Raw genomic sequence first — 132521 nt, forward strand, 5'->3', positions numbered from 1 at the left:
CCAGGCCTGTAGTGCTGCTGGGGGTTGTTGTGGCCCAAGTGCAGAACCCGGCTCAGGCAAGGTGCTAACAAAGCCCAGTCTGTGTCACACTGTCTGCACGTACCTCCTGGGACTCCAGGGCCAGGCGCTCGATCTCCTCTGCATCTTCCTGCAGCTCCCGGAGCTCCTCCACCGTCCGGTTCCTCAGGGTGTCCATCCTCCCACAGGAGCTGCAGTCTCCTAGGGCAGGGGAAAGGAAATCAAATAAAGACGAGGTTTCCTAAAGCCAACTGCAAATAGGTGCTAATCCTGATAGGGGTTTAAACCCAGCTTTGCTAAACTGCTTGAAATAGCTACACCAGGCATTCCCCTATAAAGAATCAGCAAGACTAAGAAGGAAAACAGAACATATCTCCTCAATCCTGCTTTAGCAACTGACTTTTTTTTCCTTTTCACAGCAGATTTGGAAGGATTTCTTGTGTGTGCCAGACAGTTTTGTCAAGGAAACACCTACTCACAGCCACTTGATAGCAGGGCGACGTCACCCTGACTCTCAGACTCCAGCTGGCTCTCCCTGCACTGTCCCATTCCAGATTCTCGTTTTGCCAAGGAAACCTCCCGGATCTGCTCGCATGCAACCGTGCCCACGGCCCACAGTCACCAGTGGGATCACCGTCACCACCCGTGTCTTCCCATACCTCACCACCTCTCCAATTCCTTGGCTCCCTCCTCATTTGATGCATTTTCTTTCTTGTGTTTTCCTTTCTAGCTACATCGTGCCATCACTTCCCTCACTTATTGCTGCTACCCTTAGAAAACATTAAGTGATGGCTTTACTCATATGTGGGTGAACTTGATGCAATACTTGTGATGTTAAAAATCAGTGAAATATTACTAAAATCAGGGAAATAATGGATTTTCTGCACTACGTCCATGACTTATTCCAAATAATCTGGGTTGTCTGATAATATTTAGCAAATATCAGGTCTTCTTGTCACAGGTTCTAAGATGCGGGATGCAATAATGTGGGAATACACTAAAAAATAGGTGAGAAACACAGGAGCTGCACACTCCCACCGGGATGGAAAGGGACATACCAAATGGCCGATGGGGATTTCAACGTCGTCCTAATTGCTCGTGGCTCTTCTACCTTTCACTCGGGTGAAACATCCCAACGATATCGCTCTGGGAATGTTGCATCAGCCTCTGCACATAACACAGAATGACAAGGTAAGGCTCAGGGTTACCAAATCTCTTCACCCAAGATCCAGCCAAACCTGTCCAAGTAACAACCACCTAAAAGCTGGGAAATGAGCTCCCTTACTACGTACGTAACTTCATCACTCTGCAAGCAGAAATAAAGCTATGTTTGATGGTTTTTTTTGTTATTAATGAGGTTCACAGAGAGTAAAAGGAAAAAAAGTAGGAATAAGGGCAAACAAGAAGCTCAGTCGCTGCCGCCGTGCGGGCGCTGAGGCCATGTGGGTCTGTGAGAAGTGTCCAAATAGTCCCCAGGAGGGTGGATGCAAAGAGCCAGGCACCAGCACAGGGCAGGGGCTCTCGCCTCCCGGTTCTCACCGGTTTTTAGCACCGTTCCGGTAAGACACAACCACCCAGGCGACACTTCGTCTCTCTGAGGAGCAACACGTGGGCTTGGAAAGGGGGGGGGCACCGGTGCTTTGTCCCCGGTTCGGGAATGCCCCCCCTCAGCCCCGGGGGTACCCGTCCAAGGCCTCCATATCTCACCACCCTGAGGGAGCGCGGAGCGAGGCCCAACCGGGGCCGCTCTCCCACCGGGACACGGCGGAGGCTGCTCCGCCAACGCCAGGCCAGTCCTGGGCTGTGGAGGGAACGGCAACCGGGAGGCCACGGCCCACGAAGAAGCGGAACGGGACTGCCCCCGCGGCTCCCGGTACGAGGCCTGGTCCGGCCTGGCCTGACTCGGCGGAGCCTCCCCCCATTCTCCCCGTCCGGAGGTCCCGGCGGATAACGACTGCAATCGCCCACCGGAGGGGCTGTGAAGGCCTCCCCTCGCAAGACATGAAGGGAGGAGACTCGTTACCGGCTCCACCGCCCCCGCCCGGGACTCACCACGGCACAACCGGGACCCTCCCTCCGCCGGGCACTTCCGGCTTCCGGCGTGTCACCGGAAGTGGGCGGTACCACCCCGGGGCTGAGGTGGGGGGGCGGAGCACCTCCCCTTCCCGGAGGGAGAAGGAGCGGAGTGGTATATCCCGCCGCCGCCATGTTGTGGGCCTTTGTGTCAGGGCTGCTGGGCCCGTTCAGAGAGGCTGTATTTTATAAATATGATGTCCTTTTAAAATAAATACTACGTCTTTGTGTGCCGGTGTAGCTCTCCTCATGCTATGGCCTGCTTGAGCCTTTACATCCGATCAGTTTGTGTCTCAGAGGGCTTGCCCTGCCACTCTGGTACCTTCCCCCAGCAGCCTCCCTTATAATTGACTCTAATTGAGTTTTTATTTTATGCCTTCCTGGAAGAATTGTCAGTCTGCTAAATTATTTGTGTTATTATCGATGCATCCTAACTCCAGTCTTCACCACCATAGCAATTAACCTGGGTACAGCCAGCAGCATTGCCCGACTCCAGCGTGAGCTTGAGCACCGCAAGCAACAGATTCAGCTTTACCTGTCAGCCCAGGGAGGGTAAAGTTGCTTCTCCTGGCAGATACCTGTTTCCCCAGTTGCCCTGCCTGCCGTCAGGGCCGGGGAGGTTTGGAGTAGCTCTGCGGTTCTTCTGTACGTTGATTCAAAGCCTCCGCGTTAGCCCTGAGCAGCAGCTGCTGCGTGGACACTTTTGTCTTCACCGGCTTGTTCAAAAAAGCGGAAAGCCATAGAGCCAAAGACAAAGATCAGGCAAGATTAATCATTATGACAAGAGTTAAAAGGAGAGCATTACAACAAAGCTTAGCATCGTGTACAGAGCCGGCAGCCGGTTGAAATTCAGGCGTAGCGAGTTTGGGTTGGATTTACAGCGAGATTTGAAGCGGTTTCTGCCTTGTCATGACCTCATCAGTGCCTCACAGCCGGGGCCTCCCACACAGGCAGCCTCCTCCTGCAGTTCATGTTTTGTGGAGGTCTAAGAGCAAGCAGAGCCCCTGTAAAGCCACTTGTTCTCCGCAAGTTGTCTCATGCTGAGTAGCAGCTGGTGTGCCAGGCACTCGAATGCCTGTTGTTCCGGGTGACTTGGAATTCTGCTGGCTGTAATCCTGGTAAGTCCAGCCCTATGAGAAATGAAAATTAAATTAAAACTTCCTTGACAGGCAAAGGGATGGGGGCAAAGCGAGCATGAAGAGTGGCAGTAAAGGTGTGGCAGAGGTGGAGGTGGGGGATAAGAGTGGATGGAAGTGCAAGAGGAGAGGCCAGAGAAGCAGAGGAGGTGAGATAATGGATACGGAGTGCTTAGCTGTGGCCTGAGATATCACTGTGCTGAGGCAGTACGTACACACCTCGGCAACATGCCAAAAATTCATATAACGGTGTTTCTCCCAGGTGACATGGCTGGAAGCAAGAGATAATAGCAAATCCCTCTTGAATACCTGCATTAGCCCTTCCTCGCACAAAACAGGAAAGTTCCTAAGCAGCATGAGACAGAAGCAGCACTCATCCCACCACCCTCCGCTTCTCCACCCGTGCTTCTGCATTCCCACAGACGTGAGCAGGGTTGAGGATTATGTTAGGCTGGGGAAAAGCTCCGTGCTGCCGGATGAGACGCGCTCGAGGCGCTGAGGGGAGAGGAACGTGAAGGAGACTGCAGACGGCTGGGCAAGGTCACCCAGCTGTTACAGAAGTGCTGCAGTCCAGGCCCCCGTCTCAGGAAAGGCACCTCTCGTCCCTGCCAGAGACACGCACCACGTGAGGCCTGTTGACTGTTGTATAATAAATACGAGTCATGTGAATCCTAATAAGTACCCTATGGTTTAATCAAGGACAATTTGTTCGTGGCATGGCTGATAACCAGGTCAAAACCCAGTGTTATTGCAAGAAAGGGGACTTGACTTTCCAAAGGCAGATCGATATTTTCAAGGCTTGTTTGAGAAGCAGTCTCCACAGACATGGAAGGGCTGGAGCACATGTAGTTAACAATTTATATTAAACTGTAAGGACTGAGTAGAGGATAAACTAAGTGGTGTTCAGATTTGTTCTTTGCAATGAAGGAAGAAACAGAAAAATATCCAGTTACATGATAAAGTGTTACCCAGCAATCAAAACTGTGATAAATGGGTATTTTCTGGTTAATGCTGAAGGATGTGCCCATTATCTGTTTACTAGCATCCTTAATTTGTATAAGAGATGGTTTCAGGTGGTCGTTACGATACATCACACAGTTACTTCCTTAGGCAAAAGACTCAAAGGCCAATATCCAATATACACCACGAGCAAAAATGGCTTAAAAGGGGTAAGTGTTCAAATTATGCTAAGTACCAAATTTCAAGTGTGCACACCAGCTGAGCTGTTCTGGATCAAGAGCACTTGTGGCTTAGGACAAAACTGGCAGAAAGGAACAAAACATTTTGGTAAGGAGCATTCGGCTACAGAACCAGGTTCTGAAGCAGTTTAGGTCAGTTTGAAGCTGTAATCCAGAAAGTGTTTTGGAGTGAAATGGAAACTTTCCCGAGTCTGCTATCGGTGCAGGACCCCGTTATCGCAGCTGATATTGTTTGCAGCTCCTCAGGCTCCAAAGTGGAGGGTGGCAGTGTAAGACTAGAGAGCAAATTAATGCACAGTCAGTGAAAGGTCAAAAAAAGCCCTCCTCGTGCAAAGTTGATCCTGATGCTTTGTCAGATTTTGCCCTTTGTTCATTATCTGGCCAAGTTTATTTGTGGTTTTGGTTGAATGTTCCTTCTGAGCCCAAGAGTCAAATGAAATTTGGAGTGTTTCCCAATAGAAGGAAAACAATCGATAGTGCTGTTCTTTTTCTCTTTTAATGTGATGCTGTTTGTTTTCAAGACAACGTTGTCTGTGTTCCTCATCAGGGAAGGATTCAGACAGCAGAAGAGCCTTTCTCAGAATCCCACCCATCTTTTCATCAGGAGTTTATTAGAAAACACCATTTCTCACAGCTCTTCTCAGCACTGTGTCACAGACGTACTCCTGGCCGTCTGTCGGCTTGCTGCCTCTCACAGAAGCCACAATCAAACCAGTTCCCTTTCTGTGCTTGCCCTTGTACAACTAGGAAACGTTGTGGTCCACGTGGTCCAGCCGCTATCTAGGCAGCCCAGTCAGAGAGTAACGTTCAGTGATTTAGCAACCACAGACCGAGGCCACCAAAAGTGTTAGTGACCACCCAGGATCCCCCACAGCAGGTCAGGAGTGATCGTGGCCACCCAGAGGTCCTACCCCAGGAAAAGTTCACCCACCCCCAGCTCAGCAAGGATCAGCCTACATCTCTGGGGGCTTCCTCGATAACTTAATCAAATATTCTTAAATCAAATCGTAGGGGTTTGACACCTCAGGAGCCTCAGACCTCTCTCCTCTCTGCCTTTGTGCCTTTCATCTGACGGTTCTGATAAAGCAACTGTGTGATGTACGATAATATTATGGGAGGGACAGGAAACACCAGGAACAGGGACTGGAAAAAAAAGTTTGCTTCCTTAATCTGCAGGTGTTAAGATAAGGTATATCTCAATAAGGTGATTTTTTTTCAGGCTGAGCTTTTCAACCCTGCACAGATAAAGTTGGGTAAGGCTGTTCCTGAGCTGAGTCAGCAAAGTCCTTTGCCAAAACAGCCTGAAAATTCATATATGGTCCTGTTTGGCCTGGGGGGGTGGGGGGGGAGCCCTATGACAGTTAAATGCATCCTAGGTGGTGTAGCCTCATCTCATGCAATTCCCATCGAGGCTTCCAGGCTCCTGGCCACCAGGATTGATCATATAATTTGCAACAGTCTCCCAGCCTCGTGACCGTTGCGTTCCTGACAGGGATCCGCACGCAGGGATTTATTTGCCACTCGGGGCCCATCTTAGAGCCAGGGCAGCTCCTGGAGGTGCCCACCTCCTGTTGTTCGTGATCTAGGATGGCTCCGGGTGTCGTACGAGTTCCCTGCAGCGCATCTCCCGTAGCCTTCAGAGGGACTGTCCCTTCACACACGAATTGTTGCTGATCACTGGAAGCAGCAAAGCTTAAAACACTCCTGTCACCAGTCCGGCACCACCTCAGCCCTTTCTCTGCAGCAGGGGGTCAAGGTCACCACCCAAATCTTCCACCTTTACAGTCAACCACCACCACTTCAACCACCAGCCATCCTCCACCCACCAACCAGCCCACCTGGGGCCACCAGGTGCTTTCTTTTAGTGGTCCTTAAGTCACTGAATGCTGCTGCGTAGCCCAAGCTCATCATAGGCCCAGGTGGAGTCTGTGCACACCAGGAGTCAAATCCAGCCTTGCTTGGACATCGAAACAACAGACGTTAAAATCTTATATTTTTCTGGACACAAGCGTAACTCTTCAGGGATTTTATTGAACAGGAATCCTAACGCAGCCACAGCTGCCTCAGGGAACAGGCAAACCAGAACTAAAAGCCTCCAAATCCATCCCTCCAGCTGGTTTTCAGCTGCTTTTGGAGAACCCGGTGGGGATCTCCGCATCGTTTGGTGCCCCCTGCCGCCAAGCAGAGCTACAACAGAGCTGGCACCCTCCGCCACCCAGCCCAGGCACCCACCCTGGGCACCCCACAGGCACTGCCTGCTCCCTGCCCTCACCCCTCAGCTGCCTTCTCTGCCGCGGCAGGGATGCAGCAGGGTTGTGTTTTGAGCTCTTCACCGCTTGGTTTTGAGTTCCCTCAGGGTTCCCTGCTCCCTCAGGGGGCAAAAAGCAGATTCTTCCAGGATCTGATGTGTCTTATTCCCTCTAATTCTCTACCAAAGTTGGAAATATCCAGGTCAGCAACCAGCCCTGGCTCCTTTTTGTGCTACAGCCGCTTCCATGGCATCCCAAGCTGGCTGACCTGTCTTTGACAACATGAAGAGCCTGCCAGCCTGTTTGTGCTGCTGATTTCCCCCCTCCAACCCCAGCGCACGAGGCTGGAAGGGCATTAAGTGACAGATCACATCTGCCTCCAAACTCCGAGGGTCTGAGGTTCCTCAGAGGCCTCTGAGAACCGTAATAATAAAAGGGAACCTAGCTGGAAAGGGCTCAGGAAGGAGCTGCAGCCGTGGAGTCACGCTGCCACCAGCGCAGGAAAGCTCAGCGCAGTAGGAAGGGGCTAAAATCCATCTATCCTGCCTCAGTCATTTTACACCCTAAAAGTGATTATTTTCTATACTCCCCCGTTTCTTTCGTTCTTGACTTTAATGGTGCTAAATGTTTGTTCTGAGATTTTTCTGGTGCTGAATTCCACAACTTCTTCATTCTGTGTATAATGACACATCCAAAAATCAATGCCTGTCCCAGTACAGTTTTTCCTTGACTCCTGGTGATGGGATCTATTGACAGAAGAATGAGCTCATCCTCAAACTTCCCATAATTTGACAAATTATTTCTTTGCATTGAAAAAAATGAAATCCCGAGCCTCAGTGATTACAGCTTTGCACATGGAGCTCTGCTTCAGCAACGACTAAAAGCAGTAAAAGATTGGAAAATTAATTTGAGTCTTCACTACATGATACAATCACCAAAATTTGGCCTGTAGTTTGGTGTTCAGAAGAGGCCAGCTCACCCAGAGGCCCTTATATCAGCCCAGAAACACAGGACATATCTTTTTGTGCAAAAGAAGCTGCTGCAGCTCCTCCAGTCCCTTTGCTGCTCTGGGCCAGGGAGCTTTAGTTGCTGGCAAACCCATCACTGCCAGGGTGACCAAGTTACAGAATAAAACAAATTATATTTCCCTAACGCTACAAAACAAGTTACATTTCACTAAAACAGTGGTCCTGAGCATGAGGCTTTTCTAGTTTGTTTTTTTGGTTTTTTGTTTATTTTTTTAATAAAAGGAGAGCATTCGACCCAAACATCCTCTTTGCCCAGAGAGAGGACTGCCATGAGAGCACAGGTTAGTCCCTGCCTTCTGTGCCTGGAGAGGTTTATGTTATGTCTGAATGTAGTGACTGGAAAAAAAAAATAAATTGATAAACAGCTCTTGAAAAACTTGTCATTTTCTCTAACGTTCTGGAAAAAAAACCCAACACTTAGCAGCTCCAAAACAAGGGACACCAAGTTGAAGTGAGGCATGGCAGCGAGTCCAGACTTCAGTTGCTGAAACCCAACTCACTAACATGCTCCGAAGGAAGAATTTAGCACTTGGAATGTTACTGCCCTTCAGCTTTCCCATTTCTCAGAGAAGTTTCTCTGCTCGTTACCAAAATCAATGCAGGGTGAGCATCTGTGCAGACAGCCACCTTGGAGGCAGCTCCCCCCACATCCCCTTGCCCCATGCAGGTACATTCTGCTGAATGAATGTCCCAACTTTTCCCACAGAGGAAAATCCATCCTGGCGTCACCAGGCCCTTTGTCCCTGCCTGAGGAGAGGAGGCACTTACCGCCCTGCTCCCCCACCGCATCGCTCCTCACCCACACCCACCACTTACCTCCCATTCCCCACTGTGGGGCTGGGCCAAGGACCATTTCCACCTTCCAGCAGGACCTTCCTTTCCATCACAAGCTCTCACTGACACGTGCTCATGGCTACTGGCTTTGTGGCTCTCCAGCCACCACCTCCCGCAGCCCACACGAGCTCTCAGGGATCTCCTACGGCATTATCTTCCCCGGTGTGGAGCACGCGCCAAGCCCAGCAGCTCCTGAGCAGCCTCCCAGGAGGAAGCCTCAGGTCTTAATCCTTGGAAGGCAAATGGGTGGGAAGGTGGGAGCATCAACAGCTCTCCAAACCACCCCCCAAAAGCGCTGCCGTTGAGGGGCCGGGCTCTGCAGGGGTACAGCCTCTGCCTTCCACCAGCACCAAGGTGTGAGGAAGCTTGCAAAGGGCTCCCAGCACTGGGCAATCAAGCAAGAGCCAGGCAAACCAGCAAACCCCCAGCTCTGAATCTGCTTTATATACCATTGGGATTTACAGCAGCTGTTCCTAATATCTGCAGCAGCCTGGGCAAATCACCCTGAGCTCCCTGTGTGCTGCAGAGGATGAGGCTTTGCCCAGCAGGAACAGCCTCTTCCCTGCCTGCAGACATGCGGTGTGCTGGGGGAAAGAAAAGCAATCTAACAGCCCATCGGAGCAGTGCTGAGGCGATGAGAGCTTCCCTGCTGAGGGACGTGTCCTCACAGAATCATCTGGGTTGGAAAAGCCCTTGAAGATCATCCAGTCCAACCATGAACCTCACCCTGACCGTTCTCAACTCCACCAGATCCCTCAGCGCTGGGTCAACCCCACTCTTCAACCCCTCCAGGGATGGGGACTCCACCCCTGCCCTGGGCAGCCCATTCCAACACCCAACAACCCCTTCTGCAAAGAAATACTTCCTAAGAGCCAGTCTGACCCTGCCCTGGCGCAGCTTGAGGCCATTCCCTCTTGTCCTGTCGCTTGTTCCTTGGGTCAAGAGACTCATCCCCCCTCTCTGCACCCTCCTTTCAGGGAGTTGTAGAGGGCCATGAGGTCTCCCCTCAGCCTCCTCTTCTCCAGACTAAACCCCCCCCAGTTCCCTCAGCTGCTCCCCATCAGACATGTCCTCAAGCACTCTGCTCCAGTAACCTTTTACAGATAAATGTTTTCAATGTGTAGCGCAGCAAGGATGTGTTTGCAGCGAACCAGCCCCTCTGCTAGGGCTGCTCCTGATCTGAGCTGGTATTCATCAAAACACGCTGCTGCCTTGTGTGGAGAGAGGGAGCAAGGCCTGAAGTTGATGCTGTTGCCTAATCTCTGATTTTTTCTGTAGTTTATGGCTACCTGAAGGCACAGGCTGGCTCACGAGGCCGATGGGGAACACAATGCCAAGGCTCCACGCAGGGTTTTCAGGCAGTGGCCTCCTACCAGGTCCAGACTTTCCATTTTGGTGGTCAGCCAAGATCTTTTCTTTTCCAGACCCCCACCCTCAAACTGAACCCATCACATCTTCCCTTTTGCTCAGGGAGAATTAGGTGTTCATCCATTTTCTCCCAACGTAGCCCATCAGATCCTACCAGGTTCTTATTCGTTTCATTCCCCCACTGCAATTTAGCATCTACCCTCAATTCTTTTATTATTCAGAGCTGGGGTGAAACTAGTACCAAGGGAGGAAAGCCAGCTCCTGCCCATATAGTGCCTCTGGGCAGGCTGGTCCCCAACTCACCACAGGGACTGGCTTTGTTTTCCTCCAGGACAAGGTGACCGTGCCGGCAGCCACATCTCACGCACGTGGGGCTGTGACGGAGACCGGGCACCTCTGACGCAGCCCGGCACCGGCGACCTTGGCATTGTTCAATCAGTGGCATCCCAAGCTGGTCTTTCCCTCGGCTGGTCCCAGTTTCACCCCTCAGCGGGTCCCAGTTCCACAGGCAGCCCATGGAGCTGCTCGAGCAGGGCCAGAGGAGGCCACGAAGATGCTCGAGGGGCTGGAGCAGCTCCCCTGTGAGGACAGGCTGAGAGAGTTGGGGGGGTTCAGCTGGAGAAGAGAAGGCTCCAGGGAGACCTTAGAGCGGCGTCCCAGGACTTAAAGGGTCTACAGGAAAGGGGGGAGGGACTCTTGATGGGGGGGGGGGGGGAGGGATAGGACGAGGGGGTGACGGTTTTAAACTGCCAGAGGGGAGATTTAGATGAGATCTAAGGAAGAAATTCTTCCTTGTGAGGGTGGTGAGGCCCTGGCACAGGTTGCCCAGAGAAGCTGTGGCTGCCCCCTCCCTGGAAGGGTTCAAGGCCAGGTTGGACGGGGCTTTGGGCAACCTGGGCTAGTGGAAGGTGTCCCTGCCCAGGGCAGGGGGGTGGAACTAGATGAGCTTTAAGGTCCCTTCCAGCCCAAACCAGTCTGTGATTTGTGATATGAAGCCAGACCCCAGCAGCGCAGTTCCTCTGCTGACTCCAGCATGGGGGCAGGGGGTGCAGGCAGGGGGTGCAGGCAGCAGCTGGAGGAGGCCATGGGCTTCCACCCTCCCCACCCAGAGCCCGGGGGCAGGCGTTCAGGGACAGGGGTGTTGAGCTAAGAGGAGCTGCCACCTGCAACGGACAAGGCTGGTGAGGAACGGTCATGTTTGCCCATTGGATGTTGGTGCAAGATAAAGCAAATTTACAGAAACTCTGCTCTTCAAAGCAGGGCAGGGACGGTCCAGAGCAGCCCCAGGACCCTCCGGACCACAGTGCTGGGAAAATGTCATCCCCTGTGGTGGCCACCCCGGGCCAGCTAGAGCCAACTGGAAAAGAAATGCTTTTATCTAACGGCGCATGATTTACGCTGCGATTCTTCAGCCACAGTGGGAGGAAATGCCCAGAAATGGCCCCCAGCCAGCCCCACGTCCCCCTCACCAGCCCCCCAGTGCCTCCCGCTCTGGACTCAGAGTAACTGGAAGGTGCTTCTCCCCCAGTCCCAGCCTGCCACAAGCATCCCTGTGCTTTTGACCCCGGTGAAGATGAGAGTCCTCAGCTTGACATTCCCCCTGCCTGCCTTAAGGACGTTGTGATAACTTCCCCTGGAGGCGTTTGCCTTTCTTATCGAGGACGCTGGCCAAACAAGCGTGGCCAGGATATAAGGAGCCAGGTTGGGGCTGGTGGCACACTCAGTGCATCTCTTCACCTTGGTCGCTGTCACCAGTCACCATGAAGCTGCTCCTGCTCCTCAGCTTGGTGGCCATGGCCCAGTGCCTTGCCCTCAGGTGAGCACTGGGGTTTTGGGGTACCCACGCAACCGCTGGTGATCCCCAGCACCCCCAGCAGGGAATGTGGGGGGGGACAACCTGCAGCCTATTGCCATGGCCAAGGCTCCCTGCGGCAAGAACGGGCCCCGGGGTCCCACCCGTGGGGCTATGGGATGGAGCACAGGGCAAGCGCAGTGCAGGGGTACCCACAGCTCCCCCCCCAGAGACGTGTCCCTGCCTGGCTCTGGGTGACGGGTGGGCTCCCCTCTGCCCGCAGGGTCCCTCTGCGGAGGGGGAAGTCCCTGCGGCAGTCACTGCAGGAGCACGGCTTGCTGCAGCACTACCTGAAGCAGCACCCCTACAACCCGGCCACCAAGTACTTCGCCACCAGTGCCTCCGCCGAGCCCCTGCAGAACTACATGGACGTGAGCATGGCGGGGCAGAGGGGCGGCCCGCAGGGCCCCTGGCCCCTTACCCATCCTCCTAGCCTCTTACCTGACCCACTAGCCCCTTACCTGCCCCACTAGCCCTTTACCCATTCCCCTAACCCATTACCCATCTTGCTAGCCCCTTACCCATCCCACTAGCCCCTCACCCACTGGTTCCTCACCCATTCCCCTAACCTGTTACCTATCCCACTAGCTCCTTCCCCATCCTGCTAGCCCTTTACCCATCCTGCTAGCCCCTTATCCACCCCACTAATCCCTTACCCATCACTCTTTGACAGAATGAGTACTTTGGCACCATCTCCATCGGTTCCCCAGCCCAGGAGTTCACTGTTATCTTTGACACTGGCTCCTCCAACCTGTGGGTGCCCTCCGTGTACTGCTCCAGCCCGGCCTGCAGTGAGTATCCAGTGGCCCCGTGGCCACTGGACAAGGAGTGAAGGCAGGGGAAGCCCCGGGTTTGGCCAGGGAGGGGCTGGGAGCTGAGGACGGCTCTGCCCTGTCTCTCCTGAGGGACGTTGGGCGATGGGAGAAGCCTGGAGGAGCTTCCTCGGTCCCCAAGGGCAGGACAGACCCTGACTCTCTCCCTTCCATCCCCTCAGCGAACCACAACCGCTTCAACCCAGCCGACTCCTCCACCTTCATCGGCACCAACGATAGCGTCGAAATCGCCTATGGCACCGGCAGCATGACTGGCATCTTGGGCTACGACACCGTCACAGTAAGACACCACCCCCCTCCAACCCCTGGGAGCAGGGACACCAGGGCACTGCCCGCCTAAACCAAACCCTTCTTCCTCTCCCCAACCAGGTTGCAGATATCGAAGTTCTCAACCAGATTTTCGGGCTGGCTGAGACCGAGCCCGGTGATTTCTTCTACTACGTGCCCTTTGATGGCATCCTAGGGCTGGCTTTCCCAAGCATCGCCTCCTCCGGAGCCACCCCTGTTTTTGACAACATGATGAAGGAAGGACTTGTTGCCCAGGATCTCTTCTCCGTCTACCTGAGCAAGTAAGCCCTGGCCGGAGCCACCCAGCCCTCAACAAGGATTTTTTTCCTGTTTTTGTCCCACCGGGGCTGGCTCTGACACCGTTCCCCAGCGGCACGACTTCCCGTGACTCCCAGGGAGATGGCTCACCATCGCTGGCAGCGGCACAAGCACAGGAGGATGGTGGCAAAGCCCCCCTCGGTGGCGGCACTGCCAGCGGCGTGGTGGCGGGCTGGGACCCCCACTTGACAGCTCCCCCCTTGCAGGAACGGGCAGAGTGGCAGCTTCGTCCTCTTCGGCGCCATCGATTCCTCCTACACCACCAACGGCATCTCCTGGATCCCCCTCTCTGCTGAAACCTACTGGCAGATCACCATGGACAGGTAATCCCAGCACAGCCGTGGGCTCGGTGACACCCCTTGCCCTCCAGCTGCTCTTTTTGGGGGTGCAGCCCCTCGTCCCATGCCCGGGAGCCTCACCCTGTGCCCCTCTCCCCAGCGTCTCCATTGGCGGGCAGGTCGTTGCTTGCTCTGCTGGCTGCCAGGCCATCGTGGACACAGGCACCTCGCTGCTGGCTATGCCCAACTCAGCCCTCAACAACCTCCTGAACGCCTTCGGCGCCAGCTCCAACGGCCAGGTGAGGCCCCAGGGGAGCACACAGGACTTACCCGTCCCTCTTTCCCCTCACGACAAAAAGGCCATTGAATGACTCGAGCGTGTCCAGAGAAGGGCAATGGAGCTGGTGCAGGGTCTGGAGCACAGGTCTGATGGGGAGCGGCTGAGGGAACTGGGGGGGTTTAGTCTGGAGAAGAGGAGGCTGAGGGGAGACCTCATGGCCCTCTACAACTCCCTGAAAGGAGGGTGCAGAGAGCTGGGGATGAGTCTCTTGAACAAGGAACAAGCGACAGGACAAGAGGGAATGGCCTCAAGCTGCGCCCGGGCAGGGTCAGACTGGCTCTTAGGAAGTATTTCTTTGCAGAAGGGGTTGTTGGGCGTTGGAATGGGCTGCCCAGGGCAGGGGTGGAGTCCCCATCCCTGGAGGGGTTGAAGAGTGGGGTTGACCCAGCGCTGAGGGATCTGGTGGAGTTGAGAACGGTCAGGGTGAGGTTCATGGTTGGACTGGATGATCTTCAAGGGCTTTTCCAACCCAGATGATTCTGGGATTCTGTGACTTGGGGGACTTCTGGGGCTCTGCTGGGTGCCCAGCTGGATCCCGTGGCTGCTCCATGGTCCCCACTGCTCCCCGGAGTACATGAGCCCTCCTGAGGTGGCCGCTGACCCCCCCTTGCCCCCGTTTGCCCCCCCAGATCAGCTGTGAGGCTGTCAGCAGTCTGCCCGACGTTGTCTTCTACCTCAATGGCCAAGGCTTCCCTGTGCCACCCAGTGCCTACGTGCTGCAGGTGAGCATCCCGCCGGGGAGGGGGGGACTGGGGGGGCTCGGGGTGGGGGGGTCCAGCAGCTGATACCCACCATCCACCGTGTCCTTGGCTGCAGAGCAACGGGTACTGCAGCCTCGCCTTCCAAGGCATGAACATCCCCACCGAGTCGGGCGAGCTCTGGATCCTGGGGGACGTCTTCATCCGCGAGTACTACGTCATCTTCAACAGGGCCAACAACATGGTGGGGCTGTCCCCACTGCCCTGAGCTGCGCCTTAGGGCTGGAACCAGGGCCAGGTAGCCCATCCTGCTGCCCTGGTGGCTCCAGCTTGGTGCCTGGCACGCCTGACCATTGCCCAACGCTCCCGTCCCCTCTTGCCACCGCCACTGAGCATAATAAAGCTGTGGACGAGCTCCCTTGTGTCACGTCTCTCTGGGAAGGGCTGGCTCCATCATCCCAGTGCTGCCACCATGGCCCTGGGTGTGGACCCTGATGATGCTCCGCAAACCCCTCCACCGCAGCCCCAAAGAGCCCCAGGCTGCCCGGGCCACCAAGCAGGCCCCAGGGCCACTGCTCTCCATCCCCACGGGCCATGCTGGGAGGTGGCTGTGGCTACTGGTGGCCAGGTGGGCCAGAGAAGGACCACGAGGATGGGAGCACAGCTGCGGCTCTGCCAGCATCCCACACCCACTTTTTTGGGGTGGAACGGTGCCTGTCGTGGCGCTGGGTCCCAAATTGGTGCTGGGAGGGGGGAGGAACTTTGTGCCACTAAGCACCATCTCTCCGTGCCGGATAAACCCCCGTGGTGCTGCCGGGAGCCATGGCCCTGGTTTGTCACCATCTCCCAGGGCAGAGCAGCCTCAGCACCTCGCAAACGTTTCCCAGGACCTGACACTTCTCACTCGGGTCAAACCCCTGGAAAGTCTCGACTAGGAGCTGCCAAAATGTGGCACCAGCTCCCCCCCCCCCCCAACCCCTTTTTCCCCCCCAGCTCAGCTCCAACCAGGCTCCTGCCACGGGGGCAGGACACGTCCCTCTTGTCCCCAAACTCTGCTCAGAGAGAGCTGAACACCTCCAGCACTCCCCACATTATCCGGGGGGGGGCATGCACCCCAAAGCCCCCCCCACAGCAAGGGGAAGCCCCAGGGCTGGCCAGGTGCAAGAAGGAGGAGGGGGACGGGGTATAAATACCAGGGTGACTTTATTGGGGGGAAAGGGGAGGGGGGGACACAGCTCACCCCCTCCCCACGCCAGGGGCAGTTCCCAGCCCAGGGGTGTGTGTTGCAAGTGGGGGCTGGCTCGGGGCACCCCAGCCCAGCCAGGAGCAGCTCCCAGCCCCCCATTCTGCACCCAGAGAGCCGGGGAGGTGCGAGGCTTGGGGGAGGGGGGGGGCGCTGGTCCTGCACTCCCAGTCTTGCCTCATCTGGGGGGCCCCAGCCCCCCCCAGGGCAGATGGGGTCCGTGTCCACGCACCCATGGGAGTGGGGATGGTGTCACCCACCCTGTCCTGCTTGGCACCCCCTCCCCAGCCACCCACCACCCCGGGAGGGGCCTGGTGGGCCAGGCCTGCTGGTCCTGTAGATCCCCTCATCCTCCTCTTCTTCATCCTCTGTGCCAGGCACACATGGCACCTGGACCTTAGGGAACTGTGTGCCCGCCAGGGCTCTCCCCGCTGGCCGGTGGCACGACAGAGGGGTCCACGTCCCCGGGGGGTCCCTGAGCCTCGGGGCTCGAGCTGGGGGTGCCTGTGGGGGCTGCAGCCTCTGAGGGGGTGTCGGGGGGCAGTGCGGCTGTCAATGGGTGCCCAGGAGGGCTCAGCATGGTCAGAGGGGGCTCCTCAGCCCCTGTGCTCCCTGGAGAGGGGCCGAGGGGGGATGTGTTGGGGAGCAGGAGCTGGGCCAGGCGGTGGCGGGGGGTCTGAGTCGATGGGGGGCTGGGGGTGCTGGTAGGGGGTTCCTCGTGGGATGGGGACAAGGACAAGTCGCCGCTCTGCAGCAGGAGCCGGACGTCTGTGGCTAACGGAGAGATGCTTTCAGTTAGCACCCACCTCTCCCCTGGGAACCCCCACCCCACCCCACCCTGCATCCAGAGAAGGGCAACGAAGCTGGTGCAGGGTCTGGAGCACAGGTCTGATGGGGAGCGGCTGAGGGAACTGGGGGGGTTTAGTCTGGAGAAGAGGAGGCTGAGGGGAGACCTCATCACCCTCTACAACTCCCTGAAAGGAGGGTGCAGAGAGGGGGGATGAGTCTCCTGAACCAAGGAACAAGCGACAGGACAAGAGGGAATGGCCTCAAGCTGCGCCAGGGCAGGGTCAGACTGGCTCTTAGGAAGTATTTCTTTGCAGAAGGGGTTGTTGGGCGTTGGAATGGGCTGCCCAGGGCAGGGGTGGAGTCCCCATCCCTGGAGGGGTTGAAGAGTTGGGATGACCCAGCGCTGAGGGATCTGGTGGAGTTGAGAACGGTCAGGGTGAGGTTCATGGTTGGACTGGATGATCTTCAAGGGCTTTTCCAACCTTGATGATTCTGTGATTCTGGGGGCACCCAACCACCCCAGCTGTGTCCCGCAGGGCAGGGGGGCACAAGCCAGACTTTATCCCAGCGTCTGGGCATCCCCGTTACCTTGGCAGGGCGGGCAGCAGGCAGGGGGCAGTGCGGCGAGCTCTGCGCAGGAGGGGGGACACAGCCTCTTCTCGCAGCTCACCTCGCCAAGCTGGCAGCGAGGGGCAAAAATCGGGGTGAGCCACCCGCCGCCATCCCCTTTGCCACCGGCACGGGCACCCCACGGGCACCCCGCTCACCTGGCAGGTACAGCGGGTGCAGGGTTGTCCCTCGGGGGTGAAGGTCTGGCCGTTCACCACCTTCCTCCCCTGGTAGTTGCAGTCTGCGGGGAGCGAGGCAGCACTCAGCAGGTGGTGGTGGTGATGGGGGTCACCAGGTGGGGGGACAGGACCCCCTGGTCCACCCCCACCCCCTTTCCCAGCTCCTACCGTTACAGACAGGGCAGCACTCGCCCTCGGGGTGGAAGGGGTAGGTGCAGAAGATGGCACAGTCCACGGGCGAGCAGGCCACCGAGCCCAGCTGCGAGAGACGGGAGAGACGCGCGAGGGCCGGGCGTTAGCGCCTGCCGGGGTGGGCTGGGGTAAAGGGGGCAGCCCTGAAACACCCGGGAGCTTTTTCCTGCAATGGAGGAAAAAACTGGGGCTCAGCCCACGGGGCAGGAGCCGAAAAATACATTTCGTGATCCCCGGTGCAGCCCTCACCAGGCAGATGCAGCTGAGACAGGGGTCCAGGACGGAGGGGAAGGTCTCATTGTTGTAGAAAATCCTTCCCATGTAGGTGCAGCCTGTGGGGAGGAGAGGGGCACTTATGGTCCCCAGGTGGTTTGGGGACCCTTGGGAGACCTCACTGCTTGAGCCCAGGCTTGGTGGCTCTGGCTCTGCCCAGGACCGCAGGCAGGGAACACAGAGGGGGTGCAGAGGGGGATGTAGAGGGGGGCACAGAAGGCCCAGCAACCTTCTGAAAAGCACCCACCACCCCCATCACCTGCCGAGCAGTCGGGGCAGCACTGCCCGGGGATGCGGATAGGGTAGGGACACGTCTCCACGCAGTCCGTCCTCTTGCAGCTCACCGAACCATCTGCCTGCAGGGGAGAAGCACTTGACAGAGACCTTGGGCTGCCCAAAACCGCGGGGTTTAAAGCCCACAAAGCCGGGGAGCTGCTGGGGAGCTGCCAGGGACCACGGCCACGAGCAGCCCGGCATCCCGAGGGAAGGAGGGGGGCCAGGAGCCGTGCGCTGGGGCAGGGGCAGGTAGGAGGAGTGAAGCAGAGCAGGTTCTCATTCACCTGGCAGATGCATAACTCACAGGGATCGCCCGGAGACCAGATCTGTCCGATGGGAAACTCCACCCCGTTATCGTCCACAAAGCAACCTGGGAGTGGCGGGGACGGGACCCGGGGGGACATAGACACCCCGAGCCTGTCACCCTCCTGCTGCACCGCTGGACTTGTGTGTGGTTGCCACCCCGTGCCCGCTGCCCACCTCCAAACCCCGTGGCTGTGCAGTCCCCCCAAGGCCCTGCCGGACCCTGTGCACCCCCACATCCAGATCTCCCACTTTCCCCTGCTCTCCCTGTCCCCAGGTTTCCCCTAAATCCCATCCTCCCTGTGCTCAGGTATTTCCAACCTCCCACCCTCCCCATACCCCAGTGTCCCCCACATCCCGCCCTGCCCATCCCCAGATGTCCCCCCCCAGCCTGTCCTCACTGTCTCCCACATCCCACCCTCCCCATCCCCAAGTGTCCCCCACATCCTGTCCTCCTGTCCCCCAGCTGTCCCCCTCCATCCCACCCTGCCCATCCCCCCAGTACCCCCCAGCGTGGTCTCACCGGCGGGGGGGGCTGGGGGGTCCCGGCAGGTGAAGCAGCACTGCCCGGGGCCGAGGTGCTGCTGGTGCTGTGGGCAGTCCAGCATGGGGCACGGGGCGAAGGAGCACTCCACTTCACCCCCCTGGGGACACAGGGACACATCACCCGCAGGGACACGTCACCCGCTGGCCCCCACAGCCAGACACAGCCCCGTACACTCCCATCTTGCCTCAGCCCCAAGCAAAGGCTGGATTCCCCCCCGCCATCCCCATCAGGATGATGCCTGGAGCATCCTTGGGGATCCCCAACCCTGGGGACCCCTCTGGCCCCCCAGGACCTACCCGGCAGATGCAGGTGGTGCAGTCATCCCCATCCAGGCTGAACCGGGCACCATGGGCGTACGTGTGGCCCCGAAAACTGCATTTTGCTGGGGAGGAGCGAGGCAGCAGGGTTGGGAAGGGAAGTGTGGTCCCTGCTGACCCCCCCACCCCAAAACCCCATCGCCAAGGGTTGGGGGGGAGCCCAGGGGACCCACCTGGCTGGCAGGAGCAGCAGTCGGCTGGCGAGGTGCTGGGGCAGGAGCCCGGGGGGCACTCGGGGGTGATGCAGGAGACGTTCCCAGCCTACGGAAGAGAGTGTGGGGCTGCAACGGGGCAGCCGAGGGGCGACGCACCCGTTCCCCAATACCGGGGCATCGTGCTGCCCCAGCACATCCCGCTTCATCGCCTCAAAGATACATCCCAGGGATGTTTTTTTTTTGGAGGGGGGGGATGCTCCCACCCTGGGATGGCGCGGGCTCACCAGGCAGACGCAGACGGTGCAGTTCCCGTCGGATGGGGAGAAGACGTCGCCCTCAGCCCGAGTCACCCCATCGTGCAGGCAGCCTGCGAGGCAGGAGGGTTAAGGGGGGGCTGCCCCAGGGTGTTGGTGTTGTTGTGGGGGGGTCTGGGGTTTACCTGTGCAACTGGGGCAGCAGCTCCCAGCCGGGACGGGCAGTGGGTGAGAGCAGGACACGGGGCAGCTGACGGCCTCGCAGAGCACTCGTCCTCCCTGCGAGGGCACACACCAGCTCAGCCCGATGTCAGGCTGGTGTGGCAGGGAGAGGTGGGGGGAAGAGGGGTGCTTACTTGGCAGGTGCAGCTCCGGCACCCCGACTCCATCCAGCGAGCTCCAGGCTCCCGGGGAGCCCCCCGGTACCAACAGTGAGGAGCTGAGGGAGTGGAGGTACCAGGGGCTCCCACGGCACGTGAGGATGGTTCAGTGGTTGGGGTGGGGGAGGAGGAAGGGAGTTGGGTGCCAGGAGCTGCAGCAGGGAGGTGGGGTGAGGGGGAGCCCCTGGGGACAAGGAGGGGTCCCCCAGAGCCGGGAGGAAGCAGAACGAGGGTGGGCGGATGCTGCAGGGACTGAAGGATGGGTGATGGGGCCAGGATGGATTTGGGGTAGCCTAGGAAGGAAGGAACAGACAGCACTTAGGGCAGGCAGGGAGCTGGGAGCATCCCACTCCACTCCACTCCCCTCTCTGGGCCCGGAGAAGGAGCAGGGTACCTTCGCAGGAGACCCTGTCACTGCCGAGCCGGTAGCCGGGGCGGCAGGAGCAGAGGTAGCTGCCCGGCGTGTTGTGGCAGGCATGCTGGCAAGCTCGGCGCTCTCCCGGCCGCCGGCATTCGTTGACATCTGAGGGACACAGGGACTCATCAGTACCCCGGGGCGGGAGATGCTGCACCCCGGGAAATAGCTCAAGGGGGACCCTGGCACACCAAGCTGTCCCCTCCAGCGTGGCCCACACAAGGATGGGGACAAGGCGGTGGCAGCGGGGTGACGGGCTCAATAGCCACCTCTGTCCCCTGGATTTCATAGCATGGGAAGGGAAGGGGGGCCGGCGCACAGTGCTCACCCACGCAGGAGTGCCGGTTGCCGTGGAGGTGGTAGCCGGGCCGGCAGGAGCAGCGGTAGCTGCCGATGCTGTTCTTGCAGCGGTGCTGGCACGGCGTGGCCAGGCACTCGTCTGTATCTGGTGGGGGCAAGAGGCTGAGGGTCAGGAGTCCTGGGTAGCCCCTGCTTGTGCCCCCATTTGCCCCCACGCACCCTGGCAGCTGTGGCGGTCAGCGGAGAGCTGCATGCCGGGGCCACACTCACAGACAAAGCCACCCTCGGTGTTGACGCAGAGACCTTCGCAGGCAGCACTCAGGCACTCGTCAATATCTGGGGGGGGGAGTGGGGAGAGCTGGAGATGGGGGGCCACCGCCACCTCTGGGACCCCCCTCACACACATTGGGACCTCCCTATCACAGCTCACCAGTGCAGCGGATGCCGTTGGCCGTCTCCACCATGGAGAAGCCGAGGGGGCAGACGCGGGCCACCTCCTGGCACCCGCCGTGGTTACAGGAGAGGTCACAGCCGTACTCCCCACATGTCCCCGGCGGCTCTGAAACACGGACAGAGGGTCCGCAGGGCACCGACACCACCCCAGCACGCACCCAACCTCCCCGGACCCCCCCCCTCCACCAGGGACCGCACCCTGCCCCAGGAGCACCCCTACCCTGGCTAGGGATGGGGACCACGCTGGGGGATGCGACAAGGAGAGGTGGCAGGGAGCAGCGTGCCCTGCTAGGAAAGGCCGGGGATCCCGGCTTTCGGCACGGCCGGGAGCGGGTGGTTACCTGGGCAGGTGATGCCCTGCTCTCCATCCGGGCACGAGCAGAGGTTGGGGGCGATGCACAAGCCGCTGCCGCAGCCAAAGGAGCAAAGCGCTGCAGGGAGAGGGGGGGGACAGGCAGCAGTCAGGAGGGCAGGGACTCCCCCCTCCCCATGCACCCCCTCCCCGAGGCCGTTACTCACGCAGGGTGCACTGCCCGCTGCCTGGAGACAGCATCCACCCGGGGCAACATCCGCTGCCGAAGCCCGAGAAGCAGACGTGGGGCCCCACGCGGCGCCTGCGCCGGGGAGGAGAGGCTGAGGCCACCCTACCCCGAGCCCCCAGGGCAGAGCGAAGGGCCTGGGGGAGCTCCTCACCCCCCCGCACCCCCAGAACACAAGGATAGGGGGGACACACAGGAGCGGTCACGCCGTGCCTGTGGTCACCCCATGCCGGGTGGCAGAGCACAGAGTCGATCCAGGGAGAGGCAGACACAGGATGAACCAGGGTGCAGCGTGACCCCAAAATAAGGTGGGACAGAGTGAGGGGATCGTGCCCAGCTCACCCAAACACCCCAACACGCGGTGACAGAGGCGGAATGTCCCCCAGCAGGACAAGGGGCAGGAGGATACGGATGCTGGGGAGCAGGACCCCTGCGAGGGTCACACTCCCATGATCCCGGTCAATCCCCCCTGGGGGCAGAGGGAGGGACGCGGGGGGGTGCCAGCCCCTCCAGCTGGGATGGGACACACGGCTGGAGCCCCGGGGGGGGCAGCTGAGGGGGTGGATGGCCGGAGCTCGGCAGGACACGGGGCAGATGGCCGGAGCTTGGCATGGCACGGCACGACACGCTGCCATCCCCAGGTGTAGCTGGGAGAGGGAGAAGGACAAAATAAAAAAAAATAACAAAAAAAAGGGGGGGACATGGCTACCTCTCCACAGCAAAGCTGGCCGGCTTCTTCCTCCCGGGGTACACCCTGCCCTGGCCGCCCGGGAGGAACAGGGACACACAGGCAGCTTGAAAGAGCAGCTCGACCAACATGACAGGCGGCTGTGGCCGGCGGCACGCTCCCAGCGCCTGCCTTCCTGCCTGCCTTCCTGCCTGCCTCGGCGGCACGGGCGCCTACCGCATGCTGGCCCTTGGCCCTGCTCCTCCTCCCGCCCGCCGGGCCGGGAACAATGCGGGGGGTGGAGGGAGGCGAGAGCGGGGAGCGCTGCGGGGGGAAGCCGTCGGCACCCGGCTCTCCACCCACCCACCCAACCCCGACACGGGGGGACGCGTTGGCCGCGGGGATGCTCACCCCAAGGCTGGTTCGCTTGGCCGAGGCGAGCGGCTTCATCCCGGGGCCATGAGCGTGGTGGCGGCTTGAAGACGTAGGGCTGGGGCAGGGAGGGGTCCCCAATACGGCGGGAAGCAGCAGCAAGAGTGTCTCCCCCTTCTCTCCTTTCCCACATCTGGCAAAGCTCCGGCATGGCCTCTCCCCACCCCTCCTCCTCCTCCTGGCGGCACTGGGCCGCCTTCCCAGCCCTGCACAGGGACCCACCAAAGAGGAGCATGCAGCAGATAAAGGGGCCAAAGTGGAGCCGGGATAGTGGGGTGCACCCGGCAGGGAGAGGGGCGTGGGATGCTGCAGCACAGCGGTCACCCCCCAGCCAAAACCCCCCCCCACCCCGGCCCCTCAACCCTTCCCAGGCTGGGGGCTGAAGCAAAGGTCACAGGCAGGTAAATGATTTATACCAGGGAGCAAAGGGCTGCAGCCTCCTCAGAGAGGGAGCGACCCGCAGCCTCCAGTTCCCCATCCAGCGTGGATTTCCCCCAAAATTATCGATTTTCCCCTGCTCAAGGCTTGGAGTCACCCAGCACCCACCTTTCCCTGCAGCATCACCCCCTGCATGCTTTGAAATACGAGTTACGGGGTGCTGGGTGGGGGGAAAACGCTGGGTTTAGGGGTGCAGGACCCCCCAGTGCAGCTGGTTTGGGGGGGGGGGGGGGGCGGAGGGAAACATGAATCCCCGGCTTTGGGGGGACACAACCCCAGCCCCGGCCCTGGGGAAGTGGCTGCACAAACAGGGCTGGAGTATGGCCAGTGGCACGGGATAAACACCCAGCCCTGCCCCAGCCGGCAGCGTTCCTCGCCCATTAAAAAAAAAAAAAAAAAATTAAAAGGGGAGGCTGCCAGCATCACACCAGCACCAGCATCCCCAATTCGGCAGGGGAAGGAGCAGTGTGCCGCTCTCCGCAGGCTAGTGCTCCCCGGGACCCCCCAATTTTGGTGAGAAACGAAAAAAACAAGCAGCTCCGGGCAGGCAAACGCAAAGCCCAAACACCCGAGCGACTAAAAACAGCATGAACACACCGTCCAGACTCACTGCAAAGGGTCAGAGTTTGCTTCCCCCAGTCCTAAACAACCTCTCTGGGCAGAGCTATGGCCAAATATAGCCTTCTGCCTGCGACCTCCTCCAAGAAACCGAGACTTGCAGGAGCCTGAGGATGCTTTCGGCACGAGCTTGGCCTTCAGGACAGCGGCCACTTCTTGCCGCTGCAGAGAGGGGGTTTGGGGGGAAAAAAAAAAAAAAAATCTGTGCTGACACCAACCTGCCCGGGATGGGACACGGGGGGTTTGTGGGATCTCAACAGGGTGGGTTACGAACAGGGCTCGCACACAGAGCCACGGAGAAGCTAAGGAGGAGGAGGAGGAGGAAGGTGGTGGTTGGGGATGACTCTGCCACCCTCACGCGCATTTCTGGCAGCAGCGAGCCAGGGGCAGCCCCCAGCTTGGACAATTTACAGCGTAAGTAAACAAATGGAGAGCGGGAGGATAATTATTAATCTGTAAGCGACGCACAGAGAACTGCAGCCCCGCGGGGAGGGAAGTGCTCCCCGGGCAGCCCCGCTGTGCTCGGGGATGGGGGGTGGCAGAGGGGGGTCTGTGGAGTCAGAATTACCCTCAGCGTGATCCCCTGGGCAGGGAGGATTTTTCAGCAGGGAGGATATTCAGGAGCCCTGAGATATCAGCACTAGGCTACAGCAAGAGGCGAAACTATGATTTCTTAGTCAAAAAAACCCAAAAAGCCATAAAAACGCATCTGGAAAGCAGACATGCACCCCAGCACCTTGAGCTGCCAAGCCCACTGTCCCCCTCTCGCTGACCCTGAGCACGCAACAGCATTTCAGCATGGGAAATGTCCCCCAAAATTCCCTCAGATTGGGAACAGGGGTCCCTTGGCCAGCCGAGGCCACAGCTCCACGCTGCCAGTACTGCAGAGGAGAGACAGACCTTTCCTCTTGGACTACTTTATTTGGTACAACTCAAAACCCACCAACTGCTTGAGCTTCCCAGAACTTCCCTCCCTGAGCGAGCCACAGATCCTGCGGAGAGAGGAGAGGGCTTGTCCCGCTCAGCTTCGTCACCTAGAGGCAGAGAAATCCTCCCCCTCGGCGCCCGCGCGTCTCGCCAGCCCCAGATGCTTCTTCCAGCAGCCCTCACCCTAGAGGCAGCTTCACCTCCTCTTCAAAAAAAAAAAAACAAAACCCCAAACAAAACAAAAAACCCCACAATGAATCAAAAAGAATCAAAAACGAAACTGAAAGCAAAAAGGAAAAAAAAAAAATTAAAAAATACTAAAGACAACAGTGAAGAGTGAATCCTGGCAAGGGCACCGCGTCAGCCAAGCGCTACCGGTCGGTCACCCCAGAGCGACCAGTAAGCCCAGTTCTGGGTCAGGATTGGTGAATCTAAGCAGGCAGCGCCGTGGTGCCTGACCACCACCCCCCCCAAATCCCTAGCCAGCTGGCTCCCCCCTTCAGAGACTCCTTCCCCCACGTCCCCTCGGGCAAGGGCCACCACCGCTGGTGGTCTGTGCAGCCAGCCGGGGGGTCCCCAGGGCTGCAGGCGGGGAAAAAAAATTCCCTTGCGCTACGTGGAGAAGGTGGTAGGGAACGACCCCGAATCCTGCTAATGGATCCGGGTCAGCTCCTCCACGATCTTTATCAGGTCGTCTACGGTGGCCTCCCGCTTCATGCCGCTGCCGTCGTCGATCTGTAAAGGAGAGAAAAAGGCAGCGGAGCACGGGGGCGGCGGGAGGTGCTGAGGAAGACTCCCAGCCTGTCGCGCGTTGAGGATTTACTGCAGGCCTGATTCCTGAGCTTAGGAAGGGCCCATCTCACCTGCAAGTTGGCCACCACCTCTTGCATCTTCGGCCTGCTGATGTCCAGGAAGCTTTCAATCAAGTCGCCATCAATGAACCCCGTAGCCGGTTCCGTCTTGCGTTCAGTGTGAAACGATCTCCAGGTGCCACCGTCAAGGAGCCAAACCCCCGTGCAGCAACACCCACCCACAGCTGCCCCAGGACCACCACAGGATTTGTGCCGCCTTTTTAGGGCCAGATTCATCCTTGAACCCTACAAAATAAGACTCCTCTCTACTGCAGGCAACTTCTCTGCGAGCACAAAGCACCTGGCAAACATGCTCCCACCGGAGATAAACCTCCACCCGGCGCCTGGCTCAGGCCAAATTCACCAGCCAGCCCCCAGCACTGACTGGCCCAAGCTCCTGCGAAAGGATATAAGGAGTGTTCGATCTTGCCCACACTCTTGATGACTTTATTCAGCCTGTTCTGCATGTCCAGGAGGAGGTTGTACCAACTCTCCGACAGCGAGGTCACCAGGCCTGCAAAAAGAAAAAAAAAAAAAAAAATGGAGATGAAGGTTCAGGGCTCAGCCCGGGAGTTGTGCTGGGAGCTGGGACAAAGGAGTTTCAAAGAAAACCTCTCCCCGTTTCCTCTCCTGGAAGTAAACCAGAGAGAAAAGCGGGTTTCTGAGGGGTGTATGGCACAGAGCGTCACTCAGCTGCAGACTGGAGACACGAGGAAGGGGACCCCTCACCCTCCTGCCCAGGCTGGGGACCCCCGGCCCTCACCGATCATGCCGTTGACAGTGCCAAAGAGAACCGAGCCCTGCGTCGGTGTGGACGTCTCGCCCAGGTTCTGCATGACCAGAGAACCGTGACAGAAAACGTTGACAAACTCTCCCAGGTGAGACAGCCCCACCTCCTGCAAGTGCTGGCGCTCCTCGTCGGTTGTGGCTGCGCTGAAATTCAAAGCACCCCCCCGCTCAGCTTGTGCTGGGGCGATGGGAAAGCTTCCCCCGCTCCTCCCAGCTTTCCTGCCACGCATTACACCCCCCCTCACAGCCAGCTCACCTGTCCTTCTGGCACACAAACAAATTGAAAGCATTCTCTGCTCCTAAGAAATTGTCGTCGTCCAGGATCTCCACAGCACTCATCCAGTTTGGATTGAAGTCCCGGGCGATCTGGAAGGGGACAAAGAGGAGACACAGTGTGCCCAGATGGCCTGTCCTGTGATCCAGCATCTTTATTCCACAAAATATCCAGGAGGGAGGCAGGATCCAGCCCATTCCTCTCTGCTAGACAGAGCAGCCGAGTGCGAAAGGCACCAGGACAAGGCCAGGGCACTCCCTGGGCAAAGACAGACCTGCCCGTGCCAAAGCTAGGCCCATTCTTAATAATTTAAGCGCACAGATTGTCTCAGTGCCTGGTCCATCCCTCAGTTACGCCGCATTTACTGACAGAGACGCAGCTACAGTTGCGCTAAACCCTTCTAACTGTCCAACAGGCAGTCCAGATGGCAGCTCCCCACCCCTGGCAGGCAGCAACCTTGCACCCAAAGCCTGCTCTGCTCCAGGCTGCTGATTCATTGCCCAGTTTCCTGGAAGCCTGGGCATCCATCCCTTCAGAAACCACAGGGATCTGCCTAAGAGCACATCCAGGTGATGCTGCTCTCACTGTACAGCCCTACGTCCTTGTCTTCAAAGGGTTGGTGAGGTGAAGTGAGCCAGGCTCCTTTTTTTAATCACCCTAAACACCATTTCCCCTGTGCAGAGCCAACTGGAAGAGGCAGCACAGGCTCCCAGCACGCCTTCAACTACGAGGATTCCAACAGCATCGATACCTCCTCGAAGTTTCCTTCCATGGGCTTGTATGCAAGGAGGAGGACAGACCGCATCAGATCTCCCACGAGGATAAAGTCGCCCTTAGTCTTCAGGTAGAGAGCCATGATGTTGTTGTAATGGTTGCACTCCGTGCGCAGCTCCTTCTCGGCTGTCCACTCGTACAGGCGCACCTGAAGGGAAGGACACAGCTTGGAGCCAGCACGGACACCCACGCCAGCCAGAACACGCTCCTCAATGGAGATCTGCGGGGATCGGGCTGATATCCACCCAGCTGGAGCAGCTTCCAGCTCAGAAACGTGCTCCTCAAAATAAATCAGGGTCTTGTGAGAGCCCTACCGTGCTGTTGATGCTGGCTAACAGCTTCCCGTTGAACTCCACCATGGAATACACAGCTCCCTTGACCTCCTTCTCAGCCAGGCTCTGCAGCTTCCCTAGAATAAACCCACGCACCGCCCGGTTATTTGCTCTGTTCTTCCAAGGGCAGCGAGACCAAGGGATTCGGGAGCTGCTCTAAACATTGCTTCCCTAGAAACTCTCTCGGAGGGTCTGTGGGCAAGTAACAGAGGAGTAACGTGACAGGGGCAGACACAAAGGCAGCAAATCCCATAATCCAGTTCTGGTGAGGGACTCTCGGACTTCTCTAGGAGATGGGGGGGAAAGAGAACATGCTGCGATAGCCTACATTGGAGCAACAGCACCTACAGATGCTGTCTGCGGGCAGCTGGCGGCAGGTCTCAGGAAAAACTCTGCCTGATGCAGGGATGTGAGTGCTCTCAGGCATGAGGAGCTCATCCCTGATCTCCCTCTCAAGCTGCTGGGCTCAGCCACATGAGAAGACCTTCCTCTTACCGTCGGAGTAGTGGAAGACGACAATGCGGCCCTGTTTGGGTTCTGCCTCCTCAGGATACACCATGGCAGTGCCCACGATGAAGTAGGTGTTTGGATCTTTGCCAAGCTTGCAGGAGACCAGGCTTAGGGCGTATTCATTTTGCAGAAACTGGTGAGCATGAAGCACTGTGCAAAAAGGGAAAGGCAGAAACAACTGGGTCCCCCCAGGTCCCAGCAGGCAGCACCTCCACGTGTGACTGGCTCTTAGGAAGGATTTCTTTGCAGAAGGGGTTGTTGGGCGTTGGAATGGGCTGCCCAGGGCAGGGGTGGAGTCCCCATCCCTGGAGGGGTTGAAGAGTGGGGTTGACCCAGCGCTGAGGGATCTGGTGGAGCTGAGAACGGTCAGGGTGAGGTTCATGGTTGGACTGGATGATCTTCAAGGGCTTTTCCAACCCAGATGATTCTGTGTGGGCAAAACAGCTGAAAACTTAAGACACGTCCAAGGTAGCTGCCTGGAGATCTCCTTCTATTCCCCACCACCACTTTGTGCCATCAAAAATCACTATTCCTACGTCCTATGGCTGACACTCCTCCAGGAAAAAGGCTTTGACTGAAGGAAACATGCAAGATCACAGATCCTCACAAGACCATGAAGATCACCAGTCTCAGCCACGCACTGAGGGGCTTGTCCTGGAGGAGAAAACTGGACTAGGGCAGGGCCAGCATTTGGGAGCAGTACCTTCGAAGGTGTGCTGATCTATGATGAGCAGGTTGTGCACCTCCACCTCCTCTCCGAAGGATGTCTCATGCGGCGCGGTGCTGCTGGAGAACAGCTTGCTGGTGCTCACGCTGCTGGACAGGGCCTAGGACACAGTAAGATCAGTCACATCCTCGTGCTACTCCACATCCTCAGGTTGCTCTGCATGGGCTGAGGCAACTGGGGAGCAGATGAATTGATGGGGGAGAAGGTGAAGCAAGGACCTCCTCGGGCTTGAGTAAAGGGACGTGCTCCCTGCGCCAGCAGAGACGCGCAACAGGCACAGCAGAGGTGGCACTGCTGCATTAATAGAAAAGTTTATGCAGTTTTGTGGTTTCTGCCAAAGCTGCTGCCTGGAGGGGGCTTGTGCCTGTGTCCCTGGGAGAAGGAAACCACTTGAGAGCGAGCAGAAGCCTGTACGGGGGGGCTGAAGGAGCAGCACCCAAACCCAAAGGTGATCGGACAGAAGCGCGAGCACGCCGAGGCTGCCAGACAGCAGCAGAGAGCCCTTGTCACCACCATCTCCTCCCAGGCTGCCGCTCAGAGCTTTGGAAGGGAAGATTGTAAAGGAAAATCTGCATCATGCCTGAAGAATGATGATAGTCACAGCCCGGAGCTCAGGGGGGATGTAGCAGCTACCCCCGCCCCTCACCTGGGTGCTGGCGCTGGGTCTGAGCGCAGTGGTGCCCCCGCTGGCATCCTGCACCTCGATACGACTGGAGAGCACGCCGAAACACTGTGATACCTCCTGGTAGCAGATCTTCCTGCGGGACAAAGAGAGCTGGGTGGGGAGGAGAGCCAGGACAGGCCACCCCAAGGAGGCTCCGGAGACAAGAAACAGAGCAGTTCGCTTGCCCAGACTGCTCTCAGCACAAGCCACCAGTTCAGTCCGCATGCCAACGGAGCCCACAACGGGAACGCTGACTGGAGTCTTCCCCCAGCCTTGTCCCGTGCAGCAGACTCAGGCCCTGGACCAGGCTCCCTCCCCCTGCTCAGCTCACCTGGGCGATTCAAAGAGGGGAACCGTGCGGATGTGCAGCTTCTGGATCTCATCAATGGTGCCGATTGTCAGGGTGCTGTTATTAGCCAAGGCCAAGCTGTACGGGGGGAAAAAAAAAAAAAACAACTAAAAACATTAGCAATGGTGCTTGTAAGGCAGGTGGCACAGCAAGAACCTCCCTTTACTCCATACCCTTCAAAACTGCTGATCCCAGGGCCTCCGTTTGCCCAGCCCAGGGCCCCCCAGCCCGCATCACACAAAGCAAGGTGCAGGCTGACCTGTCGGGATACCCATCCGAGTTGAGGGGACACATGTAGTTCACCTCCTTCAGGTTGACGTTGGAGAAGACTAGCTTGTGGTTACTGCTGTAGATGACGGTGGGGCGGTCGGAGCAGGCAAACACGTTGGTGGTGGACAGAGAGCGGAAGGTCCTCAGGACAGTGGGCTGGGTCCCAAGGGTCACCTTCTTTCGGTCGCTCAGCAGACCTGCAGGAAAAGGAGCAGTGGTGTTGGGAGCTGCTGCAACAGAGCTCGTGAGAGCAGGACAGTAGAGAGCAAGGCGGCTGCAACATCTCAGGAAGAAATGAGGGTGGGTGAAGGCATCCTGCTGTCAGCACACGGCAGGGAAGGAATGGGTGTAAATATTGGTCTCCTTTCTCCAGAATCTGCTGGAGAAATCCACCAACTCCCAGTGTGCGCAGCCAGTCCCACCCGAGCAAGACCCCATCACAGTGAGAAAGCAAAAAAAGGAGAAATCTCTCTCCAGAAGGATGAAAGAAAGCACAGGTCAGGGTTAGGGTTAGGCCCTGTAGTCACCTGTCTCGAGGCTGAGGCCAAAGTAGAAGAGAGCTCCGTCCCCCAGGGCACACAGAAGGTAATGGCTGCTCTCGAAGGTCGTCATCAGGATGGAGCGAGGGATAATTTCTGCAGGGAGCAGGAGAAGAGAAGGCTGATGTCACTCAGCTGTATGAGGAGCAGCTGAGGGAACTGGGGGGGTTTAGTCTGGAGAAGAGGAGGCTGAGGGGAGACCTCATCAACCTCTACAACTCCCTGAAAGGAGGGTGCGGAGAGGGGGGATGAGTCTCTTGACCCAAGGAACAAGTGACAGGACAAGAGGGAATGGCCTCAAGCTGCGCCAGGGCAGGGTCAGACTGGCTCTTAGGAAGTATTTCTTTGCAGAAGGGGTTGTTGGGCATTGGAATGGGCTGCCCAGGGCAGGGGTGGAGGTCTTTTCCAATCTGGATGACACTGGGATTCTGTGATTCAGCCGTGCAGCAGCCCCAGGAGAGCCCTACCTCCTCCCAGCATCTCCTTGTGCAGCAGCTCAAACGAAGGCAGCTTGAGGATGCGGGCAGAGATGTCAGTCCAGAGCCCGATGGCGCACAGCGGGGACATGCCGTTGGTGTCTCCCAAAGGGGTGATGTCCAGACAGGCGACTTCATGCTCCATTTCTGTGCAGCTGGCAGGGAGGAGGAAGCAGACAGAGGTGTCTGTCTCGAGCCCAGAGACAGGCAGCAAAGACTGAGAGCCCTCGGGCCAGGGGGAGAGATGTGCACCCACCTGATCTGTCTGAGCTCCTGGGGTCGGATCTCCAGGTAGTACAGGGCTCGTCCCACAGCCACCACTACCTGGTTACTGTTACACGAAGCCACACTGATGTTCTTTCCATTGGGCTCCTTCCACTCGCTCACCAGGGCTTTGGGATCCTGACTAACCAGTCTCACAGAAGCAGAGGTGATCTGGGGAGAGAGAACACCTCTGCTCAGAACCAGAACAACATCTCCCTTCCAACATCGGCCCTGTCAAACCCTGTGCCTGGTAAGCAACACAGATCTAGGTTTAGCCCCTCCAATCAATAAGGGTTGTACTGAGAGATATCTGCATTCCCCTAGAACCAGCTTTACCTGGATCAATTGCTGATGTGCCACGTTGCCACAGAAGAAAGTCTGCTGGTCATCCACAAACCCTGTGAGCTCTGTCTCTTCTACTTCCTCTCCGTTTAACATAAGCACCCTGAACGGGCAAGGGAGCTCCTGTTACATCACTGTCCCAAACGTGGCCGAGAGCCTGGCTCAGCCTGACCCCCACCTTACCTGGTCTGGCCAACAAAGGACAGCACCAAGGTATTGTCTGTTTCACGATGAGAGTCTGACCTCAGGGGCCACAAGCCTGCAACAAAGAGAGGCCCCATTTGCTCACAGTGAATATTCCAAAAGCTGGTGGGTGGCAAACGTCCTGCCCCACACCCCAACCTCAGTCTGTGCCCCCGACATGTCCCCCCGCAGCCCCTCTCAGGCCATGGGTTGTATCCCACAGCCCTGAAGAGCTCACGCACCTTTAATCCCTGGCAAGTCGATGCTGGCGTGCTCGTGAATCCCAATGCCATTCCGGATGATCCGCAGGGAACCCTCTTTAAATGCACCCGAGCACGTGACCAGCTGGAGAAAAAAGTAGATTATCTTTACTGACTATTGCTGGGAAGTTTCCCTACTCCTCCTTGGAGTGATGGGTTCAGAAGATGAGGTAACCCATTTCCTCCGCTTCTCAGAGGAAGTTTTTTGGCAGCTGATCCTTCCCCATTGCACAAAGGCAACCTCTTCCTCCCAAACAGGGGTACCCAAGAATTAGGGTACCCACTCACACCACTCTTCAGCGTAAGACCTCAATACCATCCCTACACCTGGATAAGACTTTGAGATCCTCCAATAAATGGTTTGGAGGCTTTTCCTTCCATGGACAACCCACACATACACCTGGCCAGCCTAAGACATCCCCAGCACTGAGAAAAGAAAAGCAGAATCAACACTACCTGCCCTTGACCTTGTCTTTCCAGGTCTACCACACACATGTCAACGATGGGGCCGAGGTTGGTGAAGGTCTCCATAGCCATTACGTAGGATCCCTGCTCATTGCTGTCCACGTTGAGCTGTGAATAAACACAATCATCGGCTTTCAACGAGCCAGACCGAGCAAGGGGAAAGGGCGTAGGGCAGACAAGAAAGGAAAATTTATCCACATACACCTCTTGAGGCCATGAAGAAAATAAATATGTACAAAATCCTGTCTGAATGCACAACGAAGGCAGGAGACGGCTGCCACGTACCTTCACAAGCTGGGAATCCCCGAGCCGAGAACCGACAAACACAACTCCGTTGTCCAGGTAGGTCAAGCACTCTGCAATGGATGTCTGGGGATTGAGAAGACACGGATGAACCACCACGAGCATGAAAAAGACCCTGGGACAGCCCACAAGCACCACATCGGAGCTGCAGCCCAGCGGGAAGACCCAGGGCACAGGAGAGGAATTTAATCCCTTTACAAAACCCACGGAGTGCAAACTTCTCTCCCAGGGACAGCACACAAGCACCAGGCAAAAACCTGAGAAGAAGGTGTAAATTTTCAAATGCCCAGATGGGGAATTTCCCAGCAACCGACAGTTCAGAGCGGCGATAACTGTGAAACATCACCCCACTCCGGGCTCCAAAAGAGACACCGTTCCCACCACTCCGTCCTCAGCGGAGCATTTCCAGCCCGTGGAGCCTCCCAGCCCCACGGGGAGAAGCGAGAGGGACAGTTTGAGTCCTACCTCGCCGAGCAGTTCCACACGCAGGTCCTTCAAGGTGACAGTGCCGTCCATCTGCTCCTCCTTCTCCAGGAGCAGCATGAAGAGGCGTCCTTCCATGTCCCCCAGCAAGTAACGGGACCCATTGGGGTCCACACGGTTGTGGCACACAATTGTACTTTGCTGCGTGCAAAAGAGTTTGAAGAAACCCGTTGAAACAGCCCCTAACGGGCATCTAGCAAGGACCACTGTACACACCAGAAGGGAACAACCCCATCCACAGCACATCGGCTGTAGTTACAGCACAGTCCTGCTCCTCCTGCATGGGGAGGGCTGGATTCACCCTTCAATAGACCGTATCAGCAAAACCAACCAGAATCTGTGGTCAAACAGGCTTGGTTCTGGTCACTAGGAACCACCTCACATTCCTAAATTAAACATGTCGCTAGCCTGTTCACAGCACAAAAAAGGTGCCAAGAGAAAGCCTGTTTTCAAGCCTGTTTTCCTAACGCTGGGCCATCCACAGATGCAGGGATGCTATTTGGGACCTGCAGAGCTCCAAGCCTGCTGCAACTCCAGACCCAAGCTCTGCAGACGTTTCGCTCTGTGTGGTAGATGTTGTCTGGTCTCCTGTCAACATGTTTGGTTTTGGTTTAAGAATCCTGATCTTGCAGATCTTTATTGTATGCAAATACCCCCCTGGCCTTGAGTAGAGATGTGTCTGCGCTCTGTTGCGGGTCAAGGCCCAGATCTATGTCAGCAGAGCGTGGGTGACTCGCTTCGCCTGCTCCAATATAACACCCTCCATCACAGAGCTCCAGTATCAGTCTGAGAGCCTGCAGGCATCCAGGCAACAATATTAGTATTTCTTTACCCAAGATCTACAGCCCTTTTCTAGCCTGTCATTATTTCCAGCTTAAAAGGATCTTCTGATGACAGCACAAGCTCTGTCAGCCCCGAGCGGCACCTCAGCTGTGCTTTTTCTGCTTCCTGCACCGTTTAAATGTGGGAACCGGCCCGTTCCTCTGACAAAAACCACAAGCTCAACTTTGTCACAAACTCTGCAAAGCCTTTTTTCCTTTGAACAAGTGCCCCAATCATACACCAGCAGACTCAAGTCTCCAAGGGGCTCATTCATATCTTTTGCTGCCTGAAATGAAACCAGGTTCTGGCCTGGACCCATGCCCAAGCCACACGCTACCTCCTAATTAATCCCCTTCTTTGAGGCCCAAACAACCTTTTGGCTTTACTGTACCATTTCCAAGCACTCCACAGAGAGCAGAGCCAGATGCTGCAGCACAAGCACGCACTGCCACCAGTACTGGGATCACATACACCCCTCAGGCCCCAAAAAAACACAGACCGGGCATCGTACAAAACATCCACACTTGCCAAACCTCTGGGAGTAAGAGGCCCTGTTAGGCTACAACTGGAGACAAGAGCAGTTTAAATTCCTGACTACAAGTAGCCCAACGCCCTCTGAGATACCTGGGAATAGAGGAATTGCCCGGGACACATTTCTTGATCTCAGTAGGCTCTCACCTTGATGATAGGTGGGGCTATAGCTAAATATTTATCTCCGTTGTGGTAGGTGATAGACTCCTGCCCAATGATGATCGCACCTCCAAAAGGCTCTGGCACTGTGCAGGGGAGAAGACAAATATCTTGTTAGAGAACCTGTGCAGCAGCGCTGAGGCATTCAGCCTTGAGGATGAAACGGGAGGGAAGATCTTTGACAAAGAACCACCAACCTGCAATGACCATGGAGGCTTCAGCCTCCACGTTCTCCTGTTTCCACGGACCTTTGTTAAACTCCTTCTCGCGCAGGGACACCTCGTACGTCTTGACGTGGCGACCCTGGGGGTCCTGAAAGAGAAGCCACATGTGACGTCGTACACTGATGACGGCAACGGAGGCTCCAGAGGCAGAGCTGACCAGCAACCTGGGAAGCGAGGAGATTCCACCTCTTCTCCTGGAAAACCACCATCACCAGCGAGCTGCGGCCGCTTCCCACCCTGCCCTCCTCCTCTGCAGTCTCCCTCAAACCACACACGTGTCTGAACATCCACACACTGATGTTCTCCCTAACTTTATGAGATGTAGAACAACCTCTGAAAAAAACCCTGCGCCAAAAGACACGGAAAACTGGTTTTGTACTGTTTATAGAAGTGATTTTTCTGGGACTCATATTGATCTGACGCACAGTGCTCTAAAATCTAGGCACAAGTGCCACTCCACATCGTCACCACCTCCAGCTCCAGCAAAGCGTTCAGGAATTCAGCTCTGCAGGTGCCGGAGCAGCTGAGCTCCCATCTCAACGTTCCTCAAGCCTTTCAGCCCAGTTTCCTCGGGAAACATAATCTGCTGGCCAAATAATTCCCCTCGGTGACTCCATTCCAGTAATTCCTAGCCCAGTGGGCAATTTCAACCAAACCTGAGGCACATGGAGGTCTCCGAGGCAGCGAGTCCACGCAGGCTTCACCAAAATATGGGGTGGGTGGGGAAGAGATCCCCAAATCAGCACCCTGCTATGGGAAAGGTGGTCTGTGCTAACAAGCGCTTGGGAACCGGCGCGGGCAGGAGGCCTACAAGCACCCAAAGCACAAGAGAGGGCTTTGAACATCACCCACAGACCCATTTCAAGTCTCAAAAGCTAAGACAAGGCTCTAAATCACAGGGAGCCAGGTCTCCTTAGCCACGTTGTTCATAGAACTACTTAAAAAGAGCTGTTCATCTTCTTAGTTATTATACCTCCCCACTTTTCAGATCTAAGTAAAAGCATTTTTTTCCTCCCTGTAGCCATCAGCTCTGCACACAAACGCTGGCAGGAAAGCTGGGCACCTCCTGGCTCACCCCTCACAGCCTCTGCTGCTTGGCAAATGTCCTCAGTGACGGCACTCCAGAGCCCGAGGTCCTGGCCAGAGCCAGCAGTGCAGCACCGAGGGGAGCAAAGAGAAGTCCTGGCTGACAGAGAAGGGGAAGACAGGAAGAGAAATAGTTCTGCGGGGAGGAGAAAGCTGAAGTGGGGCTGTTAAAATGGCAGAGGAGTCACTAATGAAACTTTCGATATTTCTAGACCTTTTTATTCCAAACCACAGCTGCTCACAAGCGTGGTTTTTTTAATATTTTTATGAACTTCCCCTTTTTGTGATACCTTCCTCTGGTTTCAGAGCTACACAAAAATTATCTCAGATTATGTATTCAGTCCAAATCCTATGATAATGATTAATAAATTGAAAAGGAATCAAAGCAGCAGCTTGGAAACGTTCCCCTCTCCACACACACGCAAGTCAGACACCCAGGGACCAAAACAAAGCCAGAGTTTTATGTAAGGCCTAATGAGTCAGAACTTACATCTCGCTCCTGCTGCAAGGAGAAAATTCATATTAAGAGTGTTAGACATGGAACAAGCTATTAATTTACTCTTTATTCATACAATAGAGGTTTATAACAAATGAACCCTTAATTGATTTGTTCTGACTTAATCTGTAAAGATGCCAAGATCTCCAGATAAGACCTTTTTTTACTTGATGACTACAGGGGGTGTCCAAGCTCCTCCTTTATGATACTCTTGAGTACCCAGTGGAAACTGGTGTGCTCCTGTCCACACCCTGAGACAGAGTTTAAGATTTTATCTAAATCACCATCCCTCTCTGCCTCAGTTTCCCCAGCACGCGACAGCAACGGTACTAATCCAACTCATGGGTAAACTCAGCACTTTCCAGAGCAGCACACCGCTGCCACGAGGCTTCCGGGCTTTGGGGAAGTCACCCAGCCAGCGAGTCAAAGCCAGAAATACACAATAAACCAGTCGCCCTTATTGCTTATTTCTAGAGCAAAGCCGCGAGAGTCCGTTTGGGCGCCAGGTTTCAGAGTCAGTGCGGCTGCACGGGAGAAAAAAATATGGTCCCCACATCCACTCCCCAGTCACACAGAAACGGGACAGCCACGTGTTGTGAAAGCGTGCACGACATGGTCAGGCTCCAGTCTGCCCTGCAAGGGATCACGACTCCCTCCTCCCTGAAATAAGAGCGGAACAGCAGTGCTTTTTGTAAGAAAACCGCTCGTTTCAATGCATTAGTTGAAAATCCTTTGCTTTTTCAGATCATCAAACCCCTCCCTGTTTTACTCCTTTTTTTGGGCACACTGTTAAATCATCACACGAGTGTTTGCGAGGTAGGTGGGATACATGAGGGCTGGGGACACTTCCCAACAACGAGGGAGAGCACCAGCTCCCCACAGGGTGGGGGAAGAGCACTGTCCTGACACAGGGGAATCTGGGCTGCCCTCCCAACCCGTAGTTATGTGGTGACGAAGTGATTTTTTCCCCCCACTGTGTCTTTATTCAGTGTCAGGGGAGTTCAACAGCACCCACCCCTCTTGGGAAAAAATAATAGTGACTTTTGAAACAGTAAATAACCAAGTTGCTGCTTCCCTGTGGTTTGTAGCAGCAAACTCATGTCATAAGAGCTAAGAACTACGCTGAAGCTGAACTAAATCACACCAGAGCCTGTGCTGTAGTCCCAGGAAGTTTCAGCTAGGTCCAGGCTAGTCCTGACCTCGACAAAGCAAAGATAATCCCTCGCCCAGTCAGCACAGCAAAGGCTCTTTGGTTCACAATAAAGGTTTAGAGAAAGGCCTACAATAACTGCCCCCAGGACAGAGGACCCAGGTGATGAGAGAGGTTATGGCCCCTCTTCACACCCCTGGAGCGGCCTCACAAATACCAAACAAAACATATTTCTTTTTTTCTTTTTTTTTTAAAAGGGGAATGCTCAAGTCTCTCAAGTCTAATCCAGCTGCTCAGCACTTGCTGGGAAGCCCCACGCTCTCCTCCCGAGTGCTTAACATCGGAAGCATTGGCTGCCCAGTTCTCCTGTGAGAGAACGTGGCTTCCCCTCTCCCAGAAACGGAAAAAAGCAGCACAGAGGAACCCAGATTTTCCTCAGCTACACAATGAGGCTGCAGGAGCCAGAACTGCCTCTCGCTCTGTCCGAAGCACTGCTTTCTGTTGGCTCCAGGACACAGCTGCTGCTCCAAGCCCTTTGGAAGCCCTTTAGAGACCTTGGCTGGTGCTCCAGCACCCTCCACCTGAGTCACCAAGCGAGAACAAAGTACCTGGTAGACGAAGCAGATGGTCGGAGCCTGACAGCCATAGAGAAACTTCACATCGATGACTTGGAGCTCTTCCAGGCGGATGTTAAAAGCCTTTAACTCCTTGTTCTCCCGGTCCAGGGGAATGACCTTGAAGAGGCCATCATAGAGCCGCAGGCCGATCATCCGGCACTCGGGGTCGATGATGCCAATGATGCCGGTCTCCGAGGGACGGCCGATGCGATCCTGAGCGAGAGGTCCGTGGGGAGGGGAAAGACAAAGGGAGATCAGTGTCAAAAAAAGACCACCTCCGTGGGACTCGAGCATAGCAGGTACAAGTTACCACCCCTCAGCTGAGGAAGGACTCCCTGCACACCTCCCAACAGGCTTTAAAATACCATCTGGCAAGCCAAAGGTGATTTATGCACCTCCTGCCTAAAGTAGTGGGTCCTTTCCACCAGAGAGCCCGGCAGAGCTCCCACAGCACACACTTCCTCTCTCCCGGGAACCAGGAACTCCAGAAGCAGACCCTGCAACTGGTTTTCTAATCCCAACTCTCTCCTGAACAACCTCAGAGAAGCCACATCGCTGTCCCACGCCTCTGCTTTCTGTCACTGCTGGAGAGCAACACTCTCTGCTACCGTGAAGTGCCTTGATCTCCACGACCAAAAAAATCACCCTCCAGAAATCCAGCGCTGTTATCAGCCTCCCCAGCCCCCTCGGTGCTGCTTGGCGGGGGCCGATATCAGCATCTCCGTGTGTCACGAGGCAGAACCGTGGCATAGGAAGATTAAGCACTTTTCCCCCAGCACACTAACACCCTACTGACAGGACATGTCCACCTACATCTCCTGCCTGTAACCCCCTGCTCAGGTCCACCAACAGTGAGTCAGTGGAAGCTCAGTGCCTGGAAACAGATGGAAGATATTTTGGCTTGACAGCTGATGGAAACCATTTGGCTAATTACTAACAAAAAGCTAAAGAGACATGGGAATTTCTGACCTGCTCAGAAGGTGTGATTTTAATCCATATAAAACCGAAAAATGAAAAGTAGCTACAATTATTAACGATGTTGTGTGACCATGACGGTAAGAGTAACTTCAGCAGCCATGCTTCCGGTATGCAGCGTGTAGAGACCAGCCACAAATACCAGAGAAGTCATTTCCCAGGGAAAATTCTACCTAACATCAAGTTTTGAGTACTAATTCTCTTTACAGTAGGAGTATTTCAAGTTAACCTTATTATTCTGCAAAATACCCCAAGAAAACAGCTGTAGCTGTGTTGTCCTCAAGCCCTGACTCACTGCAGGAAAAAAACCTCTGGAAATACCAGTGAACCGTATCGGCGCCAGTGGGAAGCAAAGAATCGTAAATAATAAGGCAGAAACCCATCACCCAGGCTCGCCTTCGATACTGGCAAAACAAAACCATCCCTAAGGAAGGGAATTCCCCGCTTCCAGGTGCTGCAGCTTCACTCACCTGCACGTTGCCATGGGCCCGGGTTATAATATCAATGCTGTCCCCGTTCTGCTTGTACTCAAGGATGCAGGCGTTATACTTGGCTGTCAGGATGAACAATAAATCCTTGCTCTCCCCCTGTCAAAGCAGAGCAGCAGAGTGTCTTCAGGAGGGTGTCAGAGGCAGCAGCCCCAGCACGTTCACTCCTGTCCCCCTCCCCGCAGCTGGAAAGCGGCCCCCTCCCCGCAGAGCACCCACCTTGGGGCGGAAGAGCTCCATGACAGCGGTCTTGCCGTACATCCCCACCTCCTTGACGGGCCGCAGCCCCTCTGCTGTGACCACATAGATCTCCAGTCGCGTGTTTTTAGCGATCAGCAGGTTCAAATCCTCCGCCGAGGTGAAGTGCCCTGGAAAATGGAGAGAAGTCATTGGTGAGACACAAAGAAGCGAAGAGGCGGCACCTTGGGGTGCTCTCACTGAACGATCTGCAGCAGCCTGACGATCCTGGGGAGGCTGGCCCGCAGCCCCACACCAAACACCAGCCTCCCTGCAGCACCCTGAAACCCCAGGATCTTCCTCTCAACACCTGGCCCCCTCAGGAACCACCTTCCCTGAGCTCCAACTTCTCGTCTTTCCTCAGGGAACCCCATTCCCAGAGGCAATACCCCAAAACACCTCACAATAAGGCAAGACACAGCGACAGACAGAGACATCACCTCTCCCCACAGCACCCCAACCCTCTGCTGCTCTGTAACCCCCTCAGGAATGCCACTATGCTCTCAGAAACCTCAAGCCTGTCCCAGATCGAGACACCCCACTGCACCCCCAAAAACCTCATTGCAACCCCAGTGCCCCACAGCACATGAACCTCCACACATCCCCAGTGCCCCACAGCACCCTGCAAAGAAACTCAAGACACCCCCAACTCCCTCAATGCCCCACAGCACCCCAACAAACCTTAAGTGTCCCCATCCCCCCGCTCCCGACTCCTCCTAGTGCCCTACAACCCACCTACAAACCTCAAGGCAGCCCAAGGGCCTTCAACACTCCCGCAGCCCCCCCACCCCACCCCTCAGCACACCCCAAAGCACTCACAGTCCCCCCCATAAACCTCGGGGAACCCCCTGGTTCCCCTCACAGTGCCCCACAACCCCCTCCACGGGCCTCAGCACCCCCCAACCCCCCACTGCCCCCCCAGGAACATCAATGTCCCTCCAGCTCCACGGTGCCCTCCAGGCACCCCCGAACCCCTCAGCCCTCCGCTACCCCGTAGCCCCCCATCACCCCCCAAAGGCCGCACAGGCCCCAGCGCCGCGATCGTTAGGCCAGGGCGGGGGGGGGGTGGGGGGGGTGGTCCTGGGGCCGCCTCCCCAGCAGTACCGGTGACGCAGCCGTTGACGGCCGTCGGCTTCTGCGCCGTCACGACGTAGTTATAGGACATGGCGGCGGACCAAAACGGGGGCACCGGAGCAGGGCTGAGGCAGTACCGGGAGCGGGGCCTGGCGCGGCCTCTCCGCCACCGCCGCCACCGCCTCTTCCGCCCGCCGCCGGCGTGACGTCAGCGGAAGGGGCCGCGCGGGGCCGCTCTAGGCCGCTGGGAGGACCCCGAGGAGCAGACGAGAGAGCAGGTAGGGAAGGGGGATGCTCCAGCGGGTTCCTCCTCCGGGAGGCCTTTGATGGGGGTGGTCTTCATTTGGGGGTGCAGCCCCTGGTCTCCCCACAGCCCAGGGGATCCCTGTTGGGGAGGGGATGCTCCCATCCTGGTCCCACCCCCTATCCCGGGCGGGGGGGGTGTCCCACTTGGGGAGTGCAGCCCCTCCTGCTTCTTCGACTGCACCCCGGAAGGGGGGTGCACCCTCTGGGCCCCCCAACACACCCCAAAAGAGGGATCCCTGCTGAGGGGGTGCACCCACCCTGGTCCCCCTCTGCCCCACGGTCAGTGCCCCCCCTTCCCCTCTGCCCCAGGAGGGATCCCTGTTCAGGGGGATGCCCCCACCCTGGTTCTCCCCCACACCAAGACGGGGGTCCCTGCTTGGAGGGGGTGCTCTCATCCTGGTCCCCCACCCCATGAGGAGATTCCTGCTGTGAGGTTTGTCCCACCCTGATCCCTCCACCCCAGGAGGTGGTCCCTGTTTGGGGACAACGCTGAACCCAGCACCCCATAATCCCTCCCTGTCGCCCTCCTGCCATCCCCGTGGCACCCCCGTGTGGGACGGGGACCTGTCCCCGCCGGTGACGGACCTTGCCCTCCCCTTAGCCCCCGCCGCCTCCCGACAGAGTTTGGACTCGGAGCTAAAGGCTGCGGCGGGATCCTCCGCCATCCCCCACCGCCCGCATGGAGGTGAGCCCGGGGTGGTGGGGACCCCCCTGCTCCCCGCCCCCCCTCCTCCACCATACCCCACCACCATCACCCCTCTGTGCCACCAGGTCCCCAAGAAGCTGGTGAACTCGGTGACGGGCTGCGCCGATGACGCGCTGGCGGGGCTGGTGGCCTGCAACGCCGGCCTCCGGCTCCTTCAGGGACACCGGGTGGTCCTGCGTGCCGATCTGGTAGCCATCCGGGGCCGGGTGGCCCTGCTCTCCGGTGGGGGCTCCGGCCATGAGCCCGCCCATGCAGGTGAGCCCCTTGCCCCTGCCACGGGCCGGTTGCCCCCCGACACAGCCCTGAGCACCCCATCCCACTCCGCAGGGTACATCGGGAAGGGCATGCTGACCGGTGTGGTGGCTGGGGCCGTCTTCACCTCTCCGGCCGTGGGCAGCATCCTGGCAGCCATCCGGGCGGTGACACAGGCTGGTGCAGGTAGGGTGGCACGGTGGGGTGCGGGTCAGGGCTTCACCCCCCATCACGGCTTCACCCCCTTGCCTTGCTGTCCCCCCCCCTACCTCCAGCTGGGACCCTCCTGATCGTGAAGAACTACACCGGGGACCGGCTCAACTTCGGGCTGGCGCTGGAGCGGGCGCGGGCGGAGGGGGCTGACGTGCGGATGGTGGTGGTGGGGGACGACAGCGCCTTCGCCGCCCCGAAGAAAGCCGGGCGCCGCGGGCTGTGCGGCACTGTCCTCATACACAAGGTCTGTCGGGGTCCCACCGCATCCCTGTGGGGATGGGGGATTTTGGGGGGGGAGCAGGGGGACAGGGGACTCGGCCTGGTAGTCCCTCACCCACCGCTGCCCTTCACAGGTGGCAGGGGCCCTGGCTGAGGCGGGGGCGAGCTTGAACGAGATTGTCAAGAGGGTGTCGGCGGCTGCCAAAGCCATGGGTACACTTGTGGGACCCCTTGCTGCCTTGTGGGGACCCCCGGGGGGGCTGGTGATCCCAGGGGGGATGCTGTGCCCTCCCCCACCCCTCCTAGCTATTCACAGCCCTGGGGCAAACCTGAGCCCCCACCATCTTCCCTCCCCACGCAGGTACCCTGGGTCTCAGCCTGTCCCCCTGCAGTGTCCCGGGGTCCAAGCCCACCTTCCAGCTGGCTAACGACGAGATGGAGCTGGGCCTGGGTGAGGAGCTTCCCCCCTGTGTCACCCCCACCCCATACCCCAGCAGGGGCTGAGCATCTCCCCCCCCACCACCAGTGTGGGAGGTGCCCACAGCCTGGGGTGATGCCCCCCCATCTCTGTAGGGATCCACGGCGAGGCGGGTGTGCGCAGGATGAAGGTGAGTGGGGCCCCCCACTTCCTCTCGCTCCTGGGGTCCCCCCCTAGTTCTGCCCTCATGGCCCCGTGCCCCCCAGGTGCTGCCGGCGGACGAGGCGGTGGAGACGATGCTGGCGCACATGACGGACCCCTCCAACGCCTCTCACCTGCCCCTGAGCCCTGGTGAGCCCCCCTGGCCCTCTATGCCCCCCCAAAAAACTCTGCAGGCAGGGGTCTCATTCTGCCCCGTACCCTGCAGGAGCCTCTGTGGTGCTGGTGGTGAACAACCTGGGCGGGTTGTCCTGCCTGGAGCTGGGCATCGTGGCTGGTGCTGCTGTGCGCTCCCTGGGTGAGTGTAGGGGGGGGTCTTGGGGTACCATTCGCTTGCTCTGACCCTTCCTGCAACACCCCCCATCGCTCACGGACCCCCCCTTTTCCCCGTCCCTACAGAGAGACGAGGGATTCGCATTGCTCGGGCCTTGGTGGGCTCTTTCATGACAGCGCTGGAGATGGCCGGGGTCTCCCTCACTCTCTTGCTGGTGGATGAGGAGCTGGTGGGGCTGATCGGTGAGTGCCCGCCAGCGGGGACAGGGCCACGAGGGTCCCCAGACGCTGAGTGATGGGACAGGGTCCCCCTCACCAGTCCCTGAGGTGCCCCAGAGCTGGCTGCCTGCGCAGGCAGCGCTGGCGAGGATCCAGGGGAATCCTGCTGAGTCGGCACCCGCCGCTCTGTCACCTCCTGCTCCGCCAGACGCTGAAACCACGGCCATGGCTTGGCCCAACCTGACCATGGCGCCTGCCACGAGCCAGAGGCAGGAGGTGCCGGCGCCGAAAGAGGGACCGGGGACGACACAGCGTGAGCCCAGCACGGGTACGGGCGGTACAAATCCCCCAGCAGCTGTCACTTTCCCCCCCCACCCCACTCCGTGACTCAGTTCCCCATCCCACCCCGCCAGGGTCGGGCAGGGGTGACATCTCTTCCCCGCAGGGCCCGGCGCAGCGCGGGTGCAGCGGGTGCTGGAGCGGGTGTGCAGCACCCTGCTCGACATGCAGGATGAGCTCAACCAGCTGGACCGTGAGGCTGGTGACGGCGACTGCGGCCACACGCATGCTCGGGCTGCCCGAGGTGGGTGACGGTGAAGGGTGGAGGGGGCTATCAGATGTGAGGGGGGAGAGGGTACCCCAGCCATTGCCTCCCAGGAGTGGGATCTTCCCTGGGGTGTCCGTTCTCAGGGAATGGGGAACCCCGAGCTGTTTGCTCCAGCTGGGGAGCAGGATCTGTCCCCCAGCCGTCCCTTCCTAGGGGACAGGTTCCCCCCCAGCCATCCCTTCCTGGGAGACAGGGTCCCCGCCCCCCCCCCCTCAAAGCTGCCCCTTCCTATGGGACAGGGTCCCCCCCAGCCGTCCATTCCTGGGGGACGTGGTCCCCACACCCTGGGTGCCACAGCTCCAAATGTCTCTGCATCCAGTGGCAGTTGCCCCAAGGCATTGGGGTGGGGGGGGGGGGGGTGTCCCTGCTTGTCCCCAAGAGGGACAGGGATCCCCAGCTGACAACAGGGGTCCCCAGGGCCCAGTGGGTCACCCCCGTGGGGCCAGGGGAAACATCCCAGCCTGTTGTTGCCTCCGTCCCTGCAGCCATCCAGGAGTGGGTGCGCGCGGGGCCCCCCCCGGCAGCCCCAGCCCAGCTCCTCTCCGCCCTGGCCGACCTGCTGCTGGAGCAGATGGGCGGCTCCTCGGGCGTGGTGAGTGCGGGGTGAGAGGAGGAAGGTGGGGGCGCGCTGCTTTGTCACCCTGTGGGGACCCCAGCTGTGTCCCCAGCATGGGTAATGACAGGGCCGGTGTCCCGGCAGCTCTACGGGCTGTTCCTGACGGCGGCTGCCCAACCCCTGCTCAACCACGACGATCTCCCAACGTGGGCCGACGCCATGGACGCTGGCATCGAAGCCATGCAGCGGTGAGTGCTGTGGGACCCTGGGCCCTCCACGGGTCCCCCCAGTCCCTCTCTAAAACCTTGCCAACTCCCCTGCACCCCACGCAGGTACGGAGGAGCTACGCCGGGAGACAGGACGATGGTGAGTGCTGGAATCCTGAGGGAATGCGGGGCAGAGCCACCTCGCTTCCTACTAGCCACGGAGGGGCTACCAGCCTGGCTGGCTCTAAGCCCCTTTTTTTTTTCACCCTGTCTCTCCCAGCTGGACTCGCTGTGTGCTGCGGCGCAGGCTCTGCATGGCCTGCGCAGCCCCGGCGCAACCCTGCTACCAGTGCTGGCCACCGCCGTGGAGGTACGGGGGAGCCCAGCACGGCAAAGCCCAGAGCGGGCAACCCAAAGCCATGCTGGCAGGGGAAACGGGGTGGGAATCGGGGTGCTGGGTAGCCCAGCCGCATCCTGAGCGTGCTCCATGTGTCCCTGGCAGAGTGCAGAGGCTGCAGCAGAGGCCACGAGGACCATGGAGGCCGGAGCAGGCAGAGCCAGTTACATCAGCTCAGCCCAGCTGCTGCAGCCCGACCCAGGGGCCGTGGCCGTGGCGGCCATGCTGCGAGCCGTGCTGGATGGGCTACGGAGCTGAGGGGCAACTGGCCCTTGGGCACCCCCCGCTGCGGCTCTGGTGGTGATGGGGGACGTGGCAGCACATCCCATGTACCCCCAATAAACGTTTGTGGTCCGGCTGAGCTGGCGCAGATAATCCATCGCCAGGAGAGGGGAGGGGATTGGGGCTTGGGGGGGGGTTGCACCCCGTTCCTCCAGGATGTGTCCCCCTGGGAAAGGGGGGAGCCAGCGGGTCCTGTGCCCCAGCACGAGCGTGACTGCTGGGGAGGAAGGAAGCTGCTGGTCTGGCCACGAGCGGTCCCCACTGGGTGTTGAGAGGGGAAACCACAGGGCTCACATGGCCCCAGGCACGGGGTTTGGAGGAGACTCTGGGAGAAGGACAAAGAACCAGAGGACAGCAAAAAAGGACCAGGGGACAGGCTAAAAGGACCAGGGGATGGCAAAAAAGGACCAGGGGATGAGGAAAAAGGACCGGGGGCAGCGGCAGAGCCTGCCCTGCAGCACAGGGTGGCCCCAAGCTGGGGGTAACGGCCAGCGTGAGCCCAGGCTGCCAGGGGAGCTGGTGGCAGAGGGGAGGGTCTGTAGGGGCCAAGGCAGGCCCTCAGAGGGGGGACACAGCCCCCAAGTAGCGTGGGTTGGCTTGGAGCTGCTCCCCGGGTACCCACCTCTCCCTGCTCTGGTTCCTGGGCCCCCCCCTTGTCCCCAAGGATGTGGGTGCAGGAGCACTGCAGAAGCCAGTGGTTTATTACGTGTCCATGAGGGCCCCGGGGAGGCTGCTCGGCCGGTCCCAGCCCCCGCGGGGCAGAGGGGAAGGCACAGGCAGCCCGAGGAAGGGCAAGGCACGGTGTGAGGGTCCCCCCTCCAGCCCTGTCACCCCAAACTGGGCCCCCACCCTGTGCAGGAGATGGTCCCGGGGTGGGGGGCAGCAGCGCCGGGCACACGGGTGCTCCTCTGGCAGGTTGTGACCTGATGAGGCTCTGGCAACTGCAGGGCCCGGGGAGGGCAACTGGTTCAGCAAGGACTAAAGTCCAGGCATGAGAGGCCAGCTGGACCCCGCAGGAGCTGGCAGGTGGAGGCGTGAGGACGCAGGCAGGAGCATCACACTGCGGCTGCCTTCATCCTCCAGCAGGCAGGAGGCCAAGGCCAGGCCACAAAGAAGAGCAAAGAGATGTCCTCACCGCTGCCGGAAGGGAGCTGAGCCCGTTCCTCCCGCGGGCAGGTGAGCGTCAGGTGCAGGCAGCGGGAGTCCCTGGCTGAGAGCAGGGCCGGCAGAGCAGGCAGGGAAGTGACAGGGTCGGAGAGCACAGGGCTGGCAGCCCCGGGAGGGCAGGAAGAGACCTCAGCTGCCGCATCAGTGTCAGCGCTCGGCGGCGAGCAGGGGCTGCGGGGAGAGCATGGGTGAGCCTAATGCCTGCACCCACCCTGGGGACGGGCCAACTGGGGCTGTGGTAGGGGGCAAGTCCCCTCACTCAGCTCCCCAAAGCCACCCTGTAACCCAGCATGGCCCCACAGCGGAGCTGGTACCTGACAAGAGTCTGGGGAGTCGGCATCGGGACGCTTCCAGCTCGGCCTGGCCAGGGCGCCCAGCACCAGCACCCCAAAGAGGAGGATCAGGAGCCCCAATGTGTTGGCAAAGACAGCCTCGGTGGGCAGGCGCTTGTACTCCATTGTCCCGTTCTTCCTTGGGAGAAAAAGGGGCCGAGAGCTTTCCTGGATGTGCCCAGCCTTCCCCCAAGGCCACACAGCCCCGTCCCCACCCCACAGCATGGAGCTGTGCAGGTTAACCACGCACCTGAGGAGGGGAATCGCTCACTTCTCTTCGCCTCTCCGTGCTCGGTTTCACACCGTGCCGCTTCTGGCACTGAGAGATAACAACCCAAATCCCCACCCCACCCCTGAGCCTCCCTCCCTGCAACGGCTCTCCCCACACCCGCCATGATGCTCACAGGCTGAAGAAGAGCTTCTCGTTGATGCCTGACATACACGAAGCCACAGACAGCATGAGGATGGTGGAACCAAAGAAGACGTGGACGGGCTTGTAGAGGGCCCGGAGCCAGGTGGGAGCCCAGGGCAGCATGAAGGCGCTGAAACCAGCCAGCCACTGCGGGAAGAGGAGGTGAGGCCAAGGGGTACAGGGGTGGCTGGGGTGGGGGGGGGCTGGAGCAGCACCCACCTGGCAGGAGAAGAGCAAGATGGTGGCCAGCCCCAACCAGCTGTGCAGCGAGTACATGTTGGGCGTCCCGTTGTGGTTGTGGAAGCGAAAGACGGCCACTAACCCCAGCACGGCTAAGCCAAAGGCTACCAAGGCCAGGGTGCCGTGTAGCACCTTCCAGGGAAGCTTGGGGCCGCTCCAGGCGGGGGGCAGACGGTACACCAGGGCCGCTGTTGGGCGAGAGGGTCAGGCAGGAAGCGTGCCAGGGCCGCGCCGCGCCGCAATCCCCGCTCACCTGCGCCGTACAGCACCACCATGCCTGTCACCATCAGCACTGGGTGCCAGTTGAACATCTGGGCGCTGCCGTCCCAAGCAAAGCCGCCGCGCCAGTGTTGGCACCAAGCGCTCACGAAGGCCACACACACGAAGCCCAGGCCGCCCAGGAGGACGCAGAAAGGCAGGAAGGGGAGATCCAGCATCTCCGCGACGGGATGGCGGCACCTGGGGAAGAACGAGACGCCCGCTCAGCCTCTGCCGGGGATATCCACCCGCACCGGTGCTCTCGCGTGTGTGCAGACACCCCCAGGGAGGAGCCAGACAGAAAGGGGAAGCAGGCACCCCGAGGAGGGCTGGCCCTGGCCCAGCTGCTGCCTGGCTGAGGAAGGAGGCTAGGGCTGGAGCTGGCCAGCTGGGGCTGGGCAGGGTGAAACTGGCCCCTGTGGAGCCAGGTCACTGGGCAGCACCCCACTGCGTTGCCCTGGCACGCCATGCCCAGGGGACATCAGCAAGGGCCTCATGGGGAGGGGGCAGGTGTCTCCTGTAATGCTGCACCCCCTCCCAGTCTCCCCTCCCTTGTCCCCAAGAATCCACTGATCTGACCCCCTCCCTCCCTCTCACACATGCCCTCTCTAAATCCCCCCAGCACCCTCAAACCTGCACCCCAGTTGCCCTTTCACCTCCCCACTGGCACCCACACTCCTTCTCAAACCCTCCCTCAGTACCTTATGCCCCCCTAGCTGCACCCACAGCACAGGGCTCACCCCAGCTGGGTGTGAGGAGGCACTCCTGTACCCCCCTGCCCCGGACCCTGGCAGCTGCTGCACCCCTTCTCCCTCCTGCCTCACCCCACCTGCTCCATGGGGGACTGGGGGGGACCCGCTGGCAGCAACCACCCCCCCCCCCCCCCCCGCCTGGGCTGGGCGGTGGGACCAGCAAGGCCCTGCCCTCGGGGTGCTGCCCTCAGCCGACGGGGCTTGCGCAGGTGACTGGCTGCGCTCATTTGCCTGGAGATTTGCATCTGCCTCCAAAAATAGATATTTATATCTCTTCACAGGGTGGGGGACGGCCCTGTCCCTCCCCAGATCAGCCGCCCCATGGGACTGTGAGGCAGGAGGTGGGTGGGACACGGCCCCGGCGCAGCGTGGGGATCACGAGCTCAGCCACCCACTCGCTCAGGGCCTTGTGCCGCTCGTCACGGCGCTGAGCAGCCCCATGGCTTCCCCCAAAGCCTGGTCCCACAGCTCCCCCAAAGCCTGGACCCCCACAGTTCCCCGGGGCATGGGGATGTGGGGCCTGGCCCCACAGCTCCCCTACAGCTCCTCCAGACCCGGTGACACAGGGCCTGGCACCACGGCTCCCACAATACCGGGAACATGGGGCCCGGCCCTACAGTTCCCCCGAGTCTGGGGACACGGGGCCCGGCCCCGAGGCTCCCCCAAACCCGGAACACAGGGCCCCGCCGTTCCTCCCAGCCCAGCTGCCGCAGGGCCCAGCCTGGTCCCAGGGCCGTACCTCAGCCCCGCCCGCCGCCCGCCGGGCCCCACCGCCCCCTCGGCCTCGTCGGCCACCTCCATGTTGGACGGCGCCGCTCTGGCCGCTCGTCTCGGTGGTGGCTCTCAGCCAACCCGCCCAGGGCCAGCGACCAACGAGAGCGGTGGCCAGAGCGGCCCCAGCGCCGTTCCTCCACCCGCGCGCTTCCGCCTCGGTGGTTGCGGCGTTGCCGTGGAGACGGAAGATGGCGGCCGCAGGTCAGCGCTCGGCCGCTCCCGGCTTGCGGAGGGTGGGAGGCGGCGGGGACCACCGGCCCTGGACACCACGGATTGTCTGTGCACCGGGGGCGCGGGACGGGGCCGAGAAGCGGGGGAGCGACCCCGGGGACGGGGAGCACGGCGGCCTACCGGGGCGGGGGGGGAAGGAGTGGGTGGGCCTGGGGGCACTACGGCCTCTTAGGGACTGGGGTCGGGGGGAATGGGGGGGGACGGGGGCTGCGTGGGGACACAAGAGGGGACCCGGGGGCCACGCGGGGAGAGGATGTCTGCGTGGTGACTGCGTGAAGGGGTGTGGGGGGGGCCATGGGACGTGGGGGTGTGGGGAGCTGCCCCCTTTCCCCCCCAGTGTCCAGCCCTGTGGTTGCCTTTCAGAGAAAACAGGCCTCAGTGCAGCACTCTCCTGCCAGGACCCGGGGGACCCCCCGTTCTCCTGGACTCCCCCCATCCCTCCGAGCACCACCTTACCTCCCTCCGTGTCACGTCCTTCCTTCCCCAGGCAGTGTGGTCCCCGGCCTGGCTGTCAGCTCTGCCTCCTCTCTTGTCCCCAGACAGCCCAGTTCCCTCGCTGTGTCCTCATCCCCTCTCTGACCAGCTGCCCCAGGCGGGGTGTGCTGTCCTGGGGTGGGGTGAAGCAAAACGATGCTGGGACACTGCGTGCCCAAACCTGCCCCTGTAGCGTGGCCTGCTCAGCACTGCCCACGGAGCCAGCGGCAGCTTTAGGGTTTGTCTGGCGTGAGAGGTGTGAATAACCTGTCTGGATGCTGCTCCCCGGGACTCACACGTCTCCCTCGTCTCTGCATTTCATCACATTTGTTTCCTGAGATCGGGGAGGGGGTCTGTGAGGCTGGAGGGTGGGAGGGAGAGACTGAACCTGTGTGTGAGAAGGGAGGGGAGACAGCTTATTTGTGAGAGACCAGGGGCAGAGCACGGCTCGGCATTGGCGTGCTAGAAACTGGCAGGAGCTGCTATTGATTTGACCTTCTTTTGGGTTTCCTGGCAGAGGAGGTTTCCGAGGCGCAGGGGGGTGTGTTGCACCCTGGCAAACAAAACCTTTGCTCTCCTCCAGGTCTTGGCCGTAGGGAGAGGCGACGCTGAGCACCTCAGCTCTGGACCATGAGCTGGCTCTGCCACTGGGGATGCCGGGGCTGAAGGCTCCAACCCCCAGGGAAGGAAGATGCTCCAGACCAGCAACTACAGCCTGGTGCTGTTCCTGCAGTTCCTCCTGCTTTTCTATGACCTTTTCGTCAACTCCTTCTCGGAGCTGCTCCGCACGGCCCCTGCTGTCCAGCTCGTCCTCTTCATGTGAGTGCCAGGCGGGCGTAGCGGGCGGCATGGCAGGGCAGCAGGGCTGGGCTCTCACCACGTCTCTCTCCTCCTGCAGCATTCAGGACATTGCTATTCTCTTCAACGTCATCATCATCTTCCTCATGTTCTTCAACACCTTCGTCTTCCAGGCTGGGCTGGTCAACCTTCTCTTCCACAAGTTCAAGGGGACCATCCTGCTGTCGGCCACCTATCTGGCGCTCAGCATCTCCTTCCACGTCTGGGTTATGGTAGGCTGGGGTGGGCTCGGGGCTGCCGGCTTCTCCTGAGGGCAGGCAGCACAGGCAGCACAGTCTGCCTGCTTAGCTGGCCACAAACCCTGTTTCCTTCAGTCCCTCTCTCACAAGAGGAAGGCCACAATCTACCACCACAGGGACAATTCAGTGTCCCCCTGTGATTCCCTGCACGACCCCCCCCTTAGGCATTGGGCTGGAAGGGCACTGCCCCATCTCAGGCCCTTGGAGCTGCCCCATCTCTGGCTGTGACCTGCCAGAAAATCCTCTTTCCCCAGGGGAAGCCCAGCAGCTCCAGCTCTGTGCTGGCACGAAAGCCCGCGCTGGGGTAATCCCTGCTGAAGTCCGTGACAGCGGCTCCTGCTTTACCTGGGATTAATCCCCAGCAAACACCAGCGCTCAGAGCCTGGGGGCAGCCCCCTCCCCACAGGCATCAAGCAGCACCGAGGGCTGGCAGGGGTCCTGGCTCTGTCCAGGCAACAGCTTCCCCTTCTGTACCCTGACAAAATTCCCTCCTGTTCCCTGCCAGAGGCCCTGGGGACCCTCCTTCATGGGGCTCTCATGTCCCCCCCCCAGCCTCTGAGCGAGGGTCCTTCCCCACCCCACTCCGCCAGGGCAGGGAAAGTATTTTGAGCTGGGCCAGGGGCCGCCCCGGTGCTGCCCACGTCATCTGGGCAAGGGATTGACGGGGATTTATGGGGATCTGAAGTCTGAAGCTAGAATAGGGCCCGGCTCGCTGCCTAAATCCCCTGAGCTGCTTAACCTTTGGGGTGGGGGGCTGCTCCCCCAGCCGGCAGTGTTGCCCCTGTCCTGTGCGCAGCCTCGGGGCCAGCAGCGCACAGTGCTGAGGGAGCCAGAGGCACGGGGCTGCTGCCCCCAAACTAATGCAGGGCTTATTTTTGCCTCCTGTCTGTCTGTCCATCTGCCTCAGAACCTGCGGTGGCGAGATTCCGGCCGCTTCGTCTGGACCGAAGGCCTGCAGACTCTTTTTGTTTTCCAGCGGCTGGGTAAGAGCTTGTGGTCGCAGGGTCCCTGGGGGGGGTCCTACCCTTTTTGGGGAGCCTTTGGGAGTGAAGGTGGGGGATCCACCCTCACCCCCCTCCCTCCCGCAGCGGCTGTGCTCTACTGTTACTTCTACAAGAGGACGGCGGTGCACCTGGGAGACCCCCTCTTCTACCAGGACTCTCTTTGGCTGCGCAAGGAGTTCGCACAGTTCCGCGGCTGATGGCTCCCCTCGGGCTCTGGGCGATCCACCGTCTCTCTGCACCTCACGGGCCTCCATGGGGACGGCTCCGGCTCAGCCATCTTCCTCCTCTTCCCCCTGGGGACCAGCCCTTCCACTGATGCTGGCACAGCTTGTGCGGATGCCAGGAGTCGGTGGGAGGTTTGTGGTGCTTCTGGGCGCCGCCGCCCCCGTTGGGACTTGAGTGGTTTTGTAACGAGTAAAGAAATAAATGGGCTGCATTTTCCAGAGGTTGCCTGGTGTCTGCGCACCCCGGGCCCCCTCCCCGCCTCTTCCCTTCCATCCCGGCAGCCTTATGCTGCCCTTGCTGCCACAGAACAAGGCTCACAGAATCCCAGAATCATCTGGGTTGGAAAAGCCCTTGAAGATCATCCAGTCCAACCATGAACCTCACCCTGACCGTTCTCAACTCCACCAGATCCCTCAGCGCTGGGTCATCCCAACTCTTCAACCCCTCCAGGGATGGGGACTCCACCCCTGCCCTGGGCAGCCCATTCCAACGCCCAACAACCCCTTCTGCAAAGAAATACTTCCTAAGAGCCAGTCTGACCCTGCCCTGGCGCAGCTTGAGGCCATTCCCTCTTGTCCTGTCGCTTGTTCCTTGGTTCAAGAGACTCATCCCCCCTCTCTGCACCCTCCTTTCAGGGAGTTGGAGAGGGCTCTTCCCACCTTGCAGCGTGGGACATTGTAGGTAGAACCGGAGGGCAACCAGGGCTCCTCGCTCCGCCCCACCCCGCAGTCCCTCGGCCGGGCGCGGGACTCGAACCCGGGGTTTTCCGTCCTGGTCCTCCAGAACCATAGAGAGGGGTGGAGAGAAAGGCCGGGCGCTTTCCCGCCCAGCGCTGCCGGGAGCGAGGGCGGCGGCGGCGGTTCCCATGGAGATGGAAGATGGCGCCCAGGAGTGAGTGCGGGACCGAGACGGGCCGGGCTGCGGGGCCAGGAACGTGGGGCGGGGGGGGCAACGGGGTGGGGGCCGGGAGCGGGCCAAGGCACGGCGGCACCGGGAGCGGGGTTCAGCGCGGCGGGAAGTGGGGGCTGAGGCCGGTCCTTACCACCCCCACCCACGGCCGCCGTGCTCCCACAGGCCGCCAGCGCTCCTCGGCGCCGCTGCAGGTCCTGCTTTTCCTCAACGGGTGGTACAGCGCGACTTACTTCCTCCTGGAGGCCTTCGTCTTCGTCTACAAGGGTGAGCCCCCCACCCTGACCCTCCGCGCGCCCCCAGGGTGGCAGCAGCAGCCCCCCCCCCGCCCCGCCCTGAGGCCCAGCGCGGGCCCTGAGGGCAGCGCTGGCTGTGCCCGCAGTGCTGCTGCTGCCGTACCCCTTCACCAACCTGGTCCTGGATGTGGTGTTGCTCTTCCTCTACCTCGGCACTGAGGCCACTCGCATCTTCTTTGGTAAGTTGAAGCAACTGGGGGGGTTTAGTCTGGAGAAGAGGAGGCTGAGGGGAGACCTCATGGCCCTCTACAACTCCCTGAAAGGAGGGTGCAGAGATGGGGGATGAGTCTCTTGAACCAAGGAACAAGCGACAGGACAAGAGGGAATGGCCTCAAGCTGCGCCAGGGCAGGGTCAGACTGGCTCTTAGGAAGTATTTCTTTGCAGAAGGGGTTGTTGGGCGTTGGAATGGGCTGCCCAGGGCAGGGGTGGAGTCCCCATCCCTGGAGGGGTTGAAGAGTGGGGTTGACCCAGCGCTGAGGGATCTGGTGGAGTTGAGAACGGTCAGGGTGAGGTTCATGGTTGGACTGGGTGATCTTCAAGGGCTTTTCCAACCCAGATGATTCTGTGAAGTCGTGGGGACGATGGGGTGTTTGGTGGGCTCCAGAGCCCCCCCAGGAACAGCTGGGACCGCGATGGTGGTGTTTACAGCATCCCCCACACTGTAGCATCCTGGCTTTGTGGGGGACACCCCCCTAACTGTGTCCCCCACAGGGTCCAAGGGCAACCTGTGCCAGCGGAAGGTGCCGCTTTCCATCAGCCTGGCCCTGACCATCCCGGCAGCCGTGATGGCCACCTATTACCTGCTGCTGCAGACCTACACCCTGCGCCTGGAAGCCATCCTCAGCGCCATCCTCCTGCTTTTCTACTCTGTGGAGCTGCTGCTGGGTGTCCTCGCGCTCGTCTCCTTCTCCAGGTACCGCAGCCAGGCCGCGCGGGGAGCTGGGTGACCCCGGGGTGCCGCAGGAGTGAGCTGCCAGGCTGGTTGGGCACCAACACATCCCCCCTTTTCCCTTCTCCGCAGCGTGGATTCGTACTGAGGCCTCGTGCCACGCCAAAGGACCAAGTACACGCAGCAGCAGGAAGCCAGCGGTCCCGGTGCCGGCTCCACCTCCCAGGTAGCCCCAAAAAACAGGGTGAGGGGGTGTCTGCACCCTGCCAGCTCCCCGCTTCGCCCGCAGCATGCGCCAGCAATCTGCCGGGCAGCACCCAACCCGCTGCCACCCAGGATGCGGCCCCCAGGGCTTGTGACAGTTTGAGGTACGGAGAATTATTTTTTTTTTTTTCTACTGCCTTCTCAAAATAATTCACTATTTTCCAATAAATATTTATTTTTACCTGGTGCTTGGGCACGTGGCTTCCCCTGGGGCATGAAGTGCTCCGGTGCTTCCAGCCCCACAGTGCTGCCCTGAGCCAGCTGTCGGGGGGCGCACAGGAGCCCCCCAGAATCGTTATAGGACGGTCAGGGTCAAGGTCACAGAGGCACTAATACTCCCCCAAGCGCTGCTCTTCCCTCCCACAGTGGCCCTAAAACTCTCACCCCGCTCAGTACCTAAAAAAAACCATCGCAGGGAGAAAACGTGACAGAAGAGCCCTACAGTGCCATATAAAAGACTGACAACGTCATCAAGTTTATTACACAATTTCCAACCTATCAGAAAGACAAACAAATCTAGTCACTGCGAGCAGGAGGGGCAGCGCCTCGCTGGGTGGTTAATAGGGGTTTGCTCTGCACTTTTCCCCACTATTTGGAAAGAAACTAAAAATTTTTTTTTTGTGTCGTTAAGTAAAAAAACAGAACTCTCCCACCAAGCGCTCCCCCCTCCCTCCCAGCACTCACCCGCTAAGCCGGCACCTCATGATACTTTAAAAGATGGGGGTTTTTTGGGGTTTTTTTTGTGTGTGTGTGTGTCATTTCAACCTAAAAAGACTTCTGGAGCCAGGTTGCTCCTGCCCAGCAACAGTTGGGAGGGTAATGCCGCCCATCCAGCAGCCCTAGGGACTGTCACCCACCCTGAAAGTCACCTTGTGTCCCCTCAGCTTGACCCGACCCCCCCGGGCTCTCCCTCTCCTGCTGGAGGGACCCCTTGAGCACAGACAGCCACCCCCTGCCATGACCCCACCACCCCCTAGCCTGTTTGGAAAGGGCGAGTGAGGGGACACAGCTGGAAAAGGGGGAGCACCCGTGGGGGACAGGGGGTCCCCGAGGGCAGCAGGACGGGGCTGGGGGAGGGTGTCACAGCCTGCCCTGCCTCCTCCGCTTCCTCTAAAACAAGGAAGGCACTGCAGGAGAGGCTGGCTCCGCGCAGGACCCTGCCGGTGCTGCTGGTTGGGGTGACAATGCCGCTGCGGAATGGGGGGGCAGAGGGAGGGGGTGACCCCCAGCCCAGCTCCAGGTCCCCCCTTTCTTCCCCAGCACGCTGCTCCCAGGGAGGGTGAGGAGGGAGAGCAGTTTCCCAGTATGGGGGGGGGGGGGAAAGGAGGAGCGTGGCAGCATCCTGTGGGACAGGGGGGCCCACAGTGGGGACAGGAGTGTCCCCAAACAAGGCTGGGAGGATGGTACGTGGTAATGACCCCGTTTCCAGTGACTCCAGGCACGGGGTGGGGAGCCGTGCACCTCCAAAACCCCCCACGTGAGGAGGGGTCCATCCCTTTTGGCAAGGAAAGGGCTCACAAACCTCCCTCCGTGGCCAAAAAAAAAAAAACCAAACCAAAGAAGCACCATTTCTCTTTGGGTCCGAGTGTCCGTGGAGCGGAGCAGGGTGGCCTGGGCGCTGGGACTCCCCGTGGCTCCCTGGGAAGCGGCGGTAGCAGTGAGTGCGGGCAAAGGGCTCAGGCCCCAAAGGCCACGAGGTGTCGGTGGGAGTCCCGGCGGGAAGCGGCGCGGCTTTCCTGGGGCGCCCGGAGAGAGCTGGAGGTGGCGGGGAAAGGGTAGGAGGGGGGTGGAGGAGCGGCCTCGGTCACGTAGTCCTGGTCGAGGTGAGGAGATACGAGTCCATTAAAAACCACTTACTGCCAAACTCCTGCGGGGAGAGAGAAAGAGAGAGGAGGGGAGTGGCGAGAGCCACGCTCAGCACCGCCTCAGCCCTCGTTCCTCGACAGGGGGGAACCCCAAAACCCCTGCGGTACCAACTCACCTGTCTCAGTGGTGCCGGTCCCTCTCTCTGTCCCTGTCCCGATGTCGCTCGTGCTCCCGGTTCCGCTCCTGGAAATAGTCCTCGTGTCGATCCTCGCTGTGGAGCAGGTCCCGGTGTCGCCGGCTGCTTTCACGGGACCGGCTGGGAGAACGCTCCCGAGATCGGTGTCTTTTCCTTAGACAGAAGGAAAAGAAAAAGCTTTTGGTCACCTCTGAGGAGGATCTCGCTGGGGTGGGGACAAAAATAACGAGCAAAGCCTTAAGATGAAGTGCCTTTGGGGCACTGCGAGGCCCGGAGGGGTACCTGGAGGAGCTGCTGCTGGCACCCGTGCTGTAGGACTTGGCTTCGATGCCGTGCAGACAGTCTTTGAGGGAGGAGAGGAGGACGCGGCACCGCTCGTCGTTAGCGACGCGGGACTGCTTGATGACGGCGATGGCCGTGAGGAGGGTCTCGATGGCGTCGCTGTAATCGCCTGCGGGGAGCGGAGGGATGTAGATTCGCTGCGGGGTGGAGCTTTGGGGGGACATGGAGTTGGGGGGACACTCGCACACGCACACGGTCGCCGTTACCTGCGCTGGCACCGGACACTGCCTTGGAAATGGCGCTGCTGGAGATCGCCCGGTTCCTGTTCATGATCTCCTCAAACTCCCCTTCGCTCACAGGGGGGGGTGGCGGGCCGAGCTCCCGGCTGTGCAGGAGGCACAGAGGTGTGTGTGGGGGGTCAGTGTAGCTACCCCCCACCTCCCCTCCTCAATTTGGTACCCTCACCCTCACTCCGCCTCGCCCCGTCTCACCTGCTGTGGTTGTAGGGGGCCATGGCCTTGCCGTAGGTGTCCGGTGGAGGCCCCAGGGCTGCGTTGGGTGGGGGGAAGAAGGCAGGATTGAGGTGTAGGGCAGGGGGAACAGCCCCCGGGGGTGGCACAGCCAAATGGGGGGGCAGTCGGGGCGGTGGGGGCATGAGATGCTGGTAGTGGATGCCGGGCGGAGGCGGGGGGACACCAAAACCGGAGGAAAGGGGTGGCGGGGGTGGCATTGGCGGCGGGGGTAACCCCATGAGGGGCAGGGCGGCGGGGGGGCGGTTGAAAAAAGGCAGGACAGAGGGGGGTTTCTCCACGCGGGCGGGTGGCAAGGCGTTTTCCGTCGGCGTGGCACGGCCATCCACCGAGTCCACGGAGTCTCGGGAGTGGGCCCGCGGCGGCACACCTGCAAACGGCACAGGAAAGAGCCATGAGTCGTGGCTGGAGGGCTTGCAAGTCTTGGAGACCTCCTCCTCCTCCTCTTCCTCCCCACCCGCAGCAACCGGCGCAAGGACTGTCCTCTCCCGCAGCCCCAGAAAAGGGCGGCCTCGGGAGAGCTCAAGTTGCCCAGAGAAAGAGCCAGCTAGCCAAATGTAGCCTCTGCATCCACGTGCCTCCAGGAGGGTAGCAGCTCTCTGGCAAGACCCCGGCTTGCCCGCACAGCGCCCCAGGGACGCTCGTTCTGGGACAGCGGGGGCTTTGCGGAAGCCACTGAGCAAAGCGGGGTCACAGGGACGAAAGGGAAAAGCCACAAGAAATGGCGAGAGATCCCCAGCAGAAAAGTCGCCGGGTCCCCGAGTCCCTGAAGATTATTAAACGACCCAGAGAGCCTGCGATCCGCACACGGGTTGGGAAAGGCCTGAGCATGGAGGACAGCACCCAAGTGCCGACAGCAACAGAGCTGCTGGAGGAAGGAAAACTCGGCGCCCGTTTGCCCTCAAAGAGAGGGACAGGAAGCCTTGCTGCATCCAAAGAGGCCTCGAGGATGAGACTGGAGTGGTACGACGGCGAACGCTGCCTCTGCCCGGGCCTTGCCACTCTGACAGCCGTCAAGCGGAGCCCGAACGAGGCCCCACGCCGCCGGCAAGGCCCTGAAATTCAGCCTCCCCGTGCCCGGCGAGGCGAGGGGTGAGAGAAAGGAACACGCCCTGCTCCACCGAAACGCGAGGGCAGGTCGGGATGTGGTGTAACAGCGCCCGGCGCTGCCAAGCAGCGGATCACCGCGGGCGCTGGAGCTGAAGGGAGGGTGCAGAAGGTCACGGCTACCCCGCTGCAACTCGGCTTAGAAAGAAGGGCTTTCCTTGCGTGAAACGGGCCACGGGGGATCTACAATGACCACAGCTGGTCAAGACCTCCTCATCAACGCGCCTGTCAAAAACGGTCCCTGCGGCTCCGCGGAGCCCCCCGGCGCGGGGCTGGGGCGTCACATCGCTGCGGAGTGAGGCGAGGACCACCTATTGCCATTGTAGAAAGCCCACGGCCAGGCCCCAGCTGGAATACTGCGTCCAGTGTTGGGCACCTTACCTCCGCAGGGATGGACAAATTCTGGAGGAGATCCAGAGAAGAGCTACTAATAGATATGGAGGGTCTTAGCTATGTTGATAGGCTGAAGAGCTTAAGCCCATTCAGTTTGGAGAGGAGGAGGAGGAGGCTACGAGGGATCTTCGCAGTGTGTGAGCACCTAAAAGGGGATCATAAAGACTCGGGTCAGGATCTAATCAGACTCAGCAGGCACAGGAAACAACCCCCAGAGACTCCTGGCAGTGTCCCTCCCAACCCCGAGGCTCTCGGTGGCTTCGGCCTGACAGCTCTGCTGGGGATCTGCGGGGCCCGCGGGAGCACGGAGGTCCCCCCACCCACAGCGTGCTTTCGCCTCACTCACGTTTGCGAGCCTGCGCCTCGAACTGGGACAGGTTCTGTCGCGTTGCCAGCCTCACCTCCACCTTATCCCCATTGAGGATTTTACCGGGCAGAAGCTCCAAGAGTTTGTGGACCGAATTCTCAGAGGCGACCACCACCTCTGCGTACCTGCGGGAAAGACCGGCGGTCAGCCAGCAAGAGTGGTTCACCCCCTGATAGGGGGGTAGGGACCCCCACCACAAACCCCGCCCCGGGCTCCGTGCTTGCTGGCAGCCCCATCACACCCCACTGAACCCAGCCTGGTGTTCCATGTCCCCTCCTCCCTTTCCCATACTGGTTGGGAGTCTCTGCTTTACCATCCCAGCTCCAGGCAGACTGGGCATCACCCAGGGAAAACGACCAGCTGCCCCCCAACACGGAGGATGTGGCCTCGAGGTTCCCCCATTCCCCCACATCCCTGCCTCAGCTCTCACCCTTTTGACTGGCCATTGGCTCGGTTCTCTGCGAATTTCAGCTCCACTACATCATAGACACCAACTGAGCGGATGGTTTGGATCAGCTGCTGGTCAGTCGTCCACTGAGAGGGGGGAGAGGCTGGTGTCAGCTCCCACAGCCCTTCGCAGGACCCCGGTGCCCCCAGCTCACCCAGCAGGCTGGGGCAGGGCACTTGGAGTACAGACACCCCCTTAGAGCCCCTACGGGGAGTTTAAAATCAACCTCGAGGCTGAAACAGGCCCTGGGCATGGCTATGAGAGATCTCTCTGCTCTCTGGACAAGACAGAACTGTCCCTGTATCCAGACTTACCCACGCAGCCCCCAAGACAGCCAGGCAGCAAGTGAGACGCTACAGCCGCTGGTCACCCACCCCAGACCAGACCCAAAGCCCCTCAAGGGGCCCCTGAGGATCACAATATCAAGGCCAGCTCATGACCCAGCTTGGGACACTGGGTCAGCATGGATTGAGGAGGAACAGCCCCCCCAGAGAGCCCTTCAGCCCCCGAAAAGAGCCCTGCAGCCCCTCAGGGGTTTCTCTGGAGGACCCTCATCTGCGTACATACCACAGGAGACCCCAAACTACCCACGCATGCTAGGAGACCCCCCTCCACACCAAGCCCAGCCAGGCAGCCATCCCACTCACCCAGGAGAAGCTGCCCACGTAGACGGCAGCTCTCTTGTTGCGCAGCCCACTGTACGTGTACAGGATGGCGGGAGATTTGCTGTTGGGCTTGGGGGACGGCTCCTGACGGATCTCCGGCGGTGCCTCCGAGCTGCTGGTGCGGCTTTCGGGGGGCTGCGAGCTGGCTGCTAGCACGTCGTCGTACAGGTCCATCTGATCAGCATTACTGAACTCAGAGTCCTGCGAGGGGAGACACTGTGAGCACCTTCGCAGAGGGGAGACCCCCAGGGGTGAAACCGCAGCTTGGAAAGGGACCTGGGGGCTGTTAAGAGCCTGAACGGGGCTCTGGAGGACTGCCCCGTTCTGCTGGAGTCCTCCCAACACCCCCCCAGCAGAAACAAACCACCCCAGGAAATGTTTAAAAGTCCTCTCGCCGCTGTGCCGCAGGTGCCCTGGGGGCTGTGGATGAACAGCTGGAGGTGAGGAAGCCTCCTTGGCCGTTGGCAAACCAGTTGTCCCAATTCACCGAGCGAACGATCTCTTTTGAGGCAGCATGAGCCGATTCCAAAGGTTTAGCACCCAAACCGCTCGTCTGGGGTCTGCTCGCAGTTAGGAGGTGGTGAATCACTGCCGTGAACGAAGCCACAGCAAACAGAGCTGGTGGCTGTGATCGCTCACGAGGCAGCTCCTCTCCCCTCTTTCAGCATTTCATTTTCGCAACAACTGCCCCCGTGCTTCCCCTCCCTGGCCCAGCAGCCCCCTCTCAGCACCGACCACCCAAACCACGCCATGCCCTAGGCTTCTGCAAGCCACCACGGCATCCATTATTCCTCCTGGGCAATGTGGAAATCTCTCTCGCATGGCTCCAGTCCAGCTGCTCAGCTCTCCAACCGGCCCAGCATTAACACAAACCCCTGCAGCAACGGGATCAACATCTCCCTTCCCCAGCAATGGGGATTATCAGCACTCCGAAGACGGGGCTTTAGGCTCTGCTTTGCGATGCTTGACATAACCCTGGAGCAGTTTTTACACATAAAGAGGCGGAGAAAAACGCTCCAGGAAGCAGAACTGTGCGGGGTTACCCCACCGGTGACCCGCGCTGGCTTGATTTTCCTCCCCTCAACTTCAAGCCTTTTGCTTTTTTGCTCCAGCCCTCGCCTCGTGCGAGCGGAGGAGGCTCACTAGGATATCAGCTGCCCTCAGCAATGAGGCAAGACCCAACCTGCTGCTCTGGGAGGCTACCAGGAAGCAGCTCACCTTTTTTTTGAAGCGTGCGAGGGCAAAAGTTCAGCGGTGGAAAACCAAACGCCCTCGATGGACGAGCCTCTCGGCAGGCACGCGCTTCACAACAAACCCAGCCTGAGGGTTGCACACACCCACCCTCAAACCCTGCTCGCCTCGGATACGCCACCGCAACGCGAGTTCGCTCCTTTTTGGGCCAGCGGAGCCCTCCTCAGGGTAGGAGCTCCATGCTGTCTGCACACACAGATGCACGTGTCTCCCCTCCCCTCGGCGGCGCAGCCTTTCACGGCGTGAACCAGCCGCCAAGGAAGCTCCTGAGCTGTGAACTCAAGTGTCCTAGATCTGCCTTCCAATTCCCACTCTGTTCCGGGCTATATTTAATTTGGAGTGTACAGCGAGTGCTGTGTTTACTATGGATCTTCAGACTAATTGCTCACCCGGATTCAGCGTGCGCTGAGCATCATTGCATGGTACAAATTACTACGTTCATATCTATCCCACGGGAGCAATGCACAGGTCTTGTGCAGCACAAAAACCAGAAGCTCTGCTCCCAAATTTTTAGTTCCAGGACTTCAAAGGCAGTTCAGACAACATTTTCTGCTAGAGATGGTTAAATCCCCTACGCTGCGACGGTCAGGGAACTGCACACATAAAACACGGCCCTTTGTGAGCTCAGGGGAGAGACGGCGAAGGGTGCTCAACACACAGCTTTCAAAGGGTCATGGAAATCTAAAAATCAAACCCTTTTCCCCCCCAGACACTCTTCTTGACAGCAAAGTGTCCATTTCTAAGGCAAGTTGTAACTTTTGCATCCGGCTATTTCAGCTGCAGAGCTGATAAAAAGGTTACAAGAATTTCAACAGGGCGCAGTATTTTTGTACTCGTTTTCTGAGTGTGTTTGTTTAATCCGCCTCCCACACTCCTACCTCCACTAAGTGCCTTTGGACACGGCCCAAGGCTGGAAGATTTCTGCCTGGAAGTTTCAGAAAGTCGAGAACAAAAATAGTGGGGAGTGGGGGGCTAGAGGAGAAATCGCTCAGAAGCCGGGATACTTCAGCTTGGGAGTTTTTAGAGACCCTCTGGGATCTCTAAAAAACCTTTTTTTTGAAAACTAACAGCCTGATGGGAAGATGGTGTAGAAGTACTCACAGTCCAAGCGCTCCCAGACCACTCTGCTGGTCTCTGCCCCTCACTGCCACCGTGAAATTTGCAGATCCTCGCTCGAAACGCATGGTACCGAGAGGCTTCTCGCATCACCCGCCAGCCAACCCCTCTGTGGCAAACGCGTCCCGAACCCACGCGTGACACCTTCTGAGGGTGCTCTGGGACGCAGCTCAGCGTGCGCTGGGGGATTTGGAACCACGTCGGTGGCCCACAGAGACCACGGGGCAGCCAGGGCACCTTCCCCCCCCTCCCCCTCCACACGGCATCACGCACAGATTAACTCTGGGTTTCTTCCTGCCGCCGCACAGCCCGAAGTGAGCGAAACACCACGCTCCGCGGCCCTGATAATCACTTCCAGCTTTAAGAAGCTTCTGTCTACTTGGCCATGTCAAAGATCTTTTGTGTACTGTCCCCTAAACCCTCCAGTTCAATCTTTCCACGCCGTTTCCCGGTGCGCAGCCAGGCTCACTCCATCCTCCTCTCAACGCTGGTTAACTTTTCTTACTCCTGAAGACCCCCAAGACTTGATTGAGAACAAACCTGACCCATCAGGGACCCTCTCAGCTCCCCAGCAGACATTCCCACGTCCACTCAAGCCACTGCTTTTGTCACGTTTCCTGCTCCAGGCCTGCCGGGGGCCAAGCCTTCGTAGGAATGCCTGTCTGCAGGCACAGGCAGGCCAGGCAACACTGTGTCGTCTCCGCAGAGCACCCGGGGAAGCGACACCAGAGTTCTCCTGTGAATTCCTCCCACCTGTTTGTTGTTTATCAGTCGTCCTCCGAGACGTTACAGACTTTCCAACTCACACCCACCAACGTCACAGCTCTCCTTCTCCAGACGGAAGGTACCACGTCCACTTTCACTGCTTCCCTTTGGCGTTCAGAATAATTGCCATAAATGACGTTTCTTGGTTATTCTGTGCACTTCCAAACTCCAGCCCAGCCACCTCCACACATTTTCTTAATCTGCACTTTATTCCCCCAGCTCTCCCTTCCGCTCCCAACTCCAGATACACCTATTTCCCCATTCTGCTAAAAGCAAATTGCATGAAAACATACAAATTGAGGCAGTTCCTAAGCCAGAGCAGTTCCGTTTGGTCCCAGCACGGTACTAGATAGTTGAATACACAGGGAATCGGGTTTATTCCGGGAGTTTTTCGGGATGGATGCAGGAAGTGGTATTTCAGAGTCAGAGGGTGTCTGGGCAGGGCTGCCCGGCTGCTACAAGCAGCACGGACATTTGCTTTGCACCTCACTTTTCTAGTGAGGTTCCCATTATTTTGGCAACATTACAGCCAGCTTGGACCCTGCCCTTCTCCCAAGGAAATTGCTCTCAGCAGAGAACTCCTGCTTCTTCCCAGGCAGCTGGAAAGCACCTTGCAGTCCCCTTGGCTCAGAGGCAGTTAACAGAGTTTCCACCATTTCGCTTTTCCCCCGAAACGTTTACTCACGGCGTATCCTCACCCGATAACCTCCCGCCTCCTCAGAACAAAGGGTTTATCACCCTCAGCCCCTCTTCAGCCCTCTGGGAGCTCACGGCCATTCCCTCCTCCACGTGTTTTGTTTCCAGTTCACGCAGCTTGCCCTCTAGTGCAGACCAACTTCCCTCTGCGGGCTTTCCATGGCCATTTTTAATCTTCAAACATCTGCGTTCACACCCGCTCTCCCGGATCCCCAAACTCTCTAAAATCTGCTTTTTTAACAGCTACACCCCCCCCCCCACTTCTCTGTCATTTCTTCCCACGGGTCCCAGACAGCCTCAGGGTGGGAGAGGTGGCACACGGGCACCTCTCCGACCGCAGCCAGTCCCTGCCACAGCTTCCCAGCCTCTGTGGTCCCATGGGTGCGGTGCTCCGGGTCCCCTCACCGTGCAGTTCCCTGGCAGGGCCTCTTCCAGTTTAGATTTCTCATTTCTCCAACCACGCTGCAACTATCCCCTTCAATCTCCGCTCATCACTGCCCTGGCAAACATCCTGGTCCAAACCCTGCCTCCCCGTCCCAACCGTTTTGTGACCAGCCACATGTTGAACCTCTGTGGAAACCTGCAGAAAGACTCTTTATTCCCAGCTCGAGTTGACAGAATTTAGGATTCAGGAATGGTCCCAGCCCTCGGTTCCCCAGAGCGACTCTCCAGCGTTGTGCCACCCTTCCCCGGGCACAGCAGTCACATTTTCTGCCTCCGTTCTGTGCGTACGCACCAGCTGGTGGGTACATCCACCCTAATCGCTCCAGCGCCTCGCTAACCAGCTGGCTGACACCAGTTATGATGCTCTCCCCCAAAAAAGGAGGATGTGCAGCCGCAGCCCCGCAGCCGGACGTGTCACTCACCTGGTTGAACTCCTCGTCGGCGTAGATATCAATCAGATCCACCCCCTCGGACATATTTCCAGAGACGGGAGCAGGAGCCCGGGCTGGGACCGGGGCGAAGCAGGAAGATCAAAGGTGACCTGGAGCGGGGTGAGGAGGGGGGACAGGGTCAGCAAGGCACTGGGGACCCCTCTGCCCCCCGCTTCCCTGCAGGCACCAGCCACCCCCTCAGAGGGGCCCACAGCCTCAGCCCAGACCCACCCGGGGGCCGCAGCAGCCCCTCACCCTCTGGCTGGGGCAATCCCACCTCGACCCCTCGCTGAGGGCCACCCCCGGGGGGAGGGGAGGCGGCAACGTGGCCCCGTTTCCCACAAACCTGACAGATCCCTGGGGGCAACAACCCCCCCCCTCAGGGGGCAACACCCACCCCCCCAGGACCCTCAGTCAACCCCCCGCGCCCCCGGACGCTCCTTAACGCAAACGCGGGGCACTGACCCCCCCTCCCACCGCGACTCTTTCCCGGTGAACCCCCCCCCCACCCCAGGCAGCCCCTCCCCAGCAGCGAGATCCCCGGGGGGGACCCGGCCACTCCCCCCGCCCCCCGCCCACACCCGAGCTGGGTCCCCGCCCCGGGGCAGCGTCGCCGCCGCCACCCCCCGGCCCAGACACCCCCCCCCCCCACCGGGGCCGAGACCGCCATATCGGCCCGGCGCGGCCCGTCCCCGCCGAGCGGCGGGACCCGGGGGAGGGGGGACGGGGACCAAGGGGTGGGGGCGAAGGGTCGTGGCTCCCCCCGGCCCGGTCTCCCCGCGGCCCCGCCCGTTACCGCCAACAGGCCCCGAGCGCGCGCGCCAACCGCGCTCACCGCCACCGCCAGCGCCGCCGCGCCACGCCACGCCCCCTCCGGTTCAAGGCCCGCCCCTTCCGGCCCGCCCCGCTCTGCCCCCCCCTCCAGCCTACCCATAGAGTCGGGCCGCCCGCTGTCACAGAGCGGCCCGGACGGAGGCTAGAGCGGCCCCGCGGGGCTATGGCGGCGGCCAGGGTGAGGCCGCGAGGGAGGTTTACTGGGGGTGAAGGGGTGTTGCTGGGGGGCGGTGGGTCCCGGGGCAAGGGCAGGCGGTGGGGAGGAGCCGGGGAGAGGTGGGGGGTCTGGGGGGGTCAGTGTGTGGGATGGGGGATCGGGGGCAGCGGGGTCTGGGTGGTTATAGATAGGGAATCGGGGGGCAGCAGCATCTGGGGGCGTTGTAGGCAGCAGGGCCCGGAGTGAGGGGGCTATGGGATCGGGGGCAGCGGGGTCTGGGGAGATTATGGAGGTTTAGGGGCAGAAGGGTCTGGGGGGTTACAGGGTGGGGGCAGCATCGGCAGGGAGTTATAGGATGGGGGGGCAGCAGAGTCTGGGGATGATGTGGGATGGGGGACCGTGGATTTTGGGGGGGGGGGGGGGGGTGTGCACGTGTGCTGGGGATCCTCTGCTGTGCAGGAGCAGCCAGGCCTGACGCTGTCCGTGTCCCTTTCCCAGCTCTGCTCCCTGCCTGGGCGGGCTCTGTGCCGGCACGTTGTGTGGCCAGTGTGCCTGCAGCGTGGCTACCGCGGGGACTCACCGAGGGACTCGGGGAAGGACGTGCTGGAGATCCCCTTGCCCCCCTGGCAGGAGCGTCCCGACGAGCCACTGGAGACGAAGAGAGCCCGGCTGCTGTACGAGAGCCGCAAAAGGGGGATGCTGGAGAACTGCATCCTGCTCAGGTGAGGTGCGGAGTGCCCCGTCCTCCCTCCTGGCTTCACAGCCACCCTCCAGCGCTTGTCTGTCTGTCCTTCCCCCCAGCACCCTGACAATTTGTCCCAGGGGCACACGGGGTAAGGGGGTGGTGAGTACTTTACAGGATAGATAACATCAGCCCTGGCGAGCTAAGGGAGAAAGACCAGTCGAGTTGAGTGTAGCTGCTGTGTAGTTCAGCTCCCTAAAGATGTCACAGGTTTTTAATTAACAAGGAAGATCCCCAAGCAGGGGGGGTTTGGGACTAAAGCAGGGGTCAAGGGAGAGCAGGCTGGGGTTTGAGGCAGGTCGCTTTGGACCCAGCTCCTCCGTGACTTGTGGCGTCGTGGAGCGAGCTGGGTGCCAGCCAGGCTCTTCCTCCAGTCCCCTGCACTCACCCTCACACATCACAGAATCATCTGGGTTGGCAAAGCCCTTGAAGATCATCCAGTCCAACCATGAACCTCACCCTGACCGTTCTCAACTCCACCAGATCCCTCAGCGCTGGGTCAACCCCACTCTTCAACCCCTCCAGGGATGGGGACTCCACCCCTGCCCTGGGCAGCCCATTCCAACGCCCAACAACCCCTTCTGCAAAGAAATACTTCCTAAGAGCCAGTCTGACCCTGCCCGGGCACAGCTTGAGGCCATTCCCTCTTGTCCTGTCGCTTGTTCCTTGGTTCAAGAGACTCATCCCCCCTCTCTGCACCCTCCTTTCAGGGAGCTGTAGAGGGCGATGAGGTCTCCCCTCAGCCTCCTCTTCTCCAGACTAAACCTCCCCAGTTCCCTCATCCTCTCTGCAGCCTCTTCGCGAAGGAGAACCTGAACCGCATGAGCGAGCAGCAGCTGAACCTCTACGACCGGCTCATCAATGAGCCCAGCAACGACTGGGACATTTATTACTGGGCCACAGGTACGGCGCGGCTGCCCGTTGCCCTGCCCGCTCCCAGGCAGCGCTGTCACTTGGAGCTGTGGGCGCTGGGTTTGGGTGGGGTGGGAGGGGTGGGAGGTACTTTGGGACAGGCCGGAGCCATTCTCTTGCAGAAGACACCCAGTTGGGTGGGAGTGTTGATCTGCTCGAGGGCAGGGAGGCTCTGCAGAGAGACCTGGACAGGCTGGAGCGATGGGCTGAGGGCAACTGGGGGAGTTTCACTAAGGCCAAATGCCGGGTTCTGCCCTTGGGCCACAACAACCCCCAGCAGCGCTACAGGCCTGGGGAGGAGTGGCTGGAGAGCTGCCAGTCAGAGAGGGACCTGGGGGGGTTGATTGCCAGCCGGCTGAACAGGAGCCAGCAGTGTGCCCAGGTGGCCAAGAAGGCCACTGGTATCCTGGCTTGTATCAGCAATAGCGTGGCCAGCAGGGACAGGGAAGGGATCTTTCCCCTGTACTCAGCACTGGTGAGGCCGCCCCTCGATGACTGGGTTCAGTTTTGGGCCCCTCACTCCAAAAAGGCCATGGAATGACTCGAGCGTGTCCAGAGAAGGGCAACGGAGCTGGTGCAGGGTCTGGAGCACAGGTCTGATGGGGAGCGGCTGAGGGAACTGGGGGGGTTTAGTCTGGAGAAGAGGAGGCTGAGGGGAGACCTCATGGCCCTCTACAACTCCCTGAAAGGAGGGTGCAGAGAGGGGGGATGAGTCTCCTGAACCAAGGAACAAGCGACAGGACAAGAGGGAATGGCCTCAAGCTGCGCCAGGGCAGGGTCAGACTGGCTCTTAGGAAGTATTTCTTTGCAGAAGGGGTTGTTGGGCGTTGGAATGGGCTGCCCAGGGCAGGGGTGGAGTCCCCATCCCTGGAGGGGTTGAAGAGTGGGGTTGACCCAGCGCTGAGGGATCTGGTGGAGTTGAGAACGGTCAGGGTGAGGTTCATGGTTGGACTGGATAATCTTCAAGGTCTTTCCCAACCCAGATGATTCTGTGACTCTTGCTGCTCTTTCCTGGTTTTCCCACAGAAGCGAAGCCCACACCAGCTGAGTTTGAGAACGACGTGATGGCCATGCTGAGGGAGTTTGCCAAGAACAAGAAGAGGGAGCAGCGGCTGCGGCAGCCAGACCTGGAGTATCTCTTTGAGCCACCCCACTGACAGGTTGGGGGGGGGCTGCCTTCTCCATCCCCACCCCCTGGAGCAGAGGAGGGGCGCTGGGCCCTGTGGAAACACTGATGCTGCTGCCTTCCTCGCGGCTCTCCTCCTCCTCTGGCAGCAGCTCCCTCCGACTCAGGGCACGCTAAATAAAGCTGTGGCTGCTAGCCCTGCTGCTCCTGCTGCCTCCCTCCTGCTGCGCTGTGGGAGCAGGGCTCTGCTTGGGGCGGGGGTGGCAGCGACAATCCGAGCTTGCTCGGGGACATGCCAGCTCACTGCTGTCTCCAGCTCCTACCTGTCCCTTTGAAACCCTTTTTCAGGGGACCCAGGGGAGGTGACCCCACACCCGGAGGGCGCAGGAGGTTGGAGTGGGGTATCCTGCTCCACTATACCCTCTGTGGGGTGTCCCAGCGCTCCCCGAGCAGCGGTGACCGTCTCCAAGGTCCCCACGTGTCACCATGCCGGTGACCGGGAGACGGAGTCACCATCCCAACGTCCCAACTTCCGCGGGGACATTCCACAGCCCCCTCCTCCATGGCATCCGCCCGTCCGTTTGTCTGTCCCCGTGCCGAGCCGCGGGCCTTGGCGCAGGACTCACCTGCCGCGGGGCTGGGCGCCGTCTCCCCCTCGGTGAAGGCACGCGCCGACCTCATGAACTTTTACGCCATGACCTACGCGGTGGCACATGGTAGGGAGTCCCGAAGGCCTCCCTGAAAATTTGGGGGGGGGGCTTTATTCCCCAGGGCTGAGCCTCTTCTCCTGGCTGTCACCCAGGCCAGCTGCGTTTCCGTCCCCACTTTGGCCACCGCACCGAGAGCGGCTACGTGTCCAACAACCACCCGACCATCTCCTGCCTGCTCTGCCCACGTAGTGCAGCCCAGGGGTAGGTACCCCTGCTCTGGGGGGGACACAGGGGCAAGTTTTGGTGTTACTGTCACAGCCCTGCTGGCCTCCTGCCGCAGCCACTGCCAGGACACGGCCACCTCCACCACCGCTGACCACTTCAAGCCCTTCTGGCTCCCTGATGGCCGGAGCCTCCTGCCCCAGCACATCCAGCAGTCGGGGAGTGGGTACCCCCACGGGTCCTCCCTTCCCTTCCTCTGCATCGGGGCGGTGAGTCCCCGGCACACGCGGCTCCCCCAGGGCTCCCCCAAAGCATCCAGGAAGCACAGCACACGGAGCTGCTGCACTGGTCCTGCCCAGCCACGTATGGTTTTGGGGGTGTGGTGGTGGTGGTCCTGGGGCCAGCTCCATCCCCAGGAGGTTTTGGGATGTCGGTGGTTCCAGGGCCAGCTCCAAGCCCAGGAGGTTTTGGGGGTGTTGGAGGCCCCCTGCCCTGCATCACCCCTCCCTGCCGACCCCCAAACACAGGGGTCAGGCAGGGCCCCCAGGCTGTGTCCAGCCACTAATGCCATGGCTGGCTGTGGGGCTGGGAAAAGGGGGGCTCCCCCCTGCCCTGCCAGCTCCCCACAGATGTCCTGCAGAAGACGACCATCGGTACCAAGGAGCAGTCAGGTTTCACCAGAGCCACCCCAAGGAGCGACCATGTCCTGCCAGCCCTGCCAGCCCAGCCCGTGAGCCCCCTCCCCACCATGTCCCCTGTCCCCCACCAGCCCCCTGCCCCTCCTGCACCCCAAGGGATGCTTTTTCTCTCCCGCAGCTCGGCTTTAGCATCACCATGACAGATTTCCTGCCCTCTGCGTGCAGCCACGTAAGCAGGGCGAGGGGAGGGGGCGGCAAGCCCCCAGCAGGCAGGGCTGGGGGTGCAGGCAGGGGACACGCGTGTCCCAGCCACCCCATCTCCATCCTCTATCAGGGCAGTGAGCCGCTGCCGGCGGGCTCCGAGAGAGGCAGCGGGTTCAGCCGGGAGGCGCGGAGGTGCCTGGGCACGGCGGTGAGCATGATCCCACCCCGCTGCCCATCTCCATGCACCCTCCCCGGCCTCACCCGTTGTCCCCACGCAGACCTTGCCTGCCGTGGGCCACCCCGTTGTAGTCGTCTCCCGAGGACTGCAGGCACCCCGAGTGACCCAGGCTGGCCTGCTGGGACAACAGGTTGCTGGCAGGAAGGTGGGTGCAGCCATGGCCCTGGCTCCGGCCCTGCAGGACCACGCACCCAACCCCTCTCTATCCCCCAGGAGCTGTCGGGGTTCACCAAAAACCACGGCCAGTACGTGACCCCCCGCCCAACCCTGTCCCGCGCAGCACCAGGTGAGTTTGGGGTGACTCTGGGAGTTGGGGAGGGGGGCTCCTTACCCCAGGGGGACTCCAGCCTCACCATCCCATCTCTCCTGGATTTTCCAGCCCGGTGTTGGCGGGATCCAACCTGGATGGCAAAAAATGGGGGTATCCAGCCCCAGCGCCCCAGCAGCTTCAGCACCAACAACTGCCCCACGGGGCTGGGGGACATCGTTGGCCACTGCCCGGTGTAGCCTCCCCCTCCCCTCCCCTGCACCCCAGGGGTCCCAGCCTCACCTTCTTTGGGGACACCACCCAATCCCTGAGAGCACATGGAGAAATAAAACCCCAAAACAGTCTTCCTGGGCACAGTGTCATTGTCACCTCTGGCCCTCCGAGACCCCGTGGTGAGGCTGCGGCTGCCCCCAGCCCTCATTTTGAGGGCTGCCTGCACCCCAAAGGCTGACAGGAGGATTGTGGGGGGGGTGGTGTGTTGGGGGGTGCCACCTGGCCAGCAGCCGCTGGAGGGCTGTACGAGCCCGGTTTTCTGCGCCGGCTTTGGGATGACACAGCTGATTTGCGGCAGGCAGGGCTGGTTGGGGTGGGCAGCGGGAGGAGGAGGAGGAAGAGCCCCAACTTGTCCTGCAGGGTGGGCAGCCATGGCATTGCAGGGGGGTGGGGGGCTGTCTTCATCCATCCCCTCCCTGGCCGTGGGGAGTGCAACCGGGCTCCGGGGAGGCGAGGCGGGAAAGGGCAGCGGGGAGGGGTGGCTGTGCCGGGGGGGGGGGCCTGCAGCACCTCCCTGGGGTTCCCAAGGGACGCGGGCGATGGCAGAGGGGGACACCCCCACGCGCCCCCCCCCAGCGCAGCGCCCAGGGAGATGCCGAGCCCCGGCTGCCGGTAGGGGGCGTGGCCTGGCAGGGAAGGGGGCGTGGTCTGGGAAACATGGGGCGGGGCCAGATGGGGCGTGGTATTCCCACCGGCCAGGTACCCCGGGGGCGTGTCTCTCCCCTCAGGCCCCGCCCCTCCCGCGCTCCCATTGGCTGCAGCCGGTTGCCTTAGCGACGGCGGCGCGGGCCCCGCGGCGGGGATGGGGAGCGGCGGGTCGGCGGGACGCTGGGCCTCGGCCGAGGGGCCGGACGGGGACGAACAGCGGCTGGAGGTGCGGGGAGGGCGGGTCCCGGCGGCCCTGTGGGCTCAGCGGGGACTGCGAAAGCTTTACCTGAGCGGTGCGGGGCTGCGGGAGCTGCCGGCTGAGCTGGGGGAGTTGAGGCACCTCCGCACGCTGGCCCTGGATGGCAACGAGCTGATGGAGGTGCCCGAGGCCTTGTGCCACCTGCCCCGCCTGGCCTACCTCTACCTGGGCCGCAACGGGCTGCAGGAGCTGCCGCCCGCCTTCGCCCACCTGCAGAGCCTGCGCTGCCTCTGGCTGGAGGGAAACTTCCTCGCCCGCTTCCCCCGCGCCCTCCTGCGCCTGCCCGACCTCCGCAGCCTCCAGCTGGGTGACAACCGCCTGGCCCGCCTGCCCGCCGGGCTGCCCCGCATGGCCGCCCTGCGAGGGCTCTGGCTCTACGGGAATCGCTTCGAGGAGTTTCCCCCGGTCCTGCTGCGGATGGTTCACATCCACGTCCTCGATCTGGATCGCAACCGCATCGCTCGCTTTCCCGACCTCACTTGCCTCTCTGCCCTGCAGCTCCTCTCCTATGACCACAACCCCATCCAGCAGCCGCCCCCCGTCGGGGATACCGTTCAGCTGGTGGGTAACGGGGCGCAGGAGTTCATGGAGGCACGGCAGGAGCGCCTGCAGAGCCTCCAGCAGCAGGAGGAGGAGGAGGAGGAAGGCACTGAGGCCCCACCGGCAGCCCCTGGGGACGGCTCACCGCTGCTGGAGGACGGGGAGAGCAGCTTTGCAGCCTTGCCGGGCTCCACGGAGGAAACATGAGCCGCCACACTGCAGCTGGACACCCCCAGGGATACACTACAGCGGGGTGGGGAGCCTTCCCCGGGCTCCCAGAGCCCACCATCTCCCAGCTAGCGCTGCTGGGGAAGATGGAAGCTCAGAACCTCCCTGCGAAGGAAAACAGATGGTCCGAGGACCAGCATCTCCCAGTCAGGACAGCCACGAGCTGCCTCCTGGATCTGCAGGGCTTGTGGATCACGATCAGGATCCATGAGCCCACCTCAGAGCATCCCATGTAACCGCAGGGTGCCTTGGGTGGGGACAACAGCCCTCTGCCATGATGGGTGACACCCCTCCCCCACGCCCCAGACCCCACTTGCCTGCTGGGCAGGCCCTGGCAGGCAGCACAGTGCTGCTGCGAGCCAGGCGAGCACGGGGACCTTCCTACCACCCGCCATGCACCTCCTTTGCTCCTGTTTGTGTGGGGCAGGACGGGGAAAAAGCAATGCTGTTTGCATCCACATGGGCCCCGTTGCCCTGAAGAACAGCGAGGTTTGGGAGCAAATGCCCAGAGCCCTTCTCGCCCCCAAGACCCCCGTTCTGCTGCTGGAATTGGGCTGGGGGAGGGAGAGGTCTCCGCCGGGCTCCTCCTGGCCATCAGGTTTGGGAAGGAGCAGATGGAAACTGCCTGTCTCAAGCCTGGAAAGGGTTTTGCCTCTGTATGGGAAGAGGAGCCCCAGCTCCAGCTCTGTGTCCCCCAAAACGGGCACCACAGCCCGGGCTGCCACCTTGTCCATCCTCTTCCCCTCCCTGAGTGCCCTTTGTACCAAACTCAAGCAATAAAAAGCACAAACCCAAGAAAAACTGGTGTGAGAGAAACGTGATGGGGTCTGTCTCCGGAGGGGAAGGGCCTGTCTAGTAGCCGCTCAAAATGCGGCGACACATCCTGGTGCGAGACTACCAGCTCCTCTGATTTTTTGAGATTTGAGGGGGTCCCGTTTTCCCGCTCCGGCCCGTCTCCAAACCGCTCTCCCCCTCTCCACTGAGCCAACCCCCGTGTGGCAGGCGAGCTCGGCCGTGCGGGCACGGAACGCTCCCCCCCGAGGGCTGGGGCTCGCTGGAGGTTTCAGACCACGCATCCGCTTTTTCATTGCGAGGGGTTTGGGGTTGGTGGCTGGGAGGCAGCCAGCGCTCCTGCCACATCCTCACCCGCGCTCACGGGGCGGATGCTGCCGGGTTTCCCCCCCTCCTCCTCCTCCTCCTTGCTCTGCAGCAGGAACCGCGGCTATTTTAGATGCGGTGGAACAGCCTCGGCTGGGGGATGCACAGGGTCTGTCAGCGCTGGGCCCTCCGGCAGCAGAGGCTGACGAAGCCTTTCCAGTGGTAACGAGGCCCCATTTCCACTCCCGCTTGTGGACGGTGGATTTGGGGTTCGGCAGGAGCTCAGCTCACTCTTCCCCCTCGGGTTGTGGTCCGTCAGTCCCTCTTGCCACCCACGTGGCTTGTAGCCATCCTGGCACAGGCCACCCAGCCCCACACATGGCACCCTGGGGGTCATGCCATCGATCTGGGGTGCTGCTGCTTTGCCTGGGGAGACAGTGCTTCTAATTAGCCGCTAATTATCCATCACCCCACAGGGTACTGGCCCTAGCAGAGCGACGCAGAACTCCGAGCCCCAGATCTAAGTGAATTTCTGCCTGGCACAACCCATCTGCTGCCACCAGCTCCATGTCTGCTCTCAGCAGGGTGAGGGGTGCAGGTGGTCCTGGGTGCCACCAGCCTGTCCCCACATCAGTGGCTGGGCCCAGAAGCTCTGACACATGGGGAGGGGGGGGGGTCCCTTCCTCCCCACACCCTTTTCCCACCACCTCAGCCTTTCACAGCCCTGGAGTTTCACATTCTGGCTGGGGAAGGAGCTGGGTGGGGGTCCAGGCACCGCGCTGGCACAGCACCAATCGGCGCGGCGACACGAGGGCCAGAAGCTGCCGCAGTCAGCGGAAACCTCACATGTTTCTGCTACGCACAAGTATTTCGGGGACGCTGGCATCGTCGAGCCCCAGCACCCGGCGAGGCGTGCGCGCAGTGCATCATCCATACGTCTGTCTCTATATATATCCCTGCCTACTCGCCCGGCCCCGCGTACAACGGTTTGTGGCCTCGCTGCAGCTGGGATCACGCTGCTATTTCCATCTGCTCCCGCTGGCTCCGAGCACAAAGGATGGGGCTTGGGGATCGCTGTGGCTTGGGCCGGCTCCGCGCAACAGGAGCACCGGGATGGCAGCATGAGGCCAGGCATATTTTCTTTTTTTGCTGCATTCAAAGATGTAGCGGGATAAAAGAAACGCGGCTCTGGCGTAACACAGCCCAGACAGCAGCCAGGCTCAGTGGCACCGTGGCCGTCGGTAGCTTGTTGCTGCCAAAATCTCCAGGTTTGGCTCAGCTGGACATAAAGTAGAGCCAGAACGGGTGCAAGCAGCAGCGTCCTACCCTCCACTGGGACACAGGAGCTGGCCAGGGGACAGCCTTGTCCCCTGCTGCCACCAGTCACCTCATCCCAGCGCCTGAAAAGCTGATCCGGAGGGATGGTACCCTGGGCATGGAGCACGCGGCTCTCCTGCCATCCCTGCGTTTGGAGTTTCTTTTATTTATTCAAGACCAGTGTTCAGTGAATTATTTAACACAGCCACTCGAGCCTTTGCAGTGCAGCCAGCACCCCAGGCAGCCACGTGCCCCCTGTTTTGCCACAGGCAGCTGCCCAGGATGTGGCTCCCCCCACCCAGTCCCTGCCTGGCACCTCATCCCACCCCCCCCAGCTGGGATGGGCACTCACCTTTCTGGCCCCGTTGCTGCCTGTGGGGACCCGCTGGCTGTGTCACCTGGCTCAGCACAGGCTGGGGCTGTCAGGATCGGCCCCCAGGGCTGGGGGAAGCCCAAAACCCCCATCAGGACCCCAAGCCCTTGCACTACCCCCCAGGAGCTGCCACACAGCACAACCACTTCTTGCAGCCACCACAAGAAAGAGCTTGCTTGGGCTGCTCTTAATGAACCCTCACTAATTGCCCTCATTAACTGCCCTCATTAGCAGGCCCAACCCTGCAGCCCTTGCAGGTGGCTTTCCCTGTCCCCTCCCTTTGCAGGGACTCTTCAGATAGTTCTGCACACACCCCCCCCCCGTGCCCCCTTCACCAGGGGTCCTCGAGCCTGCCCCATCTTTCCCCCTCCTTGTGGGTGCAGCGGAGGGGGGGGATCAGTGCTTGGGGGGATGCTCAGTGCTGGGGGGGTGCTCGGTGCTTGAGGGGGGATGCTTGGTGCAGGGGGGGTGCTCAATACTGGGAGATGCTCAGTGCTTGAGGGGATGTTCAGTGCTGGGGATGGTTCTCAATGCTGGGGGGGTGCTCAATACTGGGAGATGCTCAGTGCTGGGGGTGACACCCAGTGCTGGGGGATTCCCAGCCAGGTGCAGGTGACACTGTGACCCCCCCATCCCTACTCTGACAAGCGCCCGCTGTGGGCACAGCTGCCGGGGGACCGCAGGAGCCATCCCCCAAGTCCCCGCCCCAGCCCAGAGACGAGGCACACTGGCAGTTACTGACTGTCCTTTATTACTGAGAACAGGGGCTGCCTCCAGAAAACGAGGGGCCCCGCTCCCCAAAAATAGGATTCTGCAAAGAGGGCGCCCGGACCTGCACGCCCCGGCCCTCGCCCCCCAGCCTCCCCGCGGTGCCAGCCCCAGCCTCTGCTGCTGTTATTAGAAAAGGGGGCAGCTGGCCACGGCCACCCCCACGCAGCAAAGCCACCGGCAGCGGGGTGACATCGCCAGCTGGGCATCCCCTTGATCCAGCCGCTCATCAGGTGGTCTGGGCTTTTGTCTTTTTTTTTTTCTTTTTGTGTCTTTTTTTTTGTCTTTTTTTGGTCTTTTTTTTTTTTTTTCCTGTTTTTCTGTATTTTACACACCAGTTGGATGTTACCGTCACATGAAGAAGAGAGATACCTGAACAAGATAACGGCTAAGAGCTCTAGAGTTAAAAATGAACACACAAGCCCTGGGGAGCCGACCGCAGACAAGAAATCCTTCCTGGAGGAGCGGGGTGCCCAAGGGGCGATGGGTGGGCACCCAGCCTGGCACAGTCCCTGCAGGCACCTGGGCCACGCCCGCCCACAGGGAGCCCCTGGGGTTTGGGGGGGTCCTGGCACAGCCCACCGTGGTGCCTGGCCTTGGGGTGTGTGGCCTTGCTGCCCCTCAGCTCTGGCCCCTTCCCCAGGCATGTAAATCTCTTCTTTTATGTTAAAAAAAGAGAGAATATGATAAAAATACAAATGTCCCTAAAAGCATTATTATTACTGTAGTAGCAGTATTATGACTTCTCTCCAGATTGTCCAAAATCGTCTAAAGAGGGACTGTGGGGGCTGCTGAACCCTTCCTGGCTGCAGCCACGGGATGGTCCCGCTGCCACCGTGTCCCCAAGGTGGCTTGTCCCCAGGGTGGCAGGGATGTCCCCCCTCAGCAGGAGAAGGGACAAGCAGCTGGGCACCCTGGGGACGTTTTGGGGGCCATTCTGGTGCAGGTTCTCCCCCTGCCCCCCGCCCCATGCAAGAGAGAAACCCCACGGAGCACCTCGGTGGCTCAGCGGGTCCCCCTTTGCCAGCACCCTGTGTCCCCCCTGCAGCCTGTGGGGTGGCATTAACACTCAGGGAGACATCCCTGCCCTGGCACAGGGACGATGACAAGGGGGTGAAACACTCTCCCTCCCTAAAACCGGGCTCTCAGCTGTACACAGCACCCCAGGGGACAACCTGTGGCCTCGGCGTGGGGTGGGGGGGGGGGGGTTGGCTTGGTGACACCCTGTGGGGGGGGAGTCGGTGTCATCCCCGTGGGTGCAGGAGGAGTGAAGGGTGGGTGGTGCCACGGGGGAGCAGGAAGACTGAGGATGGGGGACCCCCAGCCAAGGCGGGGTGGCTCGGTGCTGGTAGGCATCCGGCTGCCTCTGGGCTCGCTCTGGGTGCCTCCGCACCCATGGGTGGCCGTGCCCTACCTGAGATGGCTGCAGAGGTGGCAGCACCCACCTCTCCCCTGCTCTGGGAGGACTCGGCCGATGTGTCTCCGTTCAGAGGGGGACAGGGGGGCTGATGGTGCCTGGAGGGGCTCTGCTGACCCGGCTGGGGGCACCCCGAGACCCCTCCCCGAGGACACACACACACACACACACACTCTGCCCACGGGGACAGGCAGGGACGTGTCACATCACACCCCACGAGCCACATCCACTGCCGTGAGCCAGCGCCGGTCGGTGGGGAGGACCCTCAGGGCATGACCCCTCTGGGTGACCGCCCATCTGTCACCCCTGCCTCGCCCCCCCCAGGAGCTGCCCCGAGACCCTGCACCCCATGGGGCTCCCGGGTGGGTCTGTCCCCACTTTGGGGAGCCCCTAGGACTTGGGGAGCAGGCAGGGGTCTGGCATGTGCACCCCGGGGGGATGTTGGCACCGTGGGGACGCTGCTGGCATTGCCCCTGCCAGGCTGGCTGGCCCGGGGAATGCCACCCACCCAGGACTGGGACAATGGCACTTGCTCCATCCCTTAGTCCCCAGGGACCCCAGTGCTGGCCACAGGGCTCACGGGGGTCCTGGACCAGCCCCGGTGCCTGGGTCAGCCTGGCTGGAAAGGGATGTTCTGGGGCTCGGCATCCCCCCAAGGAGAGGGGGGCACTGCCTGGCTTGAGGCCAGGCCCTTGCCCAGCCCAGCGGGGACGTGCCCAGTAACGGGGGGAAGAACTGAGGTGGGGACAGGATGAGGGGTCCCGATGCGGGGCTGGGGGGGGTGAGCCCCAGAATGGGGTTATCGACCTCCCGCTCCTACCGAGCCCCAAGACGGAGGTAAAGCATTAAACCCGGCTGAAGGCAGTGCGCAAACGAGCCCGCTTTGGCTAACGAACTGTGTCATGGCTTCCGATCCCAGGAGCCCGCGCCTGGCCCGGGAAAAGGGGGGCTGCCCTCCCCCCCCCAGGGTGTCCCCCCAGCCCAGCGTGGGCCAGGGGTCTTGGGGAGGGTGGCAGGGACGTGGCAGGGCATGGGGGGGCTCCACAGCCCCGCTCGGGCGACGCTGACGGCTCGGAGAGGTTTTATTGAGCTGAAAGGGGAGGGGAGGTGGGGGGTCCCTCTCGCACTGGCAGCCTGGCCCCCTGAAATGGTGGGGGGGTGAGGCTGGGGAGGGGCAGAGGGGTCCCAAGGACCGGGGCTGGAAGCACTGGTAGAAGTCCTGCCCGGTGGTGGGATGGGGATGGAGGGGGGGGGGAGGTCATTGCTTCTGGCACCCTTCTCGGCCGGGGGTGCTGGGCGGCTGCATGCCCTCCCACACCCCAGTACCAGGGAGAGGCAAAAGCGAGGGGCTGGGGGGCTCCGTCCCCCCTCCTACCGCAGGGTCCCCACGAGTCCGGGCCGCTGTTCCGCCGGTCCCTGGGCTCCTCGCTGGGATCCCCATGGAGGGGTGACGGGGGGCTGGGAAGGGGGTGACCCCCCGGCCCAGGAGTTCTGGGGCACTCAGGCTTTCAGCTGGTGCCACTGTGCCACTGCCTGCCGGGGACGGGCGATCATGTCCTTCCAGTGCTTCACCTCCCCAGGGCCGCTCTTCCAGGACAGGTAGATCTGCGGGGACAGGCAGCCCTTGAACCCACAGCCCCGCATCCCAGCTCCTCCAGCCCCATCCCGCTCCCCAGCGCTGCCGCTTTCGCCTCCCATCTCCTCCCTCCCCGCTCCCCCAGCCCGTGCTCCCAGCTCCACGCAGGGCCAGGTTAATTTTATCCATTGATTTTCCCTACGGCGACATGGAAAACAGCGCGTGCCAGCCCTCCCTGCAGCTGACAGCTTGGGGAGCTCATGCTGCCGACCCGCTTCGTCATATCGGAGTGGGGCTCGCTGCTAATTACACAATTAAAAGTGATTAGCAGGCTGCTGGCCACGGCGGGGTGGCCAGGGTGTGAAGGCCACGCTCCCCTCCTCTGGCTCCACCGCCAGCAGCACCAAAGTCCCAGAATCATCTGGGTTGGAAAAGCCCTTGAAGATCATCCAGTCCAACCATGAACCTCACCCTGACCGTTCTCAACTCCACCAGATCCCTCAGCGCTGGGTCAACCCCACTCTTCAACCCCTCCAGGGATGGGGACTCCCCCCCTGCCCTGGGCAGCCCATTCCAACGCCCAACAACCCCTTCTGCAAAGAAATACTTCCTAAGAGCCAGTCTGACCCTGCCCTGGCGCAGCTTGAGGCCATTCCCTCTTGTCCTGTCACTTGTTCCTTGGTTCAGGAGACTCATCCCCCCTCTCTGCACCCTCCTTTCAGGGAGTTGTAGAGGGCCATGAGGTCTCCCCTCTCGCACCGCAATGCTCCCGGCAGCTTTAACACAAAGTGGAGACATCACAGGCACCATCTGTCTGTCCATCCATCCCACCTGCTGGCTGGCACTGGGCTCTGGGCGCAGCCGTGCCCATATCACCGGCGATGTCCCCACACCGGTGACGCTGGCACCTCTGTCCCTCTCCAGCAGCCCGCGGTGCCGAGCCGCTGCGGCCACCCCCTCCCAGGTTTATCCCAACCTACATGTTTGTTCAATTACAGGGCTGCGTGTGGGGGTCACTGACGCTCTGCGGTGAGCAGTAATAATGGAGATTACTGAGCTCATTTGTCATCATTACCCTAACGAGCGGAGAGTTTGATGGATTTAACGTAAATCAAACTGAGGGGGGATGAACTCCTCCATTCCTGGCATTGGGAGGCAGTGGGTAGTCCCGGCATGGGGACATGGCAGACGCAGACCCTGGGGACACCTGGCTGAGCCCTGCGCCTCATCCCTGCTCTCCCGCAACTGGGGACGGTGACGATGTCGGTGGGGGGGGAGCTCTGGCTCAATTTTTGCCTCACTATAAATAGACTTCGGACAGGTTGAAGCTCACCCTGGCACGGGCTGTGCTGCAGCACGGCATGGTGGCAGGTGTGGGGCATCACCACGCTGGGTGGGGGCCACCACATCATCCCTCGGCTTGTGCCGGGTGAGTCCTTGCCACCGCACACCACGGCTGGGGCTGGAGATGGCACGAGGGGTCCCCTCCACGCTCCACCTTCCTTCTCAGCTTCCTCCCACATCAGCCCAGGACCTGGCTGTCCCCCAACATCGCTAAGGTCCCCCTCCACCCCGCACCAATGCTGCAGGACCCACCTTGCCAATGACATCGTTGCGGCTCAGCCTGTCCTTGTCCATGACGGTGATGACGATGGTGGTCTCGCGCAGCCGCTCCGTGGGGATGTCGAAGGCGAAGGACTCATTGAAGACGGGGTTCAGGCACCGCTTCATGACCACCGTCTTCTTCTTCTCCACCCGCTTGTCCTTGTACATCAGCCACACCTTCACGTAGGGGTCTGGAGGGGAGAGGAGCTGCGCTCAGCCCCGGTTGGACGTCGGGCAGCGATGCCCGGCGTGGCGGGAGCCGGAGCTCGTACCTGACGTGCCCCCGATGTCCATGGCTTTGAGGTTACGCGCTTTGATGATGTTCACCACAATGGAGTTGGCGGAGGGGTTGTAGCACAGTGACAGGAGCAGCTCCCCACGGCTTCCCTGTGGGATCCACGGGGGATGTTAGGTGGGCACCCCAAAAACACCCACTCCTCACCGCGGCACCCAGCCCAAGCACTGACAGGACACCCAAAGCACCCGTGTCCCACTGTGGGAGCGGGGTGCTGGGCTGGGACACCCCCCCAAGAGCTGTCCCAAGGGTGGACTTTGGGGCCGCACAGAAAATCAGAGCAGAGGGAACCGGGGCCATCCCCAGGGGGCTGTTTTCTGGTCTTGCTAGAGACAGGAGAAAAAGAAAACTTTCATTTTAGATTTGCCTGAAATGGCTTGTTTTCACCCAAAATGAGACACTCATTTTGGGCTACTTAGTGCCTTAATATAAAGATTTGGGAGGAGAAACCTCCCCATCAGGTGTCAAAACTTGCAAAGCAGAAAACATCTCTGTTGGGGTAGAAAGAGGGTGGCCCTGTTGGGACACCCCAGGGACAGAGGGTGGCCTCCCCCCTTGAGGACTGGCCCCGGGGGGTGGGAGGAGGACCAGGGCCTTACGCTGCCATCACTGCAGGGCTTCAGATCCTTCCAGAAGGTCTGCATCTGGGTGAGGTCCACCTTGTTGAGGGGGATGGACACCTCCCCGATGGGGTCATTGCGGCTGAAGCGGTCGTAGTCCAGGACCTGGAGGTACAGCACCCGCTGCACCACCTTCTCGTAGGGGAACCCTGTGCCAGAAACAGAGGCGATGATGAGGAGTTGCCCCTGCCATGGCGAGCAGCACCCCCGGCCATGGGTGCTGGTGTCACCCTGCCTTGCCCGTGCTGATGGGGAGAAGTGGGTGCTGGGCAGTGGTTGAGGAGCAGCGTGGGGCACCTCTCGTTGCTTCGGGCCACCATGGTGGCCACTAGCAGATTCATTTCCCTATGTGCACCCACCCATGGGTGCTTTCTGAGGGGGGAAAGAGCCTCTCCCCCCATGTCCCCTTTATGGGGTGCAGCTCAAACACCTCCAACCTGGCCTTGATGGCTTCGCCAACCCATCTCACCACCGATGGCCACCACACATCACCGACGGCCACCACGTTGGTAGCTCAAGCTGAGTTGATCCAGCCCGGGAGGGAGGACAGAGGATCCCACAACCGCTCTGCTCCCACCCCAGTCCACCCCAGTCCATCCCAGCCCATACCTTCGAAGAGGAAGGTCTCGTTCCAGTGTGGGTTGAGGTTCTTCCGCTTCACCTTGGTCTCCAGCTTGTGCTTCTTGTCGGGAAGCAGGTAGATCTTGACAAAGGGGTCGCTGGTGCCGCTGAAGTCCTTGGCCGGCAGCTCCTGCGCCTTCATGATCTTGACGGTCAGGGTGGACTCCTGGAAGTTGTAGCCGACGCTGAACTGGATGCGGCCCAGGTTCTCCCGGCTGATGCCATCATGGCCCTCATCGTCCTCAGAGCCTGGGGAGAGCTGTGGCCAGGGGGAGGAGAAGAGTAGTGAGTGCAGTGCCGGGGGGAAAAGACCCTCATCCCCCCTGTTTCAGCACCCGAACCCTAGCCCCGCGAGCTGTCAGAGGGCATCAGCCTCTCCCCAGCTCCCCGGGGCTGCCATCGCCTCAGATGACTCCTGGCTCTGCTCCGGAGTGCCAATTAGCCAAATTCCTCCTGACAGCCCATCCCTGGTGCTGGCCCCAGGGTGAGGGGACAGCCACGTCGCCTCAGCTCAGCCACGGCTGTGCTGGCCATGGCGCCCGGCGGCGACGGGGACTTGGCAGACCGGGCCGGGACGTGCCAGAGTGTTTGTGGCACAGGGCAGGCGCGGGGAAGAGCCGGGGGGGTAGCAGAAGACACCCGGGTGGTGCCCAGGGTGAGATGCCATCCCTGGGGAGCCCATCCCCAGCACACCCCCATCCACTCACCATGAGCATCTCGCTGGTCAGGGAGTTGACCAGGTCGGAGACGGAGGAGTGCGGCTCTGTCTTGCGGTCGGACTCATCGTGTGGTGGCTGCCCGGTCACCGGTGCCGTGTTCGCCGCTTTGCCGCCGGCTGGCAACCTGGGGAAAGAGAGGCAGCGCCTTAAGAGGAGAGATGGGCTGAGAGCCGAGGGCGAGATAGCGAGGGGCTCCCCGGGCACCCTCTCCCAGTGGATGCTGCGCCCGGGCTGTGCCAGCCCCCGATGGCCGGGACATGGGCAGAGCCGAGCTGGTGGGATGCAGGGGGCTGCGCTGCCGGCGGCTGCGTGCAGCCCCCCCCAACAGCCTTCTGAGGGGCCGAGGCTGGTGCAGGCAGCTGGTTCTGCCTGCGGTGCTGCCAGGCAGGGCTGGGTGCCAGCCGGTGCCCTGGGACCCACGGCACGTCACCTCAGAGCATGGCAGCAGGTCCCACGCCGTCCATGTGCCCCCCCTTGCCCCGGCCACATCCCACCTGCAGCGGCCAGGTGCGTGGCTGACCCATGGGTGCTTCGTGCTGTGGTGTGGGCTCAGTGCCCGCTACAACCACGCCCCCCCTTTCCTTCTGCCATCGAGCCCTCCCTGGTGCCCCGGCTGTCCCTGTGCACCCCGGCTGTGGCAGCCGGGTTTGGGTGGGTGGGGGGCCGTGCCGGGACGGTGGGCACGGTGCCGGGGTGGGAGGGTGGGCAGCCGGGAGCTGCAGCGGGCACACACACAGAGCAGTGATGGAGGTGGGTGGGCACACACCAAGGCCACGCTGCCACGGGGACAACAAGGGACACAGGCACAGGGCGGCAGGGACGGGGCAGCCCTTGGCTGGCTCCCACGGTGCAGACAGATCCGAGAGGGGAGGGGATGCGCACACAGACAGGCACCCAAAGATGCATCCCACGCTCCCACCCACCCACCGCCGTGGCTCCCGCCCGAGCCGAGCCACGGTGATAAACCAACAGATGGACCAACGGACGCAGGGACGGCCCCAGCGTCGTGGCACGCTCAGCGGGGTGAAGCCACAATGCATGCCACAAGACACCCACCGACACGCCAAGCACACACAGACACACGCCAGTGGAGACACTGGGGCGGGGGGCATGACGGGGACGGAGGCACACGCAGCGGCACGGGGCGGCAGCCCCCTCGCACACCCACACACACGTGGCTCGCCCACCCCGGTGGGACGGTAGCCAGGGAGGATCGGAGAGCCCGAGGTAGCTGGGGAGGCAAAATTGGGTTAAAAACAGTGAAAATGAAGGCGGAGGAGCCGGTGGTGGGGAACGCCAGGCGAGGAGGTGCTGGTGGAGCCGTGGGTGCCGGGGCAGTGGTGTACACCGGCGGAGGTCACGGCCAGCGAGAGAGAAAGAGCGTGAAAGAGCAAGAGAGAGGAGGAGAAGCGTCGTCCAGCGCTGGCCTGCCAGGAGGGAAGGGGGAGAGAGGAGCGGGGCGGATGGACGGACGGAGAGTGGTTAGTCGCCGGGACAGGAGACACACCGAGGCGCTGGGCTTGGAGCTGCTGGGGACGGGCTGGAAGGAAGAAGCTGAAAAACGGGGATGGAGGAGACGATTGGAGGCAGAAGAGTGGGCGGCCAGCAGCGCCGGGTGGGCAGGTGAGAGTGGAGGGTGCCGGAGCATGACCCCTCTGTCGGCTGCACCCCCCAAAACATCCCGCGGGGCTCGAGGGGATGGGGAGCAGGGGGGAGATGGAGGCGGGGAGGCCATGCGTGCGCTGGGATGGGTCTTTTGGACCAGCGAGCTTGGCGGGGAGGAGCGGGGAGCAGGGTCTTGCTGCAGCACAGCCACCCACCCCCCCCGTGCCCGGCATCCAGCATCCCCCATCCCCTCGCCCGGCACGGGGCAGCCGGCACGGTACGGGCACGGTACGGCACGGCGTTCCCGGCAGGGACCAGCTGCGCAGCGCGACGCCGGGGAGGGAAGTGCTAAAAGATGGAGCGAAACTAAGCCGAGCAGGGGTAAAAATAGCCAGTGGGCGAGAACGGTGCCAGTTCATTAACACGCTGAGCACGCCGGGGAGGCAGCGCCCGCCGGCTTCACACCTCCTCCCCGCTCCGGAGGGGATTAACACCCGCTCCCGGTGGCGTGGGGCCCCTCTGCTCCTGCCAGCCCTCACCGGTGGCCGTGGCTGGGCTCCGGTGCTGGTGCCGGATGCGGTGCTGAGCCTTCAGCACCCCGGGAAGGCGTGGAGCAGCCGGAGGGGCTGTGCCGCGCTGTCACGCTTGGAGGAGAAAGGGGGGTAATGTGTGTGTGTCCCCCAAAAAGCCTGCGGCGCTTGCTCTGCCCCCGCCCCAGGCAACCTTGGGGCTCGAGCAAGGGCTGAGGACATGCCACCGCAGGGATGTCCCCGCATCCCCGGGGGGTTGCCGGGCTGCAAACGGCCCCGCCGGGCTGGAGGTCGCGGCAGCGCGGTGCACAAGACATGCGTTAGGGTGGGACGCAGCATCATCGGGGGGTCCCCCCTGTGTCCCCTCCTCTGCATCCCATTCTCTTCGTGGCACAGGGGCTCTTGGCCTGCCCTGCACCCCGCTCCCGAGCCTGTATCCGCCCCAGCATGCAGCCAGGGAAGGGGGGGGGGGGGGGGGGCTGGCGGTCGGGGAGGGCAGGAGGGGGAGGACAGGGAGGGAGGAGGAAGGGATGGGGGGGTCCTCTCGGTGCCGCTGCTCCGGAGGCAGAACCGTGGGTGCTGGCGGGGGAGAGCTGCAGATGTCACCGTGCCCGCTGCCCGCTGGGCCACCCTGTGCCGCTCCAACCTTCGCGCTCCACCGAGGCCAGCCTCCTCCTCCTCCTCCTCCTCCTCCTCCTCCACCCTGGGTCTCCTTCCTCCTGCGGGACTGCCCTCGTCCTCGCTCATACCTCTTGTCCCCCTGAGCGTTCGGCTGGTTCGGCTGTGTCCCAGCGGGTTGCAGGTCGGGGATATTGGCAAAGTCATCTTGCTCTGAGAGTCCCAAAACCAGGGATAACACCACCATCCGGCCTTCCCTGCCCAGGCGGCCCCGCAGGCAGCGGGAGAAAGAGAGAGAGAGAGAGGAGAACAGCATCAGGCAGAGAACAGGCAGGAGCGGCGGCACCCCAAGCTCCCCTGTAGGGCGAGGGGACCCCCGGCTCTGCCTGCTGGCCCCTGCGCAGGAGACGATGGCCAGGATGGGCGCAGAGGGCTGTGGGGAGAAAGGTGTCAGCTCTGGGGAGCACATGGGGACTGCCGCCACCCCTCTCCTCCACCGGTCCAGGCAGGGAGGATGCCAAAGTCCTGCCGAGGAGGAGGGAAAAGGTGCCCAGAGGGGCTGGGGACAAGGGACAGCACAGAGGGAGTGAGGTCCCAACATCCTTCCGTGGAGGAGGAGATGGCAGTGGCATGGTTGAGGCTTTTTGCCCCGCTCCAGCGCCGCCGGCGCAGCCTCCCCGGGGCCTGTAACCGCATTTACGTCGCGGCGCCGGGGAGGCAGGCGGGAGGGTAAACAGAGTAAAGAGCAAAAGCAAAGTTAATGGCTTGGGAAAGCGAGGATGGTAAATGGCAGCGGCTCCTCCGTGGGGAAACGGCACGCTGGCTCGGCACGTCCCGGCTCGGCGGCTGCTGCCCCCCCCCGCCAATTAAAGCTGGAACCAGTGTCGATGCTGGGTAAACAGGGAGGGACGTGACCCTCTCGATGGCTAATGAGCCGCATCTCGACATCGGGAAGCCGCAAACGGAGCCGGTGAGGAACCTCTCAGTGGGAGAGGGCAGAGCCAAGGGACACCGACTGGCTGGCAGTGAGGAGGGGGGTCACAGCCGGTGCCAGAGCTGGGAGGGAACCCCAGGCAGGGCTGCAGGCAGCAAGCCGGGGTGCCTCTGCCTGCCTGGAGGGGAGTTCAACCCTCTCTCCAGGGCTGCCTCCGCAGGCAGGAGTGGGGTGGGCAGCCAAATCTGTGTGTCTTGGGGCCTTTCCCACCCAACCCTGATTCAGAAGGTGCTGAGCTGACTCACGCAAGGGCAGGATCAGGCTTGTCCCCCTCTTCCAAGCACTACCAGCCTGTGGGGAGCTCAGCTGGGACATCAGCATCCCCCCTCTCAGGGTTCCGGTGGGCAAACGGAGGCCAGGGGGGAGTAAGAGGACCCTAGGGAGAATGGAAGCCGGGGGGGACTGGCTCTGCGGAGGAGTGACAATGTCATGTGCTGAGATACGGCAGTAGCACGGGACTCAGATTAGTCCTCGGCGCTTGAGGTTTGAAAGCCAGCGCTGATCCAGGAGATAGGGTTAAGACAGATTAAAGATCACACGGCTACGGCAGCTCCGAGCTGGCTGCTTCTGCAGCTCCCAGCCTGGGCGGAAGGCAGCGGGACAGGCAGCGATATCGGGGCCGAACAGATGGTCACCCCTGCATGGGGGCTGCTGCCAGCATGGCTGCCACTCCCCCCTTCCTTCTTGGGGCAATGTCACTCCCTGGGGACCACGGCGGTGGCATCCCGTGGGCTGGAACATCCCTGTGCTCCCTGGGGACCGAAGGGGACCCGAGCACCTGCACCAGCCAGTGATGCAGTGGGTGACCCGCAGCAAAGTCATGGGGAAAAGCAAGTTGGGGGAGTGGGTGAGACCCTTCCCTGAGCCCCCCAGGCTGGGTAAGCCGTCCCTGCACCCTGTGACGGGGCCAGAGGGGAGATGGCTCTTCCCGCTGGCCCCGGGCAGCGTTTCCCCAAGGTGGTGCCAGCTGAGTGAGAGTGGTGCCAGAGGAGAGAGTGGAGAGCAGAGGAGACAGAAACAGAGATAGATGAGGAGAGAGCAGAAGAGAGAAATGAGGAGAGAAATGAGGAAATGAGGAGAGAGCAACAGAGAGAGCAATGGAGAGAGCAACGGAGAGCAGGGGAGAGAGCAGAGGAGAGAGCAATAGAGAGAGCAACAGAGAGCGCAATGGAGAGAAATGAGGAAAGAGATGAGGAGAGAGATGAGAGAGATGAGAGAGATGAGAGAGATGAGAGAGATGAGGAGAGAAATGAGGAGAGAGCAATGGAGAGAGCAATGGAGAGAAATAAGATGAGGAAAGAGCAACAGAGAGAGCAACAGAGAGTACAGAGGAGAGGAGAGCAGAGGAGAGAGCAGAGGAGAGAGCAGAGGAGCAACAGAGAGTGCAGAGAGCAACAGAGAGAGATGAGGAGAGAGATGAGGAGAGAGCAACAGAGAGTGCAGAGGAGAGAGCAGAGGGATGAGCAGAGAGCAATGGAGAGAGCAACAGAGAGATCCGAGAGATGAGGAGAGAGCAACGGAGAGAAATGAGGAGAGAGACGAGAGAAATGAGGAGAGAAATGAGGAGAGAAGATGAGGAGAGAGCAACAGAGAGCACAGAGAAGAGAGCAGAGAGATGAGGAGAGAGCAATGGAGAGAGCAGAGGAGAGCGCACACTTACAGGAAGGACTTCATGTCCAAGCCGCGGTTGCGGATTTGCCCCACCACGTGGTCCCAGCTGCCGGGATTGGAGCGGCTCCGGCCGCCAGCTGTCCGATGCTTGGAGCCGGCGGCGATGCCCTGGCGTGCCTGGCCGCCGCGGGAGCCCCGGGGGTTGCCGGCGCCGGCGGAGGAGCCGCTGTGGGCCTGGAGGTGGCCCAGGCTCTGGCTGGTGGTGGGCTGGCTGTGGTTGGCGCGCTGGTGCTGGCTGAGGGGCTGCTGCAGACTTTGCTGGCGCATGAGCGTGCGGGGCCTCTGGCATTTGGGGTCGCCTGCTGAGGTGGGGATATACTCAAGGGTAGTGGCTGTGGACAAGGTGGAGTCCTCGAAACTTAGGGAGAGGAAGGGCAGAGGAGAGGAGAGAAAGGAGAAGAAGGTGAAGGGGCAAAATTGGAGGAAGGAAAAGAAGAGAGTTAGAGAGAAGATGCCCCAGCGCAGGGAGCGCTCCGGCAGGGGCCAGCGGATGCAGCGACTGGTTCCTCTGCCTCTCGGCCCCAGCTCGGCCTCGCCGGCGGCACGGGGCTCTCGCGCCGCCGCCATCTCGCCCGTCCTGCCTCCCGGCGTGTGTGTGTGTGGGGGAGCTCGGCCGCAGCACTGTGGCACCCAGCCGGTTGGGTGCCCTCCCGCTCCCGTGGCTGCTGCGCAGCCGGCGCCTTCCCAGCACGCCGGCCGACCTCGTCTGCGAGCTAATTAGGGCTGTTGCGTGAAGGCGAATCCCCCGGCGCCCGCTCACGTGCTGCCAGCCAGCCCGCCCCGTCCCCATCCCCATCCCTCCCAGCCCAGCACCCTCGCCGCCAGGTCTCAGCATCCCCCATCTTGCAGGACGGCGCCGGCCAGGGGCTCCCACAGCGATGGGGGGGGGCCGAGCCCCCTGTAGCCATGGCCATGCCAGCACGCCGGGTGTCCCCAGGGCCAAGCCAGGCTGCCAGCAGAGAGGGGTGGGAGTCCGGCCACACTCCCAGCCCCCCGATTGTGGGATCCTGGTGGGACTGGGAGAGCGGAGGAGCCCAGCCCTGCACGGACGGGCTTTTTTGGGCCGGCGGAGAGGGAAGAGCAGGCGAGAGGCCGGCGGGGGAAGCGGCGATGCCCATCGCTGGCCATGCAGCCGGCCCTGCACCGTGGCAGCAGCACATGCATGGCACAACCCATGCAGCCGGGTAGGAGCCCCGGGCACGGTGCTGATGCCCACGGCAGCCTGCAAAGCTCGTGGCTATGAAACTGGGGGTCCAGCCAGCCTGGCAAAAGCCCTCAGGGGTCTTCGATGCATGAAGGCAGGGGTCCCCCCGAGACCACCACCCTGTGTGGCACCAGGGAGTTGCCTTCAGCAGCAGCCACCGACCTTACCCCGGTCCCTGCGCTGCCCGGGGCTGGCCGGGGTGGCGAAGCTGTGCCGTCGTGCATTGCCAGCAGCAGGGGACAGAGAGGGAGGGGGGAAGGATAAATAGCTTAAAAAAAAAAAAAAAAAGAGGTGAAGAAAGAGTGAAAGGTGAGAGAAAGAGAGAGAGGAGGGAGGGAAGTTGAGAGGAGTGGAGAGCTGGGACAGATCCGGCCCCACGGCCGGGGCTGAAGGCACACGGGGCACTGCCCGGGTACTGCGCCACCCGCCCCCTCCCCGCGCCTGCCGCCGACCTCCTTTCACTTTCCTATCAAATCCTAAATTAGTTCAATTTACAACCTCTCAGTCACAGGAAACTAAATCTGGCTCCTCTCGGCCCGGCGCCAGCTGGAGGCGCGAGCTCCTGCCAGCACCGTGCCAGGCGGCAGCACGCCCTGCCCGCACACCCTGCCTGTGCCCGCTGGGTGCCCCCGGTACCGGGAGGGGGTACAGCGGCCAGACCCCCAGCATGGCCCCCCCATGAGCACCCCCAAACCCGAAGGCTTTGCGCAAAAGAGATATGGAAAGGCAGGATGCTCCACCACCGGCTTCCCCATCCCCTTAACTCTGCCCTCGCCACCTGTGCCAGCCCAGTGGCTGTCCATCCGTCTGTCTGTCCATCCGGCTGGCTGGCTGTCAGCTCCCAGCCCCTCCGGAGCTCCCAGCCAGGACAGCAGAGCCCGTTGCCACGCCGGCGTGGGCCGGCTGTGAGTCAGCAGGAGCGGAGGTGCCGAGCGGCGTGCGGGCTCTCGTCCCTGGCTTTCGGCGCGGCAGCTGCACGACGCCTTTTCTTCGCCGGCCCTCGCACATCCTGCCAGAGGAGCGCGGGCTCCCAGTGGGTTTTGCTTCACCACCAAGACTGAGTATGGCTGAAGGCTCCACAGCTCCTCCTCTTCCTCACCTCTCCCTCCCGCCTCCCAGCAGCCGAGCCGCAGAACACCAGCATCACGCCAAATGGGCAGCCGCAGCTCCGAACGGGGGGGGGGGACACACCAATTTTTGGGGCTCCAGGAAGCATTTGGGATTTGGCCAAGGTGGCAGGACTGGAGTTTCTCTTTTGAAAAGGCTTTTTCCCTGCCAACGGGTCTGGAAGAAGCAGTGGGGATGAGGCATGTCAGCCCTGGGAAGCGCCTTTGCCATCGCCACCGACCTTCCCGGCACGGGGAACCGGAGCAGAGAACAGAAATGTAGGACAGAGCCCACAGCCAGATAAATCACCACCATTTCTCCCGACAGAGCTACCGTCACTGCCAGCAGCAAAGGGTCTTGCTGAGACCTCCCACCCAGCCTGCCTGGGCCACTGATTTCCCCTAAATCTGAAAAACCACCAACTTTCCCCAACTCTCCCTCGGCATTGGATGGTGGAGCCGCAAGTGAGGCGCCGGGTCTCATGGCTGTGCTGTGGGTCAGGGGAGCGCTGCAGAGGGATGAGTCTGGCGATGCCACGCGCCATCCCTGATGGCCACGTCCCAGGGACAGGGACATGGGAGAGCAGCTCCTGCCCTTGGGCCATCACCTCTGCCCCAGGGAGCCCCACTGGGGATGCTGAGCCACTTCCCACCGGCACTGGGCAAAGCCAAAGGTGCTCTGCTCACCCAGTTGGGGCTTGAGCCCTGCAGCCCCCTCCTCTGCTCCCCTCACCAAGCCAAAATGCTGCTGAAACGCTGCTGAAACACCGCTGGGGCTTGGGCAGCCCCCTCAGTGTGATGGGCTGAGGGATCTCTCAGTGGCCCCCATCCCAAGCGCAGCCCGCAGAGGGGTGCCCGGGCACATTGGCGCGGGGGGTTCCGTGCCGGCGCGTGCCGTGCCGGAGTGTGCGTGCTCACTCACTTGGACAGGCTGAGCTTCCCTGCGGCCAAGTGGCTCTGCACCGTGTGCCAGCGGCCTCGCGCCGCCTTCCCCGCGCCGGGCTCGCTGTGGGCAGAGACGCTGCTCCTCATGCCGTCCTCGCCGAGCCGCTGCTTCTCCCCGGGCCGGCCGTCGCGCTCCCCTGCCAACCCCGCGGCGGCCGACGCCGTCAGCTTGGCCCCTGATAACAGAGAGCCACTGGGCCGGGCCGGTGGCCAGACACCCCCCAGATAGACACGGAGGGAGCCGGACAGACAGACGGACGGATGTGGAGGGATGGGAGCCGTTTGATAGGGGTGGGTACGAGGGGAGGGGGACAGACGGACAAGAGACGGACAGACAGACAGAGAGAGAAAGAGAGACATCAGCACTGCAACAGAAAAGGGGTCCTGGCCGCGGGGTGTGCGGGGGCCTTGGCAAAACCATCCAAAATAAAGGAGTGGAGGGAGGAGGACGAGGGTCAGGACAGAGGGGGTCCCGCTCGCCAGCAGCCCAGCCCCGGGGGGGACCCGTCCCCACGCCGAGGGGGTGCCCCCAACGCGCAACCCCGTCCTGTGCCGCCGCGAGTTGGGGGGGACCCGCTGCCGCCCCCGGGGTTGGGCGGGGGGGGGGGGGAGAGCGGGAAGGAGGGGTTGCTCGTCTCCATGGGGCTGCCCATGGGGTGGCGTGCGGGGAGCCCAGGGGAGAAGGAGGAGGAGGAGGAAGGCGAGTGGGTGCTGCTCATATACTCACTACACGGAGCAAACCCGGTAAGGAGAGACTCACTTGAGGGAAAGCCGCGGATCACCGTACGGGGCGTAAGGTGAAATGTTTAGTATAAACTCCTTGGGAGGGTAGGAGCTCCATTTCTGCTGCACTGTGTTGTCATTGTTATTCCAAAAGTCTCTGTCTAGATCGCTACAGCGGCCGGAGACCAAGGGAGAAAGAAAAGGGAAATACAAGAGAGAGAAGCTGAATTCCTGTAAGAGGGGAGGAAAAACAGCCCTCTGCCCCTGGAGCGCCGGGATCCTGTGGAGAGAGATGGGGCACGCGGCCGCCCACCCCTTGGCCACCGACACCACGCGCGTGCACACACACACACACACACGTGTGCGCACACACGGACAGACGGACGGATGGACGGAGCGGGGCAGAGCTGCAGAGAGACAGGAGCAGGCGGCTCCACCAGCTGGGAAGGAAAGAAGGATGGTGCGGGGTTAGAGAGGTGCCCCGGCGAGCGCGGCGCCAGCGCGGCGTCCCCGGCATGTGTGTTTGTGTGTCCTCGGCACGTGTGTCTGTGTCTCCTCAGCACGTGTGTCTATGTGTCCTCACCTCTTCAGCAGCCGAGTCCTGGAATCGCACGCTGCTTGGTTAACAGTGACGCTGCTGCGTGTCGGAGACCCCTCTGGGTCCCCTCCTGCCGAACCAGCTCGCTGCCGGCACGGAACCTGAACCTCCGGGCTCCGGTGAGCTGCCCACAGCACCAAGTTGCTTGGCCCCGAGCTGCGTGCCCGGGGCTGTGGAGCCCAGGGGGACTCGAAAAAGCTGCCGGTGCCCAGCCCTGACACCCCTCGCCGATGCTCGACGGCGGCTCCGGGTTGAGCCCGGCTGCATGGACCCTGTTGGAGCTGGGGAGGGAGAGCTGTGTGTGCCACACTATCGGCCAGGGATGTGCCTCTCCCTCCAGTGCCAGCTCTGGTGCAGCTGGGAGCAGGCAGAGGGGTGCCTGAAGTAGCCCCAGTTGCCTGCACCCCAATAACCCCCTGAGTGGGAGGACAGGCCAGCCAAGGAAGGTTTGCAATAGTCACACTCCAGGCAGGTGCTATTTCCCTCCTGGTGATCCAGCCTCAGCTCCTCCCAAGAGCCCTGTGGGGTGCCAGGGGGTGTGGGGGGAAGAGCTGGAGCTGGGGTGCCCAGGAGACCCCCATCTCCCTCCGTACCCAGCGCTGTGGGACACCCCAGCTCCACTCTCCTTTCCTCACCTCATCCTGTGGTTGGCAGGGCTGTGCCAGGATGCAGCACTGGGGTCAGGGCTCAGGCCGGGGTGCCCCTGGGGACACCCATGCTGAGGTCCCCATGGCTCCATGCCCGTGGCTCTGGGGGGTGGTACCCGAGGGTGTTGGAGAGACTCACCAGCTCTCCCAGTCTCCCAGAGCCCCTCTCCCACTGGGGCTGGGGGACCATCCCAGTCTCCCGTAGCTGCAGGAGGAGCGGGGATCAGCGATGCTTTGGCATGATGGTGGGGACGCCCCACCACTCGCTCTCCCCAGAAACCCTCATTGCTCCCCAGGACAGAGCCGAGCAAGCAGCCACTGCCAAACTCCCTCTGCCAGGGCTGGGCTTGGGCACAGACCCTCCTCGCTGGGACCGTCACCTCTGTCCCCAAAGAGGGACCTCCCTGCTGCCGGCGGGGACGGCACCGATCCGGCACAGTGTCCCCAGGAGGGCAGAGCACCCACGACTGGGGGATGGCACATGGCAGAGGGCAGGGCGCTGAGCGGGCTGCGGCTGTGCCAGCCCCGTGGGCAGCGAGGCTCCTGGGCACCGCAGCCCCCTGCCCCTCTCTTCCCCCCCCCGACCTTGGCACCTACTTGATGGTTTTCTTTTCACTGCGGCCTCGGCTGGAGTCTGGAGTCCCCACAGTCTCCAGGGAAGTCTTGTAACGCTTACCCTGCAGAGAGGAGAGGAGAGGGGGGTTGGGGGGAGGCAGGAAGAGCCCCACCGCACCACGGCAGAGGATGAGACCTGCCAGGGTGGCACCACCATCAATTTTGCCCTTTTCCCTTCCAGCCTCCCAGTTGCTGGGCTCCATCCCACCGAGCTGGGCAGCAAAACTCCTGAAAGCTTCATCCCTTGGCCCTTACGAGCCAGCAAAGGCACTGGTGGGATCTGGCCTGGCCACCCTGGCTTCTGGGCACCGTCCCCAAGGGGCTGGGGGGGCTTGTACCCTGCGTCACCCCAAGGACAGAGCAGCAGTCGCCGCCTGTGTACCCTTCCACAGCCTCACTGGGGGAGGAGCGGGTAATTTTAGGATTAATTGAACCTGAATTAATTGAGTTCACCTTCCCCATCGAAAGGGAAGAGCTGCCATATGATAATGAAGCAGGCGCTCGCTCCTAACTGGGGCTTGTAATCAGGGCACTTCACTGTGATTTCCGACGGCAGGTTCAGCGTGCTGCTCCGATCCAGGGCGGACAAGAGCGCAATTAATGCCAATTAGCGAACAATTAGAAGCGGAGGCTGCTCTGCGCAGGTGCGGGGAGGCCGAGGCAGGATGGGAGCAGCTGCCGGAGCAGGCTGGGGTTGCGGACCAGCCCTCCCACCATGGTAGCCCTGGACCTGTGAGCATCCCTCCTGCAGGAGCCAGCCCTGCACGCAGCCTGCCCACGAAACAGGGAGGATTTCTCCCTTCTCCGCAGCCTCATCACCTCTGCATGGAGCTGCCTCCTTGGCAGTGCTGCGTCAGAGGACTCCCTGCACCCTCAGCACGGGTGTCCTTGACCAGCCGTGGGCTCGTCCTGCTGGGAGCTGAAGGGATGCCCAACCTATTTGGGTGCCCATGGGCTAATCCTGCTGGGGGGCACAGGGATGCTCAAACTCCTTGGGTGCCCATGGGCTAATCCTGATGGGAGGCACAAGGTTGCCCGACCTCCTTGGGTGCCCATGGGCTAACCCGGATGCCCACGGGCCATCCCGGAGGGAGTGAGCCCTGAGCCCTGTGCTCAGCGTTGTCCCCAGCCAGCCACAACACAGGGCTTGTGGGGTCACGGCAGCAGTGGCTGCTGGCCCACGCTGTCCTGGCACTAGCCAACCTGGGGCTACCGCGTGGGCGCAGACCGGGGCCAGCCCGGCAGCCACTCAGCGGGTTTGGCCGTGGTTGCCACGCAGCCGTTCCAGCTCTGTGCACTGTTGAGGGCCGGCCGGGACACAGCTTTCCGTTCCCAGCAGCCTGAACGACTTCGCGGCCAATTTATACTTATTTGTTCCTCTGCCAGCTTCGTCCTTCAGCACAACCGGCCCTTCTCCTCACCGCTTCCTCACCCTCCACCACCTCCAGCCTGCCCTTCCCTGAGTGGCACCAGCTGGGCTTGGAGACCATTTGCCACCTCCTCACAGCTCCCATCACCCCCCCACGCTGCCTCATCCCTGCCAGACCCCCTCTCCCCTTCCCACAGCGTGGGGGGAGCTCCTGGCACCGCCAGGGTGGGCATCTCCCGCCCGGGAGGAGCCGCCGCCATCGCAGCACTTGACCCAGATTTGAGTCTGATGGCGAAGGAAACGCGGCCGAGCACGCGGCCAGATCCTGGTGCTGCTCCGGGAGGAGGAGGAGGAAGGATGCAGGAGGGAGTGCTGTCCCAAGTCAAAGGCCCTCCTGATGCAGTGGGGCTCAGGGAGGATAGCTGGGTGCCCTGGGGGGCACAGCGGGCAGCAGGGCTGGCTCACGGTGGCCAGTGCTGCCAGTGACGGGCTGGCCACCTTCCCGCAGGGCTCTTCCAGGCAGGAGCCAGCCCAGCAGGACAGGGGCCAGATCGTTACTGCTTGTCGCAAATATATATATACATATATATATATTTGGAAACTTCCCTTGATGCCGCACAGTTTCGCCCAAACATTTAATTATCACATCTCCTAAAGAGAAAAATAAAAGCCGCAGCCGGTACCCGCCGCAAAACCGCTCTCGGCAACAGCCTCTGCCTGCTGGCAGCCTCACTGCCCAGCCGTGCACCCCAACCGCCCCGCAGTGAGTACCATCCCCCGCAGCGGGACCCCCACCCCAGCCATCACGACCCAGTGCACCCCGAGAAGGGCGGAGGGGGTCCCCTGTGCCCCCTCCCCACCCCGGGCACCCAGCCAGCACGGGGACACTTACCAGTTTGCGCTGGCACCACTGGCAGATCCCGCAGAGGACGATGGTGACGCTAAGGCTGACGGTGATGATGGCTGAGACGAGGAGGACGTCGCGGGAGGGACCCCCTGCGGGGGAGAAGAGCAGAGCCACCGCTCAGTGAGGGGACAGAGAGGTGGGGAGAGAGGTCAGCCCCCCACCCAGGGGTGACCCCGGCGTGGGCACAGCACCCTGCACGCAGCACCCGGGGAGAGCTGGGCAAGGACAGGGAGGGCAAAAAGGGGGGGACATGGTCCAGTTAAGAGGCTCCAACCCCAACAGATGAAACACCCTGGCACGGTGGCCCCCCCCTCTCACCACCAGCCCCTTTGGCTGGCTCCAGGCTCCCGGGGGCGGTGCCCTGGCCCCCCACGCTCCCCGGGAGGGCTGGTTGGAGCAGAGCGAAGGCTTTAATCTCTGCCGGCACCCTGGGAGTGCTGGCATGGATGGCAAAGGTCACAGCATCGCCACGCCACAGCAGCTCAGCACCACGGTTGTTGCTTCCCTGTCCCCTTCCTCTTCCTCTTTGCCTTCCTAATGCCCATCCCTTCCCCATCCCCATCCCTTCCCCCTTATTTCACCTTCTCCACTCTTTTCCCCTTTTCCTTCCTCTTCCCCTTCCCCTTTTGAATCGCCAGTCCTTGCCCCTGCCCATCCCTTCCCCATCCTTTCACCTTCTCTATCCTCTTCCCCTTTTCCTTCCTCTTCCCCACCTCTTCCTCTTCCCCTTTCCCATCCCCTCCAGACAAGCCATTCCCAGTTTCCTTGCTGGATCCGTGTCCTGCATCCACCCCACTGGAGGGGTTCCCTCTTTGGGTCAGCCAAACCCACACAGATTTACACCAAATGGCTCTTGGTGGGGGCAGGAGGAGGGGGTCGGCGCTGGGCTCCTCTGCTCCTTCCCACCTTGGCCATGGGGACAACCTTGGGGACCCCAAAAAGTGGGGATGGACCCCTCTGCTGCTGCAGCATCACCCCCCACGGGAACTGGGACAGTTTCGGGGCCAGGCAGGCATCTCCCACCCACCCTGCTTCTGTTCCGCACCCAACCAGCCCTGTGGGCAGGAAAACTCCCTTGCCAGACCCCGAGGGACCTGCCTGCCTCCCCCCATGGCCCCCACCCTAGCACAGGATGTCCCCAGTATCCGTCAGCCCCGGCACAGCCGCTGAGCTCACGGCCACACTGCCAGCAAGCGTGATGGCCCTGGCACTGTGGGAGGATTAATAAGGACTCGAGGTGGCTTGGGGGGGGGGTGGGGGCCCAGTGGGACCCCCAGCCCAGCTCAGCTCCCCCCGCTCCATTGTGGCATCCCTGAGGGCACCCCACAGCCAGCTCTGCACCCCAGGATCGGGACCGGCCACCGTTTGAGCCACAGCCCGGCGGTGGGAAGCATTGAGGCCAGAGCAGTTCGCCTGTGGCTGTACTGCAGTATAAATATTAAACAATAATCGTTAATAATTAATTTGCCCGCAGACCTTGTTATTATAATGAAATTTGCCAGTGGCTCAGAGGCTGGGGGGAGTCAGAGCGGTCCAGGCGGCCGGATCAGGGGCTCAGGCATCCCCCTGGCACCCCGCTCCTGCCTGGGCATGCAGACAGGTGCCGAAGCGGCCGCAGCCCCACGGCCCCCAGTGGAAAAAAAAAAAAAAAAGAGAAGCAAAGGGGATGGTGACAATAAAGAGGAGTTTTATAAAAGCCCCTTAAGTAGCCACACGCCTGGCGCTGAGCCCCTGCCAGGGCGGGATAGAGGGACAGGAGGGGGGTGAAGTCAGCCCGGGGGATTTTGGGGGACAGGGCTGGGGGGTCCCGGGTTCTGGGCCATTAGCAGCCCCCCGGCAGTGGCACAGCCAGCCGGCACACGTGTTCCCTCCACCCAAACCCAGCGAGGGGGGCCCCACCATCGCTCCTCGGTCACGAGGAGCCTGTGTATAAAACTCACTTAGCAACTGTTGCCTAGGAGGGAATTTGGGACCAGCCCTTAATTTCAAACATTTATAAACCCGGCTAGATAAGCTGCTGGGGGGGATGTAACGCAGCCGCACCGGTGGGGAGTGCTGGGGCAGCCCCCTCCTTGGGACTGCGGGCCCCAAGCAGTTCAAGTTTGGCACACGGGCTAACCAGGCAGGCTGGCGTGGCTAGGAATGGGGGCGAGCCCCCCCTAAAACGCTGGCTCACACACACCACCACCCCCCGGCGCTCCCCACAGCCCTGCTGCTTGCGTGGGGACACTGTGACGTGCTGAAAGCAGAGTGTCCTGCCAAAAGGCACGTTAGGGACTGCAGTGAGAGTGACCCCTCCAGCCCGGAGCTTAGCCCGGAGCTTCAGGAGATGCTTCAGTCCTTATGGGGTCAAGTTCATCCACAGTGTAATCCAGCGAGAGGGAAATCAAAGGGGAGAAGGTGAAGGGGGGGCGCGCGCTGCCTGCGGAGGTGCTGGTGTGGCACAGACCCGGCTTAGGAAGGAGAAATCCCACACGGTGTCCGGCCGCTGCCACTGAGGAGGTCGGAGGGGGACGTTGGCGCACGCCGGTTCCCATGCACCAAATTCCCAGTGCCAAGCTTGGCAGCACCCAGTGAGCCCGACGCTTACACCGGCACAGACCTGTCTGCTGCGGGGGGGGGGGCTCCACGCCACAATGTTGGGGGGCTCGCTGACAGCACGGCTACTAGCCCCTGGCGACCTCCAGGCTCAGCCACGCTGGCCCCTGTGCAGCCCTCCCCGGAGGGGACACGCATCCCTCAGTCCATGCTGGCTGTGTCCCCAAGGCTGGGGGAGAGACGCTGGCCCCCGGGGCTGCTGCCAACCACAGCACGATTTAAATGACTCGTTTTCCAGGCAATTAGCAGTGGTTAATTAGAGAAGCCAGAGCAGAGCCCTGGGTCCCTGCCGCCGGGCGCTGCGTGGGGTCACCCACACCATCAGCATCCCAGTTGGGGTCCTTGGCATGGGGATGCCGTGGGGTGGGTGGCCCTGGGCACGGGGGCACCGAGAGGCCGGAGGGGACTCAGGGACCTGCATGGCTGCAGCCCCAAGAGCGGGTGACAAATGTGGTGCTTGTTTACCGTCACCTCTGCCCCCTCCTTCCCCCACCACTCGCCATAAATCTCTTGGCTCTTGCTGGCTCAGATACAGCCGGGAGCGTGCAAGACGGTGGCAGGGGGACCTTAGCCCCACGCACTGGCGGGGGGGGTCCACACCCCTGTTCTGGAGTCCCTGCAGCCACATGCCCCCCCCCCCCCCCCCCCCCGCAAAATCACACCAAGAGCACAGCGAGGGGTTGTTCCATGACCTGGAGACCCCCATGTCCACTCTAGGAGGCCATCAAGGGCTTGAAGCACTGGGGGGACACCAGGACTTGGGTCTCCCCCACCCCTGGCACCCGCTGGCAGAGGAGGGGATGACTGTGGAGGGTGAGGAAGGGGCCGGCACAGCCCTGCGGCTCTTTCATCAGTATTCAATGCATCTTGATGGGATATAATTCCACTTTTACAGCTGGTTATTGATGAGGGGATTACCTGCCTCGTTAGCGCAGCAGCTCTTCAGCATGGGATTTGCGGGGAGCAGCAGTCGGTTGCACCTGGGGAGGAAGGGGTCCCTGTGCTGGGGGGAGGGTGCCTGTGCCAGGGGGAGGGTCCCTGCATACAGGGAGAGGGTGCCTGTGCCAGGGGGAGGGTCCCTGCATACAGGGAGAGGGTCCCAGTGCCAAACACCCTCCTGTGAGAGTGCACCTTCACATGGAGGACCCACACCCTTGGCCAAGCAGGGCACCATCCCCAAACCCTTCGGGGTCCCCCCGTGCCCCACAGCCCCCTGTGGTGCTTGGGAGAGGTGACAGCATGCCGCTGTGTGCCCATCTCCCCTAAGCTGCTGTTCCTGCAGGCATGGGATTAGCTGCCTCCAGAGCACGAGCAAGCTCCAGCCTTTGTGGCTGCGGAGAAAACACTTCAAAACCCGACCCGAGCGCAGGCGAGAGGCGCAGAAATCCAAGAGGGATTATTCTTCTCTAAGCAGCATGTAAGCTGGAGATCCTGTAAGATCGGCCCGGCGGAGGCAAGGCGCTGGCGGCCACAACTGCTGATGCCAACGGATTCAACACGCGGCTGAGCGCCAGCACGGCGACGCGCAGGGAGGCAGCTCTGTGCCGGTGGGGTGGTGGGTGCCAGTGCCACGGCAGAGCTGGGTGCTCCAACCTGCTCTCTGCTCCTCCCTGGCTTCGGTCCTTCTCCCTGTGGCTTTGGGCACTTTGGTGGCCTTGGGTATGTTGGTGGCTTTGAACATCTCGATGGCTTTGGGCATCCCAGTGGCCCTGTGCACCTTGGTGGCTTTGCACATCTTGGTGGCTTCATGCTCCTTGGTGGCTTTGGGCATCTTGGTGACTTTTGGGCATCCTGGTGGCCCCGCACATCTTGGTGGTCCTGTGCACTGTGGTGGCTTTGGGCATCTTGGTGGCTCTGTGCATCATGGTGGCACTGCACATCTCAGTGGCTTTGGGCATCTCGGTGGCCCTGTGTACCTCAGTGGCTTTGCACATCTTGGTAGCTTCACGCTCCTTGGTGGCTTTGGGCATCTTGGTGGCTTTGGGCATCTTGGTAGCTCTGTGCAATGTTGGTGGCTTTGAACATCTTGGTGGCCCTGTGCACCTCAGTGGCTTTGCATATCTTGGTGGCTTCGTGCACCTCGGTGGCCCTGCACATCTTGGTGGCTTCATGCACCTTGGTGGCTTTGGGCATCTTGGTGGCCCTGTGCATCTTAGTGGCTTTGAGTATCCTGGTGGCTTTGGGCATCTTGGTGGCTTTGGCTTCTCGGTGGCCCTGCACATCTTGGTGGCTCTATGCATCATGGTGGTACTGCACATTTCAGTGGCTTTGGGCATCTCAGTGGCTTTGGGAACCTTGGTGGCCCTGTGCACCTTGGTGGCTTTGCAAATCTTGGTGGCTTCATGCACCTTGGTGGCTTTGGGCATCTTGGTGGCCCTGTGTGTGTTGGTGGCTTTGAAGATCTTGGTGGCTTTAAACATCTCAGTGGCCCTGCACATCATGGTGGCTTTGCACACCTCAGTGACTTTGCATATCTTGGTGGCTTCGTGCACCTCAGTGGTCCTGTGGGCAGCCAGCTCTCCAGGACAGCCATCGGTCACAGCCGGCACAGTGAGACCCTCACGCTCAAGGGCACCTACACCCCTCTTCCCCCTGCCCGCCTTCCCCGCAGCAGGGACACCCTGGCTCCCTGTGCCCGTCCTAGACCTCAGAGTCAACCCCCAGCTCCCCCACGGCCCCCAGCTCCCCATCACGGCCCCGCACCAAAGCCCACAGCGCTGGAGAAGCACCTGGGCACACGGCAGCGCTGGGAGGGCAAAGCACCCACGAGGGGCACCCAGGTGAGGGTTCCGACTCCTGGCTGCTCTCCCGAGGCTCCTGCGCAGAACAGAAAGACTGGAAATCTCCACGGAGTGGCAAGTGGCCAAGGGCATCAGGTGAGCAGTGGGCACAAGCTGGCAGCATCTGCTGGCACCAGGGCTGGGGCGACCTCTGTGCAGGTGCCCCAGGGCCGTATTTTTGGGCGCGGAACCCAAAATGCCCAATTTGGGGCCAACCAGGGAGGGGTGGGCATGATGTCTACCTCATGGCTGCTCGGTATTCCAGCCCCATCTCCCTGAGCATCCTCCCACCCGCCCTGGCCCAGCAGTGAGACCCATCGATGAGGAGCACCCCGGGGGAGAAATCAAAGCTCCATGGAACTCCCCCCTCCCCAAGTCTCAGCCGCCTGCTGCGCTCTCTGGAAGCGGCAATCAAAGCCTCTCTCCGCAGCCAGCATGCCACAGCTCCACTCAGAGAAACTTCTCCGTGTGCCAAGCCGCCTGCCGCCGCCGCCGAGCGAGCAAGCGAGCGCCCGGCGTGCCAGCCTGCGCCGCTCACCGCCTCGCCAAACCGTCAGCGGAAACGCGTGTGCGCCCGGGGAAAATGGGGGGGGGGGGGGGGGGGGGGGAACGGGAGAAGGTGCCAAGCAAGCGGCGCATCCCCCACCACCACATTTTGCCGCCAGCCGTCGCCGCCAGTCACCGCGCTGGGGTGGGATGTGACGCTGAGCCCGAATGGGGAAGATGGGGATGGGGAGGGGATGGGGCAGTGCTGTGGAGTCGGGGAGGGGGCCTGATCCTGCCCTGCATGGCATCGCAGCATCCTCTGGCATGGCGGGAGGGCTGTGCCGTGGCGGAGGGCTGCTGGGCAGGGAGCGAAGTGGCCACATTGCCACGCCGGGGCTTCCCAGATGCTGTTTGCCTGGCGCCAGGCCATTAATTCCTCCTCTTTTCATCCTCCCACTCATTTGCTAGATATTTCCCAAACCTCTTATTTTTAGGTTGCAGCTGAAAAGCTGTGAATTTGCAGCTTTCGCTCCTGTGCAGGATCCCGGGTGCAATGCGGGTGGGAGCAGGGCAGGGGAGCTGCCCGACGGGCAGAGCAGGCAGGAGAAACCCACAGCCCCAGCGCAGGCAGAGGGAGCGGGGCTGGGCACGGCAGAGCTGCCAGGATGCAAAACCTCCGAGGAGGGACGAGGCTTCACCACCATCCCTGGAAACAATCCGACGGGCATTTTGGGGCTGTTCTGAGCCAGGCTTGGCGTGCCGCGAGGCAGAGCCGGGTGGCCACAGAGCTGGCAAGCTGAAGGGCTTGTGATGGCTGGGTCTGGCCGTGCCATCCAGCCAATGGGGTCTGTGGATGCTGTGGGGACAGTGGGACCCCCACAGGCCGGGGTCCTGGCCAGCGTCCCGCTGTCAGATGAGCCTCGGGGGAGAGAGGACCAGCGCAGCGCCGCAGCTCAGCACCCCAGGCGTGCCCGGGGTGAGAGGGAAGGGAACAGGCGTCTGTTCTCCATCTGTGCATCTGTCTGTCTATCCGTGCGTCCCCCTCTCCAACACATCCATCAATCTCTCCATCCATCCAGCCCTCGTACACATCTGCTTCTCCATCCAGCCATCTGTCTGTCGTCCCCCGGAGCTGTCAATCTGTCCGTCTCTGCCTCCCCCACACTGAGCTGCCTGCCCTGGGGGGCTTTGCCTCTGGATTAGCACAGACAGCCCCCCCACCCCAGTGTGGAGCTTTGCCTCCGCTGGGGACCCCGTGGGCCAGGGACAGGCACCCACTGAGCAGCACCCTGCACAGGCACCTCTCCCCCAGCACCCACATACCCAGGGCTGCCGCGATGCCAAGACACCTGGCCCGAGGCTGGCAGTGCCCGTGGGCACCATCCCTGCCACACGGGCTCGGGGGGAGGAGGACACCCCCCCAAAACACCGCACAGCTCTTTCCCAGTGCCTGGGTGCCACCAGACATCCCCTGTCCCAACCTGCTGCCACACATCGACGTGTCCCTCGGGCTCTGATGCCCTGGTGAGGGGCAGAGCGAGAAACTGGTGCGACAGAGGACAACGGGATGGGCGTTTTGCCGTTAAAGCTGTCAGGTCCCTCACGTGGTGCCTTCATGGAGCAAGCCCCCCACTCCCGGTTTGGCTACGGCACCAGGGTTGTGCATCAGCCCCGCAGCCCTCCCCAAGGCCCATGGGCACCGCAGCGGCCGGTTCACCCTCCTGCCACAGGCCGTAGCCACTGGGATGGGCTGAGCCCACAACTCCCCATAGAGAAGCGAGCCAGAGCTCCTGGCACGCCTGAATCAGCTTGGTCATGGCGAGAGGATGCTCAGGACACCCAGCACCTCGCCAAACCCCCAGCCAGGCAGCGCTGCCCGCTGCCATCCCCCCCTGCCTGCACTTTCCCAGCACGCCAGCAGCTGCCGGCACGCCGCAGCCGTGCCTCTGCCCTGCTCCGGTATGCGGCCGGCGCGCAGGCTGCATGCACGACACGTTCACGTGCTGCTCAGCGAAGCCACAAGGCCCCGAGCGACACGCGCACGCAGCCGTCACCGGCCCCGTGGCACAGCAAACCCCACGGTCCCCCCCCACGAGCCCCCCCCCCTGCACCGGCTGCCACCCGTACCCCCTCCGGGGCAGCCGCAAGCAGGAACTGGCGGTGGAGGGAGAATTTGGCAAGTGAAGGCGCTTCTTCCCCCGATGCTGGGCTATTTTTGGCTGAGGATTTCCGGAGAAGCATGTGGTTTCTCTTCCTAGTGGTCCCCACTGCATCTCTCCTCCCAAGGAGCGCCTAGACCCCTTCCCCCCGAGGACTTGAGTCCCACGGGGTTTGCATCCACCACTGCCCCCCCCCATTTCAAACCTTGCTCCTGACGGCCTCGTGATGCCCCTCGTCCCCCCAGCTTCTACTCAACCCCTGCTCCACATCCTCTCTGCTTCAAAACACGAGCCCCGTGGTCTTGGTTGTAGCCCCAGCAGCCCCCCAGCATTGCCCCCCACTCCAGAGGCAGCCCCAGCCCCACCTCACCGGGGTGCAGGAACCTGTCGCAGGGCAGCGGAGCAGGCTGGGCTCTCCCAGCGAGCAGCACTGCCAGCTCTCGCGCTGCCGTCGCCGCCACCACTTAGCCTCTCGCCCCAGGGCCCTCCATCATTCCCGGGCACTTCGGGTGACAGCGGGAGAGAGGGAGGCAGAAAGCCAGAAGCTCCCCGGGGACAGGAGCGAGCAGGCTCCGTGTGGCCGTGCCCAGCCCCACGAGTCCCCGCTTGCTTCCCCAGCTCCCCGATCCCCCTCCCTGGGCAGTGTCCTCCCCAGCCACCGCTGCCCGGGGCCCACATCAATGCTGAGTTTGGTGGCCAGACCATGGGGACAGGAGCCCCGCAAGAGAGGTTGGTGCTGAGGGGACGCTCAGCATCGGCCCCAAATCAGGGGGCTGGGGGAGGAAGAGGAGGGCTGGTGGAGAGCACATGGGAAGATGGAGAAACGCTGCTCAGATGAGAGGAGAGAGGAGGCAGAGGAGGGGAATAAAGGGCTGAGGAAGGCCCCAGATGGAGGATTGGGGACACAGAGGTGTGGGCAGGTGCCTGGGGGATGTGGGGCTGGTGGAAATCCTCCCGCAGACCCCGGTCCCTGGGCTGCATCCTCCAGTGACACACGCCGAGACCTTGGGGGAGTGGGGACCATCACCCATTGCCCCCCCTGCAGCCACCAGTGTCCCACAGACCTAGCCGGAGGGGAAGGGCTGTTCACGCTTCGTTTCAGGGGTGCCTGGAGCCCTCCCCAAGTGCAGCCTCAGGGCTGTCCCCATAGCGTCCCCTGCTCGGGAGGGCAGGGATGAAGGGCTGCTGCGCTGCACCATCCCTCTGCCACGGCCCCGGCTCCATCTTCGTCGGCGCGATCGGCCGCTTCCCTTTCAAACCTCATTAACTCCCCCCAAGGTGACCCTCTCCCTCCTGCAGAGGGCGAGCAGAGCCACCCTGGGGAGGTGGGGGGGGGGGCCCAAGAGGGGATGGGGTGCTCACAGAGCACCCTGAGCTTGCAGCCGGGCATGCAGCACCCCGTTACTGCTACCAGCCTGGCACCCACAGGGATGCAGGACCGTTGCTTTGACCCACTATTCCCTGAGCCCCACCCCAGCCCCACATACGCCCCTTGCAGCCCCCCCAAGTCACAACCTGGGGAGCCCAGCCCCCCCCGTTTGACGCCTGCTCGACGCTCTCGCCGCCGCTCTGCCTTTGCACACAGTCCCCGCGCACCGGCGGCTCTTCGAAAGCCCTTCCCCTGCTGAATCCATCTATAATAGATATTGTAGCTGAGCCCCCAGGGGCCGGGGGGGTGGCAGCGATATTATCTGCATCTGTCTTCATTCCCCGCTCCCCCGCCCTTCGCCGCCAGGCTGAAAAGCCGCGAGATCAGGCGGTGGAAAGCCGCCTCCAGCTCCAATCCTGCTCCTTGGTGTGGTGGTGGTGGGGGGGATCAGGAAGACCTCCCAGCTGGACCCCCTGCCTGGTTGTGGCCCCCCCCCGCCTCCCCTCCGGCTCTTGTTCTTGCTGTTTCTCAAGCCGTGTGCAGGGCCCTGGGACACACATGTCACACGCCTGCACGTGGGTGTCCCCCCCCTCCCCTCCGGGCACGGGGAGGCTGAATGGGTCTGGAGGCGGTGGGGGGAGAGGGAGAGCGAGCAGGACCCCTGGGAGGGAGCAGAGAGGGGGGGGTCAGCATCTTCACGGACCCCCCGCTGCCACGGGGGAGCTGCCGTGGGGGGACGTGAGTGCGGGGGGGACACAAAGGGACAGCGTAAGGCCACGGGGGGATGCTCTGAGGTGCATCCCCCAGGCTTGAGCCCGCTCCGCGGCGCAGCAGAGGGGCAGGGAGGTGAACCCCAACCCCGAGTGGGATGGGGTTACCCGGGAGGGGGGGTGTGCTGGAGCCGGCGGTGCCTGTGCCGTGTGGGACGCGTGGCTGCAGCAGGTGCCTGGCTCCCAGCGAGGCCGGCCAGCCCGTACGCTGCCAGCTCGCCGCTCTTTGTCTGCTTTCCCCGGCTGGCGCGTTTCCCCTCCATCCTCCCAGCCGCTCCCCGCACCCCCCGGCCCCCCGCCTCGCTCCTCAGGGTATTTCAGCTTATTTTAAACCCCACTTTCGGGTTTTATCCCAGCCCCGGGGAATCTGCTCCCACAGCCACCGGTGCTCGCAGACCTCTCCATCGCCTGCCCTCAGACAGCGCTGGGGGAAAACAGGCAGCTGCCTGGTTATTGATTCACCACCTTCACCGGGGCCGCCGCGGCACGGCGTGCTCGGGCCAGGAGCCTGGGAGGATGGGGACGTGGGGCAGGGGGTCTGGAGCCCCCCAATACCTGTTTGATGCGCTGAAAAAATGAAGAAGTTGGGGTGCAACCACCTCCCTGGAAAGGGGATGGAGATGAAGGGGGGGGTCTCGCACGGCAGCGGGGAGGAGGGAGCTGCCCCGTGGTCCCGGAGCTGGCGTGGGGGCCACTGGCCCTGTGGCACTGGGGGCACCTTTGTCTTCAGACCCAATCTCTGCTTCATGCTCAGCCACGGCTCTGCCGACACGGCTAGCACAGGCGATGGCCCCATCAACCACACAGCCCCCCGTGCCCCCGCCCCAGCAAAGCCACCCAGCTTTGGGAAACGCCTTGGCTGGGTCCCAACCTCAAACACCTCCTGCCAGCCGAGGCCAAGCTCCCTCGGGCATCTCCCACCCCCAGCATCACCCCCGAGCTCCACTTTGCCCCCCCCAAGCCCCCTGAGCACCAAAGCACGGCGCAGATGGCAGCAAAGTTTCCCAAATTTCCCCATTTTCTCCCCCCCCCCCCCCGCCATGAAACGCAGCCAGTGCTGGGGGCCGCAGCCACTGTCCCCCACACGGTGACACAGGGGATGAGGCCAGTGCCACCCTCAGGCAGGGATCTGTGGGGGCACGGGTGCTGCTTCACCCAGGGATGTGGCATGGCAAACGCCCAGCTCTTGCCAAACCCAGCGGGGGGGGTGAGCTGACAGCACCCTCCCAACCACCATCGGTGGGGGGGGGACAGACCCAGCACCCGCACGGCACCACGGGCGAGCAGTGGCACAGGAGGAAAAGCAGGGGCGCAGTGAATTTAAGCAGGGGGGAAACAGGGAATTTAAGCAGATGGTGTCCCGGCACCAGCCAAGAGAGCTGCTGGCACAGGTGTACGTACCCCCGGCCCCACCACAGCACCCCCCGGCCCCAGGCACCACCCCACAGCCGCGGTCAGTGACGTGGGAAAATTTCCACGTGATGGGAGACCCGGCAGCCAGGGACCACGGGGTTTGAGGAGGGGGAAGAGGGGGTGTCTGCCTCCCCCCCAACCCCATCAGCTCTGCCTTTTAACCTTGCAGCCTGCCAAGCGGCGCCGGCAGCAGCACAGCCAACCGGCAGTGGCCCACTGAGCGCTGCCAGTGGCCCACCGAGCGCCAGTGGTGATGCCAGGGGGCAAACTGGGGGTTGATGGCGAAGTTTGGAGGGGAAATAACATGGGTGCAAACCTCGGGCACCGGGAGGGAACGGCAGCCCTGCCACGCTGCTACCAGACAGACTCATGTCCCCGCTCTGCCACCGACCCCCCCAGGTGACCTTGGGCCAAGGCAGCCGGTAGCACTCGGAGGGGACATCCCCAGGGGGTGGCGGGAGGGGGTCACAGGGACGGGGTGACAACACCGAGCTGCTCCCGGCCTGCAGCAGGCGGGAACGTTCAACCTGCGGGCAGGTGGAAACTTCACCTCAAAGGTGGCTTGTCCGGAGCCACCAACTCCCGGGCACGGCTGAGGGTGTCACCTGCTGCGGGTGACAATGTGTCGCGGTCCCCCAGCGTTGCCCCAACCTGCCGGTTCCCGCAGGCCTGGCTCTGCCAAGCGCCTGCAGCTCGCCCCAGCGACACGCACCGGCAGCACCCGCTCTCCCCGCCTCGGTGCTCCCCCGCTCCCCGCCGGCACGTCCCCACGCCATCGCAGGACACGTTGTCCTTCTGTCCGCCGGCGTCTGCTCCCCAGGGCCCCGGGGCCACCGTGGGTGATGGCTACCAGGCCCCGGTGAGCCGCGGTGCACCGGTAGCATCCCTTCGCCTCCAGCCCGGCTGCCGGGAGCTCAGGCAGCCCTCACCGGGCGGCCGCACACCCAAAACCTCGCCGGCATCGTCCCAGATTTCTCGGTACGGGGCCGAGCGATGCCTTTCGGAGCATGAGCTCAGCAAAACGGCGCTGGCAAAAGCCCCTTCCCCAGTCGCCCACCCTGGTCAGGCAGAGATGTAGCGGGACGGTGCTGGGGATCAGGGTTGGGGGACCCCCAGAAGGATGGAGGGGGGGGAAGTGATGGGGAGCGGAGTGATGTGCTGCCTGCTGGATGTTTGTCCGGGTGCTGGCACCCAGGGAGGTTGGGGGGTCACCCCGGGGGGACTGGGAGCTCACTCGGGGTGGGGGGGGGGCTGGAGGCTCACCCCACGGTGCTGGGGGCTCACCCCAAGGATTGGGGGCTCACTCCAGGGGGATGGGGGTTCACCCCGAGGGACTTGGGGGCTCACACAGGGGGCTGGGAGCTCACCCCAAGGACTGGGGATTCACCCCGGAGGGCTCACCCTGGGGTGCTGAGGGCTCACCCCAAGGGCTGGGGGCTCACCTTGAGGGCTGGGGGCTCACCCCAAGGGCTGGGGGCTCACCTGGGGGCTGGGGGCTCACCCCGGGGTGCTGAGGGCTCACCCCAAGAGCTGGGGGCTCGCCTGGAGACTGAGGCTTTGCCCGGATCCGGGGGCTCCCCCCAGGAGCGGGGTGCTGGGGTGTCCCCGGGCGGGGTGTGTGTGTGTGTGGGGGTGCCTGGACAGCAGCTCTGCAGGGCGGTGACTCATTTAAAAGCGGCGGCGGTGACTTTCTGCCCAAACTACCGTTAACTCCCGACCGGCCGCTCCGGCAGAGCCGCAACCGGGGAGGCGAAGGGGAGCGGGGGGGGCAACCGGGCAGCAGTTGGGGGGGGCGGCACGGACCGGTCCCGCCGGGCTGGGGGCAGCGGGCGGCGGCGAGTCCCCCCGGGGTGTGTGTGTGGGGGGGGGATGTGGATGGAGGGGGGGTGTCCGTGTGCCCCCCCCCCCCTCCCCGGGGCTCGCCGCGGGCTCACCTGCGCTGGCAGCCTCCGGGTGCAGGTACATGGTGGCGGGCGGCGGCTGCACCGGCTCGGCGGGGCCGCGGCTCATCAGACGGCGGCGGCGGCGGCGGGAGGAGGCGGCGGCGGCGGCGGCGGCGGCGGCGGGAGGGGGGGGGGGGGCGGCCGCGGGGGGCGGCGGCGGGGCGGTGGGGGCCCGCATGCGGCGGCGGGGGCAGGCAGCCCCGTGCTGCCCGCCCGCTGCCTGCCTGCCTGCGTGTGTGTGTGTGTGTGTGTGCGTGTGTGTGTGTGTGTGTGTGTGTGTGTGTGTGTGTCCCGATCGCGCATCCACTTGCTGCTCGCTGCTGGCGGGAGAGGAAACTGCAGCCACCGGGCGGGGGGGGGTCGGTGCTGCTCACGGAGAGGGGGGGGACACGGGTGGGGGTGTGTGTGTGTGGGGGTATGGTCATCGGCAGGGCTACAGGCAGGGACACCGGAGGAGAAGGGGACACACACACACACACACACACACACACGACGACACACGCACACACGCGGAGACACACCCGCAGTCCCCCCCCCCCCACGCAGCCCGGGGATGGGGACACACACACCCCCACACACACACACCACACAGGCACGCACCCACGCACCGCACCCACGGGGGGGGAGGACACACACGACACACACGACGCACACACACACGACACCGCGCACACGCGTGGTGACAACCGCGGGGCACCGTGCGGGAACACCGGGGGCTTGCAGCACGGAGCCCACGCGGGGGTGCACGCCCCCCCCCCCGGTGGCACCCCCGGGGAAGCCCAAGGACACCCCCCGCACCGCGGACACCCCCCCGCGTTACCCCCTTTCCCCCGCGCTGCCACACACGCCCCTGGCCACCCCCGCCGGTTCCCCGTTGCCCCGCTCCGATCCGATGAACTCCAGGCCGGGTTTTCCCGGTGCCGGGGCGCGGCGGCCACTGCCGGGGCATTGCGGGCGCGGCGGCGGCTGCGGGCGGCGGCAAACCCGGTGCGGAACACTAGAGCGGATTCGAGCCGTGCGCTCGCTCCCGTTATCTACCGCCCCCCCCCCCAACCCCAGCACGCAAAGGCCATTTCTGCCCCGGCGTTTATTGCCACGTTTGCCAGAGAGATGCAAGCGAAGAGCAAACAAGCAGGAGAGCTCCTCCGTGGAGCTCTCAGGGGGGGTGAGTTCCTCCGTGGAGCTCTCAGGGGGGTGTGAATAATAGGGCCTGCCAGGCACCCCCACCTCCAGCCGTGTCTCCGGGGTGCTGGCTTGGGGGTCCCCGGGGTGGGAGGGAGCAGGGTGGAGGAGGAGACCCTGCAACTTGGTGCAGGAGGTGCCCCCAGACAGAGGCTATGGGACAGGGGTTGGGAGCTTTGCTCCCAGGATGGGGTCTGTGCCTGCTTCCCCCTTCTGCTGGGGTGAGAGGGCCAGAGACTCACCCCAGCTCGGAGTGACGGAGCTGGGACACTCGTCTGGAGGGTCTGGGGCTTGGGGGAACCTCGAGGGACCGAGCCTAGCCTGGCCTTGTGGGATGGAGGGGATCAGGTGGGAGCTCTCTGGACTCATACTGGGCTGGGAACAGCCGGAAAACCATCATCGCAGTGGGGGAGAAGCTCTTGGGACTAAACCGCAACTTTCCTTGCCCACAGCCTGGCTTTTAAGCAGGGAAGGAAGAAGAAAATATCTCTGTATAATAACGTTTAACGCAAAAGAGCCTGCGGAGGAAACCCTGAACTGTCAGGGACTGGATTTAGGGATGGAGCTGAGCCGGGGGCAAGCGTGACCCCAGCACCGTGGGCTTTCCCAGCAGCAGGGTGCCGGCACTCGGCGTTGCTGACTCCGGTGAGGCCGTGTGGGTGCTAAGGGACGTGGTCTCGTGCGCCTGACTCACGCCGCGGGCTCCTTGTAGCCCGCCCTGGCACGCTGCCTGTCATGGAGCTCGCTGCGGGGCTGGGGGGCTTCTCCCAGCCCTTCGGAGCTGGGCCAGCAACAGCCCATCTTGGGGGTCGGTGCCAGGAAAGCCGTTGCCCGTGCGCGGGCGGCAGCCGGTGCGGCTCGCTGGGGAGCTGCGTGCCAGGCAAACTTCTGCACGTACACCCAGGCGAAGCTTTTCCAGCGAGGGGGACGGGTGCCAGCCTGCTGCCAGCCCTCCGAGGCCACAGGCGGGCTGGGGATGAGGGAGCAGCCCTCTGCCCCTTGCTGCTCAGGGGCTGGCAGAGTCTCCTCACAGGGATGTGTAGCTTTATTTTGATTTCCCCCCCACCACCACCCTTTGTGGGAACCTTCTCATTAAACCCTTGGCACAAACCCTTGATTTCACTCTGCTTTTCTCCACTCGCTTCCCACACACTCTTCAGCAAGCTTTAAAATCCCCGTCCCCGCACGCACAGACATCCCGGCAGCACCGTAACCTCCCGCACCCACACAGCCGCTCTCCGCCGCCGCCCGCCGTCACTTCCACCGGGGCCAAGTGGGTGTAAAACGCTGCTGACTCACGGCAGAGCCAGGCCCGGCGCCTCGCCGAGTGCCACGCGTGAGCCTCCACCATCGGCCGGGCTCCTGCTGCGGGGCCGGCACCCGCCCGGGTGCTCAGCAGCACCCGGGGATGCTTTTCCCTGCCCATTAGGCCACCATGGAGGGAGAAAGTTGGCTAAAACCAGAGCTTGCCCGAGGTTGGGGAGGTGGCTGTGCGGGGAGAGCAACCCCGATTCACACTTGCCCTGCGGTCACCCCCATCACTCCCGGCCTTCCCAGGGTGGAGATATGAGCTGCCCCCAGCCCTGCCCTGTCCAACCGTTCTCTCAAAATACGACCCTGCAAATCTCTGCCCCCCAAACCCCTGCCCCCCCCAAACTCCTGGATAACTGGGCCCCTGCCACCCCAAATTTCTGGGTACCTTGAACCCCTGGGTAACTGGGCCCCTGCCATGCCAAATTTTTGGGTACCCCAAATCCCTGGGCAACCTGAGCCCCTGCCACCCCAAATCCCTGGGTACTCCAAATCCCTGGGTACCCCAAACCCCTGGGTAACTGGACCTCTGCCATCCCAACCCTCTGGGCACCCCAAACCCGTGGGCAACTGGCCCTGGGCCATCCCAAAGCCCTGGGCACCCCAAGCCCAGCCCAGTGTGGCCCCCCTCCCCTGGCCACAGGGCAGGCAGATGCTCCCATGTCTCCGGCTGTACCGGGGCAGCACCATGGGGACCGTGGGTGTCCCCCCGGGGCTGGCCTGCTCCTGCCCACTCCCCAGGGCTTGTCTTGGGGAGCAGAGCAGCCCGGGCGCTGCGGAGAGCAGCTCTGGCTTCCAACACTGCCTGAAACCTCACTGGCAGCCTGGAGAAACCACAGCTCCTCTGCCAGCCCCAAGCATCCTGCCCCGGCCCTTCCCCGCGGCGCCAGCCCGGGTGTGGGGAGCTCCCCCAACCCCCAGCCACGGCTCCGGTGTGGCCAAAGCTTCACCAACTCAACCCAAATTTCTCTGGGAGGTGCCGGCACAGGGCTCCCCAGCAAAGGCGGGTTCCACTGCCAAATTTCAGTTTTCAGTTCCCAGCCACTTTGGCTTTCACACTGTTCAGAAAAGAGTCATTATGCTCCTTTCTTCTTTCTTTCTCTTTTATTTTGTCGATGGGGAGAAAATGGATATTTCTTATTCTCCCTTCCCACTGAACGGAGAGAACCTTTTCTTTTCTTTTTTTCCCCTCGCTCAAGCCTTTTATACAAATTAATCTTTGGGCTGAGGCCAAGCCTGGGGAAATTTCATCTAAAATGATGAAATTTTCAGAGCCTAACGGGAGTAATTACAGGGGGTTAGAAAGCAAACTATTTCTCAACTTTAACAAGAGCAGGCTGTGACCCGGCACTTGTTACAGCTAATAAAAATGTTAATGAGCCAGCAGCAGCAATGGGGCTCTCCCATCGCTCCTTCTTCCTTCTCTGCCGGTCCTGGTCCTCTGGCCGGGGCGGAAGCGGAGCCTGGAGATGCGGCGCCGTGTTTGCCTTCCTGTGCAAACACCACGCGGGGCAGAACCGGTCAGGCAGCTGAGCGGGATCAGCGGCTGCCGAGCTCGCCTGTGTGCTGCCGTGGGTCCCGGGGAGACACGGGCTGTGTGTGCACGGGGAGGCGAGCGGCAGAGATTTGCTCCAGGGGGGAGGATACTCATCCCTCCGAGGAGTTATGCCGGTGTATCAACGATGCCCATCAACAAACTCTCCAGCCTGTGTGTGAGAAAAGCACCTGAAACACGGGGCTGTGGCTCCCCGGGTCAGCTGGAAACCCACGCACAGCAGACCCGCTTGGCTTCGGTTGCCACGGGCCAGTCTCCCTCTCGGTGACAAGCCGTGCTTCTCGCTGGGAGCCTGAATAATTGGCCCGGAGGCGACTTAACGCCCTGGCGTATATTTTAATTACCAAGAGAGCATCCGTCATGTGCCACTCCCGCGGCGCAGCTGCTCGGCACCGCGTCTGCTCGGGCTTGGAGGGAGATTTCCATCGTGGCCGGCGGTGTTTGCCATGGGCACAGCCCGGCCTGTTTGCTCGCGCTGCCAGGCCAGCCCTGCTGCCGGTCGTGAGGCTTCCCTGCCGTGCCACGCCAGTGTAAAGAGATGTCACAGGGCGCAGGCTGTGGTGACACTTCGGTGCCCAAGGTGTGGTGGCTCTTCAAGAAGCTGTGTTGGGGATTTTGGGGTTCTCAAGGTATAGGTTGAAGCCATCAGGGCTCTGGATGATGAGCCAGGAGGCTCTGACACAGAGCGTGCCGGCTGCTGAGATACTGTCCATCCAGCCCTGGAGCTGCGCTTTCTGTCGGAGGAATTCATTACTGCTCCTCTCCCAGGCAGCAAACATTATTAAAAAACCAAAATAAACACAACCAGAAACATGAATTATAATGAATGTGCAATGCTGGAGACGGTGGCATGGCTGGAGAGACGGAAGCCGGGGCGGCCGGGGTGCTGTTCCCCACAGCCCCAGGTCAGCATTGCTGACCCTGAGCCACTCTCCAGCCCCCAGTGGGTCCCCCACCCCAGACTGTACCCCATATTTATGCTCCAAAGTTCCTTTGTCCCCAGGCTGTGAGGGAGGATGAGCAGTTGTGGGGGTTCCTAAACCCCAGACAACCTCCCTGGCCTCATCCCGAGCAGCCCTTGGCTGCCAGCCCCGATCTTGGGGAGGGGGTTTCATGTGCTGCCTGGGGGATGTTGCATCTCGCCTCCCCTCCTGCCACCCTGTCCCCACCCCTTGCTGCTGCACAGTCCCATTTGAGGTGTTTATATACCTCAGCTTCCTGGCTATCCGATGCTTCTTGTCTCTTTGGGAGCAATTTTGGCTAAAAATACTTCTGGCTAAGCTCTCTGCTCTCCCGGAGACGGCTGCCTTCCCCGGCAGCAGCGGGGGGCTCAGGTGGGATTGAAATGTGAAGTTCCCCACAGCGTCGCGCTGGCACCTCTGCCTCTGTGGAGCTGCGCTGGGAGCCCCGGCAGTGCCGGCGTGGTGGTGCAGGGAGCCGGGACGGTGCTTGGTACCGTGGGGATGGCCAGTTTAGCTGCTGCTGGTGTAGCAAGGAGGGCTCTTGGCTCACTGGCATCGCCAGGGCGGCTGTAAAGCACCGAGGAAAGAAGGGAAAGGCAGCAGGTGGAGGCTGAAGGTCGTGGTTTGGACTTTGCCTGTGGCACCGTCAGGAGCAGCTGCTCAGCAGGCAAGACAGGTGCCGAGGCCGCACCACGGGGCTGGGTTCCTCCCCACTGGCCCCAAGCTGGGAGATGCAGGGAGACCCTATAGATTCAATGATGCCCCAGGAACCTCTGCGGTGGGTTTCGGCCAGGGCTGTACAGGTCCTGCGCCCCCAAAACCCCGCAGACGAGGTGGGCAGCTCAGGGCAGCCTCCTCGAGTCCAGGCTTGTCCTTTCTGGCAGCACAGAGCCAAAAGCTGGGCTGTGGCGGGGTCCTTCTCCGCAGCCGGACCTTTTCCCCTCCTTCTCCCTGCACCCCGCTCACAGCGGGCAGCATCTCATCTCCTTTGTGATGCCATTAAATAAAGGGATAGATTGCTGGAGCACTTGGCCTGGAATGAAGGACGTGTGGGCACCCATCACCTCTCAGCCCTGCACCCAGCACCGGGGGCTGCTGTAAAATCCCGGCCGACGCCAGCATCTACCCAGGGCTGGGGGGAGCGATGCAGCGGCCGCCCAGCAGCCATCGCCTGAGGAAGACTTTCATCTTCTCGGCCCTCGGTTTGGAATCAGGTTTCGATCGATGAAGAAACGCTCGCTCCAGCCCCGTGGCCCTGACTCAGCAGGTCCCAGCTGGCTGGTTGGGCTGGGCACTGCGGTTGCGTCCCGGCGCCGGTGGCTCCCGGAGTCTGACCAGGAGGGCTGGCACTGGCCGGGTCCCCTTGCAAGGGGTTTGGGAGTGACATGTGCACCCACCGCTGTCCCCAGGGGAGCTGGGAACGGTGGCAGTGGAGCACAGAGAGCCCCAGGGACGTGTCTGTGGTGGCCCTGCTCTCCCAGGACAAGCCGTACTGGGCTCAGGACAGCCTGGGAGTGGTTTGCAGCAGCATCAGGCCCCGCTCTTCCCTTGACCCCCACCCACAGCCTGTTGAATCCCCATACTCCCTCCTGCTGCTTTCAGAGCCCTTCAGGGCTGGCCTTGGGTCATCTTTATTTCATGAGTGCTGGAAGTTGATGGTTGACGGCTGGGAGAGGCAGCGCTGGAAGAAGACAGTGCCCTTGGGCAGCCTGGCCGGGGCACAGCCACGCTGCTCCTCAACCACTGCCCTTCCTGCCCGCCCCAAAGTGCTCCTGCGATGCCAGCATGGGCCTGAGAGCTCATGATGCAGCCGAAACAATATCTCTCCACGTCCTGATGTTTGTATAATTTGTGGTACGCAGCCCCGTAATGAGTGGTGACCTCTATTAGGCATGCTATTAGTCTCATCAGGAGTTCCTAAAGTACATCGCTGGGGTTTTTTTGGTGGGTAGAAAGGCTGTCAGGTTCTGCCGAGAAACTGTACAATTAGGAATAAATCATTCCTGCGACGGCAGTTGCTGATGGATCGGAGCCGGTGGGGATGGCAGTGATGTGCAATTTCTCTTCCCATGGCTGCTCTCAGCCATGGCACGGCTGCAAGGGCAGGAGCGAGGTCGCGTGGGACCAGCCACTCTGCTGGAAAAATCTGATAGAAATATAAAATGAAACATCTGCCTGAAAATCAGAGAGAGATATATAAAAGGGCCAGAGAGAGAAATTGCCCCGACTCGCAGCAGCTCCCCGGCTCTCTCCCACATCTGGGCACCCCTGTGCAGCCACCTCGGACATGCTTTGGGGTGAGGCCCCCCCTCCAAAGCCTCATAAGATGTTTCGGCAGGGCCAATGAACCCTTGCTTTGCCCTGGCATCAAAGGAACCTCCTCTCAAGGAGGCAGCAGGGTGGCCAGAAGTAGCCTGGAGAAGAGAGAGCTCTGGAGAAGATCTCGTCTGGAAAGACCAGAGTCCTGGGGGAGGGACGGGCTTGGTTTTGCAATCCCTGTGCGGGATCAAGGGACTGCCACAGGGGTGTCTAGCAGAGCTCTGTCCTCTCAGGGGACAGTCACCGGGGAGCAGGGACCAGCCTGTCCCCAAAGCAGGACCTGAGAGGGAGAGGAGAGAGCCTGGCTGCCCATGCACATCCTCGGACAGCACGGAGGTGGGACTCAGCGCTGCCACTGCCCTTCCTTGCAACCACGGAGGGATAATTTGTGGCCAAGCTCCCTTTCACAGAATCCCAGAATCATCTGGGTTGGAAAAGCCCTTGAAGATCATCCAGTCCAACCATGAACCTCACCCTGACCGTTCTCAACTCCACCAGATCCCTCAGCGCTGGGTCAACCCCACTCTTCAACCCCTCCAGGGATGGGGACTCCACCCCTGCCCTGGGCAGCCCATTCCAATGCCCAACAACCCCTTCTGCAAAGAAATACTTCCTAAGAGCCAGTCTGACCCTGCCCTGGTGCAGCTTGAGGCCATTCCCTCTTGTCCTGTTGCTTGTTCCTTGGGTCAAGAGACTCATCCCCCCCTCTCTGCACCCTCCTTTCAGGGAGGTGTAGAGGACAAATCTCGGTGCTACCAAATCCCCCCAGGGCTGCTGGCACCCCCATAGGCCCTGGGCACCTTTTGTCCCCCTGCAGCCCCTCCTGGGCTGGCTAACACATGTGGTGGCATCTTCAGCGGCTTGGGAAGGGGCCAGTTTCTTAATGCAAGCACCACGGCCCTGGAGCGACCGCCTGGCTGGAGGGTGCGGAGCCGCTGTGCCCTGCGCTCCCGTATCTCCGTCATCGCTGATTACATTTAAAGAGGCTATTAGAGGGGTTTGGCACAACCTGTTCTTAATAAACCCGTGTTGCTCGCCGGCTATTAGAGACCTTTCTCCTGAGCGCTTGCATTAGTGAGTACGCTCCACCGTAAACAGCTGTTTATTGCCAGGGCGGGATGTCAAGCTGATTTTTCCCACATTTGCTCTTCCTGTAGCTGGGACAGGGGTCCCTTCCCTTCAGCCCCCCTGCTCCCAAATTCTCCCTGCCCTGGGTGCCCTGGATTTCTGGATCCGTCACAGGCAGGTGCTGGAGGATTTTCCTGCAGGGACACTGCCTGGCCTGGACTTTGCTCCGACACCTGCGGCAAAACAGAGATGTTTGGTTTACAAGCGGATGTGGCAACACTCAGCCACGCATCATCACCCCTGCCCTGCGCCGTCACTTTTCCATGCTCCTCCGGCTCTGGCTTGGCATGAGTTTCCCACACGCTTTCCCCACCACATCCTGGCTTCATGGCTTTCCCCGAGTCCTTTTTGCAGTTTTCAGTGGCACATACCCCGTTCCCCTGCCCAGCCCGAGCTGACGGGCAGCTCCAGGGTATTCTCCAGGGCAGGAGGTTTTGGCAACGCCCACGGGGATGTTTGGTGCCCAAGCCCTTGCGAGCAGCATGCGATGGGTGCGTATGGATTGCAAATGCAGACTTGGGCATGGTGAGGGCTATATATTGGCATCACACAGGGCTACAGAGAGGAAAAGTGCTGTGCTCCCCACGGCTTGGGAAAGGAGTGGCTGAGGGAACCAGGGTTGTTTAGTTTAGTCTGGAGAAGAGGAGGCTGAGGGGAGACCTCATCACTCTCTATAAGTCCCTGAAAGGAGGGTGCAGAGAGGGGGGATGAGTCTCTTGACCCAAGGAACAAGCAACAGGACAAGAGGGAATGGCCTCAAGCTGCGCCAGGGCAGGGTCAGACTGGCTCTTAGGAAGTATTTCTTTGCAGAAGGGGTTGTTGGGCGTTGGAATGGGCTGCCCAGGGCAGGGGTGGAGTCCCCATCCCTGGAGGGGTTGAAGAGTTGGGATGACCCAGCGCTGAGGGATCTGGTGGAGTTGAGAACGGTCAGGGTGAGGTTCATGGTTGGACTGGGTGATCTTCAAGGGCTTTTCCAACCAAGATGATTCTGGGATTCTGTGAAAGGGGGGAGCCTAAGGGCTTAGAGGGGACAGAGTGGGTGGTCATGCTGGAGGAGAGGAGCTGGCAGGCTCATCCTTCTGTGGGGTGGGTGAAGGCACTGGCAGAGCCAACTGTCGCTGTGCCAGGCTGGGGATCATTCTCTGCCAGAGAGTGGAGAGGAGGAGGGGGCCGTGGCTTCGTCCTGTAGCTGAGCAGTCAGGGAGAGGAGATAAGTGGTAATGAGGGGATTAGCGGTTATTAAATGGTAATGACCACTCTCAGAGCTATAGTGGGGATGCAGATGTTTCAGGGTGTGTTTAATAACCTCTTGGTCCCCCGCTGTGCTGCTGGCTGGGCCCTGGGGCCGTGGAGTCGGTGTCCAGGTGGGTGCTGAAGCAAGGAGCTGGTGGGCCCAGCTCAGGCCGGGGTGGTGGGGGAGTCCTCGTCCCACCTGGCAGCCTCACTCTTCCCCTGTGCCACCCCGAGCAGCTGTCTGTCAGTCCTGCAGACCCGGCCTGGGAAGGCCATGCTCTGTCCTGCCTGCGACTAACTCCAAATGGACTTGTGCCACTGTGTCCCACAGCCCTCCAAGGTCTCCTGCTCCCTGCCAGTGTTCCCTGTCCTTGGCTGTTCCCCCAGCCTAGCAGGGGGATGGCGGCTTCACTCCGTCCTCTCTACACAGGGGACAGCGTCAGAGAGCAAGACAGCAGCCCCTAACCCATCTGATTTCACGCTGACACCATCACTAGAGCCTCTGGCACCTGATTTTATGGAGGGGGAGGATTTGTGTCCTGCAGTTGGGGAGGGGGACACTGGAGAAGGCTCCCTAAAACAGGCTGGTTCAGCTCCGCACTGACTCCCCGGTGCTCAGCCCTCATCCGAACACACCAACCGCCCGGGGAACACGATCTGTTGGGCAGGGAGAGCTCACAGCAGCCACATCAGCAGAGCCACTTGCCGGCAGATGTTGGGGCTGTTAACACTCCGCATGCTTTCAGCAGCCTGCGGGTTCCAGCATCACGTGCTGCTGCCTGACACTGGTCCCCTCCTGTCCCTGTGGTCCCCCCGAGGCTGGCAGCAGATGTCCGGCACTGGGCCCCTCCGGTTCCCTCACTCCGTGGCACAGAGAGCACCAGATGGGCCGCCAGCGAGCGGCCTCGATGCTCCAGTGCAGCGCAGGAAAGCAATTCCCGACACGGCAGGGAGCAGCGGACAGATGAACCCGCTGACGGCACCTCCTGCCCCAGCACGGCTGACCAAGCCCGTTATCCCCGTGCGGATGGCGCGGGACCCATTCCACGGTGCAGCAGGCTGCCTGAATTCCCAAAGAGGCTTTAAAAGGCAGCACCCGCCTGCCAGCGCTGCTGAGCACCTGCTGCCTTTGCCTGGATGCGCAAGCCTTGAGCATATTTTGAGAACGGGCCATTTAATTGCCTAAATGTGGATTTGCAGCGCTTGAGCAGCGCCTGATGCTCTCCCTGCATCCCCTCAGAGCAGGGAAGGAGCTGGAGGGGGGGCGTCCTGGCATCCCCATGGCGGGACGCAGCAGCTTGTGGCCATGGAGGTGGCAACAGAAGGGTCTGCGACCACTGCAACTGGGGGCTGTATTGCAAAGCAGAGGCAGGAGCTGGAGGGCATGGGGAGTGAGGGTTTTTCCTGATTTCTGGGCTCTCGACTCCATGCAGGGAAGGCACTGCAGGCTTGGATATGCATTGGGCTTAATTGGGCTCTGTTGTGTCTTGCCCTTGTTAGTGGCAGCTCGTCCTCGACAGAGAGAAGGAGTTCTCCCTCCCTGGGCAGGGCTGGCCTTGGGGCTGGTCCCTCCACCTGCCCGGAAGAAATCCCTCCTGGAACATACTGGGATGGGAGTGGGTAAGGGATGGGATGGGATGGGATGGGGAATGGCAGATGGGGTGGGATGGGAGGTGGGATGGGATGGGACTGGAATGGGAAGAGATGGGATGGGGTGGGATGGGATGGGATGGGATTGGGTGGGATGGGATGGGATGCGATGGGATGGGATACAATGTAATGGGATGGGTTGGGTTGGGATGGGATGGGATGGGGTGGGATGCCTAAAGTGCCCTTCTGAGGAGCATCCAAGTGGGGTGTCTCCATCCACCATTGATGTTTTGGGGTTCCAAGTGTGGGTGAACCCTTGCTCCCTCATGGCCAGCAGAAACGCACCCCATGGCAGGTTATTCCTGCTGGGTGGCGCAGAGGGGAGCACTGGCACCAAGCTCAGCCCTCCTGGGCTGTGGGGGGGCTCACCAGCCTGGGGGACTGTGGGCAGGGTCCCCACCCTGCCGTGGAGGCAGAGGGGTCAGGTGGCTCAGCCCACGGTCCCAGCCTGGCAGCTCCAGAGGCAGGAGCTGGCAAAGGGCTGCACAAAAAGCTCCTCTGCCCCTTTCATCCCTCCATCCTCATCCTCTCAGCACATACCAGGCTGGCATGGAGGGTCTCCCACCCCTCTGGGGCTGCCATGGGCCCTGTCCCGCCCTGGGGAACTTCTCCCCGTGTGACTCAACCGTTGCTGCTTCCCCCAACGGAGTCCCGCTCCACGGCTGAGTGTCACCCGCTGACGCAAATCCTCCCACCCCCCAACGCCGGGTGCTGGATTTAGAAAGGTTTTATCGGCGGTGTCAGGGAGGAATCAGACACCCCCGGCCGCTGGCGTAGGGGCTGCTGCTGGGCTCCCTGCTGCTGGCCTCGGAGGGGATGGGGGTGAGAGCCCTCGTGCGTGGAGTGCCGTGGGGAGGACACCCCCAGTTGTGGGGCAGCGGGGAGCGGGGGGGCGAGGGGGCCCCTCAGCCCTGTGACAGGGTGTCCCATCCTCCAACCTCCTCCAACCTAACTCCAAACCCCACACACAGCCCTCCCCCAGCAGCACGACACCGAATTTCAATTCCCGTGCACACGGGGAGGACCACGATGGTGGGGCTGGACACGAGTGGGGATACAGGTGCCCATCTCGGGGCTGTTCCCATGTTTCTCGTGCCTGCTGATGTCCCAGGTGATGTCCCATGTCTTGCCACTATCCCATCACACAGGAGCCAGCCACAGGAGAGCCCCATGGCAGCGGGGCAAGGCAGGAGCCCAAGCAGCTCCCGGAGGGCTCTGGTAAAGCCCCAGCCTGAATCCAGCCCTTCGTCCCATGGGATGTGGGGCCCTGAGGGGTGAGAGCAGGGCTGGGGACAGAGCTCGGTTCCTGCCAACCCCAGGGTGCTGCAGCCTGGACCCCTTCCAGCATCCTGGGGATAGGTGTGAAGGGCTGAGGTGAACCAGGAGCACTGGGAAGCACTGGGAAGCACTGGGAGCATTGGGATCACAGAGGGAGCACAAACAACCCCAAGAGGAACCCCAGGAAGGACTGGGAGCAACAGGAGTACCAGGATGCACTAGGAGCACTGGGATGCACTGGGAGCACCAGGATGCGATGGGAGCATGAGGAATCCCAGGAAGAACTCCAGGAAGAACCCAAGGAAGCACTGGGAGCCACAGGAGTACTGGGATGCACTGGGAGCATTGGGATCCCTGGGACCACAGGGATGCTCCAGGGGCACCAGCATCCTGGGGAACAGAGAGAGCACTGGGATGCACCGGGAAGCACTGGAAGCATCAGGATCATAGAGGGAGCACAAGGAACCCCAAGAGGAACCTCAGGAAGGACTGGGAGCAACAGGAGTACCAGGATGCACTGGGAGCACTGGGATGCACTGGAAGCACTGGGGTGCACCGTGAGCACAAGGAACTCCAAGAAGAGCCCCAGGATGCACTCGGAGCAACAGTACTGGGATGCACTGGGAGCATTGGGATCCCTGGGAGCACAGGGACACTCCAGGAGCACTGGGATGTACCAGGAGCACTGGGAGCACTGAGAGCACTGGGGTATGATGGGAGCACGAGGAACCCCAGGAGAAACCCAAGGAAGAAGCACTGGGAGCAACAGCAGTACTGGGATGCACTGGGAGCATTGGGATCCCTGGGACCACAGGGATGCTCCAGGGGCACCAGCATCCCTGGGAACAGAGGGAGCACCGGGATGCACCGGGAGCACCGGGCGGTCTGAAAGCTCCTCCTCGTGGCTCCCGTGGAGAACTACCGGGCACCGGCAGCGGCCGCCGGGAGAGCCCCTGGGCACGGGGACGTGGGGCCATGGCACGATGCATCCCTCCCTACCCCCTCGGCAACCGTGGGGTGACAGGGACCCCGGGACGGGACAGGGCTGGGGCTGTCCCTGCAGCCACCCACGATGGGACCGTGGCCGCAGCCCCGCTGGCTTCCCACGGGGACCCCACCAGTGTGGGCCACTGGCCACACAGAGCCACTAGCCACCCCAAAAGGACCCGGTGCAGCCCTGGGGTAAGGTTTCTGCCGGCTTCCAGGAAGGCATTAAGTTAATGCATGAAATATGATTTCAGGCCGCGGTCCCTGACTGGGTACGAGAGTGGGGAGCGAGGCAGGAGTGCTGCGAGTGGAAAATCACTTCTGCTGCGAGCAGCAATTTCTTTTTTTTCCCCTTGCTGGCAAAGGTAGTTGAAATAAGAGGGGGAGAGGAGGAACGGGAACAACCAGGACCCTCAGGGCAACATGCAGTTGTGTTTCCAGAGCGCTGTGCCCTTTTCCCTGCACCATGAGGATGCCCAAACAGGCTGTGCCAAATGCGTTGTGTCCCCATCCCAGGGAAATGGCCCTGACGTGCATATTCCCAGCACCAGCCACAGGAATCCCTCTCTGCCGGGAGGGAGCAGGGCCTGGCATTGTCCCAGACCTGGCTGGCAGCAAAAGTAGAGGAATAGAGTGGGGCTGGGGTGGTTTTGGGACCCTGTGGTGGGGTTACACCTCTGCTCATCACCCTTCCCAGCTGATAGAAGCGGGATGCTGACAGGATCGCACCCAGCTCTGCTGCCCAACTCGCACAGGAGGGGGTGGCCGGTTCCCGCATGGGCAGAGCCGTCCCCTCCGCCCCAACGCTGTACCCTCCAGTTATAGATACACAAGGAAAAATCAATACCTGGCTGCAAAAAAGGGCAGCTGCGAGTTGCTTTTTTTAGCAAGCTGTCCCATTTGCATCCTTCCTCAGCCCTGACCCAGGGAGACCGACCTCTGGCTAAATTAGCTGTGTCGTCCCGAGGGAAACAGGCTTTAAAAAGCAGCAGCCAAAGACGAGGAGGTGAGGCTGGCCATGCTGGAATATTCCACCGCAGCCACCCCTTTCCTTGCTCCTTGCTGCTCCAAGCCCAGGCTCCTCGCAGGGAGCTCAGACTGGTCCCCGATGGTCTTGTCCCCATCCCGGAGCAGGGGGATGGGGTCACTGCCAGCAGCCCTGGCCCCTCTTTCCCCTGGGATCATTTCCCAGAGGGAAGAAGGGATGTGGGCAGGAGCAGAGCCTGGGGAGCCCTTTCCCAGGGCTGCTGTGTGGTGGCAGCCCCAGGCTGCAGCCCCTCTGCTGTGGGCTCAGGGAGGGCTGCCAAGCAGAGAGCACTGTGGGGAGCAGGAGCAGTCCCTCAGGAAAGGGGGAGATGAATGGGGGACCCTACAGGTACAACTCCAGGATGGAGAGGGGCTGACCCTTTCTCCCCCACCCCAGAAAGCCCGTTCACGCCCCCTGGATTACAGAAGCGTCGAGGCAGGGGAGCAGAGCATGCCGACATATCTAGGTCACCGATGTGAGCAGCAAAATGAGCTCCCTCATTAGCTGCCTCTGTCTCCGCATTGCACCTACGCAGGGCCAGGGCGTGCAAATCGGCCTCTGCCCTGACGAGGAGGGGATTTGGAAACCCCTGAGTGGGGGAGAAAGACAGCTGGACCCATTATCCCAGTGAGATTTGGGCAAGCTGAAAGGTGGGGAGATAATAGGGTGGCAGGTTGAGGGGGGAGAAGGCATGACATGGTCAGGGATGGACAGACAGACAGACAGATGACAGAGGGGAGGTTTGTGTGTGTGTGGGCTGAGCACGGGCTCCAGCATCCTCAAACTGCCCTCAGTTTAGGGCTTCCCTGCCTTTGGTGGAAAGATTTTCTTGCCTGTGCTGGAGGTAGGCCTGAGCCCCAGCTGCCTTCACCAGTTAGCCCAGGTGCTGTGCATGAGCCTCCCACCTGGAGCAGATGAGAGATAAAATACACCCTGATAAAAGAGCAATCGAGGGCAGCAGAATCTCTTTAGGAAGAGGGCAGGCTGTTTTTTAGCTCTTTGCTGTGTCTGTGGGGGTGGCTGCAACCTGGGGCTGTGTAGCAGAAGGTGAGTTACCTCCCAAAGCCTGGCTAGACCATGTGGCCCTGAGGAGGGACCAGGGTTTTTCCTCCACCTTTCTCCTAAATCCCTTTTTCCCCTTCAGCGCTGCCCGGCTGTGACTTGCTCTGCCTGAGAGTACCAGCCCCAGGTGTGAGCATGGCCCTGTGCCCTTTCTGGGTGAGCTGCTTGTGACTTGGCTGTTGGGTGTTAAACTCAGCTGTGTGGCCATAAAACCTTTTCTTGCTTTTGTTTGATGCTGCTTTTTGTGGCTGAACCCCAAACTGTGGCCCTAAAACCTTTTATTGCTTTTGTTTGATGCTGCTTTTTGCAGCTGAACCCCAAACTGTGGCCCTGGGCTGACTTGAGCCCTGCTGTAATGTCACTGTAATGCACAAGCTGTGTCTCTGCCATCAGAAGGGGACATGACCCTTAATTCTGGGAGGGTGCTTGTGGCTGAGGACACCCTGAGGTGCCCCAGCCAGCCTCTGGCTAGGAGAGGCAGCTGGCTGGCAGAGCCAGCGACGTTCCCTGTGGGCTGGGAGAGCACAGCAGGGAGGAGGCAAGGAGCTGCGTAGGGATACTGTCTGATATGATCTGGAGTGCAACTGGCAGCGAGAGCACTCCTGAGGATGAGTCAGTGTCACTGATAACCAGGCTGGTGACCAGGCAAAAAACATTTCAAGGAGAGATTCTGTTAAAGCTCTGCTTTGCACACAGGGCTGCATTGCCAGTGTGATCCCCAGGAGCTGTCTGCTCTGGGATGCAGACCTTGGGGGGGTGACCCTGAAGTGTGTCAGCACCCCGGCATTGTGATGGGGCTGTCGCAGCAGTAGTGAGAGCAGGAGCCCTCCCTCTGAGTTCCACTCCATGTCACCTCCTGCCTGTGCTGAGCCTTGCGAATGGCTGTAGTACCAGTGTCCTCGGGTGATGGGTCAGCAACAGCAGGCAGCAACTGTGTGGTGCTGGGTGTGTAATTGGTGTCACCATGAGCAGCTGAGGCCAGTGCTTTTAGGATGAGTAATTACATCAGCCTAATTTTGAAAATCGGGCTCTTCATGTCTTGCCAAGCTCATTTGCAGGACAGCCCTGTCACAGTTGGAGTTGCTGGGCCGATATCCAGGCAGCTGGCAGCCACGATGCCCGTGTGTCCCTGCCAGAGGTGGACAGAGCACAACTGCCTGTCCCTCTGCCCCAAAAAAAGGGGTTCAGTGCCCTGTGCAGGAAGGGAAGGTGTCCCCCCATGAGCACCCAGGCAGACTGAGGCAGAAGGGAGAGAGGACACTGAAGTCCTTGGGGATGCAGGGGGGACTGTGGGGTGCTTGAGCAGAGGAAAGCGAAAAGCTTGGGGCAGGATCTTCTTCTTAGCTTCTGCATTTACTTTTTGTTCATGTCCTTGGTATCTTGGTGGTTGTAGGGTGAGGAGAGAGGATCCAGAAAAACATACTTGAGTCTTTCTGTGCTTGAGTGAGCTCCAGATGTGTCTGAATGCCCACTCACCTACGTGCGAGCTCTCCCAGGGTCTTCTGAAATATTAACTTATTTTTAAGGCAGATTTCTGCCAGGAAGAGGTGGTGTGTTAGTGTTCCGGAGCGAGGGTGGTTTTGACTCCCAATGTGGAGGCCAAGCCCATCTGCGGCCTTTGGGGACAGTGTGTCCCATGAGCTAACAGGCTCCTTTGGTCACGCTGAGCTTTGTGTCCTCCTTGGAAGCAGCCAGTGCCTGGGTGGTGTAAATCAGTATGGCCTTGCTGCAGTCAGCGTGTTTCACGCAAATCACATGGATTAAGTGGTGATGGGGTGAGGTTGTGCACAGGGGGCTTGTTCCCCTGGCTCCAGTGCCAGAGGAGAGCTGCAATCCTCTGGCCTGGTTGCAGATGCTCCTCTCTAAGCTCTACCACCCAACACCCAAACATTCCTGCTTGCTGTTGCATGCCTGAACTTGAATTTGAGCAGGCACAAAAGGGGCTGGCAAGGAAGCGGGGCTGTGTGTGCTCCTGGCAAACCCCCCGTTACCCTGATATATGGCGACAAGATGTGCTGATGACTTCTCCTCCCCGATAGAACCACCAGGAGGGGATGAGATGGAGAGCGGCCAGCCTGGGGACAAGCCCATGGCATGTGAGTGGTGCTGATATATTCTATCTTCTGGACTTGTCTAAGCATCTGTTTGTTTGTGTGGGTTTATCTCAACAGCAGCCGTGGCAGTTTGGCACGCAATATGGTAGCTGCTGCTATGTGCAGCTTCTTTGAACGTAGCTCCAAGATGTAGCTGCCTACACAGCCAGCTGAATGGTCTGGGCGAGCAGCTCCGAGCTGGCACTCACACCTAGCCTCATCTTCTCCCCTCCCCGCTACTGGCCCTGGTAATCCATGAGGGCCCGAAGCGTGGCAGGGATGCGGAGGTGCTCCGTGGCTGGAGCTGTGTGGTGCTGAGGCGGCCAGAGCAAATTCTTCGTCCTCTGCTTGGCAGCAGGAGCGGAGCAATCCTGTGAAGTGGCTGATCTTGTCCCTGCTGCTCCGGATTCCCCCCAGGGCTGCATGTGTGTGCAGAGACGTGGGCTCACTGGGAACGAGGGCCTGGTGAGGGTCTCATGTGGGCACCTGCTTACCAAACTGTTGAGATCTGCAGCTCCTTGTGGACCTTCTTGGGGTGATTTCAAGTCTGAGAGGCGCTTGTGACAGTGGATTGGATGGCAAAATCACGATTGCTGCCCCCGGAACCCTCCCTTGCTTCACAAATCCCTCTGGTTTACGCCCTGTGGGTGTGGGAACTGCTGGGGACGTGGTGATGGGAGGCAGCCGGGTCGAGCCCGAGGGGAACAGAGGTTCCCCAAACGCCCAGCTCTGCCTGTTAGACCTCGCACCCCTCAAATCCCAGCACAGAGCTGCTCTCTGTTCGGCATTACACAGTGGTGCGTGTCTCAGTTTGTGAGCACTGCTGCCTTTGCTGCCAAGTTTTTTTTTTTTCCTCCTCTTTTCAGCTCTTTCCTTCAGAGGCTTGTTTATGGCCGTCAGGATTTGACAGACTCTTGGCACCCCTCCCACCCCCAGCAAATGATACGGTAGCAGAAACCCCCGCCCTCTTCCCCCTGCCCTGCCACTGTGGTTTGAGACCTGTTGGGAGGGCTGTCTTTGCAGGGAAATCAAGTTGGGGACTTTTAGAGCCAGAAAAGACCTGGCACAGGGATGACAGCAGCAGAAGCCAAAAGGCTCAGATGGTTTTAAATGTCAGGGAGAGGTGTAAATGTATCTCAGAGACAGCATGGCCAGGAGCTATGGTATTTTACAGGCAGCCTGATCTCCAGAGCCAGCATCCCCGTGGCTTTCCCCTCTCCTGGAGCTGTGATTTTTGCCTGGTCGCTGTTGTGTGGCAGTGCTGTGACTTGCCCGTGCTGCACCCAGCCTGGGAGTGTGGGGATGATGCAGGTGTCTGTGGCCTCTGGTGAAGAGGAGCTGGATGAAGGGCTGGCAGGGTGGGGGGGGAGCTCTTGATGAGCAGAAGTGCAAGTTCATCTTGTCTCCTGCTGCTTGTGTGACCTTTTTTGCTCTGAGATGATCTACTCTGACACTCAGAGGCAGAGGGAAAGGGGGAAATGGTCATCCTCTTGCTTCTGCTGCTGCGTATTTGCCTGCTCTTCTCTGCCACCCCCCCAAAAAAAGAGTTTTAAGCCTCCAAGAGTCAGCAAGTTCTCTGTGCCAGCCATCTGTCCCATTTCCCTTAGCAACCATTCGTCCTTTTCTCCTTCATTAAGTATCTGAAGCAGATCCTGACAGTCAGACCCTCTCTCGTTTCCCTTTTTGCCTTCATTTGGCTCTCTGGTTCATCCCTCTTGCTTGTCACCATTGCACAAACTCCTTACCTAGGAGCATGATGCCCTCCCATGCAGGGGGCACGTCTGCGTTTGTGTTTTGACAGGATCTGTGTTTGCTCACGTTCTGGGCGGGCTCTGGTTTCTGTGCCTGCCTGCTTGACTATTTCTTTCCAGCCCGATCTTTTCCAGCTCCTCCTTCACCCTCATCCTGATCCATGTGCTGCCTCCTCGGCCTGTGTCATGTTTCTGGGGCTGCGCAGGGAGCAGGGATTGGCACTATTTATGTCTGCAGCACATCTGGGCTCCGACCTGCCAGGCTGCCTGCTGCAGGGTAAAGATTAAACAGTAATTCTTGGGGAAGAGACTTTGGAGACTTGGAACGGGAGCTGTGACGTGTTAATTTGATGGCTGCTGTTTTGACTGATGATGTGGGTACTGAACTAGTGTCTTCCAGAACAAAATAGCTTAAATTACAGCAGCTGGAGGGGAATGGTACAGCTGGGGCTCAGGGTGGTCCCAGCACCCCATCTCTCAACACTTGCACACCCATTGTCTCCACTCCTGGCCAACACAGGTGAGCAATTGCATTTCCAGCATCGCCTGGTCAGATTCTCCCTTCCTTGTGCTGCCTCTGCTCCCTGGCACGAGCCTGCAGAGGAATCCAGCACCCCCGGAGATGTGGCACCTCTGCTTAACAGCCCTGCTGCTTCACCCTTGCTGCTTAGTTTGTTATCTTTCTGCTGTAGTTTGACCCAAAGGTGCACAAGGAAGGATCAGCCTAGGTTTTGCTGCTCTTCTCCCATCAGAAATGGGTTCTGGGTGGTGAGGGCAGCTCCCAGAGGTCACCTGGATGCAACACCTCAGCTGGGCTGGTTTGTGCTTCTGCAGCAAGGATTAAGGGTGCTGGGACACCATAAAACCAAAACCATCTCTCACTGTGGCTCAGCAGGGCTCTGCCAGAGAGGTCCTGGAGAAGACCCACCGGGGCGGGGGGGGAGGCTGCCCTCGGCAAAACCAAGATCATCTTGCAGACTGGAGGCCACAGTGGTGACATCTGAGGTTCTGCTGTAAGTACTGAACAACCTGTATTTGAGGGTGGGAGGATGCGGTGCTCTGCTGTGGTTCATGGGCTTGTACAAAAGGGAGCTGCTGTCTGCAAGGGAAAACTGGGAACTTCTCTGCAGGATAATTATTCTAGGATATTGGTCTTCATAGCAACCTCTGCTTTGCTCCTAGGCCCCTCTCCCATCTGCCTGATGGGCGGTGATCCCAACACCTCCGTGCACTGCTCTGTGGAGGAGCTGTGCTCCAATACTGTGAGGAGGATTAGGATCTCGATGGGAAGCACAGTCTCCAGGCAAGAGCAGAGACTCCCCCTCTGGCAGTTCAGAGCTGGGCTAAAGCCAAGTGGG

At 61.1% G+C, this 132521-nt stretch overlaps 13 protein-coding genes across 26 annotated transcripts in view; 7 read left to right on the forward strand and 6 right to left on the reverse strand.

Moving 5' to 3' along the window:
- Positions 1-2125, reverse strand: part of VPS37C (VPS37C subunit of ESCRT-I) — a 5656-nt gene extending 3531 nt beyond the window's left edge. Inside the window, exons 1-3 of one of the 2 annotated variants that reach the window (XM_074842148.1) lie at positions 2071-2125; positions 1077-1185; positions 104-219 (exon numbers count right to left, since the gene is read on the reverse strand). In XM_074842148.1, coding sequence (XP_074698249.1) covers positions 104-196 — 93 coding nt within the window. In that variant the 5' untranslated portion in view covers positions 197-219; positions 1077-1185; positions 2071-2125. Of the gene's footprint in view, positions 1-103; positions 220-1076; positions 1186-1557; positions 1692-2070 lie in introns of those variants that run through there. The other variant, XM_074842149.1, reaches the window with a different exon arrangement.
- Positions 2126-11665: 9540 nt separating this feature from the next.
- On the forward strand, positions 11666-14822 carry LOC141930808 (pepsin A-like). Its single transcript, XM_074842150.1, has 9 exons — positions 11666-11721; positions 11981-12128; positions 12431-12548; positions 12752-12870; positions 12960-13159; positions 13403-13519; positions 13635-13806; positions 14444-14536; positions 14631-14822. Exons 1-9 carry the CDS (start codon positions 11666-11668, stop codon positions 14778-14780), a joined length of 1173 nt encoding a protein of 390 aa, XP_074698251.1. The 3' UTR covers positions 14781-14822.
- Positions 14823-15696: 874 nt separating this feature from the next.
- Positions 15697-23172, reverse strand: VWCE (von Willebrand factor C and EGF domains). 3 transcript variants are annotated; one of them, XM_074842125.1, is made up of 20 exons: positions 22815-23172; positions 21717-21811; positions 21539-21628; positions 21175-21303; positions 20964-21080; positions 20773-20889; positions 20424-20552; positions 20006-20346; positions 19835-19928; positions 19680-19762; positions 19414-19501; positions 19220-19305; positions 18900-19020; positions 18358-18443; positions 18057-18153; positions 17774-17856; positions 17501-17591; positions 17312-17394; positions 17133-17223; positions 15697-16529 (listed from the first exon to the last, which is right to left on the reverse strand). In XM_074842125.1, the coding sequence occupies exons 2-20, from the start codon at positions 21748-21750 to the stop codon at positions 16153-16155; spliced, it is 2337 nt and encodes a 778-aa protein (XP_074698226.1). In that variant the 5' UTR covers positions 21751-21811; positions 22815-23172; the 3' UTR covers positions 15697-16152. The 3 variants fall into 3 exon arrangements, with proteins under 3 accessions (XP_074698226.1, XP_074698223.1, XP_074698224.1); XM_074842122.1 differs by lacking the exon at positions 22815-23172 and adding an exon at positions 22446-22799; XM_074842123.1 differs by lacking the exon at positions 22815-23172 and adding an exon at positions 22446-22798 and having other exon boundaries at positions 20006-20322.
- Positions 23173-24792: 1620 nt separating this feature from the next.
- DDB1 (damage specific DNA binding protein 1) lies at positions 24793-41717 on the reverse strand. The gene is made up of 27 exons (XM_074842087.1): positions 41563-41717; positions 40441-40589; positions 40204-40320; positions 38750-38971; positions 35383-35497; positions 35174-35271; positions 33656-33814; positions 33173-33256; positions 32879-32995; positions 32405-32507; positions 32163-32238; positions 31974-32082; positions 31630-31808; positions 31365-31528; positions 30886-30993; positions 30348-30555; positions 30071-30166; positions 29722-29833; positions 29052-29175; positions 28334-28498; positions 27821-27915; positions 27484-27654; positions 26715-26824; positions 26433-26602; positions 26081-26183; positions 25682-25805; positions 24793-25553 (listed from the first exon to the last, which is right to left on the reverse strand). The coding sequence occupies exons 1-27, from the start codon at positions 41621-41623 to the stop codon at positions 25470-25472; spliced, it is 3423 nt and encodes a 1140-aa protein (XP_074698188.1). The 5' UTR covers positions 41624-41717; the 3' UTR covers positions 24793-25469.
- TKFC (triokinase and FMN cyclase) lies at positions 41652-46484 on the forward strand. 3 transcript variants are annotated; one of them, XM_074842132.1, is made up of 19 exons: positions 41759-41810; positions 42148-42271; positions 42440-42523; positions 42610-42799; positions 42872-42982; positions 43072-43253; positions 43363-43441; positions 43590-43679; positions 43802-43836; positions 43913-43997; positions 44074-44163; positions 44265-44381; positions 44566-44685; positions 44803-44940; positions 45450-45556; positions 45665-45768; positions 45853-45886; positions 46007-46096; positions 46229-46484. In XM_074842132.1, the coding sequence occupies exons 3-19, from the start codon at positions 42518-42520 to the stop codon at positions 46379-46381; spliced, it is 1731 nt and encodes a 576-aa protein (XP_074698233.1). In that variant the 5' UTR covers positions 41759-41810; positions 42148-42271; positions 42440-42517; the 3' UTR covers positions 46382-46484. The 3 variants fall into 3 exon arrangements, with proteins under 3 accessions (XP_074698234.1, XP_074698232.1, XP_074698233.1); XM_074842131.1 differs by lacking the exon at positions 42148-42271 and having other exon boundaries at positions 41726-41810; XM_074842133.1 differs by lacking the exons at positions 42148-42271; positions 42440-42523 and having other exon boundaries at positions 41652-41810.
- A 601-nt stretch (positions 46485-47085) lies between these two features.
- On the reverse strand, positions 47086-51397 carry CYB561A3 (cytochrome b561 family member A3). Of its 2 annotated transcripts, none has more exons than XM_074842170.1 (6): positions 51028-51397; positions 48810-49015; positions 48536-48744; positions 48309-48463; positions 47887-48043; positions 47086-47743 (listed from the first exon to the last, which is right to left on the reverse strand). In XM_074842170.1, the coding sequence occupies exons 2-6, from the start codon at positions 48991-48993 to the stop codon at positions 47720-47722; spliced, it is 729 nt and encodes a 242-aa protein (XP_074698271.1). In that variant the 5' UTR covers positions 48994-49015; positions 51028-51397; the 3' UTR covers positions 47086-47719. The 2 variants fall into 2 exon arrangements, with proteins under 2 accessions (XP_074698271.1, XP_074698270.1); XM_074842169.1 differs by lacking the exon at positions 51028-51397 and adding an exon at positions 50306-50405.
- TMEM138 (transmembrane protein 138) lies at positions 48347-53589 on the forward strand. Of its 2 annotated transcripts, none has more exons than XM_074842198.1 (5): positions 48347-48478; positions 51629-51864; positions 51944-52115; positions 53050-53125; positions 53231-53589. In XM_074842198.1, the coding sequence occupies exons 2-5, from the start codon at positions 51737-51739 to the stop codon at positions 53341-53343; spliced, it is 489 nt and encodes a 162-aa protein (XP_074698299.1). In that variant the 5' UTR covers positions 48347-48478; positions 51629-51736; the 3' UTR covers positions 53344-53589. The 2 variants fall into 2 exon arrangements, with proteins under 2 accessions (XP_074698299.1, XP_074698296.1); XM_074842195.1 differs by lacking the exon at positions 48347-48478 and adding an exon at positions 50433-50541.
- Positions 53590-54229: 640 nt separating this feature from the next.
- On the forward strand, positions 54230-55911 carry TMEM216 (transmembrane protein 216). 2 transcript variants are annotated; one of them, XM_074842201.1, is made up of 5 exons: positions 54230-54262; positions 54446-54547; positions 54663-54755; positions 55289-55490; positions 55599-55911. In XM_074842201.1, the coding sequence occupies exons 1-5, from the start codon at positions 54250-54252 to the stop codon at positions 55612-55614; spliced, it is 426 nt and encodes a 141-aa protein (XP_074698302.1). In that variant the 5' UTR covers positions 54230-54249; the 3' UTR covers positions 55615-55911. The 2 variants fall into 2 exon arrangements, with proteins under 2 accessions (XP_074698302.1, XP_074698301.1); XM_074842200.1 differs by lacking the exon at positions 55599-55911 and having other exon boundaries at positions 55289-55579.
- A 263-nt stretch (positions 55912-56174) lies between these two features.
- CPSF7 (cleavage and polyadenylation specific factor 7) lies at positions 56175-67128 on the reverse strand. Of its 3 annotated transcripts, none has more exons than XM_074842143.1 (10): positions 67063-67128; positions 66219-66337; positions 61507-61725; positions 60842-60945; positions 60391-60536; positions 58506-58914; positions 58281-58399; positions 58015-58183; positions 57712-57885; positions 56175-57597 (listed from the first exon to the last, which is right to left on the reverse strand). In XM_074842143.1, exons 2-9 carry the CDS (start codon positions 66270-66272, stop codon positions 57717-57719), a joined length of 1389 nt encoding a protein of 462 aa, XP_074698244.1. In that variant the 5' UTR covers positions 66273-66337; positions 67063-67128; the 3' UTR covers positions 56175-57597; positions 57712-57716. The 3 variants fall into 3 exon arrangements, with proteins under 3 accessions (XP_074698244.1, XP_074698242.1, XP_074698245.1); XM_074842141.1 differs by having other exon boundaries at positions 67024-67106; XM_074842144.1 differs by lacking the exons at positions 66219-66337; positions 67063-67128 and adding an exon at positions 64645-64757.
- Positions 67129-67130: 2 nt separating this feature from the next.
- On the forward strand, positions 67131-70193 carry SDHAF2 (succinate dehydrogenase complex assembly factor 2). The gene is made up of 4 exons (XM_074842199.1): positions 67131-67239; positions 67717-67940; positions 68754-68863; positions 69899-70193. The coding sequence occupies exons 1-4, from the start codon at positions 67225-67227 to the stop codon at positions 70027-70029; spliced, it is 480 nt and encodes a 159-aa protein (XP_074698300.1). The 5' UTR covers positions 67131-67224; the 3' UTR covers positions 70030-70193.
- A 97-nt stretch (positions 70194-70290) lies between these two features.
- On the forward strand, positions 70291-72562 carry SAXO4 (stabilizer of axonemal microtubules 4). Its single transcript, XM_074842625.1, is given in 10 exon segments — positions 70291-70468; positions 70550-70714; positions 70777-70909; positions 70989-71454; positions 71457-71600; positions 71687-71737; positions 71843-71920; positions 71991-72095; positions 72164-72236; positions 72330-72562. Coding segments are annotated over 10 exon segments (1521 nt in total). The 3' UTR covers positions 72458-72562.
- Positions 72563-73293: 731 nt separating this feature from the next.
- Positions 73294-74939, forward strand: LRRC10B (leucine rich repeat containing 10B). The gene has a single exon (XM_074842168.1). The coding sequence runs from the start codon at positions 73294-73296 to the stop codon at positions 74143-74145; it is 852 nt and encodes a 283-aa protein (XP_074698269.1). The 3' UTR covers positions 74146-74939.
- A 2743-nt stretch (positions 74940-77682) lies between these two features.
- SYT7 (synaptotagmin 7) lies at positions 77683-111731 on the reverse strand. Of its 4 annotated transcripts, XM_074842126.1 has the most exons (13): positions 111617-111731; positions 98093-98196; positions 95814-95893; positions 94009-94140; positions 93226-93441; positions 89983-90351; positions 87460-87585; positions 84564-84699; positions 83845-84115; positions 83215-83384; positions 82593-82707; positions 82312-82511; positions 77683-80744 (listed from the first exon to the last, which is right to left on the reverse strand). In XM_074842126.1, exons 1-13 carry the CDS (start codon positions 111690-111692, stop codon positions 80640-80642), a joined length of 2100 nt encoding a protein of 699 aa, XP_074698227.1. In that variant the 5' UTR covers positions 111693-111731; the 3' UTR covers positions 77683-80639. The 4 variants fall into 4 exon arrangements, with proteins under 4 accessions (XP_074698227.1, XP_074698228.1, XP_074698229.1 ...); XM_074842127.1 differs by lacking the exon at positions 87460-87585; XM_074842128.1 differs by lacking the exons at positions 87460-87585; positions 89983-90351.
- Between the last annotated feature and the right edge of the window lie 20790 nt (positions 111732-132521).

The sequence above is a fragment of the Strix aluco genome, chromosome 16 (genome assembly GCF_031877795.1).
Source record: "Strix aluco isolate bStrAlu1 chromosome 16, bStrAlu1.hap1, whole genome shotgun sequence".
In the NCBI taxonomy this organism is placed as follows: domain Eukaryota; kingdom Metazoa; phylum Chordata; class Aves; order Strigiformes; family Strigidae; genus Strix; species Strix aluco.

Coding starts and splice junctions, on each gene's coding strand:
- TMEM216 (XM_074842200.1), top strand. Junction 54,548..54,662: donor CTTCGTCTTCGTCTACAAGG/GTGAGCCCCCCA, acceptor CTGTGCCCGCAG/TGCTGCTGCTGCCGTACCCC. Junction 54,756..55,288: donor GGCCACTCGCATCTTCTTTG/GTAAGTTGAAGC, acceptor TGTCCCCCACAG/GGTCCAAGGGCAACCTGTGC.
- VWCE (XM_074842122.1), bottom strand. CDS start 22,555: ATGTTGGTCGAGCTGCTCTTTCAAGCTGCCTGTGTGTCCCTGTTCCTC. Junction 21,629..21,716: donor CAGCGGGCAGTGCACCCTGC/GTGAGTAACGGC, acceptor CTCTCCCTGCAG/CGCTTTGCTCCTTTGGCTGC. Junction 20,347..20,423: donor TGACAGGGTCTCCTGCGAAG/GTACCCTGCTCC, acceptor GCCTGCCCTAAG/TGCTGTCTGTTCCTTCCTTC.
- LOC141930808 (XM_074842150.1), top strand. CDS start 11,666: ATGAAGCTGCTCCTGCTCCTCAGCTTGGTGGCCATGGCCCAGTGCCTT. Junction 13,520..13,634: donor TGGCAGATCACCATGGACAG/GTAATCCCAGCA, acceptor CCCTCTCCCCAG/CGTCTCCATTGGCGGGCAGG. Junction 13,807..14,443: donor GGAGCACACAGGACTTACCC/GTCCCTCTTTCC, acceptor TTGCCCCCCCAG/ATCAGCTGTGAGGCTGTCAG.
- DDB1 (XM_074842087.1), bottom strand. CDS start 41,623: ATGTCCTATAACTACGTCGTGACGGCGCAGAAGCCGACGGCCGTCAAC. Junction 40,321..40,440: donor TGGAGCTCTTCCGCCCCAAG/GTGGGTGCTCTG, acceptor CTGCTTTGACAG/GGGGAGAGCAAGGATTTATT. Junction 27,916..28,333: donor CGTCTTCCACTACTCCGACG/GTAAGAGGAAGG, acceptor GGTTTATTCTAG/GGAAGCTGCAGAGCCTGGCT.
- CPSF7 (XM_074842143.1), bottom strand. CDS start 66,272: ATGTCCGAGGGGGTGGATCTGATTGATATCTACGCCGACGAGGAGTTC. Junction 60,946..61,506: donor ACGTGGGCAGCTTCTCCTGG/GTGAGTGGGATG, acceptor CCCCCCTCTCAG/TGGACGACTGACCAGCAGCT. Junction 58,400..58,505: donor GCCCCCTACAACCACAGCAG/GTGAGACGGGGC, acceptor CCTCCTGCACAG/CCGGGAGCTCGGCCCGCCAC.
- TKFC (XM_074842131.1), top strand. Junction 43,442..43,589: donor GGCGGCTGCCAAAGCCATGG/GTACACTTGTGG, acceptor CTCCCCACGCAG/GTACCCTGGGTCTCAGCCTG. Junction 43,680..43,801: donor CGAGATGGAGCTGGGCCTGG/GTGAGGAGCTTC, acceptor CCATCTCTGTAG/GGATCCACGGCGAGGCGGGT.
- SYT7 (XM_074842126.1), bottom strand. CDS start 111,692: ATGAGCCGCGGCCCCGCCGAGCCGGTGCAGCCGCCGCCCGCCACCATG. Junction 94,141..95,813: donor AGTGAAAAGAAAACCATCAA/GTAGGTGCCAAG, acceptor CGGCCGCTGTAG/CGATCTAGACAGAGACTTTT. Junction 82,708..83,214: donor AGCCCTGCAGTGATGGCAGC/GTAAGGCCCTGG, acceptor TGGATCCCACAG/GGAAGCCGTGGGGAGCTGCT.
- TMEM138 (XM_074842198.1), top strand. CDS start 51,737: ATGCTCCAGACCAGCAACTACAGCCTGGTGCTGTTCCTGCAGTTCCTC. Junction 51,865..51,943: donor GTCCAGCTCGTCCTCTTCAT/GTGAGTGCCAGG, acceptor CTCCTCCTGCAG/CATTCAGGACATTGCTATTC. Junction 53,126..53,230: donor TTTTGTTTTCCAGCGGCTGG/GTAAGAGCTTGT, acceptor TCCCTCCCGCAG/CGGCTGTGCTCTACTGTTAC.
- SDHAF2 (XM_074842199.1), top strand. Junction 67,941..68,753: donor GAGAACTGCATCCTGCTCAG/GTGAGGTGCGGA, acceptor TCCTCTCTGCAG/CCTCTTCGCGAAGGAGAACC. Junction 68,864..69,898: donor CATTTATTACTGGGCCACAG/GTACGGCGCGGC, acceptor GTTTTCCCACAG/AAGCGAAGCCCACACCAGCT.
- CYB561A3 (XM_074842169.1), bottom strand. CDS start 50,367: ATGGAGGTGGCCGACGAGGCCGAGGGGGCGGTGGGGCCCGGCGGGCGG. Junction 48,745..48,809: donor GGTGGTGCTGTACGGCGCAG/GTGAGCGGGGAT, acceptor CTCGCCCAACAG/CGGCCCTGGTGTACCGTCTG. Junction 48,044..48,308: donor GAGAAGCTCTTCTTCAGCCT/GTGAGCATCATG, acceptor TTTTCTCCCAAG/GAAGAACGGGACAATGGAGT.
- LRRC10B (XM_074842168.1), top strand. CDS start 73,294: ATGGGGAGCGGCGGGTCGGCGGGACGCTGGGCCTCGGCCGAGGGGCCG.